The sequence below is a fragment of the Desmodus rotundus genome, chromosome 7, assembly GCF_022682495.2.
Source record: "Desmodus rotundus isolate HL8 chromosome 7, HLdesRot8A.1, whole genome shotgun sequence".
Lineage (NCBI taxonomy): Eukaryota > Metazoa > Chordata > Mammalia > Chiroptera > Phyllostomidae > Desmodus > Desmodus rotundus.
In genome coordinates, this window is record NC_071393.1 from 88,407,242 (window position 1) to 88,551,420 (window position 144,179).

Genomic DNA, 144,179 nt, shown 5'->3' on the forward strand with positions numbered 1-144,179 from the left:
CTTCCTGCCTCCTCAGCTGAGGACACGGATGTGTGATTCAAACCCACGTACAAGCACCTCTGCCGAAGTCTTAATGACCTTCAAAATAGGAAAGAATTTAATTGGAGGCTATGGGAACCTGTCTCCTGGAGTAGGGATTTAAAGGTTACCAAAACATTTCTGAACAATGTGTTGAATAGACAAGACCGAAACTGTCGTTCAGTTTCCTGAAAAGAATTCCTGACAGGCTTATTTATTACAAAGCCCTTGATATCACTGAGGGTAAGTGGGGGGGGGGGGGGGAAGACAAGTGTTTCCAATATGTATGTGGCTTTGTGCATTCAATTATTTGTTATCTATGAGACGAAAAAGGGGGAAAAATAGCCAAATCAGAATCCTGGGTCATCATACCCCAAGCCAAGCCCTTGGGACTGAGTTCACAGAGTGGTTTTATTTTCCCCGGGTTTTTTAAGGTTATTGATTCTTCTTGTGGGCGAGCCTTGTAACTGGGTTGTAAGAATAACAACTTCTTGTGGGAATGAAACAGAAAAAGAAGACAGACTCATGTGTTCTGGGCATTTTTAAGCTTTGCTCTCTGTGGTCCCTCAGGTTTGGCTGATTTTACCAGACCCCTGCCTGGAAGGGTGTTCCTATTTTCAACATCAGGGCCAGAGCAGCCCTACCCCTCTGAAAGGGCCGAGAGCTTGCAGATGGCCACCCTGTGTAGCTCTAGGGAGAGGAGATGCCTTTCTAGGATGTGACTTCTCCAGAGATGTTATGGTCCCTTTTCTGAGAATCTCTACTGGGCTTCAGTTTAAATATTCAAACCAGAGAACTGACTCCCCTGCTAGGCAAAAAGGCTACCATGTTCCTTGCGCGAGGTAACAACAACAACATAATAAAGTAACCTCCACACAGCTCACATCTATTTGGTAAAGTGGCAAGACCCTCTTTTAAGTTAGCATTTCTCTCCCTCACCAATTTGCTCCTCATTACTTGTTCTTTATTCGTACGCGAGCCAGGACATCTTCTGTGTTAAGAGAGCTCTAACACTGAGGGACTCAGCAGAACCGACGGGCACAGTCCTGTGATTATGTATGGTCATTATCCTTCCAGTCGCCCAGCATTCGGAGGAGTTCCTGGTTCCAGTCCCGCCGTCCAAGACCACCTTTTATTGTTATTAATTTATTTTCCAATTACAGTTGACATATAATATTATACTCACTTCAGGTGTATAATAAAGTGATTAGACATTTATATATCTTAAGGAGTGGTTACTCTGGTAAGTCTAGTACCCCTCTGGCACCAAACATAGTTACTACAGTATCATTGACTATATTCCCTGTGCTGTACTTTACATCCCTGGGACTATTTTGTAACTGGCAACTTGTACTTGTTCATCCCTTTACCTTCTTCACCCAGCCCCCTAACTTCCCTTCCCTCTGACAACCATCAGTCTGTTCTCTCTAGCTATGAGTCTGTTTCTGTTTTGTTTGTTCATTTATATTGCTTTTAAATTGCTATATTGCTTTTAAATTGCAATATAGCAATATAGCTATATTGCTATATTCCACATGTAAGTGAGATCATATGGTATTTGTCTTTGTCTGACTTGTTTCACTCAGCGTAGTACTGTCTACATTCATCCATGTTGTTGTGAACATAAGGCCACCTTAATGAAGGTGTCCTCCTGCCTGGCTTCCTTCTGCATGGGAACCCAAAGCCATACATGTGCTAGTCCGATCCCAAGGGAAGGTGAGATTTACCACCTCTTTGTTACGACAGCTCTAGTGAATAATGATTTATTCATTCATTTTTGTTCATTGCTGCCATATTGTTGAGCTCTTACAATGGAAACTATTTAGCACTTTACACACAGTTTCTTATTCTACTCTCCTGACAACTGTGTGAGGGGGGTCATTTTACCGCCCCATTTTACAGGTGAGGAAAACTGAGGGTTTGAATGACTAATTTTCCAAGGGCACACAGCTAGTGGACAGTGAAATGCTTTCAAATTCTGCTCCTTTGCCCATTGGGGAAGGTCTTTATGTTACTAACAGGTTTCTCTTTTTGGAATTAGTGTGTTAGATCTGAACTTAAAAGACATGTGATGGATGGACAACCTTATACACACACACACACACACACACACACACGGTCCCTGGCCTTTGCCTGACAAGCTCCTGCCCCCTCCTCCCCTTGGCAGGGCAAAGCACTTTTTAACACACACAATTAAGGGCTGGGAGGGGACATTGCTGCAGGCTCTGAGACTGTTTGTGGCCATTACACCTCCCTCAGGGCCACTAGGGAGCATGAGCTAATTGTATTAACAAGTGACATCTGGAATTTATTCAATTTTACACGAATCCTGTGTTGTTTATGAATGAACTTAACTTGGGAAATGGAGACTGGGATCTCAGCTGTTTAACAAACAGACCCTGCCCGTGGGTTTGCCCTGGCTAGGGAAGGACCATGGGTTCTTGTTCATTGCGACTCGGCTACCCCCAAGGAAGGCTTGAGGGTTCCTACTCTAGGTTTCTAAACAAGAGAAACGGAAAAGTTCCATAGTATCCTTCCATAAATTGGACATAGCTGCATGGAATCACAAAGACAGAGGTCTTGCCAGTGTCCTGAAATCACTGTTTGGCTCCAGATGGGGTAGAGGTTGGGGGGATTCTATTCTTGGCAGCTAGGACCGCTTAGGCTGGTGGGCTTTTTATCCTGTTCAGAATATAAAATATGAAACCAGCTGCCCATTGCTGCAGACAGACTGCAGATGCTGTTGCAGATGAAATGAGGCAACTCAAGCCTATTTGATAAATAACATCTATTTCATATGAAAGAGAAAAAGGACAGGGACCAGCTCTTGAGAAACAAACAACAAAAGCAGAGCCCGAAGACCTTGAAACCATTACGAGGCGCTCGTGCTTCCGCAGGAATGGGGCCCAGGCCACGCTGGTTTCAGGTTCCCCTTCACTACAGAGATAAATGGCCAACGGAAACCTTATCCGAGCAGTTGCACATCAAAGGCTAAATGGCAAGCTGAGCTTCCTTCTAACCTGGCCAATGACCAAGTGAGAATTAGACAATGTACATGCTTTGGAAGAGGGCTTCGGGCTGCTCCAAAGTGGGTTTCCCGTGCTCTCATTCCGTTCGTTCGGTCTCCACTGAGGAGCACTTGCTGCGTAAGACACTCAGGGTGGACGACAGCCCGGACAGGGCCTTCGGGTCTTGTAACCACCCCCAGAGTGTCTGGACAATGTGTTGAATAAACAGGACTAAACCTGGGGAAGCGTGGGAGCTGCATTCGTCTCTCTCACCCCTCGCTGACCTGAGGATTCTGGTGGGGTCCACTGCCCTGGGTACGCTGGACAGTCAGGGTCTTCCTGACGGCCTCAAACCCGGGGGAGAAACGGTGAATTCTCACGTCCTACAGACTGACCAGCAAAGCAACGGCATCATTCTGTTTTTACTTTTCGTGGTTGTCGAAAGCTGAGTGCGTGCAGCACGATGTCTCAGACCAGCTGAAGAAATCTGTCCACCACGACGTGGATTAATCCTCACACAACTTTGTGGGTAGGCAGGGCGAGAATGGCCATCGTGTCCTACAGAGGAAGTTAAGTGACTAACCCAGACACATGGCTCGTAAATGGCTGGTAAGGGACCCCAAGTGAGGGCTCCTGATCACTTTTCTGACCCCCTGATGCAGCGCGCTTGTCACTGGGCCACATTGCTAGTCAGCTCCTTCCGTGGGTGAAGTCATTTCTTCTGGATTACCAACTGAGAGGATGTGGGAAAGGTTCTGTACTATTCTTCCATGAACTGCGTGTCAGTGCCTGGCAAGGAGTTTCACAGTGAGACAGCAAAGCCAGCCCCCTGACTCTTGGCTGTGAGCGATCACATTAAGCTCCGAGCTTTACAAGGGTGGGAGCTGCGCCTGGCTCCCAGCACCTGTACCCCAGCACCTGTGCCAGCACCTGGCAGAGGGAACCTTTGCGGAGGGAGGGAAGGGGAGACGAAGTGAAGGCAGGAAGGAGGTTAGTTTCTTAGGATCACTGGTCTGCTCTTCCCTCATCAGAGAAGAAGAGTGATGGGACCTTGTGGAATGTGTGTTTCAGCCTCATTCTGGCTGCATTAGTTTCCAAAGTTTCTGTTCTTTTTTTTTTTAAACCCCACTTTTAATTCATACAATTTCATTGTTTGTATTGTTTCTGTTATATTTTAAGCAATCCTGTGACTGGTTTTAAATATTTCTGGGATATCAGTCAACCAAAAGAAAATATCCTAGAAAACCAATAAATGACTATATAAATACATATTACTGGCAATAAGTACTTCTGTTGATTGCAGCTGCACCCCTTCCCCAGCCAAGAAGGCAGCCCATACGGCACGAACATATTCTGTGTGGAGATTTTCCCCCCAGCAGTCTCTCTCTCTCTCCTCTTCACACCTTTCTGAGTTCTACTCACTCTTTGACACTTATTCCAAAGCCAGCTTCCTCCTTCCTGACCTCAGCCAGCTCATCCAGCTCTAGTTTCTTCAGCTGGAAAGGAATGTAATTAGTTTCTTCTAACATAACGTGGCGTGTATTAATTGTGAGTTCGTGTCCTTTCTTTCCATGGGGCTCTGAGCCGAGTACCGGGTACTGCGGAGGCATCTGCACTGTGGCTCTGGGGCGGCTGTAGCTGAGATGGTGCAGCCCTGTGGAAGGCCTCCGGGCTCACAGCTAAAGCACACTCACGGCAGTCGCTGGGGCACCTCCCTCAGCCAACAGACACCGGCAGCTTCTACTTCATAATTGAACAAACTCAGAATCTCCTAAAGTGAGGTCTTCTCAGATCCTCCTCCTTCTCTCCACCTCTTTGCTGCCTGCCCTCCTGAGCTCTCCCCTGGGTTTCTGTGGGGCACAACTGACGTGATTTCCTCCTATTTCTCTCACTATAGCCTCCGTTTCTTTCTCTCTGCTCCTTCTCCTTGGCCCTGGTTTTGGCTTTATTCTTGCATTGAGCCATCTCTTTCCTGCTCATGCCACAGCCCGGTCAACTGAGCCTGCTTCCGATCCCCTATCTCCGAATGCCTGCTGGAGATTTCTCTCTGGGTATCTCTTTACCACCCTCAAATTTACATGTCCAAAGCCTGAAGGTGACAATCTTTCCCCAAAACTTTGTTCCACATTTTGACCTCTGTGGCAGTGGCATTGCTCTCTCTTTACTCAGCTGAACTTGAATGCTCACTCATTTAGTTTCCATCCTTTCATACGCATTCATCAAGTTCCCACAATTTCTCCCTTGGTTTGTTTCCTTCTTCTCCATCCCCACAACCCAAGCAAGCATGACACCACACTCAATCAGTCTGTTACTCTTTCCAGCTGCTCTGCTCCACACCAGGGTGCCCCAGCCACTGCTTCATCGCTCTCCAGCTCAGGAATCACTGGGGTGCCGTTTTCTGACACGGACATGGGCCAGCGGCTGACCCCCACGGTCCCCACAAGCTGACCAACTGCCGGCTCGGCCCGTCTGCCTGCTCACAATCATATAAGGATGCCTCGGCCTCACCTCTGTAGCTTTGCGTTCACTCCTTTTTACCTGAAATGCCTTCTTCTTGCTCTCTGGCCTATTGAAATTACATTCCTTCCAGTTCAAAACCCACCTCTTCTACTAATTTCTCTTTGTCCTCTTTCTTGGGTGTTTCCTGTTTTACTACACAGACAAGGAGATTCTCTTTCTTTCTGTTCTTTAGTCCCTACATTATAATATTCTTTTCCTTTACTAGCTGAAGTGTCATGAAAAGAATGATACCATCACTATGAGCGCACTGAGGGTTTGGGAGAAATGGTACAATGGAGTCTCGGGGGTTAAATATGTAGTGCCAATGACAAATGACCAATGAGTGTCTGTTTCATTAATGATATTTGTGATGCTGCCTTCATGTTCCTTCATATCAGAATCATAAAGGGACAAAGTCTGAGGAGCTCTGTGCTTTGAGGAACAAAGTATCTCCACCTTACTCCAATTCCTGCCACAAATAAGCCCTACAGAAGCACCTATCCGGAGGACAGTAAATGAGTGGCACATGCTCATCTCCTCCTCTCTTTCTTCCTGAGCACGAGGGAGATCTGCAGGAAGCCCACCTCTCACACAGCGAGTTGGACCCAGCAGCCCGGGGACCCCGACCCCCGCACGCTCCCCGGAGGGACGCAATGCAGCAGTCGAAGCACTGAGTCCCCGTGCACAGAACACATCCCTCCAAGCCCAGTTTCCTCTGTGGCCAAGTCACCAGTTTTTGTTTTTCTCACCAGACAGGACCTGGGTGGAGATTCCAAGGGTTGGAAGAAGGGGATGTGCAGGTCTGAAGGGTGGACACCACTCCCCAAAAGCCCGACTCTGAGAACACTGTGAGAGCGAACAAGCTCTAGCTGGCCGCGCAGTCACCTGTAGCTCCCTTTGTACAGCTCAGTACTGCAGCCCAAACATCGCATCGGGCTGTCGGCTTCGACTGCATTTTGCTTCGGTAAATAAAAACGAAGCTACCGCTGAATGCCATCAGCAATGCGAGCTCCCATCGTATGGCTGCTGTTTGTGAGATCAGGGCCTCCCAAACTCCTCTACAGTTTAGCTTTCATGGACGTTATTTTGAGTGAAAATGGTCATTCCATGTGTTTCATTGATGGTTATAAAACTGTATGCACAGTTTTTAAATGGTGTCAGAAAATAAGGGTCTTGCCCGCCTTACTGCGCTCTGTAAAAACACCCTCCAGGGCTTGTGCTCGCTCACCAGAGAGGGCAGCACAGCTGCAAACCCAGCACTCAGGAAGGGCTCAGGTGTGCTTGGTATGACGCAAAGACTTAGAAACACAGCCGAACGGTCCCGAGGAGTACACAATATAAATGCTTTATTGCTAGCACAGAGGTTTCTTTTTAAGTAAATTAAAAGAAATAAATCTTCATTTTCACATTCTATCTTGCGGTTCGAAGGTAACTAGCTGGTTAATGGGTTTGCTCACGTGGACACACGCTATAAGGGGAGAGCATGACATTCACATGGGAAATTCAGGAACGTGGCCTCTCTCGAGGCATCGCACCACTGACCGCACTGTCATCTGTAAGGAACAGCGAGTGGAGACTCCTTCAAACCGTCGTGAATAGACAAAGGTTAGAGACAGACAACCGGTATGGTTAGAAGGCAGAAAACAGTTAAATACAGAAGGCTATATACGTGTTGCCCATCTTCCATACACTTTAGGTTAGGTTTGGCACTTTTAAATAAATGATCTTCATTTTGGTTAGAGACCAGATTGGATTCGGCAGCTGGATAGAGGGAGGAGGGAAAGGCAGCCGACACTGCTCGCATCACACTAGGGGTTCAATGGAAAGAAGAGGGGTGTGTGGCAGGGAGGAAAGGGAGCCAGCCTGCTTGTCACCTCCCCTCGGGAGGGCGGAGGCAAAACAGGTGTGCCGAGGAGCCACCGCATGTGGCAGAGCAGCCCTGGCATGTGTGGCAATTGTGGCACACTAGAACTATGCAAATGGAAATGAAAACCTTCGGGCTTGGCCAGATTTTCCAAAGTTACTGCCAGTGGAACTAGGGCATTTTAAGGTATGATAGGCCAAATGAAGCTGTAGATCCAACTGCGGAGATAATTCACTTAGTTACAAATTGTCAAACAGTATTGGAAACAAAATTACTTCTGCAAGGCACACAGCATTACCTTTTTCCAAATTCTCAAGCTTACTCAGATTGGTTTTTGGTTGATTTTAAAGGTAAGCTTTGGAGAAGATCTTATTAGTCTATAAAAACAACCCACTCCCTGACTTACTCTGGACCAACCAGGAAGGAATAAATGCCTGTGTGTGCGCACATGCACACACCTCCAAAACATGCAGCGAACTTGGAAGCTGTGAACTACGCATGATCTCTGTAGCTCCATCTTCCTGCTCTTTCACTCGTATTATTTATGGATGTAAGAAAACCAGACTGGGTCTGGAGTATCCCAAGTTCTTAAGTTACTTCCTAGTATATCTGCAGTGTACCAGCTTCTGGCATTTTCAGTCTGGCCTGGATCTAACTAAAACCATTTCATGTTTTGCTTTGAAGAAATGGATAACATGAAACGGTAATTTGGCTGCAAAACCTTGGAAAATTGTTCCCGGCCCAAACATCTGCCCCGAATGAGCTCAGCTAAGGTCTCCTTGGGAGAGCAGGGGATGAGAAGGGAAAGCCTGGACGGGGGAAATGAAGACAATGGAAAGGCTACCTCTCCTCAGAGAAAAGTTTTCTGTGACAAAAGGCATCAGATAATACAACTCTCTTATTCACCGCCTCTGCAGAAAGAGTACTGGATGTGCCTTACCCCTCACCTTCATCCCAATATTCTGTGTCAACAAGGTCATCCCTTACAGAGTGCCAAGAAACTGTGCCCACTGGTTGGCTTTAGCTATGCAGTGACTGGCCTGGCCTACGTGTCATCATCTGAATCTTTAAATAAAGACTGAGTAACAACTTTGGATTCCTGAGAGCTGGGCCCCACAGGGAAAGCAGAGAGGGAGGGTCGTGCAGGCAGGCCTTCACCTTCCTTCTTGGCCTTCTTAGGAATTCTTCTGGGGGATCTTTACTGTCACAGTCTTAACTTCGGAGTACTCTCGCAAACCGAATTCTCCCCTGAAAAGCAGAAACGGGCAGTGTCAGACACCAGAGGCCCGAGCGGTCCAACCTGAGCGATGGTACGAGTCCCGAGAAGGTGCAGGTCCTGTGGGCTCATGTAAGAATCCCTAATGGAAGCCCAGCCTTCATGTGAGGGGCTGGAAAAGCTGTTATCTTATGAGCAGTCACTGTTTCTTGAACAGAAAGGAAGATTCTTCTTCACAATGTTGCACAGAAAGGCCACAATCCCCACCTACTCAGAGAAACAGGCGTGGAGGTTTGCCTAGGCCGCGGTCACCCAGAGACCCTGGCCGTGCTCCTGAGTGACGCCGCAGTGAGCAGCCAACCCAGGCCTCGAACACTGGGCTGAGTCCTCACCCCAGACGCACTGGGTCCTCAGGGCCACGTGTGCTCTCCTCTTCACAAACCCTGTCCTGCCCCTGGACACCCGGGACGGGACGCGCTTGTGCTCTGCCGCTCTTCCGGAGAGCTGGTCCACTCAGAGAAAACCGTGAGACGCCCAGGCTACGGGCTCTCGCTTTGGGATTTGAAATTCCTTCTCATTGGTCCTTAGATTTAATAAACGAAAATGAGCACTGAAAGGCCTACCTCAGAAGAGCACAAATCACCTGAAATGACTTAAAAACAATCCTGAATAAACAACTGTCCACAGCCCTCGTGGTCATCAAAATAACTGATGAAAAAAGAATTGGCAAGTGCTCGTAATCTGCCCTCCCCACCCCCACCCCAGACTCTCCTCTGGCCACTTCCCTTCCTGGCTCACAGAGGCCTCTAGGATCTTGCTTATAGATCAAGGATTGTCATTCATTTGGTAAACAAACATAACTGAGCTATTGCTATGGGACGGCACTGTTCTGGGTTGGGCAAAGGAGACACTAAATAATTGGTCCCAGCCTCTGAGGAGGTGGCTGGGCTGAGACAGAGGGGCTGGGGAGCCGGCTCACCTGTCTAGGTGGCCACAGGCGACTGGGGCAGCCCTTCCCGGCCCTCTGGACATCTCAGGGCATTTTCCAACCACTGCACTGAGGATGTGGGATGCACTAAAGCCTTGTGGCTACGATGCTCTTTTTCTCCACTTTTCTTCTCTAGACCCACTCATTTTTACCTGTCTTTAATTGCTTTTTTTACTTTTCTCTACTTCACTGTAAAATTGTGTCCTATTTTTTCTTTAAAATACTTGAATTTATTTCCCGGTCTAGTCTTTGTAAAGTCACACCTTTGTGAAGCTTTTCCTGAAGCAGCTCCCCCTTCTCTGTGTTCGCAGAGCGCTGTGGACCCACCTCTACCACCGCCTGTCACGCCGGGGGCTGCCTGGCCATCCCGTGGACTTGTATCTCACTGCCCACACTTTCTGCCCTCCGCCACACCTCGGGCAAGGCCTGAGGAGTCAGGCTCACAGAGGGCACTTGATAACTTGCAAGGGAGGAAAGGGGAGAATCTTCTTCCCATCCCAGCTTCCTTAGTTCTGCCCTGTTGACATACCATCTCTGCTAGGAAAAACGTAGTAAAAAAGCACTTAGAGATGTTTTTGAATAAGAAAGGATTAAGAAAGGCGTCTTTAAAAAACAGTCCTGTATAAAGGATAGGGAGTTACTGGCACTGGGCTTTGTGGCACAGGCCTGTGTAAAGGATTCCTTCTGCTTTCTTCCAGGAACCCTCGCATCCCTGCACAAGGCTCCAGTCCTTTGCCAGCAGGTCCTCTGAGCACCAAGGGCACCTGAGTTGACATGCCCGCTGCTGCCAGGACATCAGAGGGTAGCCAAGGAGAGACTGGGACAAGCGTGCTGCTCTTTCATCTGCATTGGCCACTTTGTTTACAGGAATGAGAGGAATGAACTTGGGATTACCTCACTTGGTATTCGGTTTCCTCATTAGCTCTATTCAGGCTCCGAGTCTCTATTACTGGCTCAGCTCTGGCTCTCTCTGCACTTTTTCCTGCCCTTGGGCAATTCTGAACGTGTCTCTTCATCACGGATATCATCTGCCTCCTGTTTGAAGAGGAGTTACTCCCTTGTTTCCTGGCTTGTGCTCACACTTGGGGCAGTCCCTGAACCACCTTCCTCCTGCTCAGATCTCTGGCTAGGTTGTGACAAGTGTAAGGAGTCTACGGGGTCAGAAGTCTACAGAAAGCAGACAGGAGTCCACAAAAAGCAGGCAGGGTCACTTCTAAGTGTGACTGTTGGATCCTGCCATCTTTGGGTGCGCAAAGCAAGGGGAATCCTGCTGGGCTGGAGGTGCTCCCAGAGGGGTCCCAGGCAGCCATCTGCCACCACTGTCTGCACGTGGCCCGCTCTGGGTGAGACAGGAGTGGGCTCAAATGCGCCACAGAAAAAAACACTGCCCAAGGACCCAGGGCATCAGAGAAAGCCAGTGAGAGGTCCTAGAGCAATGAACACAGAGCAGAAAGAACACGGGAGCTGGGGGTCAGCAGACAGGAGTGGCACACCGGGCTGACTCCAACGACGTCACCCCCATCCTCTTGGTACCCCCTCACCTCCCAGGCAGTATTCCTGAACTTCAGCATACCTAAGTATCACCCATGAAGCTCGCTTCAGGTGTAGACTCCTGAACACCCCATCAAAGATTCGGTTTTGCTAGGTCCGGGAGGAACCCATGAGATTGTGACACAGGTGCTGTCGGCCCGGCCTTTGAGAAACACCACGGGGAGGTCTCTGAGGGCCTGAAGTTTGGGCTTCAGCTAGTTTGCCATCTCACTCCAGGGCTTTTCTCTCAAATCTACTTAAATTCTAGTTAATCCAATTAAATTCTATAGTACATCCAGTTCCACAAAAAGGAACTCCACTACCACCTAAAAGGCAGATATATTATTATTAAGGCGTCCCAATGTCTTTGTGTGGTCACCTTCATAGCTGGATACAGCACTTAGAAGCCTGCATTTGTGTTTCTCAGCCAGGCCAAGTTATACTCCCTAAATGACCCAAATCTGGCTTACCTACAAATAAGGTAAGGTGTTAGACTGTGGTGTCTCTCAGCCAGCCGTTTAAGGAAATCAGTCACACTCACTTAACAAACAAATGGGGATTTCTGCTTAGGGTGTGTGTTTCCCCGCCTTTTTCTTTGGCTCACAGCAGCATTTCTCAGAGCAGGGTCCCCAGACCACCTGCATCAGAAAGATTCCAGAGACGTTAAAAAATGCAGATCCTGGGCCCTAGCCCAGACCTGCTAAATCAGAATCTCTGAGAGTGGGTCCCCAGATAGGCACACTTAGCAACCCCTCCCCCAGACTGCAGGGGACTTTCTGGGCAACGCGTACTACGCACGAGCACATAGGCGTGCACACCCGTGAACTTGAGATGCCCTGATTTAGAGTATCCTAATAATGCTTCTCATCTTCAAAGCTTGTGTCCTTCGTTTTGAAATGCTGGGGTTGACAGCTTTCTTTCTATTCCCTTGATTGAGACACATATATTTTATAGTTTGGGCTCAGGGGAGCCTAAATGAGGAAGGAAAAGGAGGGGACAAGTGAAACAGATGGAATTAGCTGAACAGGTAGAACTGAGAGAAACGCAGCCCAGGTCTCTGACTCTGGGAGTTGGAAGCCAGCCCATCGGGCAACCTGTAGAGGGCAGCCATCTCCACAGCTGTCTGTTGGGGGGAACTCAGAGGCTCCCCAACCCTCTGTGGAGCTTGTTTCCAGAAGGTGCTATTTCCTGTCCCTGTTCCGCTTAAGAGGTGGGCGAGGAGATGTCAGGGACCAAAGCTACACGGAGTCTGTAGGCCATGAGAGAAACAATTCCTTCTACGTGCTGGGTTAAGGGGAGTTTCTAGGATTGTATTAAATGAGAAAGAGGAGTGGGGGCCACGACAAGGCAGGTTCTTTATATGAAGCGTTTTCTGCCACTCCAGGTTAGTTAAGGAAGAGAAAACACGTTTGGGGGCAAGTGAGGACAAAGAAGCATACAACTTAGACAAGATGAAGTGAGCCTCTGTTTCCTAATTATTTTTTAACTGCCCTGGGAAGGCCAAATCACTATAGCACCTACAAGACAAGCCAAGAGGCTGTTCTTCAATATCTTGGGCCACTGTTCTGGGTGGTTTTGACACAGCCAAACTGTCTCCTTGACCATCCTCCTAGACAAGGGCAATGTTTCTATAGGCACAGGCTGGACTTAGACGATGTCACAGCCAGAATCCTGGCAGGAGGCTTGACCGCGATGAAGGACCAGGGCAAGCCTGGGGCTAGGAGCCATCAACCAACACTTACCTATTACGAGTATATTTTATGCCCATGATTCATCCTGTTAGTGGTCTGTAACAGGGAAGTTGATGTGAGCAGCAGTCCCAGAACCAGTGCTTGCTCCGGCCCAGAGACCAGTGGAGCACAAACACAGTGGCAGGAAATGAAATGACAAGGTGAATGCAACGTGACAAGTGGAAGAAAAGTAAGGCCGTGTGCGAGTTAAGAAGAGATACCTGGAGTATAGGAAGACTTTACAAAAGCTGAGGAATACCGGTAACTGAGCAAATACGATCCAGACTGGTTCTGGCTGTAAAGCGAGTGAGAGGTGTTGAAGGGCAAAAGCAGGGGTTCAAGCGAGAGCAGCTCCTCCCTGGCATTACCAGAGACAGAACAGAAGTTGGTGACACAAGCTGGAATCTGGAAAAATTCTGCCATACTTCCAAAGTAGCATGTTTGTTAAGAGAAAGGAGGATCACCTACCTCACACTCATCTACAGTGCTTGACCAGTGATGATGATGCACTAACATTTCCTGAAGGCCTGCCAGACGCTCTGTGGGATGTTTGCACACTTAACTCTAACATTTAACCCTCACAACAGCCCTTTGGGGTAGGTACTATAATTACTCCCATTTTATAGATAAGGAAACTGAGGTTTAGTGAGGTTAAGTAATTTGCCCAAAGCTGCACAGGTACTAAGGTTACAATCAGGATGCACATCTGAGCAGTGTGATTCTAGAAATTCTTCTCTTTGCCCCAAAGCTACTCTCACTGTATGGTTTAATGGCTAGAGGCTAGAAATGACCAGCTAAAGTACCCAAAGTATGTAAACCCTCTGTGTTAGTCTTATGGGTTCACTGCATGGGTTTCCCTCCGAAACTACACTTATTTCTCCCACAATGCCTTTGCTCACTCCTCCCACACTGCCATCTTGCTCTGCCCACCAACCCTGAAAAACCATTTCCCTCTCTCCAGCTACCTAAATGTTCCTGTCTTTTAAAGGCCAATTCTAATCCCTACATGAGATCGTATCTCAAGGCTTCCTGGACTTCTCCAGCTCACAGTGACCTCTCCCATTCTCGAACTTCTCTATCACTTAGTGGTCTTTCTTGGGATTTTCGTGATTCTTTCAATGTTGTATATTTTACTTACCCAACAACATGTGAAGTATCTAAACAAGCTGACATTCCCCCACAGACCAAGCATCATGCTTTCCACACAGCATATGCTCAAGACTTCTTAGCAGATTGATTGTAAACTAAGCATTTGCTCTAAAAAAAAATGCATTCAGTAATGGCAGAAGAAAAGGGCATGAAATATGTTTCCTTTTGTGAGTCACAGGATTTAGAAAACATAGATCCAGCTCCTTTCAAAATAAAGAAAAAAAAGATTTTTAGGGATTGGGCAGGTGGGTGTCAGCTCAGGAAGACCCCGGCTATCATTAATCTTTTGAGTGCCACTCAAAAAATCCATTTATACATGAAGCCTGAAAATAAAGTCCCTCTTGAGTTTGGATTTCCTCTGCCACAGTCCCATTTTTCAGGCCCTTAACATCGCAGGACCCTTCCCGATCCTGTCCCTGTAGCATCCTTATGCGTGGCCCCCATGCTTCCTTGGTTGGGCATTATGGGAACCAAGTGCATTTGGAGCCACTGAAACCTAGGTTAGAATCACAGATCTGCCACTTACAGGCTGCATGGCTTAGGCAAACTACGGAACCCTTTTAACCCTTAGGTCTTCCTCTGCACTATGTGTGATATAAAGGTAAGTATTTATCCTCTAGTATCATTGCGAAAATCAAATCAGACAATGTAAGGAGAGAAGTTAGCATAAAGCAAAACACACATCAGGCATTTAATTAATGGTATCATTATCGTTATTGCAAATTCCTTCTAGTGGGTCTTCCTCCTATAATCTCTGCCAAAACATCCTCTAGATGCCAGAAATCTTGGCCGTAAAACCTCTGGGGTCTCCTCAGCTCCCACAGAATGCCCCTTAAAGCCTTTTGATATTGGGTTTAAACCCCTCATTCATCCTATGACCTAATGCTGCATTCTCAGATTCAAAGAACCTGTAAGTGCTAAGCAAGTGACCTAGGTGAGTGAATCACGTATGTGTAAATGAATGACAACCAACACTGAGGTCCCAAAACCAACAGGAAGGGTGGGGAAAAGACGAACTGCAGAGCTCACACAGCAGCAGGTCTGCTATAGGGGGATGAAAATAGCAAGGGATCTGGGTTTTATTCAGAGCCTCCTCATTTTTGAATGTCAAGTAAAGATTTTTAAATGTGAGTCAGAACATAACATTTCTGCAGGCCGGCTTTGTCCCTGGGCTGGCAGTTGGTGACCTGTGTGTTAAGCACACCAAACTCTCTTTTGTTCCTGCCTATTCTACACTTGTTCCTTCACGCCTTTGTTCTTGCTATTCTCTCTGCCTGGAGTGCCTGCTGCTAAAAACCTGGTATGTTATTTTCTCTGTGAAGTCTTCTCTGACCCCATCAGGCAAAATTAATTGGTTTTGCCTCTTTACTTACAAGATGTTTGACATACTTCTCTAGCAGCCCTTATTATATGGAATTATTGGTACATTAATTGTTCTCCACTGCCACCTAAGTAAGAAAATTATGTTTGTTGTTCATCTTTGTATCGTGCGGCACAGTGCTTAGCTTACAATGGTGTATGTTCAACCAAATGTTTGTTGAATGAATGAATGAGTAAGAGAATGAAAGTACTCCTTTGTGCTACTACTCACAATCCGTGTTTCACCAGCAACTTTGGACACTTACATTTCTCTTCCATTTCCAGACATCTTGAATCCCCCAAAGGGGCTCTGGGCATTTAAGGCATTATAACAGTTGATCCTGAAAGATGAAAACAGTACTACTGTTAGTGTGAATTCTGCTTGCACAGAAATAATCCCACAGGCATGAAATCCCAAAGGTATTTTAAGTTGTAGTTTTATTTCTTTTCTTTCCAGATGAAAAGTTTATAATTTAAGATTTCCTTTGATTTCCTCAACTGGCTAGTAAAGACTGCATCGCCCCTCGGGGTGGAGTCTGGTTGCTTTCGGTCCTCCCTGGCCTCCCAGAGGAAATGTGTGTATTTCCCCCAGGCTCTGGAGAATTATGAGGCCCATACACCACCACTGGAATGTGTCATGACCAGAACAATGGCACAGACTGATCTTACCAAACAGTCCCAGCCTGCATCGCAGACGACACTGTGAGGGCCTTGTTGATGTCATTGGTGAAGACAGCGGCCACGAGTCCAAAGTCGGAGTTATTGGCTCTTTCGATAACTTCATCCATAGTCTTAAACCTCAGAATTTCCTGAACGGGGCCGAAGATCTGTAACAAAGTAGTTTGATCCAACATGGTCACTTTGCCATTCCTTCACCTGCTTTCCACATTTCAAAGCACGTGTTCTCTGCCTTTCTTATGTAAATAATGTTTAAGTTTAGGAGCACAGAACTGTCAAATATCCCAAATTTTCCCAGAATAGGATTACATGGGAGCCTATCCTTTGAGTTTGTTTAATACCCCCACAGCCCAACCTCCCAAGCATCCATTCATTCCACTGGGTGCGCTGCACTGCGAGTCCAGGAGCCCCGGGCAGGACAGGAAGGACGGACGACTCCTGCTGCAGGCTCATGGGCACCGCCCCCTCCTGCACGAACGTGCAGATGCCAGCACGATTTTTCTGTCCCCGCTAACAGCCCGGTGACCCACCCACTGCCTATTCTGATGGTTCTGTTGGCTAATAACAATTGCAATCAGACAGCACATCGCCTAGCTTTCCTTCCTTTTTAACTTTTTTCTTGAAACAAAGTTTTTCATAGCCATGTTTATAGCTATAGTACAATGTACACAAAATAGAAATCACTTTAACTGTGATATCATTTACTAGAAATGCCCCGAAAACCATCCCAAGAAAATGTGGCTTTTGTTAGAATCCTGTGTGTGATACCTCCTCCTTGGCAATGCGCATGTCATCAGTGACGTCGGAGAACACCGTGGGTTCGATGAAAAACCCTTTCCGCCCCAGCCCTTTGCCGCCGCATTCCAGCTTGGCGCCCTCAGCCACGCCGCTCTGGATGAGTTCCAGGATCTTGTTGTACTGTTTCTTATCAATCTATAGAAAAAATTGTCTAATGACTCCAAGTAAAACCTTCTATGAAAAAGGAAATAAGCATGTTCTCAAGAATCATTGACTTTTTTCAACGCTTCATCATACCTAGGCAAATCATATGAAATACTTAAATATTTTTGATCCATGAAAAATGGCAATTCCGTATGTTTCAAACTAATATATCAAGAATTCCAATAAATGAACAGTTCTCTAAGTGAAAAATACCAGTTTAAGATTTAAGCATTTCTAAATGATGGACACTGGTGACCTGATTATTCTCTGTGTGGGGGAAACCTGACCTCTACAGCCAAATGAAGGGTTTCCAAGTTGAACTGGCGCTAACAGGATGAAAGCAGTGGCTGAGCGAACACTCACCGCTTTACCTGGCGCCACACGTCAGATCCCGCTGCGGCAGGTTTTTAATGGAACTATTACATCTTTAGAGGAGAGGGTGGAGTTTAAAGAGTGAGGGCTAGCTTTCTACTCCATAAAATAAGGTCGGTCTTCTTTCCAAAAGTTATAGGTTTATCACTCAATTATTATGGTAAATAATATAAAAACTTACATTCGCCTGACTTTGAAATGCTCAGCAAGAATGCCAATCTTCTCTCATATGGCCCCCAAACTTAGGGAGAGTTGTTTCTTATTAGAAAAACCCAGGCTCTAGGGATCCAGATGAGATCTGGTTCACTTATTCCTTTAAACATTCTCAGAGTCTCAGATTCTCTCTACAGTTTAAAACCAGAACGCCTTCTGGAAATATGCCGATGACTGTGGAGAACCTGCAGCACCGAAGAGCGCAGGCTGAGGGCACTTTCGTGGCCTCCCCACCCCACCACAGTGCACGGAGCACTGAGCAGGGGACAACCATACAGCACAGGGAAGGAACACAGCCCTTCCTGGCCTACACGTTCGCAGTCTCCAAATGGTCTCCCAGGCGGCCGGGGCTGGTGGAGGGAATCCTCTGCAGCTGGAAAAAGGATGCCTGGCTTCTGCGGGTGAGACGTCCCACCTCCCTGACCGTGGTGTCCGCAGGGATGTTTGAGGCCCAGTGGTTGCCGTTGCGCCTGGCCGCTAATGTCAAGATCCACCCTGTCATGACTAGGTCTTTGTTTTGAGCAGAGAGACTCCAACTTACCCCCAAATTCAGAGTATCCTAAGGTAACCCTAATCCTTTAGTTTTTCAGAAATAAAATTTAGAAATGGAAAAAGAATCGTAAGATGTAAGCAATGCCTCACTGGCTACGCTTCTAGCCCTGAAGACGAGGTAGAGAAGCAAGGCAGTGGGAAAAAGAACGATGGTGCTTTGCTGGGTCCCACTTGAGTGTCTACTTTCTGTGCTCACCAAGGATTGAGTAAAGAGAGGAAATGTCTGTGATTTCTCTACCTGAGGTCCCTGCTCAGTGGTGGGGTCAAAGGGACTCCCCACTATGCGTCTCTTGGCCCGCTCCACACTTCTTCTCACAAACTCCTCGTAGATGGACTCCTCCACAAAGATGCGAGACCCCGCAGTGCAGCACTGGCCTTGGTTGAAGAACACGCCCTGGTGAGCCTGCTCCACAGCATAGTCCACTACAAGAGGAAACAGTCATGTTCTCACACCGCTTCACCTGTGCAGGGGCCTGGCTACAGAGCCACCTCTCTGCCCTCTCCAAAGCCCCTGGTACGATGTCGTGCTTGCTGCAGAGCACACAAGTAACAGGGCTGAGGACGCGACTTAGTTCTGGTTCTAACGAGACCCTGACACTACTTGCCATGTTAGCTTGGACATCTTCACTCCCTTGAGTCCCTTTCTTCTTCTGTAAGCAAAGGATTGGAGCACGTCATCTGTAACAGTAGTGTCAGTCCCCAACATTCAGAGAGGCTGGGCAGATAACGTAATGCTGTGACTCTGCCAGGCAGTAAAACAGCGTGGTGGAGGCTCAGAAGGAAAACCACTACACTTGGCTGCTGCTGTGCATATATATAAGCCCATGGTTGCCAGATTTCCGATTGAGAGACAGAAATCAATATTTTAATGTATAGTTTTTTTAAGCACTGTGTAATGTTTTGACATAAATGTAGTTATACCCAGCGTTTGGCCTATGACTGCCAATGTGCAACCCTAATCTGTAAGGCTTTGTGACTGTTATTTCCTTCCTTCCTTCCTTTTTTTTATTGATTCAGAGAAAGGGGAAGAGAGGGAGAAAGAGGGGATGACAGAAACATCTATGTGAGAGAGAAACATGGATCAGTTGCCTCTTGCATGCATCCCAACCAGGGTCTGAACCTGCCACCCAGGCATGTGTCCTGACCGGGAACTGAACTCCTGACCTTTCAGTCTGTGGGATGGTGCCTAACCAACTGAGCTACACCTGCCACGGTGGGGCTGTTATGTCTAATTAGTATCTTGGTGAATTGAACTGTAACAGCAATGCCTTTTGTTTGAAGCTATTAAGTTTTCTCCATATTCACATGGAATTGCATAATAGCACGTGATAAGTTGCATTGTCATCTCTTATACTTCAAGATAATATTAGTAAGTATGGTGTGTGCTAGTTGCTAAATGACTGACTGACTCAGTCCATCAACGTCATGTCAACGAGGCGCCTATTCCTCAGGAGGATTTAGTCATAAGAATTCTTATCCCCTTAACAACTAGTATAAAGCTGAAGCTGAACTCTGCAAATTCCAAGCTGGGGCTGAAAACCAGGAAATCTGCTTTCTGTTCTCTCCAGTGGTGAAATCAGGGAAGCAGCTCTGCCTGGCAGGATGTGAAGAAGAAAAAGGATGACTGAAAGAGATGTGGGAATTTCATTCCCTGGAAAGTTTTTCAAAACAGAGAGACCACACCTGTGCAGAGTGAACTAGACAGTATCCTGCCTGGAGACATGGGGTTTCCTAGGTTACTGTCTCCAGCCTCCCTGAAGTCCTACTGCCAAGGCGTAATCACCTCCAATTTAGGTCCGTGCATACAGAGCTGACCATAGTGTGTGGTCAGCCTGAGTGAAAGCCATGGGAACAGCAGAAAGGAGTTGGAATGACTAAACAGAGAAGGGGGTGTGGGTTTGGGAAAATGTTGGCAGGGCCAGTGAAGCAGAATTTTTTTAATGATCCACCAGGCACATTTGAGAAGTTTCAGATTTCTTGAATCTAGGCAGGGAGGTTATTCTTCAGGTGTTCAGATGCTTAAAGCATGGGTCTTTCCACTTTAGAGCACTCACCAAGCCTGCACTCCTTCTACCATATTCTACAACATCACACAGTTAAAACCGCTTATTAGTGCCTAGAAAACCAACCCTATTCAGTTCCCAACTGATATGTTCTTTCCCAGTATTAAACTATCTTCCCCTTAGAAGGAAGGGTCCATATTCTTCTTCTTGAATGCTCCTTAGTTTCAAAGATCTTTGTCTCAGTGTCCCGTCAAAAGTGGAGAGATGAGAGCGCGCCCAAGGACAGTGTGCTGGAACATGTGCGAGACCTGTGGTTGACTTACAATCGGCATCTGCAAAAATAATATTGGGACTTTTCCCTCCAAGTTCCAGAGTTACTCGCTTCAAATTGCTTCTTCCAGCTGCTTCTTGGATAAGCTTTCCAACCTGGAAGGAAATGGAGAGAGGTTTTGCACAATGTGCAGTTGAGATGGTCAATGGCCAGCGCTGTTCAGGGCAACAGCGGTATGCAGCAGGAATGGATCCTGCAAAGCAAACCCACCTACTGGGCGACACAGAAACAGCTCCTGTGGTCAACTTGTGTGGACAGGATGTAAGTCATTGCCTCAGCGACTAGGAGTGCTGCTAGCTCCTTCAGAGGCTGCCTCAGGTAAAAAGAGTTCTCTTGTCCAAGGACAGACCCTCCCCCCGGTGTCCCACATCCCCCCACTGACGGTGGCAGGGGTATCAAGGCCCTGCCCTCTCAGCCCACCACAAGACAACTCCGACACCCCGTATGCTCCGCCAGGCCACATGTGGTCGGCTGAGGCCATCAGGCCTGTATTGCAGCTCGATTTCCCGTGTCCATTCCCCTTCAGCAGGGAAACCTAGTGAATGATCCGCATGCATGCCAAAGGCATCTCAGGGACTTCGCCTGGAGAACCTGACCACTAACCGGGTGCTGCTCCACTGGAGGGCACAGGCCGTTTTATGGAAAATGCTGAGCCACTGTGGAGCCCAGATAGGCAGTTTGCGCTTGAGATGAAAAGTCTACTTGTGCCTGAATCCTACCAAAAGTTAAGTATTTTAAAAGTCTGGAGAAGAGAAATGCTGAATTTCTCCAGTCCCTGTTGAGATCCTCCGGTAGGACTAATAATTCCTCAGGCTGTATAGAGTCATGGTTAAGAGAAAAGGCTCTGGAGCTTGAATTTTTTTTTTTTTTTTTTTTTTTTTTTACTGATTTTATCACTTACTGTTTGACCTTGAGAAATTTATTTAGCTCTCTGAGCCTTGGTATTCCCTCCTCTGTAAATGAAGCTAAAAATAGTATCCACTTCAGTATTTAGTTGTTCTGAGGATTAACTGATTTAAGATATATGGCCCTTATAACAAGACCTGGCACACGGTAAGTGACTACACATTAACTACATGCAGGTGTGAGAGGCTGGAACCCCTCTTCCTCCACCTTCCGTGCGGAGAAAGGGAGGTGATGCTAAGGGGAGGTACCTAGACCTTCCATAGCAGGTCTCGTCTTGCATCTCCAAACTGTTTATGCACATCAACTGTTTCAGGAGACATTGGGGAAACTGTTTCTCTGACTTCCCTCCAGTCTCCAGTACTACTCATTAGCTGGATTAACTGCTTTGTGTTTTTATTATAACTCTACCCCACGGCCAGAAATTGTAGAAAATATACTCTCATTCTGAGGAAACCTAACCTTGAGGTAAAATTAGAGTCTCTCAGTTTGCAGAACAATGTTACTTACCAATGGGTTGAGAAACACTAACATCTGACCTTAAAGATGAATGGGTAGATGTCAACCCACCAGCCACATTGACCCCTCCCTCCTTTGCCAGCTCCTCTCTCTTCTACCACGAGGTAAACTCCCTACGCAGACGAGCTAACAGAGGCCCTGTTCTCAAACATGCTTTCTCTCCTTCAAGAAGAAAATAGGTGAACACAGAGGAAAGGAGAATCTGGCCCTGTTCTGCCAAGAGAATGTCAGCCAGGTGAGAATTATGACTGTAGCCTGAGACCCGTAGTGACAGAGGCAGCTGGGGCAACAGCACCATGGCGCGTCCCCAAGAAAGCTGTGTCTACGACCGTCTGTTCTGAGGAATCTTACTGTGTGTGTGGTGCTCTCTGCCCTGAGAAAACCATATTAATTGATGGGGGCTTCCAGCCAAGATGGAGGCATACGTAGGTACACTGTGCCTCCTTGCACAACCAAAAGAACAACAACAACAAATTTAAAAACAAAAAACAACCAGAACAGCCAGAAAATCAAACCGTATGGAAGTCCAACAACCAAGGAGTTAAAGAAGAAACACTCATTTGGTAGGAGGGGTGGAGATGGGCAGCTGGGGCAGAAAGGACTCCCAGCAAAGTGGCAGCTGGAGGACTGGGCAGGTGAGGTGATGTTTGGTAAACTGGGTGGCCCCACATTTGCATGCAGATAAACTGGGAGGAACGACTGTGGAGTGAGACAGACTGTGCAACTGAGGGTTCCAGCACAGGGACATATAGCCTCAAAACTGCACTGCAGTGGGAGAAACTCCCAGCTTCACAGGAGAGGTCTTTGGAGAGACCCACAAGGTCTTAGACTGTACACAAACCCACTCACCTGGGAATCAGCACCAGAAAGGCTCAGTTTGCTTGTGGGTAGCACAGGAAATGATTGAATGCAGGCAGAGAGCTGAGCAAGCAGCACTGTTCCCTCTCAGACCCCTCCCCCACATACAGTGCCACAGCCTAGTGATGTGGGTTGCCCCACCCTGGTAAATTCCTAAGGCTCCATCTGCCTCTTACTACATAACAGGTGCACCAAGACAAAAAAAAAAAAATGACTCAAATGAAAGAACAGAGCAAAGCTCCAGAAAAAAATATAACTAAGTGATGAAGAGATAGCCAACCTATCAAATGCACAGTTCAAAACACTGGTAATCAGGATGCTCACAGAATTCGTTGAGTATGGTCACAAAAGAGAGGAAGAAGTAAAGGATATGAAAAAAGAAATAAAGGAAAATAAAGGAAAAGAGAAATAAAGGAACCAACAGTGAAGGGAAGGAAACCAGGACTCAAATCAACAATTTGGAGCAGAAGGAAGAAATAAGCATTCAGCCAGAATAGTTTGAAGAAACAAGAATTCAAAAAAATGAGGAGAGGCTTAGGAACCTCCAGGACATCTTTCAACGTTCCAACATCCAAATCATAGGGGTGCCAGAAGGAGAAGAGGAAGAGCAAGAATTGAAAACTTATTTGAAGAAATAGTAAAGGAAAACGTCCCTAATCTGGCAAAGGAAATAGCCTTCTAGGAAGTCCAGGAAGCTCAGAGAGTCCCAAAGAAGTTGGGCCCAAGGAAACATACACCAAGGCACATCATAATTACATTACCCAAGATTAAACAGAAGGAGAGAATCTTAAAAGCAACAAGAGAAAAGGAGACAGTTACCTACAAAGAAGTTCCTATAAGACTATCAGCTGATTTCTCAAAAAAGACCTTACAGGCAGGAAGGGGCTGGAAAGAAGTATTCAGTCTTGAAAGGCAAGGACCTACATCCAAGATTACTGTATCCAGCAAAGCTTTCATTTAGAATGGGGGGGGGGGGCAGGTAAAGTGCTTCCCAGATAAGGTCATGTTAAAGGAGTTCATCATCACTAAGGCCTTATTATATGAAATGTTAAAGGGGCTTATCTAAGAAAAAGAAGGTGATCATAAATACAAACAGTAAAATAACAACTCACGACTATCAACAACCGAACCTAAAAAAAAAAAAAAAATGAACTAAGCAAACAACTAGAACAATAACAGAATCACAGAAATGGAGATCAAATGGAGGGTTATCAGCAAGGATGGGTAGGGGGAGAATGGGAGGGAAAGGTACAGGGAATAAGAAGCATAAATGGTAGGTACAAAATAGACAGCGGAGGTTAAGAATAGTATAGGAAATGTAGATGCCAAAGAACTTATATGTATGACCTATAGACATGAACTAAGGGGAGGGGGAATGCAGGCAGGGGGTTGGTAAAGGGAGGGGAATAAAGGGGGCAAAAATGGGACAACTGTAATAGCATAACCAATAAAATATATTTTTAAAAGACTGATGGGTACTCATTTTAAAGTCTAGCAAGATAAGTGCTTTCTCAAAGGTGATAATCCCTGGAAGTCCTGAACATTATTATTCACTGTATTAAAAAACTAGCATCTATTGAGTTGGTCTGTACCAGACATTTATACGCATTCACTCATTTAAGGCCCTCGAAAACCATAAAAAGTAGGAAAAGTAGGATTTTAAAGGTGAGCAAACTCAAGAGGTACAAGTCAATGGGTATTAGCAGGTTACCCAGCTGGTTCCGAGCAGAACCTGTCAGAAACTGTGCAGGCTGAATTGAGAGCACAAGTGTGAGCTCACTCCCTCTCCTTCCTGCCCTTCCTCCCAATATTTTTCCCTTGGCACCTTCCTTTCTCTACATACCGAACATCTGATGTGTATGTCATACCACCAACACCTCATCCTTGAACTCCAAATTAATTTCAAAGTGAGCAGAAATACACCACCTTCTGTAGACACAAATGATGATCACAAATCAGTTAAAAATGTATTCTGCCTTTAGATCGACATTTAAAAAATAAGCAGAAGTGAGAAGAAATCACGGATTTTATACATTGCTAAATGTGCAAACATTGAATAAATGTTTGGAGTTGGTAAAGACAGTGTCGGCCCTGCTGGCATTGTATTTCCTACTCCCCTGACCTTCCGCAAACCCTTGGTGGGTTGGTATGTATATCCACTAGGAACGTTGTCCAGTGAGTATTTTCATGGCTACAGTAATGATACAAAAATCTTGCTCAGTCTGTGGTCATCAGAAAAGAATACTTAAGAATAATTTTTCCCATGTCAGTGCTTTGCCAGCCTTTCCTTAGAAACCAAATTCATGCTAAACACTGCAAAGTAAATCTCAGATGAAGAACAATGAATGCCTTTCATCTTTGGAAGAAGGTCAAGTTGCACCCAGTCTCGAGAAAGAATTGGATATGTTAGGTGATGGGAGAGCCACTTCCATCTGGAGTGGCCTCAGGACGGGATACTCTGAGAAACCTGATTTCACCAGTCTCCTTCATGAAACACATGCTCCTGTGTGCTGGGTGCAATGTGGGCACAGTCCCTTAGTGACAAGGAACTCACAGCTAAGACGACTCCCATGTAAACCCAGCAGGTGCTCGGTAAGTGTAGTTTTGCAGTTCACTTAGAGAAAAATATGGGTCTGATTTAATATTAGATCTAACAGATGAAATTATGGTTCTGTAGCACTTCCTTATGACCCAGAGTCAGACCACTCTAGGCCCTACCCACTAAATCGGGCTAGGATGCAACAATCTTCATTAATTATGGATCGGGCATTGTGTGCCTTCCCACGACATTCTCAGTTTCCAGGTCAGACTGTCTTTGGAGAATATATTACTACTCATGAGTTCTCCCTGCCAGCGGAGCGAAGTTAAGTGGCCCCGAACCGGAGGCACGCCTCATTATCATCATCATGAGGGGCAGAGCGATGGGAAGGAGAGCAGAGGCAACTCCAAAGTCACTCACTCTTAATAGGAAAGAGAAATATTTTTAAAATATTGAGTTCTAGTGAGAAACGACTCCAAGTCTGCTTATAAAACATGACAGGTCCTATGCAAACCAACCTAAACTGTCACTTATACAAACACCATGCAAAGGTTTCCCAAATTAAAACCTATGGGGTCAAAACGTCTAAGAACAAACAAAATACAGACATCAAACAACGGCCTGGGACTCACTGGGCCATCTCATGTGGAAAAGTAATAGGAGGGGCTCCTTGGGGACACGTGCTACACTGGTCATACTGGACCCTTTACTACAACACATGGTTAGGAGGTGAAGGTGCCTGTTTGAGATGCGTAAGGCTGCAAGGACGCTCAGGTCTTCTGAGTGGTTACAAGCCAAGTCAACAGGGATGGACTTAATAAAAGCAAGCCCTACTCTGATCAAACAGGTGATCTGTACGATAAAACAGATGAACATATAGTTTGGGAAACATACAGTAAGTGAATACAGATTAAATAGGATAAAGGAATAGAGACCAAATTTTGAGTTCAATATTATCTTTTTTCACCAATCAGCAAAGATTTCACGATATTCTCCTATTATACCTCCTGCCCTATCTCTGACAGCCTGGCTAATTATAACCATGCTCAGGGTTATGGACTATTGTTTGGCCCACAGGAGTCAGAAGACCTAGGTACTACAAACTCTGGCGTGGCTCCTAACCCATAACCCATCTTCAGTTTGGGAAAGCCACTTCAGCTCCTTGGGCCTCCGTTTCTCCACCTGATGAACGAAGGCACAAGCCAAGCAGTTCATCTGCCCCTCAGGTCTCCGGTTTATTGGAGTTAAACAAAGGCACAGAGGGCTCCTGGAGCCCCTGCTCACTCTGAGAGTCAGTCCACAACTCTGCATCTTCTAGCTTCATGGAGCAGAAGTAGTTTTTCATAGGAGCACCACAGCTGCACTAAATGGTAGGAAAATCTGATCTTTTTTTAGTTTCTCACATACAGCTCATCATGAAAAAGTGAGTGTTCCTACCATGTGGTTTCCTAACTTTGCACTCCCTGAAAAAGCTCTCGGCTGTATCTATGTACCCCAAGCAGGCAAGGGCAGGGAACTGGGGCTCCCCCACACATCACAGAACTGGGCTAATTCTCAGCAGGAATGTTGGCACACTAACTCTGACTCCCATCCTGGTTTTGAATAGTCTTCAAGATTGATATCAGGAGCATCCCTGGATGAGCCAGAATGTACGGGAATCGTGTTCACAGCAGTGCAACAGGGCAGAAGTGCAACTTGGCGCCTGGCGTGGAAAGTAACTGGTTCTACAGGGTTAAAGGGAACCCTAACGGCTTTCCACGCCCTCTACTCGAGGCTGTTTCCCCCTGCACAGGGTTTCTAAAACTGGGTAAAAATTTTCCCTTTATTAATTAACTACCCATACTGGGATGAATTTCTTCTCAAAGGTACTCCTTTTTCTTGATTAGTTAACAGGGTGAATTCCACCCCAGAGATATTCCACCTTTTTTTTTAATAGAAAAGTCTCTAGTCGAGATCTTAACAAACTGGTTGAAGATGCCTCCTTTCTGCAGTATATTTTCATTTATTAAACCCCAAACAGACTGACCCTATGCTTCTACCCTGCTCTCCTTTCTTAATTTTCATCGTTGTGCTCACTGCTTCCCACTATGATAGAAACAGAAATGCCAAACATGTGTATTATTGGATATTGCTTGTCTCTCTGAAATATCCAGCAATAACACTCCAAATCAATCTGCTCAGATTTCCACCAGAAAGTAGCAGGACCACGGCATCGAAGTAGGTCCTTTACTTTAAGTGGTAACAGCAATTTCGAAACTTTACTGTGAAATTCAGATTATGAAAACCAACATAGCCACTAGTTACAATCCAGCCTCTTCCCTACTATTCCCAGCACCACACACCCATCACGCCAGCCACTTAAAACCTCTGGCCACTCCCAGAACATTCTGGTCTTTGTATAAGCTGTTTCATCTGAAATGCCTTTCCTCCTCTTGTTTACTTGATAAACTGATGTTTTTTCAGACCTACCTCTGTCACCTCGCCTGAAAAGCTAGCTTTCCAGACCCACCCTCCCCACAGGGTTTGGTATCCCAGCTCCACTGGCCAATCCCACATAACTGACACACTGTTTTTGTTTAACAGCTGTCTTCCCCTGCAGGCTGAATTTGTGGGCAGAGAGACTACACACACACACAACATTTGATGAGTCAGTGGGTCTGAACATGACAGCTGCTCTTGAGGTCTCTGGAAGTCAGAGAACATGAAGTCGTCAGAGAAACAGAAGGGAGAGATTGGAACACAGGACGCTACTTCCAAGGCTTAGCTTTGCCACCGCTAACAGCATGGTTTTTAGCTTTCCTCTTCTTCCCTTTGGCTTAAATGTCTGTATCGTTAATGAAGGCGTGGCATTGTGGTTCTGATTCCACATAGGGGTTCCCATGCACTCAAAGTGTTTTCCACGTCTGGGCTGTACACAGAGATTCGTATCTTTGTCTGGAGTGGGGCACTCAGGTGTGGGTATTATTTTTTAATTCCCAAGAACATTTCAATGTGCTGCTAGGGTTAAGAACCATGATATTAAAGACTCTTTAAGGGCGTTTCTCTAACGCTGTCTTCAGCCTTTCATTGTTGGTTCTATTTTCTAACTGTTTAATGTGACCATTTATTGAGCACCAATTGTCTGCTGCTTGTCCTCACAAGTATTATATAATCTTCACGACAACCTTGTGAGGCGAGAATCATTACCTCATTTTAGAGCTGGAAAAAACAAAACAAAACAAACAAACGGCGACTCAGAGAGGTCAAGCAATGACTTGCTGACAGGCACCCGGCGAGTGTCAGAGGCAGGAGCGGACTCCGAAGGCCCACACCAAGCCTCGGGCTCTTCGCCCCACAACTGCTTCCCCCTGTGGTTCTCACTTCTCTTCTCCAGAAGTTCTCCTGGAGTCTAGGTCCCCTCTGCCACCGTGAGAACTCTGATGGCTAAAGACACTACCCACAACTAACAGATACTCTAGATCTATTGCCCTGTATACTTAGCCGTTCTTTTGTTACATATGACTCTCTCCCTTCCTATTTCAGATAAATTTTTAAAACTGAAGTTTCGATTTTTTTCAAGAAGTTTGGTGAGTAATACTCAAATCAAAGCTACTTCATGTGAGTCCCACTAACTAGGTGAACTACAGGGTGGGCGTCTTAGGGCCTATTCATGCTCAGTCTGAGCTCTGGGGAGAGACCTACGTACAGTCAAGGAATCTCAGCTAGCAGGCAGCGACTATAGCATACTTTCTCCTATCCCTCAGTACTCAAGCTTAGATTACAGTATTAAAAGAAGGCTAATGATTTAAAAATTACACATCCAATGTACTGACACATCAAACTGGCACATTTGATTCGAATGCTGGATATTTAACAGTGAACTCATGTAACCTGAGAAAGAGGCCCATTTGCTGTTTTAAAAAAGTAGCTAAAACTGGAGCACACGGCTTCCCCACCTACACAGAGTGAGAGGCTGCACAGAGGAGAGACTGACCTGATTCATCACTCAAGCAGCAGAGAGAGCGTCCGTACCAGGCACTTAGGAAATGAAAGGGGAACCCCAGCTGCGTAAATTAGAATCAGTGATAATACAGCTGTTAGCTACAAACATTTGTTTGGCACGAATCAATCTGGACTCTCCTGTAGTTTGCTTTGATGGTCTCTCTACTATCTTGTTGACTAACGATGAAATCATGGTTTGTTAATCTAACTGAATAAAGAAAACACCATACAAAGCAAAATGCAGACTGTCCTCCTACACTTCGCTGAGGTTGTTTATTGACTCTGTGTTTGTTGGAGCCGTTCCGTATTCACTTATTAAATATTTACATGTATTGCCTGTGCATCTAGCTGCATGAGTAGAAATTAATTCTATCTTTAATCTGAGTAACTTTGTTTGCTTTTTAAAGGCCTTTTGCTGAAGTAAATGGAAAGCAGCCACCCAAAATAAGCTTCTTGTTGCTGACTGCGACAGACGTTTTGTGATGTATCAATAGGTCCCCTTCCCCTAGAGTAATCATAACAGGGGCCATGTTTTAAATCCATACTGAATGGCATGCTCCCCCTGAAAACATCTACACAGTTTCCCAAGTAGCCTACAAAATTAAGAAAGGACAGATGGATAAAGAAGTAAAAAAATATAAGCTGAAAAGGGGTTTAAGGATTATGTGATCATTTGATTTGCTTGTGAAAGTTGTCCCTCTGACACCGTTAATATGGATAATTATGGGTTGGCTTTCATATTCTAGACAAATGCTTCTCCCTTGGGTCCCCTATTGTTTGTCAGTGATATCATTCCAGAGAAGAAACTAAGAGATATTCCAGAGGCCACAGGATTGGTTCTCGTCCAAGTGAATGTAAGCCTCTCTAGAGAGAGAAATATCAAATGTAGACTCTGTCAGAACAATTTAGCTGAAACTTCCTCTGTTCACACTGCTGTAAGCTACCTCGCCATGTGAGCAAGCCTACTAGCAACAACCTTCATAGGACCACCTTCCACCTCTTTCTCTTTGTCAAATTTTCTCTTTTCTCCCTTTCTCTAAGTTCCCCCATTTAATGTCTGCATCTTTGAAGATTGCATATTTAGTTTTTTATGTTCGTCTTAAGAAGATACAAAATTCCTATATTATATTACATAAAGCTACAGTGAGATAACATTAATGGCTAAAATTGAAGACCAACCATACCGAATGCTGGCAAGGGTGTGAAGGAGCTGGAAGTCTTGTACATTGCTGCTATTAATGTACGCTGGTACACTTACTTTGGAAAACAAGTTCGCAGTTTCTTAACCTACTACGATCTAGCCCTTTCACTCCTAGATATTTACCCAAGCAAAAAGGACATGCACACACAAATTTGTGCATGAAATATTCTTAGGAGCTTCTATGCGTAGTAGTCCCAACCTGGAAGCAACCTGAACGTCCTAAATGTCCATCAACAGAGAGCCACAAAATGGAATGCTACCAAGCCAAGCAAGCAGTGAAGGAATGAAGTATTCATATACACAACAACATGGATAGATCTTAAAATAGTAGTTTAAATAAAGTGATTGAATAATTAAATTTTAAAATAATTAGAGCTGGAAAGGAAAGAGAACAAGAGAAGAGGGGAAAAAAAGAAACAGGGAAAAGCAAAAGGTGGTGAAGATAAAGAACATATCAGAGGCCAATAAAAGATATGATGGGAACTAAAAGGAGGCAACATTTGAGAGTATGAATCTAAACAAGAATAAAGTGTTGTGCTCATCACAGAAGTTAGCCAGTTCTCGTTTATCTGCACAGACGGTGGAACAAAATCATTGAGCTAAGGAGTCACTGGGCAGGTAGGAAGGGAGGGCATTTCTGGCGGGAGAAATGGCATTTACAAAGTCACAGCACTGTGACAGGGGGTTGGCAAGCAGTCTGGTAAGGCTAGAGAGCAGGAGAGGGGGAAGGGCAAGGTCATGAATCCACTTGATGCTGCCTTGAGGAGTCTGCACATCCAGGCAGAGAGGTCTACTGTGCAGCTAGTCACGGGAGTCTGGAGCTCAAAAGAGGGGCCAATAATGGTAAGTGAGCTATTTCAGGGAAACAGTCTAAATGAAATATTAGTGTTGACTTACTCATTTGATTACTCTCATATTGTTAAATAAAAAATCAAATGGATCAATTAGGTTAGTTCAGGTGGAAAATCTTCTATACTGACGTTTTTATACAGAAGAGAGTTGGAGGGAAAAATAGTAGTTAATTTGTTCAGAAACCAATAGTTAGATAGAAATAAACTTTGGACCTTGTCTTAGGAATAGTGCTTTTATGCAGATAAGAGCTAAATGACCAAAAATTGCTTATAGGAAGAAAGTCTTACCAGCTAAGCTGGAAGATAACATTTTCTACAAATTCATCAGGATTTCCTACAAATCTCTGTCCTTCATTGAACAGCCCCTCCACACACTGGTCCTGAGGACATCACGGTGCCGTGCGGTGGCATTAGCTATGTGCTAAACCTACACAGTTCTCTGGGGAACACGCCTGGAGCACAGAAGACGTAGAGAAGAGAGGGAGGAATAAGTCCACGAGGAACTCAGTTCTACTTACCAAGAATCAGTTCTATGCTCATATGCTGAGTGAAGCCCTGAGTTGTTTCATTTGTAAACTAACGAGTGACTTAAGAATATCTTTGCCAGTGCTCAGCACACAGTAGGAAATCAATTGGATGAAACAGGCATCTTAGTTCTAAGATGATCAAAGTCATCTCTGTTTTGGAGCCAGCGAGCCTGTGAGTGCCCTCCTGGGCTCTCGAGCTGCTCGAGTACACAAGGGGCAGGGACGTGGGAAAATGTAATCAACTACACACAGACTGAAAAGTGGCAAAGGAATTGCTTGTTCGTGAGATGTGGCTTGTTTAGAAATAAGTCTTGGAACTTCACAATTGCACTGTGTGAGTTACAGCGTCTCTGGGAAATACGGGCAAAGCAGAACTGTTCACATGGCACGTAGCTCCCCAAGTTTAGTCAGCTGTTTTCCCAGATCACCAATACTGTGCGTATAGTTTCATAGCATGTCTGAACTTTGGGAAATACTTGTAAAATACTGGCATTTTTTCTTGTTTCTTTTTTGAGTGGTTTAAGGATGTAGGGAATGCTTTGGAGCACGTCCTTGCTTTGCTAAACTGATTTTGAATTAATTTCTTTTTTTCCTTCAGGTGCTTAGGAGAGAGATTACTGCTAGAATGGGAACTACAGACACAGCAGACAATATGAGTAGTATCTGTCAGTTTTCACTTTATTTTAGCACAGATTAATAAACTCAGAGCTGTAGTTTTCTTCCTTAAATGGGCCTGGAAACATGGTCTGGAGTATGACCCAACTACTTAAATTGTACATAAACTAGTGCTTCTTGAATGTTAATGAATACAACAATCACTAAAAAACCTTAATAAAATCAGAATTCCTGGACCCCATTTCCAAATGTTCTGAGAAGATCCTGGGTGATGCCAAGAAATCTGCATCTGAATAAGCCCCCCTCACCAGCTCCACCCCCTCTTCGCCACAGCAGGTGAGGTAGTCCTTGAACCACTATGGGAAAACAATGGGAACTACATTACAGTGTACCGCGAAGGAGTACCTCCCCACACCGGAAGTCAGTTCTGGCAAACTCAGTGGAAGGAGCGCCCTGGTCTAGGCCCTAGCAGAATCATAAGCGAGTTCCTTAATAGCTACCGAGTGTCCTCATCCAGCACCATCTCCAAACCCAGCACTCTACGCCACTTAAAGAAAAGGGTTCCAGATCAGTTTATCCAAGCAGGCACCTGGGCAATCTTCCAAAAAGTGAAAGAGAAGAGCAAAAACAGAAACAAAAAAACCCAAACATTTACTGGAAGACAGAAATATTTGTAAAATATTTATAAAAGCTATAAAACACACAAAAGGAAAGTAAAACTGCTAGAGGCAGGCAGGAATTAGTTTTTGATAGACGTATTCTTTACAAATGGAAGTTTCAAATTCAGCTAATATTTACTGAGTTTTTACAATGTGCCAAGCAACAGAACTGGAACTTTCAAATACATTACCTCAATTAATCCACAAATAATCCTATAAGGACTTATTCAGAGCCCATCTTAATGGATAAAGAAATGAGAGATTGGAAAAATTAAATAATTTGCCAAGGCCACGCAGCAGCAGAGGTGTCTTTGATCCAAGGTCAGTTGAATCCAGCCCCCTTCTATTATTACGCCACACTTCCCTAAGTATAAATTGCTCTATAAATTTCATTTAAAAATAAACAAAATACAATGGCAGCTAATGTTTACTGACACTTTGCTAAGAACCAGGCCCTGTTCTAAACACTGTAGATAGTCTAGCTTGTTTCATCCTCACAATCCATGAATTAGGGATCATCACCCCTCACCTACAGACCCAAAGCCGAAGGTTGCAAAAATCAAATGTCGGTAACATATACGGTGAACTCCACACAATCACTGCAGATGTTTGAATTACGTCTCATGTTCGACATGGATATGACATATTTAATCTTGATTACTTTTAGTATGATTTGAAGATGGTGTTTGGAATTTCTTACTGAAAAAGTGATGATTTCCTCGGTTTTTTTTCTTTTAATAGAAGAGTACGGTGTGACGCAGCATTCTTTTAAGCTTCCATTTGAGCAAAAAAAAAAATGAGAACTTTATTTTTCTTTAAAAGCCTCTAAATAAAGGATTAAAAGAAATTTAAGCTGAACTACATTAAAGCTCTTAATTTCCTAAATTCATTAAAATTAGATGAGGTCTTTGTTGATCATTAGATTGATTATTAACTATTCCGCTCAGTTATGATAAGCCACTTGCAGATGAAAATTAACTTGGCCTGAATGTAGATGAGAGTAATACAAATTTGAGGATTAGAAAATGATTTAAAAGACAGCTACAGGGGAAAACCTGATATTTTATCTCAGTTTTGCACACTTTCATGTCCCTTAAATGTTAAATACTTTCACTACAACGCTGGGATTATGTGTTTAGCCGTCACTGAACATCTGGTGTCCAGGGCTGGCTCAATCTACCAAGTGTCCGGGGCACTAGGAAATCAGACACACATTAACTCCTCAACATGTCCCATCTGTCATGATTTAGGTCCCTAAGGCTTTTTTTCCCCCATCCTCTATAAGGTTTTTTACTTCCAGAAGAAATTTTTAAGAACACACACTGTGTCAGTATCCAATCTACAGCTCTGGAATTCGAATGCCTGTTAAAACGTGGAGCTGCCTGAAATGACAAAAAATGAAAACTGCATTTGATATTGAGAGGCAAGAGTGAAACCTAATATCCCATTCCAGCCAAATATGTATCCAACTTTTTGAAAGTGCTGGTCCTTAATATCGGACAAGAGAAATGATTCTGAGAATTGAGCGATACCAGTATTTGTTGATTATCTGCCAATATCAAGCAACACATTACTCACAAGGGGCCCCCTGCTGGGGTTCCTCCAAGTCCTTTTTGTATTGTGGTTCCCACATCTCTACGATTTCATTTTCTCCAAAGAGAAAAAGAAACAGATCTACATTTTCCCACTTGTGAGTATTAACAACTGTAGAATTAAGGTGCAGAATTATCTTTTTCCCAAATAGTGTTATCTTTGCATGAAGTAGCTTTTCATTTAAATTTAAATATCTTCAGCTAGCAATGACTCTCCTTCATGCACAGATACATTTGAAAAGCATGTTGAGCAAGAGAATTTTTGTTTTAGCCTTGATCTTAGAAAACATCTTCAAAATCAGGAAATTTGTAAGGAAAGTGCAGAACTATTTCTCTCTTCCTTCACACTCCCATACACACTACACAAATTACCAGGAGTTAGTGTTCACAGTAATGTTCAATCACCTGGGTTAGACTGAATTACACATGTTCTCTAGGGTCTAGCACAGTATTTGATATTTAATTAAGTGCTCCATGATGTTTGTGAAATTGACTTTAGATAGCTTAGGTTTAAACCTTTAGGTCCTATATTGCAGAATATCCGACGGAAGCACAGTATATCAATTAAGATTTAAAAATGCTGAAGATGCAATTTAAAGTAAATTTTAGGAAAAAAAGGGGGAAAATTGAGTTAAAACAGTAACCCTTCAGACTTAAGATACTTGTGGCCATGTTTCGAACAAACACGTTCCACTGAGAGATTACCCTTCCTAAGTACCCACTTTGCTATGTGATTCTTGGTTTTAATGGCTTCCTCCTCCTAGGGGAGGGTGCACAGCCTCTTCTCCAGAGAGGCAGCGCGGCACTGTGATTTGGGGTACAGTCTCTGGGTATGACTCCCTCAGACCTACAACCTACTGCATGGGACCACAGGCTGCTAATTTAACCTGTCCCGGCCACACTTGGCTCGCCTGTGAAGATGTGGTGAGATGATATATTCAAAGCACTTAACAGGTATTTGGCACGCAGTAAGTGCTCAATCAATATTGGCTATTAATAACCACAATTAAAGCCTTAAATGTTTTTTAAAAAATCATCCATTTTAATAGCTTTGAGATGTAATTCATATACCATAAAAGCCCCTTCTACATATACAATTCAATGGTTTTTAGTATATTCAGAGAGCTATGTGACAGACCACCACTATTACTGGGATCCAATTCCAGAACATTTCATCACTCCAGAAATAAACTCCGTACCTATTAGCAGTCACTCCCACTCTGCCCTCCTTGCAGCCCCAGGCAACCACTGATGTCCTGTCTATAAATGTGCCTATTCTGGACACTTCATATAAATAGGGTCATACAATATGTGGTCTTTTATGACTGGTTTCTTTCATTTAGCAAAGTGTCTTTAAGGTTCATCTTTGTTGCAGAATGTATGGGTACTTCATTCCTTTTTTATGGCTGATTAATATCCTAATGTAAGGATATATACTACAATCCGTTTATCATTTACATTTGATGGACACGTGGGGTGTTTGTACTTTTTGGCAATTAAGAATAAGATTTCTGTAAAAGTTTCTGTGTGGTGTTAAGATTTTGTCAAATGCTTTCTTCTGTGTATGGAGATGGTTGTGTGATTTTTGTCCTTTATTCTACTAACATGGAGTATTACACTGATTTCTGGATGTTAAATCAATATTGTATTCTTGGGATAAATATCACTTGGTCATGGGGTATAATCCTTTTTATATGTCACTGAATTCTGTTTGCTGGTGTTTTTGTGTCTATAATTAATACAGGATATTGATGCATAGTTTTCACGTAATATCTTTGTTGAGAAGGTCTCTACCCTTTGACATTAATTTTTTAACCAAGAATTCTTTTCAGAGGCTTGACTTACAGCTTCTCACTTTCAAGTTCATCTGCCTCCCCATTCCCTTCCCCAAACCCACTCTATCCTACTACGAGCTTCTATACTCTCCAGCCTCTAGTTGTCTGCTAATACTGCTCCTTTTCCCCCAAATTCACTCTACATATCCATATTCTATGGGATTTATATTAAATCCCTTTTTCTCTTCATGCCTTGACAGGCCATCCAACCCCCCAAAACCTCTTCCTTTCTGGGATACTGATGTCGTATCACAAACTAACATTTGGTTATAGCTTACAGTGTACAAAACTCATATTTCATTTAATTCTCCCAACCCTGAGAAATTTATGTACTTACTATAAGCCAATTTTGTACAGAATTAAGTGACTGCTCCATAATTGTGTAGCTACAAAGTGAAAGATATTAAACCTTAAGCTTTTGGTGGCAGGAAGAAAAAAGAAAGGTGCACCATCTGATGTATCACCTTCCAGCTCTGAGACTAAGCATTTATTTCTCAAATTCAGTCTTTCCTCCATGTAGCTAACAAATATTTATAAAACATGTTGACTACACAGCCTATACTACTTGAGGTAGGGAAGAAAATGCCTACAGCGTAGACTCCAAAGAGACTACTACTCCACACCCAAATTTACCTCTATGACCAAAAACTTCTGAAACTAAAGTTAAAAAAATCAACACTAAACTGGTAAGAAAATCAGCTCACCCAAAGAGATTAAAAATGGGTTACTTATTGGACAAGGTACTTTATTTTTACATTATCTTTATTGTATTTTTTCCATTACTATTTATTCTCCCTATATCTTCTTCCACCTCCAGTCACCCCCTTACCCCCTGCAAGGGACTAAGATATTTTACAGTATTCTATACCAAACCAACCAAAGACTTTTCTGAATCTAAATGTCTTTGGAGTTATATTCTTAAGACTTTAATTATATGAACTGAAGTAAATAAATTTGTAACCTCATTGACTATAATATATCCAACATGAATCAATGATAAACCATGAGGGTAAGTGATTACTGAAACCTAGAGAAAGAAGTCAAAGAACAGTATCAAAAGTAATAAAAGAATGCAATGGGTCTTCTGCTTCTGGTCATTGTGGAGTAACTGGCACTGGACTTGCCCTTTCACTATGAACAACTGGAAAAGTAGATGAATTTCTTTCTTCAAACTGGACATCAAGCAATATGGGACTGTGATTCCAAGGGTAAGAGAAACAAATAAGGAAAGACACTTCTGTCAAAAGACTTTCTAGACTGCACCAGGAGGTAGCTGAGGTGGATAAAATGTAAAGAGCTTAGTACCAGCAGGAATGAGGTCCAGATATCTGTGTGGGAGTCCCCTTGAGTCTCTGGCTGAAAGCTAAGCAGGGAATACGTAGGGTGAGGCTCTATGAGACTAGGTAAAAAACAAAGACCAGGACTTCCGGCCAAGATGGAGGCGTAGGTAGACTCACTGTGCCTCCTCGCACAACCAAAAGAAGGACAACAACAAATCTGAAAACAAAAAACAACCAGACTGACAGAAAATCGAACTGCATGGAATTTGGACAACCAAGGAGTTAAAGAAGAATCATTCATGCAGACCGGTAGGAGGGGCGGAAATGGGCTGCTGGGTGGAGAGGACACAAGGCAAGGCAGCAGCTTGCGGACTAGGCAGTCCCAAATTCACGTGCAGATAAACTGGGAGGAACAACTGGAAAGCAAGACAGACCACCCAGCACTCCAGCGAGGGGAAATAAAGCCTCAAAGCCTCTGACTGAAAACACCTGTGGGGGTTGAGTCCACAGTCGGAGAAACTCCCAGCCTCACAGGAGAATTCTTTGGAGAGACCCACAGGGTCCTAGAATGTACACAAACTCACCCACCTGGGAATCAGCACCAGAGGACCCAATTTGTTCGTGGGTAGTGGAGGAAGTAGCACTGTTCCCTCTGGGACCCCTCCCCCACATACAGTGTCACAATGCAGCCATGTGGGTTACCCCGCCCTAGTGAATACCTAAGGCTCCACCCCTTACTAGTAACAGGCACTGGAGGAAGAGCAAGAAATTGAAAAGTTATTTGAAAAAATAATGGAGAACTTCCCCAATCTGGCAAAGGAAACAGACTTCTAGGAAATCCAGGAAGCTCAGAGAATCCCAAAGAAGTTGGACCCAAGGAAGAACACACCAAGGCACATCATAATTACATTACCCAAGATTAAAGACAAGGAGAGAATCTTAAAAGCAGCAAGAGAAAAGGAGACAGTTACCTACAAAGGAGTACCCATAAGACTGTCAGCTGATTTCTCAAAAGAAACCTTTGATTTCTCAAAATTACAGGCAAGAAGGGGCTGGAAAGAAGTATTCCAAGTCATGAAAGGCAAGGACCTACATCCAAGATAACTCTATCCAGCAAAACTATCATTTAGAATGGAAGGGCAGATAAAGTGCTTCTCAGATAAGGTCAAGTTCAACGAGTTGATCATCACCAAGCTCTTATTATATGAAATGTTAAAGGGACTTACCTAAGAAAAAGAAGATAAAAAATGTGAACAGTAAAATGACAACAAACTCACAGCTATTAACAAACGAACCTAAAAAACAAAAGCAAAAACAAACTAAGCAAACAACTAGAACGGGAACAGAATCACAGAAATGGAGATCACATGGAAGGTTATCAGCAGGGGAGTGGGAAGGGGAGAGAGGGGGAAAAGGTACAGAGAATAAGTAGTACAAATGGTAGGCACAAATGGTAGGTAGAAAATAGACAGGGGGAGGGTAAGAATAGTGTAGGAAATGTAGAAGCCAAAGAACTTATATGTATGACCCATGGACATGAACTAAAAGGGGAAATGCAGGTGGGAGGGGGTGTGCAGGGTGGACTGGAATAAAGGGGGGAAATGGAAAACCTATAATAGCATAATCAATAAAATATATTAAAAACAAAAACAAAAACCAGGTAGTCTGTAGGCCGAATAATTCCCAGAGCTCGTACAGAGCTGGGGGACATTTGAGTTCTGACCAGCAGGAATGGAAAACACCTTGTTGAACACTGGGAACATTCAGTAGAAACACTGGAAGGATCTCAACTTAGCGATCTTAGTAAATTGTTGTGTGTTAGTAAAAGATAAACCAGTCCTAACGAAGTTTAAAATTAGGTGTCATAAAGGTCAAGTTGTACTTAACCACTTGTTAGGGGGGGAAAAAAACAGCACCCTTTCAAGAATAACAACAAAATTGATTTCCAGTCAAGATGGAGACATAGGTAGACACGCTTTGCCTCTTTGCACACCATAGAAAGAATTACAACTAGACTTCAAAACAAATGACAGCCAGAACCAGCCGAAAATCGAGCTGTATGGAAGTCCAAAAACCAAGGATTTAAAGAAGTCACATTCATCCAGATGGGTAGGAGGGGCGGAGTAGTGGAGATGGGCAGAGAGGTAACGGAGACACGGTTGTGGTGGCGGAACAGACGACCCCAGGTTCATGTGTGGTGAATAAAAATTGGGAGGGGTGCCTTGGGAACAAGTGATTCCAGCCCCAGGACACACTGCACTGCACAGCACTGGAAGTGCTGGGAAGACAAATCCCCATAACTTCTGGCTGTAAAAATCAGTGGGGGATGGGGCAGGGGAAGACACTGCTAGATTTTCAGGAGACTTGGCTTAAAGAGGCCAGCACAGACTTAGAACATACTCAAAGCCATCTACTCTGGGACTGACTACTAAGACAACAGCTGGAAGGGTACCAGTCACATACAGGGAGTGGGTGAAGTGACTAGAAAAGGGGTAAGTGCTGGGCAAACCTCCAGAAGCCAGGCAGCAGCACTGTCCCCTCTCTAAGCCCTCCTCCCACACAGAGCCACAAAACAGTGAAGTGGGTTGCCCCAGCCTGGTGATTACCTAATCTTCTGCCCCACACGATTTACAGGTGCCTTTCTACTGTAGGCCATGCCACTAAGACAGGGAGTCAAAGCAGCTCTACCTAATAGACAGAAGCAAACACAGGAAGGCTGCCAAATTGAGGAGACAAAGAAATACGACTTAAATGAAAGAACAGAACCAAACCCCAGAAAAATAACTAAATGAAATGGAGATAGCCAACCTATCAGTTGCAGAGTTCAAAACACTGGTGATCAGGATCCTCAAAGAACTCACTGAGGACGGCAACAGCATAAAGGAAGAAATGAAGGATACACAAAGTGAAATAAAGGAAAATCTACAGAGAACAATCAATAGAGAGGATGAAGCCGGAATTCAGATCAACAATTTGTAACATAAGGAAGAAATAAGCATTCAACCAGAGCAGCAAGAAGAAAAAAGAATTCAAAAAAACAAACATAGTACCAACATCCAAATAACAGGGATGCCAGAAGGAGAAGAGGAAGAGCAAGAAACTGAAAAGTTATTTGAAAATATAATGAAAGAAAACCTGCCTAATTTGGCAAAGGGAATGGGCATACAAGTCCAGGAAGCACAGAGTCCCAAACAAGTTGGACCCAAAGGGGACCACACCAGGCCACATCACAATTAAAATGCTAAAAGTTAACTTTAAAGAGAAAATCTTAAAAGCAGCAAGAGAAAAGCAGAGAGTTAGTTACCTACAAGGTAACCTACTAGGTACAAGGTACCTAAAGGTACTGAAAGAAAATGTTAAGCAGAGAGTTACCTACAAATGAGTTCCCATAAGACTATCAGCTGATTTCTCAAGAAAATTCACAGGCAAAAAGTACTGGCAAGAAGTATTCAAAGTGATGAAAAGCAAGGACCTACAATGTAGATTACTGTATCCAGCAAAGTCATTTAGAATGGAAGGGCAGATAAAGTGCTTCCCAGACAAGATCAAGTTAAAGGAGTTCATCATCACCAAGTCATTATTATATGTAATGTTAAAGGGACTTATTTAAGAAAAAGAAGATCAAAACTATGAACATTAAAATGGCAACAAATTCAACCTATCAACAACTGAATCTAAAAAACAAACTAAGCAAACAACCAGAACAGGAACAGAATCATAGATATGGAGATCACATGGAGGGTTATCAGCAGGGAGAGGGATGGGAGAGAATGGGGGAAAAGTGTGGGGATTAAAAAGCATAATAGGGTAGGTACAAAATAGACAGGGGAATGTTAAGAATAGTATAGGAAATGGAGAAGCCAAAGAACTTATATGCATGACCCATGGACATAAGAGAGGGGATTGCTGGAGGAAAAGGGAGTACCAGGAGGAAGGGAGCCAAGGGGGAAAAATTGGGACAACTGTAATAGTAAAATTAATAAAATATATTTTTTAAAAAGAGTAACAACAAAACCCACATGTTCAATAATGTAACAGTCACAATGTACATTAAAAAAGAAGATATATGTGAAGAAAATAATAGTCAGTTTTCCAAATTTGATGAAAACTATAAATTCATATATCCACCTATAAACTCACAGCTTCAAGAATTTTCAATGAATCTCAATTAGTAAAAAACAAATGAAAAAACAAAATTTCACAGAATCATATCATAATGAAATTATTGAAAACCAGTAAGACAGAGTATCTTAAAAGCAACCAGAGAACCAACTTTATGTACTGTAAAACAAAGATAAGAATGCTAACTTTTCATTACAAATAGTGTAAGTCAAAACAAAACCCAGAATGACAAGTAGAAAAAAAAAATCAGGATGGGATATTTAAATGCAACCATGTCAATAATTCACTAAATATTCAACAACCAAAAATAGACACAGAAGAGTCATATTGTATGATTCCATTTACATGAAATTTTAGACTGGGCAAAAATAATACACAGAAGTAGTAGTTGCCTGGGACCAAGGGTGTTAGCCACAAAGAGACATGATAAATCTTTTTAGGTTATGGAAAAATTCTGTATCTTGCTCTGGGTGATGGTTACATTAGTTGTATACATTTGGCACTTAAATGGGTACATTTTGTTGCATGTAAATCAAACTTCAAAAAAGTCTTTTTAAAAGTTAAAAAAATATATTAAATGTCAAAACAAAATTCTGAACCCAAGCAGCCTGGAAACAAATGTTACGTTCTTACTGATTCACTATGCCTGCTATGTCTTGTCTGGCCTGAAAAACCAGCTCATCCATTCTATTAAGTTTCCAATATGTGATATTGTGATTTTTAAGAAAAGGCACTCAGTTTTTAGACTGAAATACCCTTGGACACAAACATTTAATTTACCCAGATACGCGTAAGGCCGTGAAGTGAGGAAGGCAATGACTAACGAGTCCCACCGTGTTCTTAAGTGAGGAACGGATCTTGTAGAGAAAGCACTCACCCTCAGCTCAGTACAGACAGGCAATGCAAGAGCAGTCCAATTCCAATGCAGACGTTTTTGGAAGAAAAGGTGTTTAGAAAATGGATTTGAAATTTTATCTGAAAGAATGGGCATGAAGAGCCAAAAGGTTCTGAAGACCCAAAGAGCAAGGTATCTTGCCTACCACATTGCAACACAACTTTTAAAAACTAGTAACTAAAGCAATTAAAGCAATCTGGCACTAGTGAAAGAATAGATAAAATTTTGAGTCTCAAAACAGAAATATGTGTATATGGAAACTTATCATATAATGTTAATGTTTTATTCAAATGAGCTGCAAAGGGGTCTATCGTTTAATATTTGATGTGGACAGAACTGAACACTCATTTAAAAAAAATAAACTTAGACCTCATCTTTCATTTTCATGAAAACAAATTCCAACCAGATTAAGATTTAAACAGAAACAAAACCATAAAGGTACTGAAAGAAAATGTTAAGGACCATTTGTATAATCTTGAAGAGATTTCTTCAAAGATGATAGAAAACCCAGAAGCCATTAAGAGAAAGACTTGTGCATGACAAGTCTATTTTTTAGAAAAATTAGAAAGCAAAGAACTGGGAATATTTGCAAATTCTACAACAAAAAGAAGACTGACGTATTTAATACATAAAGAGAGCTTAAAATCAAAACCGCAACTCTACTGCATTTTTTAAATATATTTATTGATTATGCTATTACAGTTGTCCCATTTCCCCCCCCACTCCACTCCATCCTGCCCACCCCCCTCCCTCCCACATTCCCCCCCTATAGTTCATGTCCATAGGTCATACTTATAAGTTCTTTGGCTTCTACATTTCCTACACTATTTTTACCCTCCCCCTGTCTATTTTCCACCTATCATCTATGCTACTTATTCTCTGTACCTTTCCCCCCCTCTCCCCCTCCCACTCCCTTAATGACAACCCTCATATTATAGTTGTTTGCCTAGTTTGCTCTCGTTTTTGTTTTATGTGTGGCCGTTAATAACTGTGAGTTTGCTGTCGTTTTTACTGTTCCTATTTTTGATCTTCTTTTTCTTAGGTAACTCCCTTTAACATTTCATATAATAAGGGCTTGGTGATGATGAACTTCTTTAACTTGACCTTATCTGAGAAGCACTTTATCTTCCCTTCCATTCTAAGTGATAGCTTTGCTGGATACAGTAATCTTGGATGTAGGTCCTTGCGTTTAATCTTGGGTAATGTAATTATGATGTGCCTTGGTGTGTTCCTCCTTGGGTCCAGCTTCTTTGGGACTCTCTGAGCTTCCTGGACTTCCCGGAAGTCTATTTCCTTTGCCAGATTAGGGAAGTTCTCCTTCATTATTTGTTCAAATAAGTTTTCAATTTTTTGTTCTTCCTCTTCTCCTTTTGGCACCCCTATAATTCGGATGTTGGAACCTTTCAAGGCGTCCGGGAGGTTCCTAAGCCTCTCCTCATTTTTCCAAGTTCTTGTTTCTTCATTCTTTTCTGGTTGGATGTTTCTTTCTTCCTTCTGGTCCACACCACTGATTTGAGTCCCAGTTTCCTTCTCATCACTATTGGTTCCCTGTACATTTTCCTTTGTTTCTCTTAGCAAAGGCTTCATTTTTTCATCTGTTTTTCGAATAGATTCAACCAAGTCTGTGAGCATATTGATAACCAGTGCTTTGAACTGTGCATCCGATAGGTTGGCTATCTCTTCCTCGCTTAGTTGTATTTTTTCTGGAGCTTTGAAGTGTTCTGTCATTTGGGTCATTTTTTTTGTTTGTCTGTCTGTCTTGGTGTCTGTTACTTTAAGGGGCGGAGCCTTAGGTGTTCACCGGGGCGGGGTAATGCTGGTCGCTGTGCTGTGACGCTGTACGTGGGGGAGGGGCCAAGTGGGAGCAATGGCGCCCGCCTCACTCTCCTCCGGATTTCAATCTTTCACTCCGCTAACCACCATCAAACTGGGCCCCTCTGGTGCTGGTTCCCGAGTGGGTGGGCCTGTGCACACTCTAGGTCCCCGTGGGTCTCTCCAACGACCTCTCCTGTGAGGCTGGGAGTCTCTCCTGCTGCCGCCCCAACCCCCACGGGCGTTTTCAATCAGAGGTTTAAGGCTTTATTTCCCCGAGCTGGAGCCCTGGGTTACCCGGTCTGCTTCGTTCCCCGCCGTTCCTCCGGTTTATCTGTGGGCAAATGTGGGGCCGCGGGGTGCTACCCGCTGCTCTGCCTGCCCCGTTCTCCGCCACCCTGAGTCCGGCCCTCTGGGTTTATCTGTGCAAATGTGGGGCCGCAGGGTCTGCTAGTGCTCAGACTGCCTGCGCCATTTGTCCCACACTCCGCCAGTCTCAGTCCCGCCACAGCCACGCGAGTCCTCTCCACCCCGGTGCCCGTCTCCGCCCCTCCTACCAGTCTGGATGAATGTTTATTTTCTATTTCCTTGGTGTTGGTCCCCCTTGCTGTTCGATTCTCTGTCAGTTCTGGTTGTGCGAGGAGGCGCAGTGTGTCTACCTACGCCGCCATCTTGGTTCTCCCCCCTCTACTGCATTCTTGGTGATAAGCAAGTTGATATACAATGATCTGTCTGTTTTGCGATTTCACTTCTAACCCACACCCAACAGAATACCATATATGTGTGTGTGCGTGCACGTGCGCATTTGGATCTCCAAGACTTTTTATTCCAATAGTCTGTGTAATAGGGGAAAACAGTGAAAAGAATACGAAGTGTACATGAGTGAGGACTGCACTAGACACACTGATGCGAGAGTATGCCATTCAGCCGTTAAAAAGAGGGAAGGCGATCTATTGAGACTGACACACAAAGTTTGGTATCTCAATGCACGTATTGTGATCTCATTTTTAGTAGAGAATTATTATATAGTCCAAGCCTCTCAACCGACCCAACCAGGTCCGCTGGTGGGTTAACGCGAAACAGGCTGAAGTATGGAAGATACTCTAAGTACTTCATTTTAGCTTTAAAAATATGTACATTTCATTCTCCAGACTTTGGATATAGGACCAAGGACTTTTCTTTAATTATGTGTCCACCTGTCCTTTCTGATTAAACCATACCTTTAGAATGGTGTCTAAGATTTCTGGTTTCAGTTTCTTTAGAATGGAGTGAGGACTTAACAACATTTGCAAAGCAATCCAAGTGCATGCTCTAACTAGATTTATATTTTTTATCCAATCTTTCACAATTGCCTTGCTCACTCTTCATTGACTGTAGTTTTTCTTAGCATCTGGCCCTTAGCAAATCTTTTCAAAGCATCAGACTTAGTTTAATTAGGAACAATAATTCTGTTTTATGCTCACATTTTGGCTTATATGTTTCACTGAAATTTCCAAATTACTGTAAGCAGTTACACTAAAATAAAAGATTTGGAAACAAGCAACTCTTGACAAACATAAAACATAATAATCTGTAACTATAAATTAACACTCCCGTTTATTAATCTCTTATGAAATATTTGAACATGAGTCATTTTAACTAAGCATTATTAACTGTGTCAGCCAATATACTCAAGTCCCTAGACCTGTGCTGTCCAACACAGAGCACCTGAAACGCTGAAGTGTGAACTGAGATGTGCCGCATATGTAAAATATGTGCCAGCTTTTGAAAACTCATATTGAAAAAAGAACGCCAAGCCCTTGTTATATGAAATGTTAAAGGGACTTATCTAAGAAAAAGAAGATAAAAAATAGGAACAGTAAAAATGACAGCAAACTCACAGTTATTAACAACTGCACCTAAAACAAAAACAAAAGCAAACTAAGCAAACAACTAGAACAGGAACAGAACCACAGAAATGGAGATCACATGGAGGGTTGTCAATAGGGGAGTGGGAGGGGGAGGAAGGGGGGAAAGGTACAGGGAATGAGAAGCATAAATGGTAGCTAGAAAATAGACAGGGGGAGGTTAAGAATAGTGTAGGAAATGTAGAAGCCAAAGAACTTATAAGTATGACCCATGGACATGAACTATAGGGGGGGAATGTGGGAGGGAGGGAGTGGGCAGGATGGAGTTGAGTGAAGGGGGAAATGGGACAACTGTAATAGCATAATCAATAAATATATTTTAAAAAATGCAAATGCTGTGATGATTTTTATATTGACCATAATTTGAAATGATAATATGAAAATACGAAGTTAAATAAAATATATTACTAAAATTAATTCACTTAAATTTTTTAATGTGGCTAATAGCCAACTTTGAATTACAAATGTTGCTTTCATTATATTTCTATTAGGTAGCACTGTTCTAGACCTGCGGACAGCCCTGGTTCATGACGATGCCATCTGTGAAGTTCAACTTGACAAAGTGGTTTAGATCCTCTTTTTTTATCACCTGTGTTCCCTCAACCCACGACGTGTTGGACAGTATTTTGTGAGAAACCTCTCTAAGTGGACTTGTGACTCTGGATAAGGGATCAGAAAACCACGGCTCAGGGGCTAACTTTGGCCCGCTGCCTGTTTAGTATAGCTCACAAGCTAAGAACAGTTTTTGTGTTTTTAAATGGTTGGAAAAAAAACAAAAGAAGATTATTATTTTTGTGAGGCATAAAAATTACATGAAATTCCATTTCAGTGTCTTTCCAGAAAGCTTTCTGAGCCTGCGGCCATGCTCAGTTCATGCGTTACCTATGGCTACTCGGTGTCACGGGAGCGAAGTTGAACAGCTGTATCAGTGACCATACTGCCTGCAAAGTCTACACTATTTATTACCTGGCCTTTTACCGGGAAAAGCTTGCTGACCACGGCTTTACATCATGCCTTATGACCCCTGTGCAGAGTTAGCTGCCAGTTGCTTCTGCAGGATCTGGTGGAAATAAATAGAAGGAAAGCTTCCCATTTTCATCCCTACCAGAGATTAGCTTAATTTCCAGCTTCTTAACTTGCTTCTGTTGCCATACTGTTCTTGAGTCAAGAAAGTGGTCAGAGGCCCAGTCATTGGGAAAGTCTCTTCTGAAATAGTTTTTTTAATGTGTTTTTACCTCTGTGTTCCTTTTATTTCAAAAGATAGTAGGGTTTTGTTTATTATTCTGGGACAGGTTTTACACAGACGGAATCATAAGAGAGATCGGAGCCCCACGGCATCAGTGGTCACGGGGGCCTGGACTGTGAGATTCGCCAGTGTTCCAGCTATGACACCAATGCTGCCCTTTGAGGGCTTGAGTGCTCACGGCTCTTTCGGTGTCCGGCCCCTCAGTGACATTTGTGGCTTTCCTTTAAACCCTCTACCCATCTGCAGAACTGTTCCTCCACCCACAGTTTCCCAGGTACCTACCTCAGTAGACCCTGTGAATGCAATCTTGTCTATACCAACGTGAGAAGCTATTGCTGCCCCAGCCGTTGGCCCATATCCTGGCAAAATATTGATGACTCCTGGTGGAAAGCCAGCCTAACAAAACAGAATTGGAGGAAACGTGGCTTGTGAGAGGTGAAGAAGCACATTAAATCAGATCTGCTCCAGTGGGCCCCGACCGCACGGGGCGTGGGGGTCGCTCCTGAAGGCGGTTTCTCTTACCTCCTTGATGAGGGCTCCCATGTAGAGTGCGCTGAGTGGTGTCTGCTCTGCTGGTTTAATAACTACTGTATTGCCACAGCACAGGGCTGGAGCAATTTTCCAGGCAAACATCAGCAGGGGGAAGTTCCACTGAAAGGAAAAACTCAAGGTTGATAGATGGAAAAATATCCTCCACTACTTTGTTTTCAAGCTGTGACTTCTCAGATTTCTCAGACTAGTCCTCAACATAAATCTTGTCCCACCACAAAGTGTAGATGTTTGGATTTTTAAATTACTTCATTAAGAATAAAATAGGACCGATCTTGAAAATCCAAATTACTATATTCCAACTACCAAGCAAAAGAAATCACACGATGAAAAGGGAGTCTTTGTTTTTTCTTTGTTTTGGTTTGGTTTTTCATTGTTGTTATTTTATATGTTTTTAAAACTAGACTTTGGTTCCAGTAAGTTCTTGTGTTTGAAAACTTTTTCTTGCCTTGGTGATTTTTACACCAGGAATTTCAGACTGATATGAAAGCTCTTCAGTGTGAAAGAACTAGTGGAAGAGAAAATCCCAGTTGTGAATTGTATTTGTTAACGCACATAATTTGTCATGGTAATGCCTTTTCTTTACCTACATGTATTATCACAAAAACATGATTATAAAATAAAGTATACCCTTACTTTCTGAGCATGCAGAAATTTTAGTTTGCTTCCTTCTTACTACAATAATAAGCTAATGGACACTAAAAAATATATGTGAGTATCTGAATTTGGAGCCAAAAATGGTTTAACGTTTAAAAGGGTATTAAGCTTGTATTGTCATACGCACAGGCATGAGCCTCAGGACTATCAGGTGTCATTGATAATTTCATTAAGAAAGAAAACAGAAATCTTGGTCCCCTGGCTTCGGCCTCTGACCACAATGTGTTTCTGCCTGAAGCATCTCAGCTGCCATCCTTGAAAGATTCTCACTGGCCCTGGCAAGCTTGCAAAAATATACAAGTGTCTTGCCTTCACCAAACACCCAATTTCTTTTCCCCTTAGTTGTTTATAAACTTGGGAGTCCACAGCGATGTTTTAATTCCATCTACAGTATATAAATCTTGGAGCGCGGTAATTGAGCTGGAGCTGGTTGACAAGCAGCTCTCATCCTGTCAGTGAAAGCTGCAGCTCCCCGAGTCTGAGAAGGGCAAGAAGAGCAGGTTTCAGCTCCTGCAATTAAGGTGACAGACCTCACCCCTCCTCTGATCCAAGCGCGGTTTCCCTGGGTGGTGTGGGAGCATAAGAACTTAAACCAAACCTCTCATTTTCCATTTTTCACTCTCCAGTAAATTTCACAGTAACCCAGAGTCTGTAGATCATGAAAAGAATATCAATACCTCCCAAAAATCTTTGGCCCCCAAGGCCAACGATTATCTTAACTCATTCTCCTATATTTTGAAAAAAAGAAAACTTCTTGTCTATGGTATATGAATTTAGTTTGAGCCTCCCCTGAAATCCCTGCCGGAATGATTAGCTAGTACTCTTGGGAGATTTGATGATGTTTTATATAGTGCCAAGGCTGTGTATGGGGGAGACACACACACACACACACACACACAGAGAGAGAGAGAGAGGAGACAATGTTTAATGTTCCAATCCAAACACTAAGCACTACATCTATTTCCCCCTACAAGACACACAACAGCCCGGCATGGTTTCAATTATGACCGTGACGTTAATGGTACTGCTGTGTCTTCTGTAGAGTCTTCTATCTAGATTCTTGTGAAAAGAAACAGTGGGAAAGAATGAGATTAAAAGACCATATAAAACAATATGCCTGGAAAGATGGTGAGTCACACTTTTAAAAAATAAACAAGCAAATATAACAAAGCATTAATTTTCCATAAGCCGAATGGACATCCATAACCAAGGGCAGGTTATTAATACATTGGGCTTGGCTTTGCTTATTTTAATCATGAGAATTCCATGACTTGAGAACTCAACTCCTGGTAACGGAGCTGAAACCCTATTAACCTGTTCAAATAAGCATTTGCAGGGAGGCTGTTAAAGATATGTCAACAACATGAGCTCAGTTTTTTTCCCCCAGTAATGGAAAACACACATCGCTGAGATCCATGTTTTATGTATCTTTAAGAGAACTGGCTCAAATGAAAATAAATATGAGACCCAAGGAGATACACTCACTGGGATGATCTGTCCACACACTCCAATGGGTTCATGTCTTGTAAAGGTAAAATAGTCTCCATCTGAAAGAAATGAGCATGGTCACTACCAGAGAATTCAGATTAGAAGAAAAAAATGCAGAGGGAGAACTTGCGTGGCAGCAAAAAAACAGAAATAAAGTTGAAAACACATCCTACTCAACTCTGTACAAAAGCTGGTAGAAAAGCTGTTACTTGGCATAAAGTATCTCCAGATACGGCCCCAGACACCCAGAGCATTAACCTCTTCAGGCAAAGCGGAGGGCAGGTCGGTGACACTGGAAGCAGTGCTGGGGAGGGATGGGGTATGGGGGAGCGGGAAGCTGGAAAATACTCATTACTAAATGCTACGATTCTTACCTGTAGAACAGTTATTTGGTTAAAAAACTGACGTACCTCAAAAATTTAAATAACTTTCTGAAGTATGAAAAAATTAAGTGTTAGTGAGTAAAGTTAAAATGCTAGGCAACTGGAAAAGGTGAGGAGTAAAAGTAGGATCTATTCATAACTCAACCTAGGTGTCAAATGCATTTCCTGGAGGAACCAGGCATATGTTGGCCTATTTCAAGGGGGCGAGAGTCCACTTCAAAGCACATTCCATCAATATCCCAAAGCCTCCACCCTCAAATGAGCCATGGAAATGAGGATGACTTAATAACCTTGTTTTCCCTATAGGAACAAAAGACAATTGGAGTAATTATCCAGGAAAACCAAACCAAATTATCCTTTAGGAAAATGTCATTATGTTTATCGGAATTATTTTAAATGTCTAATTGAAATAACCAAAGAAAGAATGGCTCATTTTTATCATAGGGCCTTTCATTTCTGGTCCTGGGCAAAGTCTTTCCTTTTTCCCAATTGCCAACCTTTTAGCCTTGCCACTGATATTTGTTGTCTCTCTCAAAAACCTTCCCCCTGGGAAAGCAAAGACGCTGAGCTAATGCTCACAAAGAGCACTTTCAGGGACAGGGAAGGCTTCAGCAGAGTGTGCGGGTTGGAAGAAGAGAAAACGATGTGACTGATCATCACTGCCGCTCGACACACCGGAATCACTAATATTTATCAAACAGAACTGTTTTAAATTCAAAATTATACACTTTAAAATAATTAACGGTTTCTCTCTTTCTCCTGAACCTCTTCCCAGAATTAACAGCTACCTTACTGGTGCATCGTTTCAAAAAACTTTTTTTCACATTCAAGTATATGTAGCATCCTTTTATTCCCTCTCCCCTTTGTAAATACAAGTGGCATCATATTTTTTGCAGCCTTCCATATTTTGTTTTTTCCCCACTTTTTTCATGTAAATCTGACATATTTAACTCCTGAATGTTATTCCACTGGCTCAATAATGGCACTACTCATAAAATATCCTTAAGGACACAGAAATTCCTTTCAGTTTAGGCTATTATAAATAATGCTGCAAACACTATCATATTATGTATCTTAGTTTTGTGTGCAGACAACTCCAGAATTTTCATAGATGTCATTCTTTACAATAATGTCAGTTCTTACCCTTCTTCAATTTATAAATCTTCATAAAGGTTGTTTTTTTTTTAAATATTAGTACCTTTTAATGTTTCAGATTGTTTTTTCAGTAGACATAAATGTGATGTCAGGCTCTTCTTCCAGGGAAGGTTTTCCATGAGAAGCAACACCACCAACCAATAGGCTAAAGAGTTTTATTTCCAAGGAAATCCTTCCCAACTAAACTACAACTACACTAAGGTGATGGATTCAGGTGGATAATCACAGACTATAAAAATCAGAGCAAGCCCTGGCTGGTGTCGCTCAGTGGACTGAGTCTGGGCTGCAAACCAAAAGGTCGCCAGCTCAATACCCGGTCAGGGCACATGCCTGGGTTGTGGGCCAGGTCCCCAAAGGGGGACATGCAAGAGGCAACCACACATTGATAATTTCTCTGCCTCTCTTTCTCCTTCCCTTCCTCTGTCTAAAAATAAATAAAATCTTTAAAAAATTAGAGTAAAATGGCGAACTGGAGTACAAATAGGCTAAGAAAAATGGGAATATAAACTGAAGAACAACACAAGTGCTTGTTTTAGCAGCAAACGTGGGACACGGGAATGGTTGAGAAAATTCACAAGCCACTTGCTCAAGCACAGCATGGCGAGTCATGAAGCACTTCCCTCCTTTACATGCTAAGTGCTTAAGAATTCAGTTGCATTATTTACATATCATTTTGAAAGTTCTGAAGAAATACAAGAAGAAAAAAGGATAGGCAAAATCTTAAAAAACTGATCTCATGAGGCACTGAACTCAACTCCATAACTGTGTCCCAAAAGAAACTGAGTTGTGGGGAATGAAAATTTTCCTGAGTAAACTGTTCACAGACAAAGGAACTGAAGAATCTACTGTCCCTACAGTTCCTCTAAGTAGTTAATAAAGAAGTAGAGGGTACTTCTTTAAGTGTTTGAACTCTTTCCAACAGAGCATCAAGTGAAAGAGATAAAGAAAGGGCCCTAGACCTTGAGTTCAATCTTTCTCATCTGGTCAGTGCAAGAAGATTCTGGACACCCGGGTCCGATCTTGGGTGCCTGGCAAACACAAGAGCTGTGTCTTCTGCACACACCCTTGTCCAGGTCTAAAGGCACCCCAGAGGTCCTTCACAGCCACTATGACCCCACTCCAAGTCCCACCAAGCTTCTAGACTAAAGTTACCCATAGACAAATCGCTTAAGGGCCATCTTCATAATTTCTGCTATATCCAAGTATAACTTACTCTATTACTTAATAATTTTTTAAATCATTTCATCTTTTAAAAATATATAAATGGCTACATGTTAGCCTCACCTTAAAGAAAATCTATGAAACTGATTTCATGAGTTAGCAACATTTTCTTCTAACTGCTTCAAACCTACGATTAAAATAATAAATGTTCACCACTGTATTATATACAGTCATCCTGCATGCTACCAGTGCCATGGGGTATGCTACACTGTGCTTCTCAAATTTAAATGTGTATACAGAGCACCTGGAAGCCTTGTTACCATGCAGAGTCCGAATCAGTAAGTCTGTGGTGGGACCGTACACTTCACAATTTTCCAAGCTCCCAGGGGATGCTGGTGTTTCTGATCCACAGATCACAGTCTGTGTAGCGAGGCTCAAAGGAACCGAGAGGCTAAAGGGGAGTCCGCAGGTATCGCAATGACCCACAGTCACTTTACAGTAGCTGACTTCATTTCTATTTATTGTTTTTTTGCCTCTGTGGTAACTCCACTAATTCACCTGAAAAGGGGTTTGAAGTATAGAAGAATCTGATCAATGTTTTTAATACTTTTAAAATATCCAAAATTTATAAAGAACTTACAAAACTCAACACCAAAAAAAAAAAAAAAGCAATTAAAAAATGGGCAAAGGACCTGAATAGGCACTTATCCAAAAACCACATACAGATGGCCAATAGACATGAAAAGATGCTCAACATCGCTAATCATCAGGGAAATGCAAATTAAAGCCACAATGAGATATCACCTCACACCTATCAGAATGGCTACCATCAATAAGTCAACAAGCACTGGTGAAGATGTGGAGAAAGGGGAACCCTTGTACGCAATTGGTGGGAATGCAAACTGGGGCAGCCACTGTGGAAAGCAGTATGGAGATACCTCAAAAAATTAAAAATGAGTCGGCCTTTTGATGCAGCGAACCCACTTCAGGGAATATGAGGTAGGTCCAGAAGGTACCCAGCCATGTAATATGAAAAACAGAGATATTCGCTGAAGAAGATACAAGATACAAGAAACCTTGTACATAGGACAAGACTTCGGGTCCATTACCTTTAGAAACATATTAAAGACTCTTTTTTGAATCAGGTGCTGGATTTAGGTGGATATCACAAACCATAGAATCACTATTAGGTCAATGAGTGGTGCAAATGGGGTAAACGACAACCCTTTGTGAAAGGTGAAGAGGACCCTTTGATGATCTGGTATGTGGACGCAGAGAACTCACTAAACTCCAGTCTCTTAACTTATAAAGGGAACAGTGTAGAGCAACACCCCCTTCCCTCACCTGCGGGAGCAGAAGACTGCCCCTCTCCCCTCTTTATCTAGGCAGAGTTGACTCAAAGGGGCAATACTGCTAACTGCTCTCCCTCCCTTCTGTACCTAAGATGATATATAAAGTGTACTCTTCTCTGCTAGAAGAAAAATTACAACCCATTTTCCCAACTTTTATGTTAACAATGCTCTCCAAATATGGCAAGACGACTTCAAAAGCTGTTCCCTTTATTTCTCAAGCTTTGTGCTATTAAGCCCATCAGCTTGATGTAGAAAAAAAAAACTCTATAACCAAACACAGACATTCCATTTGGGGATGTGATGATCTTAGATCTCCTTACCAAATATGAAGCAGAGAGAGCTCGGACTCAGCATGAAAGGACTGCATTTGATGAGGACATCAAAATAAATGTTCTGAATACCACAATCTGAGCCAACAAGTTAGGACATAAATAACTACGATGGAGAAAGCTAAAGAAAAAATGAGATACCAAAAGAGAAATACTAAATCATATGTGTAGGACTTTTGATCTCTCTACCTCTTACTCATTTCACTCAAGAAAGTAAAGTGTTACAGAGTAACAGCTACCGCTCTTACAGGAGTTTTACACACACCCAGAAACGCTTTCTCTGCTGCGTTTTTATACCTGAGGGCTTACACCTCGTGAGGAGTATAAATTTCTTACAACTGAATACTTTTTCATACTATGAATTTGGTTGAATTGTGGACAAATTTTACTGAATATTTGTAGACCGAGCCATGTCTAGAATTATATTTAAAAAAGTCTTTTTCCCTAGAAGTAAGAGAATAAGCTTCTGCTCTATTTGTGAAATACAGTTGAGCTGCTGTGCTATGTTCTTTGATGGGGTTTGTCAAATTACACAGAAGAGACAGAAATTATTTAGTCAACTAGAACAATTTAATTATTTAGATTATTCATTCAAGGTAAACATTACTTTTCAAAGCAGATTTTATAGTTGCTTAAAAAAGATTTTCGACGGAATTTTTATTCTCATAATATCTGACATTGGCAAAGTCTATACAAAAACTGGAGAGAGTATAATTGGGCAATATGCACAGTCAATGAAATCAGAAAAATCTCAAATGTGCCAGAAACTGAGGAGAAATGTATCCAAAATGGGCCTGAAGGACTAGCTCTCAATTACAATATTAAGAGTATTTCAGGAACTGCAGCTAATTTTATATACCTGGGCACACTAAAAATGAGTTTATTTGATAGCATGAAAATCTGTAACACAATTCAGTGAATGGGAGGCCATCTTCCAATCTCTAATCTGTGTAGAGAGTTACCTCTCGAGGAGCTAGAAACCCTTTTGATTACTCCGGGATTAAACAATTACACCAGCTACACTGAACTTTCCATTATGCCCCCTGACAGACTCCTACATATTGTGACCCTGAACAGGCCTTGCTGAACATTTTGCAGTTATATTGATAAACTATAAACACCTACACAAACACAGACTTTACATTATGAGGGGGGTGGCAAAAAACTTTATTTATTTATAAAAAACTGTGTATTTATTCTTACATGTTTAAACTTCAGTCACCTTCAAAGTACTCTCCATTTAATTCAATACGCCTATTGAGATATTTTTCCCACTGCTCGAAATAGTTTTTGAACTTGTCGATTTTGATGCCTTTTAGAGCTTCTGCTGTTTTTTGTTTCACTTCTTCCACACTGGCAAAACGTTTCCCTTTGAAAACTTTTTTCATCCAGGGAAACAAAAAAAAAAAAGTAGCTCCGGATGAGATCGGGGGAATAGGGAGGGTGGGGCACAGGGGTCATGCTGTTTTGGGTCAAAAACTGCCGAACACTCAGCGCAGTGTGGGCAAGTATACTTGTAAATCACTCATCATGAAATGGGCAAATGCATTGAAAGAGTCTTCAAAAAAGACTCACTGAGTCAAACGCAGCTGCTCACTGCCAGTACACTGATACAGATGGGTTCCTAGAACACTCACCGAGCTGGGGAAGCCTGTACCACGAGGGGCCCGCCCACTAGAAGATAATTCTGTTTTCTGGAAGGTCACCTCTCCTACACTACTTTTCTGGACCTTAGTTTCTTTGTATGAAAAACGAGGGGATTGCCCTTAGGAACCCCTGAGGTCTTTTTCAGCCTTGAACCTCCCAAAAAGGCTACATATGAAACAAACTTCATTGACGTCCTGTCAATTCAGGTCCCACTAACTAGGCTGGGTTCTTCTTAGGTGGGCAGAGCAAACAGCTCCTCACTCCCAGTGAACATAAGAGTGAACAGTAAGATCTCGCCATATGCTTTCTTCGCTGACAACACTAAACTAGATCTGGTTGTTGAAGGCAAAAACCTTAGGAGCTGAGTCAACATCTGAGCATTTTTAACCTATTCTTTAGTTTAGCAGGTAAAACTGAGAAGGAATGAAGTGGATAAATAATTACACATGACCAAGGCAGTTTTTTAACCTTTTGTATAAGCTAATGTATCATAAAGCTATTTTTATTTTGGAATTCAGCTTAAAGCACAAACTATATTTTCTCTGCTTACATATCACAAAATCAATCAAATCAACAGTAATTACAGAGGAAAAGCACATGCAAATCAATTAACTTCCATTTCTCCCTCCATTAATTGCTAACAAGCTTTGATCCTTCCTCCATCATTTGGAGTTTGTGGACATGAGAGGGGCTGAGGACTTTGATATAGGTTGAAAATAATCAAAATGAGGGAAATAATACTTTGCCTGTTGGGTTGCTGTGAGTTTATAGATAATATAATGAGTGCAAATAAAGTGTTCACTAAATCATAGTAATGGTTATTATTTATCATCATAATTAGGAGATGCCACAGTAGAAGGGTCAGGGAACAGGATGTATGGTCAGAAACAAGGGCTCCACAGCAGGAAATGACGGGCAGTGCTGTAAGGGAACAACATCAAGACCCTTGTGAGTCAGACCGATACTGCCTGATGCTGCGACGACGTCCAACTGTGGGCCTGGAGTGCGGTGTGATGGAGGGGAATGGGAAAAGCTCTCAAGTCAGGAGGAGGAACAGCTGTCCAGTGGTTGGCTCAAAAGTGGTCACGCCATAACCCTTTTCCCCTCTTCCCAAATATTCTAGAGGGAGGCTACCCTACATGGGGAGGTGGGGAAAGCAGATACTTGCTCTCTCCAACTGATTATCCATCATGTAATCAAAGTGCTCTTTCTAAAATGCAATTTCGGTCAAGGCACTCATCTATTTAAAATAATTCATGGCTCACCATTGCTGTGGAATAAATCTCGTTGCATAGTTTAGCCAGCCCCAGAGCCCCACTCTCTTCTACAATACCTGGCTATACTTTCAGATCCACTACCACACCGTACTCTGCTCCCTCCATTCTCTGCACAGGCACTGCCGCCACCTGCGATGGCCCAATCTCCATCTTCACTTACCTATCCTTCAGGTATCATCTTGTATGTCTCCAGGAAGGCTTCTCCAGGAAGCCTTAATACCAGATGGGACTGCCTCTTCTATGAAGTCCATTGAACTTCATGCTTCCATATCTGAATAAGCCACACTACACAATGCAATTACTTGTTTGCTATTGGTTTACTTACTAATCTATAAGCATTTTACTTACTCACCTTTTAGCCCCAATGCTTAACAAAGGACCTGAAACATAGGTGCTCAAAAAAAAAAAAAAAACCTGTTGAATGGATTAACGTGTTTGAAGACGTAAGTGAATAACTAGAGACTGAAGCTGACGCCTGGTAGAGAAGGTGAGGGAAGACTTCCCATTACATGGTAGCTTGCCTGCCTCCCCAAATGGGAAGGTGTGATACAGACAACGGCATCATTCTTCCCGCTCTTTTTGGTTCTTATCTTTCAGTGTCAGAGATGCTAAGCTGGATGAACCATGGAACATGATTCAGTGTAACAAAGCAGCCTTATATTTTAAATTTTTAAAAAAGCTTCAGCTTTACTTTTTATCGGTGACCAAATGGAATTGTGCTTTTCATCTCTGTATTTCCCCTAGGGACAATGGGTTAGTATTCACTAATTCCGTGTCTGCACCAACTTTATGGAACGTAACTACCATGAATAATGAGAATCAACTATATATAAACCTAAAAATCTGCAGAGGGTTAACGACTGCGCCAGGGTGACCGGCCTCTTCCTCTTCCTGCCCTGCTGCGCTGGCCTCCGGAGGAGAGGGCCTACAATGGCTAGGCAAAAAGAGGCCTGGGCTTGAATGTCAGGCCTGACTAGCCGGCCACGTGGCCTTGTACAAGACACCAAACCCTTGCTGTCTCACTTTCTTACCTGTAAAATACGTATAGTATCTTTTACAATCCAACCTATCTCATAGGAAGGCACACACAATCACAAAGATCCTGTCTACGAAGGAACATTTTACACTCTCAAGTGTTACGCAAATATAAAGTACATTATTCCTTTGTGTTAAAATTCCAAACAAAAAATTAAGGTGTTTCATAGGACAATGCACGTAACACAATAAAGACTTCATGGTTAAAGGCTAACAGCTTTCTTATATTCCAGGTTTCATTGGAAAATAAACAAGAATGGAGATACAGAATCAAGCTCATGTGACATTATGAAGTTAAAAATGACAAACACAAATGGATTATTAAGAATAAATAACTGAATGACGATGAGCCCTCTTTTCCCTGATCTTCTCCTATAATCCCCCTGGTTTAGTCTACTAAGCTCTAAACTAGCCAAAGAGGTCAGGGGCTGAATTCCGAGGAGCCCACAGGCAAGCCCAAGTGTATCTAAAACTGGAACAGAGAGGAAAGTGGTCAGGTTCACATTTGCCTCCATTCCCTTGAGGTCACAGAGAAACTCTTACATCCCAAACCCCCAGCCTCCTAGGAGCTCAGCCTACATATATATGACCCTACAGAGAGTCTCCTCCTGGTATCCCTCTAAATGCACTTTAAGAAAAACTGGGGTAATGAAAAATTACTTAGCATTTAAAAAAATTCCTCACTTTTTTTCCTTCCAGGCTGAACACCAGTTTTTGAGTCAGGGTGGCTTAGAAATGGCTACCGTAAAAGCTTTTTCTAAGCCCTGTATTTCTAACTCCAAGGTCAACATCCTCAGGATCTACAGAGAGCAACAGAGGAAAACAGTGAAGCAATTGACTAGCCACTTCTATTGCCAGAGAAAGTTACAGTAAAGCATAAACCATTGGTTTAAATTGAATGGTTTAACAGATTACTGAATGGTTTAAAGCATAAACCATTCAATAATCTGTCATTTAATCAGGGTCTTCTCCCCTAAAGGAAAAAATGAAAACCAAGGCATTGTTAGGCCAACTGGAGATCTATGCACATAGCCTTCTGTTTCACCTTAGTCCTAAGATATTTGTAAAACATTTCAGTAGATATTTAAATGCTTGAAATACATATTTGCTGTTTTAATAGTAAGATAGCAGTTGGGGTGGGGGCAAAAAAAGGGCCTTTGATCTTGTTAATTTACCTTTCTGCACTGAAGTAGTGGAGGCCAACCCAGAAAGGCTGACATGTGCATTGTCCCTGACAAAGGTTTTAAATCCTAAGTTCTCCAACAGGTTTGTGCAAACCACACAGTGACTCTGCCTCACCTAGGCCTTTCCCAAATCCTGCAAGTGCTGCTGGAGAACAGTGGTTCTGTAATACTCCTAGAGCCAGGACGGAACTAAGATTCTGACGCTCCCCAAGGGCAATCTTCTCCATCCTTCTAAGTCTGCTGAACAAGCGAAACCTCTAGATAGCGGGAAGAGTGCCTGTAATTCAAAGCTCATTTTCTAAAGACTAACATTCCACACGTCGCCATCACTCATGGAGGCAATTTTAAAATAGTTCTTTGAAGTCTCATCTCTGTCTGTTCTCTACTCCCACTGTGACATCTCCTCTTCTTGCTCCATGCCTGAATGAGACATCACAGCAGTCACCTGCTTGGTGCTGGTCTCTACCCTCCCCTTGCTACTCAGGGAGAAGACCTGCACCCTGGGCATCACCTGGCAACTGGTTAGGAGATCAGAATCTCAGGCCCCACCCCAGGCCTACTCAATCAAAACCAAGGGGAGGTGGAATCAAGTGAAGGAGGTGGAGATGGCTGGCGTGGGAGGGGAGTGGTGGGGGGTAAATGCAGACAACTGTACTTGAACAACAATAAAATAATTTTTAAAAAATAAAATGTTTTACTTTGGAAAAAAAGAAAGAAAGAAACTGCCCTTGAAGAAAATCGCAGGTGGTGCATATACACAATACAGTTGAGAACTGCTCTAAGCCAACTGCACCATCAGCCAACCGTCCCCTTTTTATAAAGCAATCCCCTGCTGTCTACGAAGGCCCTTACAGGGCACTCCCAAGTTCCCAGCATTACCTTCCACTCTTCCTCCTATGCACAGGGAAAGCGGGCTGTTTCCTGCAGAACCCAGGTAGAGAACCTGGCACCGTACTCAGCAGCATCCAAGAGCCACTCAGTACGCATTGCTTCTTCCCTCATATCTCCTCACCACTCCTAATATCCACAGAGCTGGGTTAGGCAGTCTCTTTCCTGTCATGGTATCTCTTCCTCCCACTGTGTAAAATAGACCTTCTAGTGAAGAGAGTCGCCAGGCTCTAGTGTGAAAGTTTTGGCTCTACAACTTACTTGCTGCGTTATTTAGAAGGACCATTTAAGTCGTCTAGGCCTCACAGTGTCCTCCGCAGTCAGTGAGGATGTTAGTAATTGTGCCTTCCCTTTGGGGTGCTGCGCCAGCACTCAACACGGTATTAGCTATCCCCAGTATTCACACTCAGATGAGAACTTCCCACCGACTAACTTAGTTTAGATATTTTCCCTCTGCTTTAAAGAAGTACAGCACTGATGGGCTAAGCCATGCAGCTTGCAAAAACGGGTCAGGGTGGTGGTTGTTTTTAGATTGTGAAAGTAATTCATGGCCAATATAAGAAAATATTTTTTCAAAAGAAATACATCATCCATAATCTCACCACCAAGAGAAAACAACTGTTAACATATTTCCCTCCGAACAAGTAAATCTTATGTTTCAGGAGGAAAAGAACAAAATCTTAATCTTCTCAAAATTCCCCCTGACTTCCCAGGCCGAAGGCCCCGCCACACCTCCAGAAGCTCACCCAGCACAGCGCCAAGCACTCAGCAGCTGACACACACGCACCTATCCCTTGGGCTGACTGATGTATGCATGTAAGTGGCCTGACCCTGCACTTACATGTGAACTGTCTACATAAAGAAATGGGGACATTATCAGAGTGATGTCATCTGTTTGGCTCTTTGTTCGGTTCATACTGCTTACGTGTGCCCATTTCTGTATTCTCTGCGCCTGCTGTTGTGTTTGGTGGTGAAAGGTGCTTCTGGTGTAGCATCATGTTCCTTCTTTCAACATACTCAGACTTTACGCACCTACAGGAATGGTCATGCCGTGGATTTTATCAGCCCAGCCTGCGTAATAGCGAAGGGTTTTGATGACCCCCTGCAAATCCACATAGAAAGCTTGCAGGAACGGTTTGCCGCCATTGAGGGATTCCATGGTCTGTAAGAGAAGAAATAAGAGAGACTTTCCAGTGATACGCTCGATAATTTCTGGAGCAGAAGATAAAAGAAGGCAAGAGAATACAGATGAATACGAACAGTGACTCAAACTTGGTCAACCCTGACTTCTCAAATACAAAGATTTCCGCACTGCCAGCTCAGCTTAGTTTCCAGTCAAAACCACACGAATATGCGTGTGCATGTTCTCGTGCCTGTGTGTTTCCAGCACTCACTATCCAAACACACAAACACAAGGTTTCTTCAACTGATGAGAAAGAAATACTGTTTGTCAAATCAGCTTCTGTGATGTTAGTGATCAGAGCTTTGGGGGGATTTTTCAGAGTCTCCACCAGAATCTGAATCCATGAAGAAGAACAGGGACATGGGCTTTTATGCAACTGATGAGAATATGGAACGTTTTCAACAGCTGCCAAGACCCCTGCTGAGAAATGGTGTATCTACGGTTCACAGTGGGTTTACTGATCGCCACCAAATAAACAAGATCTCCTCTAGGGAAGCTCAGATTTTAACAACTTGAGGGCTGGTTTTTGTAAATATTTGTGTTAACAACCATTATCTATTAAGAATGAAGTATCTGGTTCATTTAATAAAACTAGAGGCATTAAGCAGTTTTAGATTATAAATGTTATTTTAATCACATGTTCCGAAAGTGGTTAAATTGGTAACAAAAAACATTGCAAATGAACACACTGAAATGAGAAGAGTATTTTGACTTGAGAAATATTAAAGGTTTTACAAGTTGAACTAATGAAATGAAAACTGTAACCTCATGTCCTTCTCTACAAGGACGTTTTATAACACATACTAGTGTGAAAACTCAGTGCTGACAGAACTGAAGTTAAAATATTCTCCATTCAATGACATGAAAATTCTATAATTTACAGTATAATGTATCTACTTACTATGTGTGTAAGGTGAAGCTCTTTTAAAATACCATGCTGCAATATTTATCACTTTATATTGGCTCACCTTTATTAAAGGGAATCAGACTACTTCCCAGCACTTTTTAGAACATGTATGTGTTCATGAGATAGGCAGTACATTCTCCATGTCTCGCACAGGGTCATCTGCACAGTAGAGTGGAATACCAAAGTGGCGTGGTGACCAAAATCCCAGCCACCTAAATGGTCCCCGTGAGCTGCTGACACCAGCCAAATTCCCCTGAGAGTTGCCAGCATAGGTTTATTTTCAACTGTGCTCCCTCGAATACAGTATTGGCTTCAGTTTCCTAGTCAGGAGCTCCCCTATATTCCAGAGACTGCTTCTTATTAAAACTCTCTCCTGTCATGCCTAGGTCATGTTTAAGGCACGTTTAAAGTAAGAATGCCATGTGAGTGCCATCACAGTGAGACACATGTCAGAGAAAGAATGGCGTTTGAATTTTATGCCATGAAAATACAACTATAAAAATGAGCTATTAATGTATCATCATCTAGTACATATTGTTAATCTGGTGTTGTAAACATTGAAGATATTTAACTCAATCAAACTGACCCTTACAGGCCATCAATGTACCCCCTTACTGATCATTTATGTGCCAGACACTGTGTTAGAAATTTTTTTAAAGTAAAATACAATTTTCAGTCTCAAAGCAATGATAGTCCAGTGAAGAGACAAGCATATAGACTAGTATTCCCCAAAGTATTCCAAAGAATTCAGTTTTGCATGATATTGATAGGTTAGTAAAAAAAAAAATTAGGTTGAGGCTTACTGAGTAAGTTCGAGAAACACTGGACAGGGCTTTTCAGAGTCTTTAATATGCCCTGTGTCTTGTGGATTTCCCAGAAGGGGCCATTTCACCATGAAACACCTTTTTCACAGTATGTATAAACACTTCCTTGAAGAACCAGATTAGAAAATGTTTCTATAGACAAATAAATGTTACATATAGCTAGAGTTCCAAACCATCTCCATAAAGGATTCATTTCTGTTCCCATACTCAGGACAGACCCCTGGGGGTGGGGGGGGGAGGGAGGAGCCATGGCGGAAGTGACACTGAGGAAGGGTACTGATGCTTCCCTCCCCCAGAGCAAGCCCCACAGTGACCTGCCTTCCCAGGCAGACGGTGGGATGTAGTAGTCAGGATCTGAATGCCCTGACTGAACACAGATGCCCCACATGTTAACTGATCAACTGCGGGTCATCCGTGTGGAGTGCCCTCATGTACAGAACAGACATCCCCTAATGGTTCCAGCTTTCAAAAAGTCTGTATTCTCTAACAAAATGACTTTTACTCTAGAAACAGCAGAAACAACAAAAAACCATTGGGAGAGGGGAAGTTCCTTATGTGAAAAAAGTAGCTCCAGGTGAGATCAGGGGAGGAGAGTTGCTGAAAATGACAGAACAAAGGGAGCGGAAATGTACCAGAAGGGCGTATCATGCCTGTGCTTTTGAAGGTTTCTCTTTAGTCAGGAGGGGTTAGTTCCAGGGAGGTAAAAACGGGCCTTTCTGATTCTGAAGTGAATCGTTCGGTGTTGGTTTTCTGCAGAGAGCATGGTGAATTCCTGCTGCTTAACTGTTGTTTGTCAAAGGTGAGAAGAAGGCAGAAGGTCCTTACCAGTCATGGGAAGATATGGTTTTGTTCTTCAAAATTCAGTAAGAAGAGACACTCAGCTGGTCCTCCACTTCCCCAACCTGACTGCAAAAGCCAAATGTCTCTCGTTTTTCATGTATATTATGTACTCCTTCGCTTTTCCCCCAGGTCTGCTTCACATCACATTTTCAGAAAGATGGAGGGATCTAAATTTCAGTGGCAAAGTAAAGTTGGGGTAAAGACAATGTTTTCTTAGGCTACTTACTGCAAGAACTGCCCTGTCTCGTTCCACCAAGTCTGCAAGCTTATCCAACAGACGTCCTCTTTCTGAAGCATCCATCCTTCTCCACACTGAACCGAGAGAGAAGGCCAGGCGGGCTGCCTGCACTGCTTTGTCTATATCTGCCTGTTAGAGAGAAAGAGGCACAACTGAAGAGAGACAACACTCCAAATAAAGGAAGAACCATCTGCTCTCGTGAAAAAAGTGGTACAGTCTGGAAAGCAATTTCCTAGGGAGTTTTTTTTTCTAAGAAGGACATACCTTGTCTGCTTCCTGGACTTCACACACCTGTTCTCCCGTGGCTGGATTACAGACAGGGAACACTCTCCCGCTCTCGGAGTTCTGCCACTCATTGTTAATGAAAATCTAAAGGAGCAGACAGAGAACAGGATCTGTGAGACAGGTGATAGGAAGCCTGTCGAAGGCAAACTGTTACGGAAGTATCATGGTAGTCATACTTATTCTATATGTTTGCTGCTATATAATTAAAGTACAGAATCTGAAGAGTTCTAAGAGACCCTTAAACAGTATGCAGTCCAGCTTCACCCCCAATTCAGGAATTTCCTCTATAGTATTTTTTACCTCAATGTCATCCAAAGATTAAATATAGTGAACCTGCCAGCCAGTGAGAGAGCCAATAAGAATCAAAGAACAGAGCCTCATAAACATACAAAACATACACTAAGGCTGAGAAAATATTTATTGATCACCCAAACTCTAGCCAGTACCTGTAAGGGGTAAATTATGGATTAAACCAACAGTGGTCCGACCTTAGATCCTAGTTCCTCTGTCAGAGAAACTAAACACCTTTGCAAGGGGAACTTGAAGGCTGCTGGAATAAGCATTTATTGAACTCACAGTCAGACCCTGACCTAAGCAATGACTCTGACCAAACTAACCAGTGAATTAAACAAGTGACAAGTTAAGTCCCAGTTAGAGTTCTTTCTCTTTGCTGGTTACGCTATACAGCTTAGCAAGGGGAAAAGGTCTACAACTTTCAAATTGGTCTCTCTAGACTTTCTTAAGAGCCTTGGTTGCCTTACATAAAAAATGAAGATTTTAATAAAAAAGCATAGAGACGAATAATTTAAGAAATTAGGTCAATTTCTCAGAAGATGTATACGACATGAGTTAAAAGAGAAGGGAAAATATAGACCAAGAAATTTTAAAATTCATACTGAAATTAACAAACTCAAACTAATAATTTTAGACTATAAAAGCTCAAAGATACACAGAGATATTTTGCTCTATAAACTTATGGCATGATAATGAAAATTTCTGAACTTATGAGTCAGTCATCCAGCCAACTTAGAACAAATACAACGACAGGCTGCTTGGTTACCGCCTGCCGTTTTAACAATCACAGATGGGGCTAAATGGGTAGACAACCACAATTGTAAGTATTAAGTTCCAGGTTATTTCAAAGCTTTGCTTTTTTCCTGGACTTGATATAACAATGAGTTTGACTGAAGGAGTTTTCTTTTCCTCAAGGCCTTTTAAGATAAAGGAAAAGAAGACCTAAAATCTGTATAGCACTTAAGATACAAATGTATTAAGCACAAACACAATGAGCTTTTAATTTCATACATTTTATAGTTTTAATATGTAATTTATAAACATACTTAACATAATACACTCATTTATTCAGTAAGTACTTAGCTACTTCCGGCCACAGGAGTGGAGAGAGGACTGGAGTCCCGGCCTTCCAGGAAGGGTCTCACAGTCTCTGGTCGTTCAGTAAATTCAGCAGCCCTAACAGCAGGCTTTTGTCATCTCCACAAAAAAGTGCAACAACTGAGAGGCCAAGAAGTTAAGAGTCCTAAGAAGCAGGTTCTTGCAGTGGCTCTGATTCAAAGGCTATTGCCCTTTCCGCTCCACCGTGGTTTTCAGGACTGCTCAGCTCAAAGAAACACAACTAGTTAGTTAATGTCTAACCTAAATTAGAGCTCAGTCCTTGCACTCCTGGCCTAGTTCTCTCTTCAGTCCACTTAACGAATTTCCTAACGGTTCACAGCTCATCATAGCTACAGTCACTTCTAGAATATTACCAGGTTTAAGGAACAAGGGATCTTGCCAATATTCCTCATTTCTTTTATCCACTATTTAACTACTTCTTAATCTTCGGATATCACCACAATCCAATTTTAGTTTTTAAGCTTCTCTGTCGAGCAGTTCTAACTATTTGTGAGGATTGCTATGTCATGACATTGTTTCTTAGAGGTCTTCCAAAGATTAAAGGAAGAAATAACGTATTTTTAATAGAATAAAACTCATTTTCTTACTATTATCATTTAGACTCATTGATCATTTTATAAACTAAGATTATTACAGGATCTTAATGATCTTTTCCTAACTCTTGAAATATTGTACTATTTCATCATCCCAGAAACTATTTAATCATCACTCATCAATTATTTCCAAGTCTGCTAAAAAAAATCCTAAAATAATAAGGAAGCAAAAAATTACTAGACCTGGATAAATAAACACATCACCACCATTTCATCGCCTTTGATTTTGTTACTGTATTGCCCAAAGCAATGCATCATCTTTCAAAAGGACACTGGAAAAAAGGTCTGGAGACACATTTTAATCATATTCTTTTTAGCTTTCACTAAACACAGTTAAGAATTAAGAATTTTTCCTTTCCATCCATAATGGGAAAAAGAAGAAAATTATCAAAGACATTTCACAATTGTTAGATGAGTCAGAAGATGAAAGCAGGCAGCCAGAAAACTAGATTAACTGAATGAGCAAAATCTTGGACTACGAGTCTTTAGGATAAATAAATAAATTTTCTAAATTAAAAAATCAAAGAGCAAATAATGTATTTATAAACACAAAAAGGGAATATGATATTGTAATCAGTCATTCATCTGGAAGGACTTAATCGTGAATTATTTTGTAACAAGAATCTGGAACATCTTGTTTTGGAAGAAGGATATGTGACAAGAATTTTATCTTTTATGATATGTGTGGATAAAAATTTACTTGCTAGATTCATAAATGGACAAATGCTGAAGGTAGGTTTATATACAAAAGTGACTGGAAGGGCAGATATGTAAAAATAAAAAGGTTCATTGGGCTGATCAGTCTAATTTATGGCTATAAAAGTAAAAATAAAAATGTTTTTGTAATTATGAAACAAAAAGATGGCCATCCTCTTTTCTATGAAATGTGAGCCTTCAAACTTTCCAACACCGTCACATTGCGACAATTCACATGCAAGACCATAAGGAATAGTAAGCTATAGTCTACCCGAAATGTGTTTAAAATCTGGAATCAGCATTTGTGAGATTAATATTTCCTGTTTCCTTCAAGAAGCTGATGAACACATAGGTGCACTCGAGGGCATTGCCTATTTCAGGTACATACATCTCTAAAACCAGAAAAATACGTAAGATGTGGTTTGCTATGTTTAAATTCCTATTTCGTTGGTTTTTCTATATGTTTACTTTACTTCTATAAATTTTCCATAAAATAATCTACAATTTTGAAAATATAAAGAGTCCATGAGCCCAAGTGGTAAACTATTGGGCCCAAGTGAAGAACTATTTTTCCTGGTATGATAAAGATTAAAATATTTTATATTTTTACCATGTTTCTATTTTTGTAGACCTAGTCATATAGTACGACAACTAAAAAGCTTGCACCGACAACATTGTTGGTACACAGGAGAGCAAATACTTTTACAACGCTTGAAGGTTTTCAGCGTCTCTGCGCCACTTCACAAGTTCTGAATGCTGTCTAAAGTGTCTTCTCTGACCAGGGCCCCTTGGAGAAACAGTTCATTTCGGGGCTGTAGGGGGGAAGCACAGAATGACCCTGGGCTATTGTGATGCCAGAAATCAAGTACACATTCAAAAGCTGATGGGACATATCAAGAGGACACAGGAGCCAACATGAGGGGGCTCCCAAAAGCCAATAATGGGATCATTTAAACAATGAAACAGATAATAATGTTAATGAATTATTATTCATAGAATGAAAAATGCATCCAATACTCCATACTGATGTAAAATTTTTTAATGAACAACTAAATAAATTAGGAATACCACCTAAGTAAGTAAGGAAAAGCTCTTCTTCACAGTAGAATTCCGACTAACAGCAGTGAAGGAATGATGGAATTAAATCATTACTATTTGTCAATCGTAACAGTTATAACTGCTTGAGGCAAAAATCGTCAACAGATGGTAAACTCAGTAAGCAAAAGCATAATGAAAATCCGGGTGTTTATGTACTCTCAAAACTATCTCCCCTCAAGATACTTCTTAATCACCACGGGGAAAAGGGTCAGTGTACATTGAAGAAAATTGGCAGGCAGCACCTTAATCAGATGATCAAAGTTAGTGTCACCAGTGATGGGACAAATTGATATCATGTGCTCCTTACATGATCTCCTAAAGACACAGAACTTTCTGTGATATTCTTCCTCAAAAGGCATAACCTGAATTTAATCATGAGGAAATTATCAGGCAAATCAAATTAAGGCACATAGTACAAAATAAGTGGCCTTAATTATTTACTTTTTTTAAAGTGCCAATGAAAGACAAAGAAAGCCTAAAAAAACTGTTCCAAAGTAAAGGACACTAATGATACATAAAAATAAATGAATCCTGTAAGTGTGGATTGGCTCCTGAACCAGAAAAAAAGTACATTATTGGGACAATTGGTGGGATTTGAATAAGGTCTTCGTATTAGATAGGGTGAATGGCACATAGGAATTCTTTGCACTATTTTTGAAACATTTTAAATTAAATGTGAAATTATTTCAAAATAGAAAGTGGAAAAAAGGGAAAGGTTTAGAGTGTCCTGGTGCCTACCTTTCCTACTACAAATAATGAAAACAAATTTGTTAAATGAAGAATGAAGACGTTACATCTTTCTTTTCACAAAAGTTCATCATTAAATGTGAGTTTATGGCAAGTAAAATAATTCAAGCTCTGCTTTAAAATATGGCCCAATGCTGCCAAAATGATTCTTTTAAAATTTACAAATTATTTCAATTCAAATACTTGTTAGTAACTGTATGAGAAAGTACAAAATTCTGCTTTGCATTATCTGAATTTCGGAATAAGCATCAGGAAGACGTAGCCTTTTCTACTTCGGAGCTCTTTGAAAGTAAAGATGTCCGACTCTAGCTAAGTTATTTCAGCTTGTTCAGTTTCTTCACTCATAAAATATGCAAATATCAACATAAAACATTATATAATTCTGTGGTGCTCTAATCACAAGCAAAAGAGCAAATGATCATCCGTAAAAGAAAGTCCTTGGTCTGCTCTACGTTTCTAAGAGGAACAGATGGATCAGCTTATAAACCTAACTTTTTCCTATCATTGTGAAGAACTGCCCATTGACATTTTATGGGTTGCTGTTGGTATCAAAAGACATAATGAACGTGGTGGGCACTTAGTTAATGTTAACTGGAATGGAATGTCTGCGGGAAGAGGATGGGAATCATTGTCTAACACCTTTCCTAATGTAATTAGAAACATAATACTTCCCACTCCAAAATAAAATCTGAAACACTCTAAAGAATGAAGAATATATTTGGGCAGTAGAGTTGTCTTGTACAAAATAATATATGTGATGTAAATGTGACAACATTCATCATATTAAAACACATAATGAACACACTATTCAAGCACTAGAATGTCATTAATATCACTGAAGCTACTTGTGTGTTTCTTCCTGATCCTATCCCTCTTGCTTGATCCTGCTTGACCCACTTTTCCACTAGAAGTATCACTATCTTGAATTTTTAACTTCTTTATTCTTAGGTATAGGTTTTCTTTTTCTTGTCTTTATGGACTAATTATTAGGTAGAGATTTCTAAATGACTGTATCAATCTTGTGAAATGCATTGTTCAGATGATCCTGATCTTTATTAACATTTTTTTCTGCTTGTCATCGATAATTGAGAAAGCTGTGTTGAAGTCTCTCACTTTAGATTTGTCAGCATATCCCTTAGCTCCATTGTTTTTATCCTTATGAATTTCAAGTGAATATAAGTTTGTAACTATTAAGATTCTCTGGTAAAACAGAACCATTTATTGATATGAAGTGACCCTCTTCATTACTGATAAAGCTTTGTTTCTTAAAATCTATTTTGTTTAATATCAGTAAAGCTAAGTTTTTCTTTAGTATTTTCCTAATATAAATCTTCATTTTTATGTCTTTTTAAATAATGTATGACTATATTTTATTTTATTCAATATGAAAATTTCTGTCCTTTAACTGGCAAGTTTAATACATTTGTATTTATTGTGATTATATTTATTGTGATATTTGGACTTGATGCTTTCTATTTGTCTTGCTTTATTTTACTTCCTGTTTTCTTTCTTATCTCTTCTTTCAAGTTAATATTTGCCATTGTTCATTTTACGATTCAATTTTCCCCTCATGTTAGTTTGGAAGTTATACACTATATTTCTATTCTTTCATTAGTTGTCAATCATATTTTATCATGCATATTTAACAACTTGAAGTCTAAAGTTAATACATATCTTAACATTCCTTCCAAACAATTACAAGGTACTCAGCACACTAGATCCAATTTCTTTCTCCAAGAATTTGTTGTAAAATTATTTATACAGAAAATTTTTAAGAAGTGTTTTCTTTTACTCTCATGATTCTTTAAAATTTCATTTAGTCAAGATTTATTGGGGATCAATTTTCAAGTATGAGCATATATTTTTTGTGCCCTCACTCCCAAAAAGATATTCCCCAGAAGGTAATTCCTTTCTCACACTATGTTGAGGATATTATTCCAATATTTTCTATCCTGCAACAGTGTTTATAAGAAGTGTGCTCTAAGTCCCTGATTATCATCTTTGTTGATAACTTGCCTTTTCTTTCTTTCTTTCTTTTTCTTTCTTTCTCTTTTGTTTTGCAGGTTTCCTTGTATAGTTCGCAATGATTAAGTACTACTTATTTTTTGTCCAATTCTTAATGGAAGACACTACTCATTCCTCTAGTAAGTACAAATATACCGTGTAATTTTCAACTTAAAAAATGCTGGTGTGTTTTTCTTGAAAGATTATGCACACAAAGATTATTTCTTTCATGTAATGTGGTTTCAAGATACATGTAATGTTTAAAGAAAACTTTGAATTTCTAAAGGTTGGTAGATTGTATAATGTTTATATATAAAGAAAACACTCCAGGGGACTTCTGTCCAAGATGGAGGTGTAGGTAAATATGCTTAGCTTCCTCGCACAACCAAAAGGACAACAACAAATTTAAAAACAAAAAACCACCAAAACTGCCAGAAAATAGAACTGTATGGAAGTGCAACAATCAAGGAGTGAAAGAAGAAACATTCATCCAGACTGGTAAGAGAGGCAGAGATGGGCAGCTGGGACAGAGAGGATGCACGGCAAGGCAGAAGCTGGCAGACCTGGTGGTCTGACATTTGAGCATGGATAAACCTGGAGGAACAACTAGGGAGCAAGACAGACCACACAACTGAGAGTTCCAGCAAGGGGAGGTAAAGCTTCAAAATCTCTAGCTGTAAAAACCAGGTTGACGAGGCAGGAGAATCTCCCACCCTCATAGGAGAGTCTGCTGGAGGGGCACACAGGGTCCTAGAACATATACAAACCGACCCACCCAGGAATTGGCACCAGAAGGGCCTAATTCACTTGTGGGAAGCAAGGGAGGTGACTGAAAGTGGGGTGAGAGCAAAGCAAGTGGCATTGTTATCTCTCTGACCCCTCACCTACTTACAGCACTAAAACACAGTTAAATGGGTTGCCCTGCCCTGGTGAATAACTAAGGCTCCACATCTTACAACATAACAGGTGTGCAGAGACAAAGAAATATGGCCCACATGAAAGAAGAGATAAGAGCCCCAGAAAAAGAATTAAGCAATGAGGAGATAGCCAACCTATCGGATGCAGAGTTTAAAACACCAGTAATCAGGATGCTCACAAGAAATGACTGAGTACGGACACAAAATAGAGAAAAAAACGAAGGCTATGCAAAGTGAAATAAAGAAAAATATACAGTGAAACAACAGTAAAGGGAGGGAAACCAGGACTCAAATCAATAATTTGCAACAGAAGGAAGAATAAACATTCAACCAGAACAGAATGAAGAAACAAGAATTCAAAAAAAGGATGAGAGGCTTAGGAACCTCTAGGACAACTTTAAACATTCCAACATCCGAATCATAGGGATGGCAAAGGAGAAGAAGAAGAGCAAGAAATTGAAAACTTAATTGAAAAAATAATGAAGGAAAACTTCCTATTCTGGTGAAAGAATTAGACCTGCAAGTCCACGAAGCTCAGAGAATTCCAAAGACATTGGACCCAAAGAGGAACACAGCAAGACACATCATCATTACATTACCCAAGATTAAGGATAAGGAGAGAATCTTAAAAGCAGCAAGAGAAAAGGAGACAGTTACCTACAAAGGAGTTTCCAGAAGACTATCAGCTTATTTCTGAAGAAAAGAAACTTTACAGGCAATAAGGGGTTGGAAAGAAGTATTTGAAATCATGAAAGGCAAAGACCTACATCCAAGATTAGAGTGGGAGGGCAGATAAGTGCTTCCCAGATAAGGTCAAGTTAAAGAAGCTCATCATCACCAAGCCCTTATTATATGAAATGTTGAAGAGGCTTCTCTAAGAAAAAGAAGATGATCAAAACTATGAACAGTAAAATAACATACTCAGAACTATCAACAACTGAACCTACAAAACTAAAACAAAAACAAACTAAGCAAACAACTAGAACAGGAGCAGAATCACAGAAATGGAGATCACATGGAGGGTTATCAGTGGGGAAGGGTGAGAGTGGAGAATGGGGGAAAAGGTACAGGGAATAAGAAGCAAAATTGGTAGGTACAAAATAGATGGGAGAGGTTAAGAATAGCATAGAAAATGGAGAAGCTGAAGAACTTACATGTACAACCCATGGACATGAACTAAGGCTGGGCCGGGGGCAGCAGGGAATGGTGGAAGGAGGTGCAGGGCAGAGGGGGATAAAGGAGAGAAAAAAAATGGGACAACTGTAATAGCATAGTCAATAAAATATACTTAAAAAAAGAAAAGAAGAAATTCCAGCTCCATCAGTTTTGTTACTTCTGATAAACTTTGAATGTCTTCATGGAATCAGAGATGAAACAATAAATAGGTAATATGTTCTATCTTTAGATGTTACTTTATTCAATCATATGTAAAGATGTAAAGTATGTTTTCAAGGCTTTTTTTCATACAATATTTTTTCCTCAAAATTAAAAGCCCCTGTTTACTTCATTAAACACCCTTGTCAATACAAATATGGTTTTTGGATAATCCTCATGGAAGGATCACTATAGGTATTACATGTTTGTGTGACTTTATTTTTTGGTTTGGGTTCCAATGCTAATTCTGCATGTAGGAGTCAATCTCTAATAAGCAATAGCTTGTGAAATGACTTTTAATGAAATTCTGATGCAGCACCTTGGCACATGCATCTGGCTCTTATTCAGAGCCACTTAAGAGAGATACATCTTTGTAGGCTAAAAACTGTAACCCTAAATAATATGTTGAGAATATTATTTTCTTCTGGTGAATGGCTAAATCAGTGTTTTTTTCTTTTTTTTAATTTTTATTAAATTTATTGGGTGACACTGGTTAATAAAGAACATAGGTTTCAAGTGTGCAATTCTATAATACATCCTCTGTATATTGTGTTGTGTGTTCACCATCCAAAGTCAAGTCTCTTTCCATCACCATTTATCCCATTCTACCCTCTTCTACCTCTCCGCATCCCCCCTCTTCCCTTTCCATCTGGTAATCACCATACTGTTGTCTGTGTCTACAAGTTTTTTTTTTTAATCCCTTCACCATTTTCACCCAGTTCTCCAACTCTCTCCCCTAAACCTCTGTCAAACACTTATCTTTTTACTGTCTCCATCATTTTTCCTTTTTCAGAATGTCATATAGTTGGAATAATATAGTAGGTAAACTTTTTAAAACTAGCTTCTTTCACTTAGCAATTTTCATTTAGGCTTTCTCCATGTTTCTTCATGGCTTGCTAGCTCATTTTTTAAAATTCTGAATAATATTCCATTGTATGGATATACTACAGTTGGTTTATTCATTCACCTTTGAAAGGACATTTTGGCTGCTTCCAGTTTGGGGAAATTATGACTAAAGTAGCTATTAACAGTGATATGCGGGGTTTTGATGAATATAAATTTTCAACTAATTTAGGTAAATGTCTAGGAGAGTGACAGCTGGATCACATGGTAGGACTATTCTTAGCTCTGTAAGAACATGCCACGCTGTCTTCCAAAGTGAGCATACCCACTCTGCATTCCCACCAGCAATGAATAAGAGCTCTTGTTGCTCCACATCCTCATCAGCATTTGGTATTGTCAATTTTTTTAATTTTAGCCAGTCCAATAGGTGCATAGTGGCATCTCATTTTAGTTTGAAATTTCCTAATGACATATGATGTTGAGAATCTTCTTACATTTGCTGTCTGTATATCTTCTCTGGTGAGGTGTCTTAGATCTTTTGCCCATTTTTTAAAGTGAGTTGTTTGATTTTTTAAGTGTTGAATTTTAAAAAGTTCTTTATATATTTTGGGTATAGGTGCTTCATCAGATATGCATTTTGCAAATATTTTCCCCAGTTTGTGGCTTGTCTTTTCATTTTCTTTCAGTGTTTTTATAGGTCAAGAAGTTTTTTTTTAAGTCCAATATATGAATTTTTCCTTTCATGGATTATGTTTTAGGTGTTGTATCTAAAAATTCATTGCCAAACCCAAGGTCATCTATGTTTTCTCCTATGTTATCTTTTAAGAGTTTTATAGTTTTGCATTTTACATTTAGGTCTATGGTTCATTTTGAGTTAATTTTTGTGGAAGGCATAAAGTCAGTGTCTAGATTTATTTTTTGCATGTAGGTGGCTAGTTGTTCCAGCACCATTTGTTAAAGAGACTATCTGTTTTCCATTATTGCCTTTGCTCCTTTGTCAAAGATCATTTGACTATATTTGCATGAGTTTATTTCTGGGATCTCTCTTCCATTGACTTATTTGTTTATTCTTTTGCCAATAACACAATGTATTGATTGCTGTGACTTCACAGGCTTTGAAGTTGAGTACCATCAAGCCTGTAACTTTGTTCTTCTCAATATTGTGTTGATTCTTTAGGGTCTTTTGCCTCTCCATTTAAACCGCAGAATTGGGTTGTTTATATCCACAAAACAACTTATCAGAATCTTTTCTTTTCTCTTGCTCAGTAAGAATTTTCATCACCCTTCTAGACCAGCTCACTGACAGCAGGCAACTGTCGCCGAGCAGAGGAAGATGCAAATTACCACATCATTGCAAACTTATCAGAATCTTGATTGAGATTGTATTGTATCTACATATCAAGTTGAAAATAACTAAATCTTAACAATATTGAGTTTTCTTATCCATTAAATATCTTGTAAGCTCTCTTTTGATTTATTTCATCAATTTCATGGTTTTCCTCATAAAGATAATGTACACATTTTGTTTAGATTTATACCTAAGTATTTCTTTTTTTGTGGCAATGTAAATAATATTTTTATTTCAGATTCCAATGATTCATTGCTGGTATATAAGAAAACAAATGACTTTTGTATATTAACCTTGTATTCTACAACCTTACTATAATCATTTATTAGTTCCAGGAGGTATTGGAGGGGGAGAGTGTTGGGTTTTTTGGGGGGCGAGGAGGTTGGTAAATTCTTAGGGATTTTCTACCTAGATTATCATGTTATGTGTGAACAAAGGCAGTTTTATTTCTTCCTTCCCAGTCTGTATGCCTTTTATTTCCTTTTCTTTTCTTATTGCATTAGCTAAGACTTCCAGTAAAATGTTAAAGAAGAGTGGCAAGAGGAAACATCTTGCCTTGTTCCCAAATGAAAGCATCTAATGAAAGTACCTAATTTATCATCAAGTACGATGTCAGCTATAGGTTTTATACAGATGTAGAAGAAGTTCCCCTCTATTTCTACTTTGCTAAGATTTTTAAAACATGAATGGGTATTGGATTTTGTGAAATGTTTTTTATGTATAGATAGTATGTAATTTTTCTTCATTAGCTTATTGACGTGGCAAATTATCATAACTGATTTTTGAATATGAACCAGTATTGTATAACCGAAATAAGTCCCACTTGGTTTGGTGTATAATACATTTTATACATTGCTGGATTTTATTTGCTAATATCTTTTAGTATTTTTGCATTTATGTTAATAACAGGCAATGGTCTGTAGTTTTCCTTTCTTAGTTTTGGTATTGGAGTAATGCTGGCTTCATAGAATGATTTCGGAAATGTTGCTTCTGCTCTTTTTTTCTGGAAAAGATCATAGAGAATTGGTATGTTTGATGGAAATCACCAGTGAAACCATCTGGACTTGGTGCTTTTTTTTTTTTTTTGGAAGACTTCTATGATTTACTGATTCAATCTGTAAAACATATAGGCCTATCTTGGGTTAGTCAATATGGGTCTCCACTCTCAGATCCCACCAACAACTAATCTTTTCCTTTGGGTCTCTTAGGTTAACCTCCTAAGAAGGGCATCTGATATGGTTCCTACACATATTTTCCAATCAGTCAACAGCTTTAAATTAAATGGCTGCCCTTGGGTCTAAACATCTGGAAACAGGAAAAAGGAAATCATGTAGTACATTTTGAGTCCATTTAAGGGTTAAGTCCTGGATCAAGAGAACTTCTTTTCAAAAGAACTGTAGAGAGGGAGGCAACACATGATGAATATCTCAGGAATGGTGCCACTTTGATAGGTGTTGGGATTTTAAAGATTTTGGTAATGCCTTTGTTTTGGTATAATGGTAATGCTGGTTTCAAAGAATAAGTTGATAAGTATTCTCTCTTCTTTAATTCGTTGGAAGAGTTCGTGCAGAAGTGGCATTTTTTTCCCCTTAAATATTTGATAGACTTCACTAGTAAAGCATCTGGGCCTGGATTTTTTCTTTGTAAGAACATTTTTTAAGCTACTAATTCAGTTTCTTTAATAAATATAGGGCTATTCAAGTTAGCTATTTCTCCTTGTGGTACAATTTTGGTAGAATGTGTCATTCAAGAAATTGGTCCGTTAGTTATAAGTTTGTGGGCACTGAGTTATTCATAATATCTTTTTATTATCCTTTTAATATTTATTGAAGCAGTAGCAATGGCCTGTTTTTAAATTGATATTGTAATTTGTGTCTTCTCTCTTTTTCTCTTTGCAAACCAGTCTAAATTTTATCCATCTTTTCAAAGAACCAGCCTATGGTTTTACATATTTTCTCTTTTGTTTTCTTATTTTCAATTTCACTGATTTCTGCTACAAGGTTTTTCTGCTACAATAATTTTTTCTGCTTGCTTTAGGTTTCCATTGTTCTTCATTTTTGTTTCCCAAGGTAGAACTTAGACTACTTGTATGAATTCAATGCTGTAAATGTCCCTCTAAATACTGCTTTCACTGTATCCCTTAAATTTTGATAAGTTCTACCTGCATTTAGTAAAATATGTTAAATTCTCTTATTTTTTGATCCATTTGTAACTTAGAAATGTGTTGTTAATCTCCAAATATTTGGGGATTTTTCCATGTATCTTTCTGTTATTAATCTCTAGTTCAATTCCATTATGGTCTGAGTACTTTTTCCCATAATTTGTACTCTTGAATTTGTTAAAGTCTGTTTTATGGCCCAGAATATTGCTGAATGTTCTATCTGAACTTGTGAAAAATGTGTATTCTTGAATGGCAGTTTGCTTTACCACTCAGAGAACTGGTATTGGCATTTGTTTCTAGAGAAAACCTAGCTTTTGCATCTTCTTTCAGCTCCTTGATTCATTTTTAGATCAATGTTCTTTCATTCAATCAATACATTAAAAATAATGGATGCAAGGATAGATGCTCTCACTATTTCTACTTAATCCTGTAGTAATATTTGATATTCTACTATGTAATAAAGCAAGAAAAAGAAATGAAAGGCCAAAAAGTTGAAAATAAAATAAGTAATACTGTCTTTATTTTCAGACAACCTGATCATGCAGAAATTGCTAAGAAATCTAAAAAAATTATTAGAAGTATAAATTTAACAAAATCCCAGGATACAATAGCAATATACTAGTAACAGATCACTAGAAAATAAAACTTAAATACATATATTTATACACATGCATTAATTCATCCAAGATCTAGTGCATGTGACAGACGGATACTTTAGACTAGAAAATATAATTTACTTTAATGCCAGATGTGGAAATCCTGGACAGCAACTTTTGCCAGCCAGCAACTATTAACCTTCTAAATTATGCAAATTCAAGAACAATAATCTAAAAAGAGAGACTAAGGAAGAATTATGACTCTTAGTTGTAATGCAACCAATACATAAAATTCAGGAACCTGCAAAATTCTTTCCCACATCCTCCTTTGTGAAACAGGTTAGAAGAACAAAAATAGTGAGTTGGAGCTGAGGGAGGAAGGAATAGCTGAGCAGAAATTTGATTTCACAGAAAAATTTGCAAAATGTTTATTAAAGGCTATTCTAAACACAGAGTTGTTTGTTGGTACCACTGAAAATCCTATCCTGAAGCTGATAATCATGTTTCAAAGACAAGATTACTTTCAGGAAAGTTAAATAATGCAAGGCACTCCATGATTTAGTGCCAAGATGAATGGTAGAGATAAGCACTGCAGGAGTACTCTTGAGAGAAGGAAAATATCGGTGTGGGCTGACATGTTAGAACACTTCAGGGAAACAAGAAATAATGAGGGAGTATGACCTGAGGTAGGGAATGGATAAGTTAGGAGAAAGAAACTCTATCCCTAATAAAAATGATTCAGCTGGCCTGATCTGCCCTGCTTCCTTAACTTTAGCTCCTCTCTGAAGATTATCTGATAGCTTGCTTTAAGGAGTGTGACAGAGAAGGAAGATATTCAAAGTCTAGTTTCTCTTCTCCCCTCCACGAAGTCCCAGACCCTTACCAGCAGCCTCAGTGGTGGAATCGCCCCTGTGTTCTGGGTACTAGCCTCTACCACAGCACTGACCTCAGAGTGAGCAGGGTGGCTTCAAGCAAGCAGAGCCCAGAAATCACAAAAATCTAGAGTCAGAGTATACAGATCAAAAACTCATAAAGCTTGTCAAACAGTCATAGAAAGAAAGACACAAGGAAAAAGAAAAAATTTTAACACGTTATAAATTAACCACATTTAGAAAGAGCAGTGATTATAGGGAATGAAAAATACTATAGAAGAAAGAGGAAGAGGATACTTTTAAAAGACAAGAAAAATGAATGTTGAAGAACTGTTAGAAAACAAGTACTTACTTTTTAAGAAATATAGTTCTGTTAAAATAGAAGAGACTGAGAAAAATAAACCTTATATATTTCATATTGAGAAACAATGAATTGAGAAGGGAACCAAAGATGAAGGGAGGTGTAGGTTTCCCATGAAAGTTCAGGTATTCAATATTTTGTACTATTCAGTGCTGAACAACTAGCTTTCTTTTCTTTTTATCGTGTAAATACAGTGAGAAAAAGCATTGAAGACCAGCTAAAAAATGTACATAGCCTATGGCATATATCCACAGACCATCAGAATCCTGCTAGTTACAGAAACGTATCATGATTTTAGTCAATTTCTGCATGTTGCTAGTATCTCCACACAATGGAGAAGGAATCATACTGTAGGGGAAGTGTGGTATTCCTTGGATAGCATAATCCTGATATTCATAAGCATATCTACTTGGGCCAAAAGGTTCTCAGAAACCATGCAAAGAATTGCAGAAATAAAGACAAGGAGTCCCTGGCAATCGGGAGGGACTTTTTTGTTTCACAAAGTCTAGTCTAAACACAGCTGAACCCATGAGGATATGTCTCTGAAGATACGGGGTTTCCATGGTCTTTTCCTATTAACACCCTCCCTTCCCTTCTTCCCTTCCTTTCTTTTCTCCTCCAGCAGTTTTTACTGAGTGCCTACTTTCTTCTAGGCATTGTACTTGCTAGTGTCTCCTTAGATTTCTGTATGTTCTTTCTTCTCCAGGCTGAGCAAATTATGTCTTTCAGGCTAAATATACCTGTCTGTCTCTGGCACATGACCCCAGGAGTACAAGAGGGCTAAAGGGGTTCCTATGCCAGTCATCCCAAAATACAAAGTCTCCTGCTCCCATGCAGAACATCAAAAGACTCCCAAATAATTTTGTAAGACAGAAAGAAGTGATTCCCATGACTGCTGCACTTGTGGGAAACAGAGTTAACTAAACCAAACTCCACTACGTGTCATCAGGGCACCAACCTATTTGCTGCCCCACGACTCCTACACATGAGGATGCTGCTAGTAGTTTTAGGAAAAGTAGTAAGAAACAGTCAAGTGGTCTGAGCAGCCTTGACCAAGTCATGTTGAATTATAGCACTTGTTACTCTGTTGAAGCAACATGGCATTAAAGCCAAGTACACACCAATGTCAGTTGTGACATGTTCCCACAGTGGAAGAAACTATACATGCCATCAGTGTTGTGGCAGAAGGCAATGGGAATTGCTACTGGTAATGGTTAATGTTCATTTCTTCCTGTTCCACTTTCTATAAACAAGGTAATGCCTATACAAGCTCATTACTGTAAACTGAGCACATTTAAATTGGCAGTAAAACCAGAGTATTTACTCTAGTGCACATATAAAGTGCCTCATCCAATGTTTTGGAAATGTTTCAAGTTTTGAAACCAAGCAGCTGGCAGCTTTACAAGCCAAACCTCACACTTAAATCACTCACTCTGGAACGTTTTTGGTGTCCTGTGTCAGGTAGTGCCATTCAGCAGACATCCACTCCCCGACCCCTTGGATTCTTTTGCAATAAATTCGCATTCACGGGGCTCTTATAATTCTTCCAGCGCCACAGACTCCAATGTCTGTTGATTAAATGTATATATCCCATGCATTTAATCTGACTTTCATTATGGCCACTTCGTAAAAACGCCACAGACTGGACAAGCGATGACACATAGCAAGAAGCTGGAATCCCTGCAAAGCCTCAGATTAGGTTTTTTTTTTTCCTCCTTCTTTATTAATAGTGACCATTTTGTGGCCTAGCTCTAAATCAGCAAAAGTATTTGACAGCAAATGTTCCTATCTATGGATTATATATAACCTGTCCTAAACACCAGATGAAAAAAGGATAACCCCGGCAAAGGGAGGGCTCACTTCATGTAAATCATGTTACAAATTGGACAACACCCAGAGAGTTCATTGTTCAACCTCAATTGTGAAGGCCATTCCCATTTACTATTCCCCTAGAATCGATGTTAATTAAGGCAGACTGAGGTCATAAATCAGCCCGGGAGTTTTACAATGTAATTCAGCATTAAGCATATATGTTTATATTAAAAGTAACTGATTAACCACTAGAGTTTTTTCAGAAGTTGCTGAGGCCATTTTTTTTATAATGAAGACATGTCACCTTTCATTTCTGTGAAGAGAGAAAATAAAAGAAATATTATCTTCTAAAAAGGTGTATTAAAGCTAGTTAAGTGACTCACAGCACTGATTATTGGAAGAACAAAAAGAGAAGGAAAAGAAAAAAAGGAGGCAAGAGTTACACGTGAAAGGAGAGGCAGTTAGCATCTTTATTATATCTCCATAGACATCATTAATTTTTCCTTTATTTACAATCATTTCTTACACAACTATTATATGTCAGACACTATACTAGGCACTAAGGGATAGAGAAATAAATAAGAATCAGCCCTTGTCTTTGACATAAGCGTTCAGCACTGTAGTGGGGAAAACCAATACAATACAGCTCCAATAATATGATGTTGTCACAACACTTAAAAGTATTTATTGAATGCCTACTATGACTGCTCCAAAGATAATCTATTTTATATTCTAATTTTATAAAATAATAGGTAGTTTTTGTGCTTCAAAGAAATTCAACCAAGAACCACACCTGCCTGACAAGAGGGGGAGGTGAAGTGCTTGTGTTCTAGTCTTGGTTTCTCACTAAATGTTCCCAGTTTCCCCAAACCTGCCTCTTTGTCTATGAGAGAACTAAACTTGGTAACCAAAGACAGGCACTTGTGATACAAATCTTTTGTTCAGCCCCTCGACAGACATGGGTAATTGATCACGACACTTCCCTGTTGAATTTTTGAATCTGTCTTTCCTCCCTTCCTTCCCTCTTTCCTTCCTCCCTTCTACCCTCCCTCCTCCCCTCCCCCACCCCCTTTTTAAATGGTACTTTAGAAAGCTACTACCAGCTGAACGGAAGATGTTATACCTAAAGAATTCTTAGTTCTAATGCTGAGTATCTAAGGTACTGTCTAGAGAGCACATGTGGCCACTAGTGGGCACTCAGTAAGACAGTTTATCAGAAGTTCGGTGACACCACTGTAGGTTTGTCTTGCTCCTTCTCTATGTGAATGTTGAAGTTTCATCATCCTTTGACTAACAGATCTCCGTCCCCATAGCAGAGTCTGTCCTCTGGGTTCAACAGTGTCTGCCTCTTTTCCCAATTATGCCTAGTACTTCACCAAGTAACTCATATAGTAGAAAGATACTATTTGAAAAAAGAGAAATTAAGCTGGAAAACAAACATCTTAAAACCTATGCAAAGTAACCACCAAGAACTGGAAACCTCCCACCTCCCCCCGCAAAAAGAAACTGGTTTTAGTTTCTAGTTTTGAAACCAAGTAGTATATCAAGATCATACTTTAACAGCCAGGTCTTCTGAAAACACGATTTTAAAATGCACTAATAAATATCTTTTACTCGGTCTAAATATAGTGGAGGCCTCATTGGTTAGAAAGAAATAGATTCACAGAACTGCAAGGTGCCTTAGATATAACCTACGCAAATGGAAAGTGTTACAAAAGCTTGTCAAACATCCAGTGACTTGCATGAGGTCACCTACCCCTTTAATAGGAGAATGGGGACTGAAATCCCCACATCCTGATCCCCATCCCAGCACTTTTTCTAAATTTAATTTTTGCTGATGTTTCCTTAGAAAGCAGACTTGATGGTTGGCCAGGGACGATGAGCAATCCTCACCACATCTCTTTCACAATGTCTCCTAAAAATTATTCAGCACAAGGAAGTTTGCTGGAGTCCCCTTTTTCTTTAGCACAATCAACACAGGTGACTGCAAAATAATTTTTCATTTCCTTTCTTGAAAGCAAATGTTAGGGAAGCAGTGGTGATTGACATTCCTAATGTGATTCTGTTTAGAGGTGAGGTCCCAGGACATGTGCTGCAGGCTCCTCAGGTGTAGAAGCAGGAACTTCTGCCAGAGGACAAACAGAAGCCAGACTATTGTGATACTCAGATAGAAAATTATTTTCCTATGCGTATTAAAGAACAGTTTTGTGCTCTTACAACCACAGGGCTATAGCTGCGGGACTAAAGAAAAGGGACTTCAAAACCTATCCTAATGACTTTTCACAGGAGGGTTGGTTTTGGATGAACAGAGGAAAAAGGGAATGGCCAACCTTGACTGATTTAGGAACTGCTCACAATTGCACTGCATCAAAGCGACTCCTTTTTCATATGTTCCTTTCTCTGTAGAATCCAGTTACCCAAGGCTGAATAAGAAAAGGGCATCAAATGCCAAAGTCTTTATAAAATGACCACAGATGTTTGGCTCACAGTTTCTTCTCCCAGCTAAGGGAATTAAAATAAAAATTCAGAATGGCACTTTATTAAGACACTCCACACAGGTATTTGAGGGGGAAAAAAACTGTGAGTACATTTCCTTCTATAAATATTTCATAGTATCCTAGATTCTGGGCACCTGGACAGGAAACGTCATATATTCTCCATCTGAGAAATTTTATTTACTTCCTGGTCGAGAGCTTTTAAGAATTCTAACAAGGGCAATACTCGACTGCAGCAAACGCTTTCACAAGTGTCCCTTGCCAAACCTGAAAGGAAAAGTTGTAGACATCTCACAGTGTCCAAGAGAGGTGGTCTGAAATATAGAGTATATGGAAATGATTGGCTTCTGGCCAAGATGGAGGCATAGGTAGATACGCTCTGCTTCCTCACACAACCAAAAGAAGGAGAACAACTACTTAAAAACAAAACACAACCAGAACTGCCAGAAAATCTAACTGTATGGAAGTCCAACAATCAAGGAGTTAAAGAAGAAACATTCATCCAGACTGGTAGGAGGAGTGGAGGCAGGCAGCTGGGGTGGAGAGTAAAAGCAGCAAGATAGCGGACGAGCGGATGAGGTGCTAGGTGGTGGACCAGGGGTCCCACATCTGTGTGTGGATAAACCGGGAGGAACAACTAGGAACCGAGACAAACCACTCAGCCAGTTCCAGTGTGGGAAACTAAAGCCTGCAAACCTCTGGCTATAAAAATCTGTGGGAGTTGCAATAGCAGGAGAAACTTGCAGCCTCACAGGAGAGTTTGTTGAAGAGACCCACAGGGTCCTAGAACACGCACAACCCACCCACCCAGGTATCAGCCCCAGAGGGGCCCCACTTGCTTGTGGGAAGCAAGGGAGGTGACTGAAAGCAGGGCAAGAGCCAAGCAAGCGGCATTGTTGCTTCTCTGACTCCTCCTCCTCATATAGCACCACAACTCAGTGAAGAGGATTGCCCTGCCCTGGTGAATAACTAAGGTTCCGCCCCTTACAACATAACAGGTGTGCAGAGACAAAGAAATATGGCCCAAATGAAAGAACAGAACAGAACCCCAGAAAAAGAATTAAGCAACGAGGAGATAGCCAACCTTTCAGATGCAGAGTGTAAAACACCAATAATCAGGATGCTCACAAGAAATGACTGAGTACAGACACAAAATAGAGGAAAAAAATGAAGGCTCTGCAAAGTGAAATAAAGAAAAAATATACAGTGAAACTATAGTGAAGGGAGGGAAACCAGGACTCAAATCAACAATTTGCAACAGAAGAATAAACATTCAACCAGAACAGAATGAAGAAACAAGAATTCAAAAAAATGAGGAGAGGCTTAGGAACCTCCGGGACAACTTTAAACATTCCAACATCCGAATCATAGGGATCCCCAAGGAGAAGAAGAGGAGAAAGAAATTGAAAACTTAATTGAAAAAATAATGAAGGAGAACTTCCTATGCTGGTGAAAGAATTAGACCTGCAAGTCCATGAAGCTCAGAGAATTCCAAAGACATTGGACCCAAAGAGGAACACAGCAAGACACATCATCATTACATTACCCAAGATTAAGGATAAGGAGAGAATCTTAAAAGCAGCAAGAGAAAAGGAGACAGTTACCTATGAAGGAGTTTCCATAAGGCTATCAGCTTATTTCTGATGAAAAGAAACTTTACAAGCAATAAGGGGTTGGAAAGAAGTATTCGAAATCATGAAAGGCAAAGATCTACATCCAAGATTACTCTATCCAGCAAAGCTATTACTTAGAGTGGGAGGGCAGATAAAGTGCTTCCCATATAAGGCCAAGTTAAAGAAGCTCATCATCACCAAGCCCTTATTATATGAAATGTTAAAGGGACTTCTCTAAGAAAAAGATGATGATCAAAACTATGGACAGTAAAATGATAGCACACTCAGAACTATCAACAACTGAACCTACAGAACTAAAACAAAAACAAACTAAGCAAACAACTAGAACAGGAACAGAATCACAGAAATGGAGATCACATGGAGGGTTATCAGTGGGGAAGGGGGAGAAGGGAGAATGGGGAAAAGGGTATAGGGAATAAGAAGCAAAATTGGTAGGTACAAAACAGACGGGGGAGGATAAGAATAGTATAGAAAATGGAGAAGCTGAAGAACTTATATGTACAACTCATGTATGTGAACTAAATGGGAGGAATGCTGGAGGGAAGGGGGGGGTACAGGGCCAAGGGGAATAAAGGGGAGAAATAAATAGGACAAGTATAATAGCATAATCAATAAAATATACTTAAAAATAAGACAAATGAAATATAGAGTATACAGTTGTATCCCTTGATTAAAACAATAAAGATCAAAAAGGTGAGCTTTTTGAAAGCCAATTCAAGGTGACTGAACTCATTTATACAATTTTTTTTTTCAAAAGAGACCATTAGGATAACAAAGTAATATGCAAGTCTATTCTCCCCAAGACAAGGGTAGAGACCGAAGTTGTTTTAATTTATTTAATCATGGAAGTTCAATGTTATGAGGGTTATGTCTATGCATGAAAAACAAATTAGAGAAATAAGGAAATTCACTGAGGGCTGAGGTGATTAATCTTGTATGTATTCCTTTATATTCCTTATAGAACAAACTAGAATGGAAATACTAGAGTTGAAAGATCACCATTTAAATACCAGTCTGCTTTCACCATTTGGGAAGTCTTGAAGGGTCTTAGACTCTCAAACTCGGAGCTTTGGGTCCTTCTCTGTAAAAAAATGGGGGAAAAAGGGCCTATCTACCTTGCCAGGCTGTTGTACAATTAAGGGGCTAATGTGAGAATGTGCCTGAGCTTCGCTGGCTAAAATGGAAGTTTCTCCCTTTCCTAAGTTTCTTAGAGAAAGATATCCTGTAGGGGAGGGGGATATAAGGGGACTAAAGGGTAATGGGAAAAATGCAATAAAGACTTTTTTTTAAAGACAAAAAAAGATAAGAGTTTTAATTTTTAAAAAATGGAAAGAAAGAAAGATCTCCTGGCTTTATCGGATTTCCCCCACATTCTAACATGTAATCAGTGTTCAAAAGACAAAATAAATCATAGTACTGGAGAAAGAAGTGAAAATGAGATAAGGAATTCAGATTGGCTGTTAACAGGGATCCAATTCATCTACAGTTGCTTTAAATTGTTTTATAAATCTCAGGAGTTACTTGGATAAAGATTCAAAAACAGTGAAGCTTTGCCATGCAGGCCAAGCCACACCCCTTGGCCACTTTTGCAGTCAGAGATAATCCAGGACAAGTCAGGCTCACCACACTTTTTGGCCCATAGCAAAGTAGCCATGACTATAGAGAGAGGTTGCCATGAATTTTCTAATTGGGGAATCTAAATCCCTGAGGGATTCTCACAGCAGCACGCATTAATAGGAGTTAGGTGTAGATAATTTCCGACACTGAATGAATCTTTGACATAAAGCTGCCATGTTTTATTTCAGTAATAAAATGTTTTGTTATTTTAATAGTAAACATTTCAAATGACTTGTATGAAACCCTGTGGAAGATTGTACCTTGGAGAACTGAGTTTTACTCCCTTGCCAGAAAACTGCTTTTGGTTCATCCAAGGAGAGTACCAGACAGCAAATCAATAACCACACTGATTTATTTACAGAAAAAGGTTCAATTAGTTTTAAGTAAGCAGTACAAAGAAGGAGTTTGAGGACTCATCATATGTTAGTTTTCTCCTTTTACATGATTGATCCATTGTTTCTACAGATGTACTTTGAAGAGACTTATGGACAACAAAGAACAAACAGCACTATCATTTAACTATATAAAATTATATTTCTATTGTTATAAAAATAATTGTGTTGATGATAACCTCAGCATGCAACTCTGCAAAGCAGCATATAATTGAATATTATAATAAAAGATAATAAAGGTAATTTTAACCTGAATGGAAAAAATCCCCACCTTATTTTACTTCTAATTAAAGAGGTTACCTATAAAAAGTAAAATGGTGAGGCAAATGCTCAGATCAGTGATGGAGGGAGGTTCTTCCCATTGATATATCTAGGTGTTTAGAGCAAAAGTGGCTCTGTTGACTTCCATTCTTCACTCTGCTTCACGCCAAAACATCTGGTTAAAAAGTGAAAAAACACCCAAATGGCATTGTATAGGAAAACACCTAGATGATTGATTGCATTTTTTACTTTAAAGCCAATGTTTTGATATTATAAAGACATGGCCTTTGTTGAGTAGGTGTAATCTTTTACTGGTAAAAACCATGGTTTCACAAAGCTTGCTTTGACAAAGGCTAAATTATTAAATCTAATTTTAAATCAATGAACAGTTTTATATAATGGACCCAATATTGTATGCTCTGAACCCCACTGATCCGAGTGCTAAGCTGAAAGGCGGGGAAAAAGACGACTTCATTAGAATGGGCTGCTATCCAGAATTGCAAAGTATGCAGATAGCTCAAGGTCAAAAGAAATAAGAAACTAGAGGCAATATTTTAAAACAGCTTTAATGTATTAATCTAAAGTGAGTGTACCAGAGTATTTTAAAATAAATGTTGTATGCCAACCCATCACACTAATGTGCAATGATTACACAAATTGTGTTGATGTTGTAAACAGAAATAAGTCAAAACATCAGCAGTTAGGTAGCGAAGATCCACCCGGCTTCTGTCATATACATTTAACCTCAAGCTCTGTTCCTGAAAGTGAAAGGACACTGATGAGAGTACAGACAGAGACAAAAGGTCATTAGTCATGTTGCTCAGAGGACAGTTTAGTTTGGCCAGCCTTTCGGGGGACAAATACACTGGGAGGTGAGGCGAGGTGGTGGGGCCTGGCCTTGTTCCCAGAATGAGGCTCCTTGGATCATTCAGATTAAAGGGCTCCAGGGGTAATTCTAGGGACCTGTGATACAAATTAGGGCAGACCTAGTGTTCCATTTGATTGAGGATTCCAAGAGTGGTGGCCAGCTATCTCTACCACAGAGCTAGTGTCTGATTTTCCCAGTCTCCCTTAGTCATGTGACCGGGTTTGACTAGCACCTAGCTTGAATCTCATGGAGGTCTTCTGGGTCTTCTTTAACCACAAAGATGGACAAAGGCATCCCGAAATCAAGTTCTGCCTCCCCATTGCTTTATATAATTTCTTAATGGGTCAAATTCTTATGTGTATAAAGATCACTACATGGCGTGACTTGGGTGTGTCATTTAAACTTTCTGTGGCTCAATTTTCTCATCTGTAAAATAAGATAAAACCACATCATCCAGTGCGCAGGAAGATTACATAAGGTACATATTTAATTACCGAAAAGACTGGCATAGTGTGCCCGCAGACTTTTAACTGATTCTAATTCTGAATGCAAGCAACCAATTCAAGGCAATCAGTGCTGTTAAAAAGCTAGTCACCCCATGTACTGTTTGCTTATTCATTCATTTATTTTCTCTCTACCGCTGGTAACTAAGACCTGTCTGCCAAACCATCAGAGACACATGGGGCAAAAAGATCGAGGGAGAAGGTTAGGACTGTGAAGACCATCCAACACATTAACTGGTCTCTCCTGGAATTTCTGACTGCTACCTTTTTCTGACTGCCCAGAAGGCAGGATAAAGCGGGCTGGTTCAAACAGACCAGAGTGGCCTGGCCCTGAGAGGGTCTGAGCAGGCGCTGTGGGAAATGGGTTCTGAGGAGAGGAAACTCAAGGAAAGGGCTTTAGCTACCTCCTTCCAGTCTTAAGAAAGCGGACAAAACATGATTTCTTTTTGTCTTCGGCTTGGAAACAAATGTTCCTTTGCCTATCTTCCCTAGGTTTAATTAGTCTTCTGTCTTTCTCAGAATTCAGCCTGTTCATTTGCAAATGGAAGACATCAGAAAGGCTAGTGAGTGTGGGTGTGGGTGTTGGGGGTGGGGGGGTGGCAGAGGCTGAAGTGTTTATTTTCAAAGCCACGGGGGTCCCCATTTGAAAAAGCACCCAGCTTATCTCAATGTTTTTGTTTGTATGATTTTGAATTAAAAGGTTGAAGCAATTCATTTAGGAGATTAACCTGTCTTTACAATGGGCCCAGTTGACTTATTTATTCACTAGTATTGCTAGGGTTAAAAAAAAAAAGTCTACTCCACTCTGCATTATTCAAGTGCAATGATTTTAAAAGATTCCTTTGGTCTTTCATCATATTGCCAATTAATTTTTCATTAAAATGATGTTTATTTGCTGGTCACAAATAAAAGTCACGAACCATGTGTGTTAACAGTTTAGGGTTGCCAGTTTTAGCAAATAAAAATACAGAATGCCCAGTTAAATAATGAATTTCAGAAAAAACAGTGAATTAAATTTCAATATTAATTATGTCCCAAATCACTTGCAAATCATGGGGAATACTCATATTTTAAAAGTATTCATTATTTTCCTAACATTCAAATTTAACTAAATGCCATGTATTTTATTTGCAACCCCCCCAGGTTTTCATGAATGTCTCCATGTGCCAAGGATGCCAAGCGAAAACTAGGAGAAATTCCATTTCATTATTATACTTAAACTTGCTCCCTGCAGAGGTGAAGTACTTCAGCAGTCAAAGTAATTCCCAGTTTATAAACAGATAAACTGATACTTCAGGAAGTCAAGTGAATTCTGACTGGAGAATGAGATCTAGTTCTAAGCACCAAAGCCCATCCATTTATGGTAATTCCATTTACAGCCATCTCATTTAGAAAAGAAAAAACACAAAAAAGACAATTGGTATCATCAATTGAACTAGAAGTTCAGGTCATTAACCACCCCATTTATACGCCACTGTCATCTTTCATTTATGTTACAAAGCAAACGTTCTTGTGCAAAGGGACTGAAACACCCGAGTGCATATCCTAAGGTTGAAGAGGCCTTTGAACCAATAAATAAGTGATTTCTCCACAGGAGACTAAATATTTGCTTGTCACAGTAACAAAAAGCAAGCTGAATTTTATGTAGCACAATTATTTTCGTGTATATGTTAATAAATGAAAAGAGGGATTGTTCAATTGTTTTTCTATTAAAATTTTGGTCCTTGACTCAAATCTTAGCAAATATTTTCAATATATTTCAAATTATAACTATTTTCTCCTTAAATGATTAAGTTCTTCCTCTTCGTTCTTGGTCAGTACAGATATGCAAAAGAGGTCTATGAGTTACCTTCCCTTACCCCAGAATTATATTGTAATCGTTGTAGTGATTCATCCCCAAAGCCCCTGAGTTAATAAATTGTGATGATGAACTAATAAGCCTAATTGTGCACAGTGTATAGAGTCAATTTCACCAACCTAAAGTCACATCTAATGTTTAGGAAGAAAGGGGTTCTTTTCTTTTTTTTTTTTTTTTTTGGTAGACCTCAAAGGACTTCAATCTTTCTTTCTTCTCTTCTTTTCTTTTTTTTAATTGGCACCTTCCCAGAAAAGGGGGAGAAAAAAGGAGACATCAAGTGAAAAGCCCAAATTAAGCTTCAAATATTTAGTCAAGAAATGCCTATTTGCCATTTAAATAAAATATTAGAAAAATCTTGCTAGGGCTTGATTTTGAAATAAACCTCACGTTGGCGGTAAGTCTTGCTAAGAAATGCCACTGAAAGCTGCCACTTGACCCGGAATTCCTTTACAAGAAAAACTAGCCATAACTACATGTGAGACCTGTATGAGAAACTGCCGGAATGTCAACTTCATTTGCAGTGGCCCCATATGGCCTGATCACTCTCCCTGGCATGATAAATCACTGGCGGAACCCTTACCTTCCTGCGTTTGATCTCTGCTCAGCAAGATGTGGTTTTGATGTGAAGAACTCCAGATCTCTTAGGTCAGAGACAAATAGCAGTGGCACTGACCTGCAAAGTGCTAAGTCTCTATTAGACTCAAGTGAAAAGCCGTAAGCTTCTGACAAGTTCCCTCCGCATGGAGTCTACCGGGCCCGCCGTGGTTTTCATGAGCTCAGGCTCACAGAAAAGCTGCTGATATGGTTTGGAAGAAAAGTGCCAACAAACCTCTTCTTTCCTCTGCTATTACCAAGTATTAAAATCAATTTTCCCTCAGACTTAAGGATGAATTCTCTTGGGAGTCACTGGCCTAATTTCTAGTCCTATTTAAGTCTTTAGCAAAACCAAACATTTTTATTTCTAGTGGATCTTCATGACACTGCTAAATCACTCACATGTATGAGGAGAATAATTAACGCAGATTTCTGTGGACCGCTCTTTGGTAACTACAAGGACATCCTTTGGGATCCCATGATGGGACACTATCAAACATACAAGTTAGTTATCAGTAAAAATAAAAATAAAGACCTGAAATGAACCTGGAAAGACACATCTGAGAGGCTTCTTGAAAAAAGAGTTGGTGTGTTCAGACGTGATTGGTCACTATAAAAAAAACGCAGAATCTTTCTGAAAATTGTAAGATTAAAATTGGTGTGAATTTTAGTTGGCTGAAATAATGAGGATTTCCAAGAAAGCTAAAAGTGTGCTAGCATTTTAGCAGCTCCGTTATTTCAACAGCCATCCCTTTAGACCACTCACAATTAGAGACACTCATAAATAAGCCTCCCATTAGCTCTCTGTAGAACCGAGTCAGTGACTTGGCAAGTGTTCATTAAAAGCAAAATGTAGTTTCTGTACCCGTATTTGTATGTATGCATCCATACCAAATATTGAACAATAATCTCTCTCCTTAATTCAGATCATCAAGAGTTCCAAAAATCTCTCTGTTTTGTGTACTCTTTTCTAGGCCCTGTCTTTTTCGGTTGGAATTCCTGATAACGATATCAGAATGTGGACAAACCTCATTAGTCTCCTGCTGTGTACAGGGCAGGATTTATGCTCAATGTGCTGAACACAATGTCACACATCACTAAAGGGACAGAACTACCACCCAGGCTCCAATCTGCGAAATTTTTCACTCAGTGCAAACTATCAGCATGGAGAAGCATGAAAGAGCAATTACAGCCAACACATGTAGTCTTTTAAGTGTACACCAATAAATACCCATTTGTGAAGGTTAATTTAATGCAACCCAGGGTGTTATCTGGAATAGTATATGTCACCAATTCAATCAAGTAATTACTAAATTCTCAAGAGGGCTCACAGAAGTCAAATGTGGTTATTCCAGGTTCATTGCTTCTGGTCTCCCGAAGGACCATTTAGGCCAACAGCTGGAAGAGCGACTACAAAGGTTCCCAGGCATAACTAACCATTTAATGAAAACAGGTAATGCGTCTAACCAGGGAATGAGAGTCATCAAGAGCCTGTCCTGAGAGAAATACTTAGAGAAGCCAAAGAGACCACAAGTGTGTAAGAATAGAAAAGGAGATAAAAAAGGTAAGGAGGGGCAAGTTTGAGAAGTACAGGAGAAAGAGAAACATGTTCTCTCCAGAAGTGAAGACAGAAATCTGGAGAGCCTAAAATCTGGCTTAAAGAAGACAACTTGTCAGCAGTTTCTTTAGATGGGATTTTTGAGCCATTTCCAATGAAACATTAATTGTGCATCCCAATCACCACCGCTCTCTGTCACTGAAACTCTGTGAAAGTTTGGATATTGCGTGAATTTCTGGGCACCACTCTCTATTTCTCTATTCTGCATCCCCACTAGGTTACGTGTAATAGACAGGTCTTATAGTGGTTGAGCCTTAATGAAAAACGATTGTGCAGGAAAAGCAATGTGGAGGGTAACCACCCAACTCCCTGACAAGTGTCTCTCCCACAAAATGATGGCTTAGGGAACGACGGCTTAGGTGGGAGAAGAAACATGAGAAAGAATGTGAAATATATTGGCTTTCAACAGTCTTATACATCTTAGCTCCCCAGTGAATCGAATAACCATAACAAAGAAAAGCACTTTTTGAATGAAAAAGCAAACAAGCAGGTGTTATTAAGGGTCAGGTGTGACTACCCAATCAGTGAGAATCTAAAAACACAGTTCTTTACCATAGCCTAAAGAATCACACCTACCCAGGTGATTCATACCTAAAGTGTGGATTACTTCAATACTTTTTTTGCTTTGAATGCGCATTCTCGTCTTTATGTCAGGTTGAAGTTGTTGCTAACAACAGCTATGAGAATATCAACTAGAATTAAGTTTGAAATTTGTAGTCAGAGAACTGAGTTTGGGATTATCTTGCAAAAACACTCAGCAGAACTAAACTAAACTCAAATTTTATTGCCTTTGTTGTGGTTCTTGTGCCTGTTCTTCCTGTTATGAGAAGGAAAGGAAGAGGATTATTTGATCCTGGAATTGCCACCTACTAGCTATTGAGCCTGGAAAAATTATTTAATGTTAATATGCTTGATTTTCTCACTTATAAAACGGGGATGTTAACATATATTCCCATCAGAGGACTGCCACAATTATTAAATGTAATCATGTGTGAAAAGTACTTTGGATATTATAGTATTAATAATATAAGCTATAGCTATTAGTAGCTATTAATGATAATAAAATATAACAAGTATTCATTCAGCAAACATTTCCTAAGTATTTACAGTATGTGGCACTAAGATAGATGGTTCAGAAATACCAAGATGAATAGGCATTTATAATCTAGTACGGTTTATGAATAGGGAGTTACCCAGAAAAATATAATACAAGGCAAAAATTGGACCACCAGGAGTAGTATAAACAAGTAATGTGGGCATTCAAAGAATATAGGTTCACCCTAAAAAAAGCGCAGGGCCAACTCTATTCGTTATTTCATAAGTACTACGCAGCGAAGGGCTAGATTCAGCTTTAGGGTTGGAAAATTTCATTCTTCAGTAGCTTCTTCAGAATTATAGAGGCACACATGCATGATCAAAGAGCTCACGAAATACAAGCACAAAGGTGAATGTGCACCACCAGCACTGAGTATAAAACACAAAAATTTAAAACACTAATAAAATACAAAGTAATGTTATTTTCAAGCCTGGTGCTAAGGAATGATTTAAATTCTCTAAACTAACAGGATTAAACACAGTACTGAATCAGTTATTCAAGACAAAGCTTTTTCTACTAAAAATTCTTTTTCACGTTATATTCACTGTCATCTCTGTAGTGTTCTCCAGTCCTAAAAACAAACAGCACACACTGAAGAATTCATCTGTTTACCAGGTAACGGGCCTTCAAACATGAGTGGGGAGTTGGGGGGATGCACAACAGAGCCAACATTTGAGCGCTTACTCTGGTCCAGATAATGTAAGAAAAATAGAGAAATGAGACTTGGCATGAAAAGTTATAATGATCATGTATCCCAGAGTTTTCTACAATGACTCCTTAAAGGTAGGTTTATGGAATGCATTACCATTCTTAGTTTAGGGAAACCAACTAAAAGCATCCACAAAAGTAGGACTGGTTTCCGATATTATTCCATTATGGAGAAGACCAAGCTTGGAGGAAAATCACACATTCTGGACCTCCTAATCTTATTCCAAAATGGCACAGAATACAATTTTGAAAAATTCTTGACACGTTAATTTAATTTGGTTTTCCTTTATGTTACATCATATGCACTTAAGACTTATCTGTGTTCTTATACATAAACAAATACCAATTAGACACAAATGCAAAAAGTAAAAATTTTAATAATAAAAATAAACTTTGAGAAAACTATATAGATGAATATCTTGAAAAACTTGGAATAAGAATGGATTTCTTAAACAAGACACCAAATGCACTAAACATTTTTTTAAAAGACAGAAAAATTCTCCATTTGCATTTAAAACTATATGACAATTACACCAAAAAAAAAGAAAGAGAAGAAAAGGCATAGGGTGGAGAAAATGTTAACACAGTATATAATTGTTAAAGGATTATAATCCTGAATATATAAAAATTGCTACAAGTCAAGAAAAACACACACCTACACAAACAGAAATGAGCAAATGAGCAGACTGGCCAAAGGAAGAAAGCCACGTGGCCAAATATATAAGATGCTCAACCTAACAAGAAATCAATGAAATGCAAATTAAAACAGCAACTAGATAACATTACAGACTCATCAAATTGGCAAAATTTCCTAAGTATGAGAACTCTAAGCATAGGTGAGGATGCAGAATAAGGCGAAGTTGGATATACTGCTGGTGGCAGTGGAAACTATGAGACTGTGTTGAACAGAAATGCAACCTGTAATTAGGCTGTAGGTACACACACCCCATGAGCCAGCAAAATCGCTTCTAAGTATATATCCTAGAAGGTCTTTCACACAGGTGCGTAAGGAGATATGGGCGGGAATGTTTAATGCAGCATTATTGTAATAGTAAAATGCTGCAAGCACCTTCAATGTCAATAGCAGAACTAAAAGTTGTGATATATTCAAGAAATGGAATACCATACAACAATGACAATGAATTAATTGTTAGTACGTGGAACAACGTAGGTGAATTTTGAAGATATTAACCAAACAAATCAAATTGCAGATGGATATGTACACCACACCACCATTTACATAAAAAGATTTAACATGCAAAAAAATAGCAATATTGTTTGTACATACAGGTGTGGGAAAGATAGGAGGAAGGAAGGAGAAGGTAGAAAGGAAAACCGGAGCTCACAAGAGGAGCTTCAGTGCATTTCTTTTACAAAAATCAGAAGCAAACCTTGCACAATGTTAAGAACTAACAAACCTGGGTATAGGTGCATGCGCGTATAGGACTGTCTACCATCTTCTGCATGACTGAAATATGTCATTTCCCGTCAAGTATGTGTAACAGACAACACGCTGGTGATCTGCTGAGCCGCAAGCACCTCTTTTCCTTCCAAACCTTCATGGTGCTTACGGTGCACTCATCTCAAGCATTTAGCATCTTCTGTCATGCACCATAATTATTTGTGTACATGTCCTCATCCCATGTCCAAATGGGAATCCTCTTCAGCCTCTTTAGGGCACAGTCCACATCTGTGTATCTTCGTGCCAGACAGTGACTAACAGTGCTCTGTATACAAGAGGCCCGAATAAATGAATAAATGAATAAACAAACTCAGTGAAGCAAATGGGTAGTGCTGGCTGCAGTTAAAAATACAAATGACCCCAAGATAATACAATTAGATATAACCTCCCCTGTGAAAATCAAGTTATCCTGGTACATTGGGTATCAGACTCCAAAATATAAACGAGGCAAATTCACTGATTTCAAGGTAGCTAGGCAATTTAGTCAGTCTCATACTGGTTTCCGATCTCCTCACAAAAAGGATTCGGGGAGGAAGTCCAATTTATACACTGAGGGAAATGAGACTGTAAGTTATCCTCTGTCGATTCTCTGGATTTCATAATTATGTAGATTTTGCGATTTTTGTCTCCCCAGGCAAGGGAATATTTCCCCTCTTCCTCCCCACCCTAAAATCTCCACCGTTACTCACACCTCAGCTCACAGATCTGGTGCATGTTTTGGCACCAGGGATTGGGGAGGAGGAAAATCATTTATTTTTGCTTGTTAGTGGGTTTACTAAATCCACCATATTTTGCCAGATACACTAATGTGGAGGCAGGTTCCATTCTACCTGCAGGAAGAGCCACAAAATCTATACCATTTTTTGGACTCAGGTTCATCTTTAAGAAAACCCTAGAGGAGCTGGGGGGAGGCTGAAGAAGGTATGGGGGGGATAAATGGAGATGAAAGGAGATCTGACTTGGGGTGGTGAACACACAGTATACAGATGATGTGTTATCGAATTCTACACTGAACTGTACTGTACTATATATAACTGTACGATGTAATTTTATTAGCAAATGCCGCCCCTTCTATAATGCTGTACCTTCTATAAAAAATTAGATTAAATGGAGAAAAATTAAAATATTTAATATATTACTTATATATTTATATTTATTAATAAATGAATTTATTTAAATTATAAAAAGAAAAAAGAAATCCCTAAATATGACCTGGGGCAAAAAGAAATCCTAAGAATCATTGGATTTGAAATCAGAAGACTTAGCCTAGACAAATCAAAATTATGTGTGAGACCATACAAAAACATAATCTTTTAAATATTTTGAAAGTTTTCCCTGTATGTTATAATCAAGACTGGAATGTGTTTTGGTACCAATGATATCCTAAGTTCTACTAAATAAGAGAAAGGTGGTTCCAGGTTCAGCTGGACAATAGGTTTCATCTTTCCAGAGATCTAGGAATAAAGAAACTGCTACTGTGGCTCTCCAAAGGACAAAGTGCTGAGGAGAGGACACAGAGCAGAGAACCACTTCTGCTGCTAACAAAGCTGCACTGGAGGAAAAGGAAAGCTTCCTTCTTTAACAAAAATCAGGATGTTCGCCCATGAATTTCTAATTTCCAATCACATTCTACAGAGGCCAACAAACCCCAGTGTTTAGCCCCAGGGAAGTTTTGGCGAGAGCCCAGCACAAGTCTAGAGGGTGGAAACACCCAATTTTACTCCACCTGGAATTTGCCAAGTCTGGAAGTGTTTCCAAGTCATGTGACATGACAGAGGCTTACTGTAAATAAACTCATTGAGGGTTAAGATTTTGAAGGGAAACAATGTGAAGATAACTAGGGCCAAAAACCAAGCAATACAGAAATGCAAGAGAGAAGAAATTCCCAGTAAATAATCTCATATATCGGAAGGGTAAAATGGAATAGAGCTCAACGGTATGTCTGAAAAAGCAACTGAAAATTAATCAGGGTGACGTCATGGCGATCACTTCTATATGCGTTAGACTTGGTGTTTGAAGGGAAATGATTGGCTTTGAAATGACTTGTTACATCAAATAAAGAAATTAAAGAAATGCTAGGTCTTTCAAAATAATCACTGCATGGTGTCTTTACTTTCTGGAAGCTGAATGCCCCAACACTGGGCAGTTAGGACTAGTAAAAGTCTCTTCAGTTTTAAATTATGTAACTTAATACACCTTCCCATTTCCAAATAGCATCCTCCTCCTGAGAATGTCCTCATACGCTGCCATCCTTCCTAAATTTATGCACCAGTGACCTGGCAACATGTCTGTCCAAACTACTTTAAAAAATACCAGAAATGGCTCTTTGTAATGAGACATTTACACCTAGTCAGTTGGGTGTGCTAAGACATATTAATGCCGAATTTTAGCCCAAGTGTCAGATACCTACTTGGATTATTGAAACAGCAATGCACCGCTTCACAACAGGGATACCTTTCTGAGAAATGCATTATTAGGCAATTTCAGCTTTGTGTGAATATTGTAAAGTGAATTTACACAAACCTAGATGGTACAGCCTACTACTATAATGAGTGTCTATACTTTTTATTTATTGTTGTTCAAGTACAGTTGTCTCCATTTTCCTGCCACCACTTTCCTCCTCCCCACCCACCCCCACCTCCCACCCTCAATCCTTCCCCCTTTGGCTTTGTCCATGGGTCCTTTACACATGTTCCTTGACGACCCTTCTCCTTCATTCCTATGTTATCCCCCTCCCCCCTGCCCTCTGGTTACTATCAGTTTGTTCTTTATTTCAATGTCCCTGGTTATATTTTCCTTGCTTGTTTGTTTTGTTGATTAGGTTCCACTGATAGGTGAGATCATATGGTATTTGTCTTTCACCGTCTGGGTTATTTCACTGAGCATAATGCTCTCCAGATCCATCCACGCTGTCACGAAGGGTAGGAGCTCCTTCTGTCTTTCTGCTGCGTAGTATTCCGTTGTGTAAATGTACCATAGTTTTTGCAGTTGACATACAATAGTATATTAGTTTCAGGTGTACAACATAGTGATTAGACATTTATATCCCTTACGAAGTGATCGCCCTGATAAGTCTAGTACCCACCTGAGAGCAAACATAGTTATTACAATATTACTGACTATATTCCCTATGCTGTACTTTACTTCTATACGACTGGTATGCAGTAGGTTTGTTTACAGCAGCATCACCACAAACACATGAGTAATTATAGTTTAAGCCCTGTCTGTTTTTGTTTTTGTTTTTTTAAATAATTCAAGCACCTGATTTAAGCTGAGTCATCCACTTTAAAAAGGCGTCTTATAAGGCTATCTGGAATGCACACAATGTCAGTCACGTGACTGGATAGTCAACCCACCTCTCATTTAGACTCCTTTGTTTTAGAGATCTTGGTTAATTAAGATAACTGACCATTTTAGGCTATTTGTGGGGTTTTTTTTTTTCATCTTTCCATGCTTTAAGTTCCCACTCTTATGTTTTAAATTCACCAATATAGAGTGACCCCATGTGAAATCCTAGGGCTTGCTCTCTCCCCTCAGGACCTCACTGTGCCCTGGGGAAGGAGGGAAGCTCCCAGGGCCATACAGCGCCCCCAGCATTTCTAGCTGATAGCACGACTGTGGATAGGCTGAAATGGCACAAAACAGTAATGCCTTTGGCTACAACACTGCAATGGCCACAACATCACTAGGAGATTGGAATTTTTCAGCTCCACTTTCATTTTACAGGACCACTGTAGTAAATGTTGTCCCTTGTTGACCTAACCACCATTACATGGTGGAAGCCCATACTGGCTGGGAAACGGATTTGGTGACTTTTCAGTAAAGATGGGACCTTGGCAGGGAAACCTCCAAGGGATCCCCCCTTTGTTGAAAATCCAGTGTAAACATACACACTATGAGGACTATTAAAATTCTTATGACTAATTGAAATGCTAAACAGTGGTCTGTTTGAAAAACTTTATTGATCATACAGTTCTGATCTTTCTTAATGGGACTCCATTAATTTGGAGCTACACATGTAATCATCGCTTTACAAAAGTGAAGTGGAATTAGCCCTTGGCTAACTGTCATTATATGCCATTTACTTTCACATACTTGCTTATTTAGTCCTGACAACAATCCTGTCCGGTAGATACTGTATCTCAATTTTGACAAATGTAGAACTTGACATCCAGTGAAGAACCCCCCCCCACGCTCCCTCGAAGGAGAGGCCATCCATAACTGTTCACATAGCCAATTAAGCACCTATCTGACCCAGATTTGAACAAACGCCTATTTTGACTCAGAGCCTTACTTTTTCTAAGTCAAGGGCTTAAAAACTTTTTCTAAAATGTGGGCCATGTGGTCTCTGTTGCATTGTAGTCCAAAAGCAGCCACAAACAGTATGTCACTGAATGAGTGTGGCTGTGTTCCAATAAAACTTTATTTACAAATGTAGGCAGACAGTATGCAGTTTGCTGACGCCTGCACAATGTCACTAAAATAACTAAAGGGACAAAAAATGTCCATCAGTATTTGCATTCCTTTATCCAACTGAAAAAGACTTGAGAGAGAACTGCATATGTTGGTATTTGAGATGTTCTTAATGTGGTCGTGGTAAATCATCCTGTTTGTCTAATACTAATTACACACTCCTGGCTCCTCTTAAGCCTTCCTCCAAGGAAGTGAGACCTCACAGAACAGGCTCCCCACAGAATCTCCTACCCTCAAACCGAAAAACTAATTCCTCATTTCATAGGAAAAAAACGGACAAAAGTGCCTCAGCAAATGACAATTCCAAATGACAATTCCATTTGGTAACACAAGCCCAAACAGTGGAAGGCACCAGGGCAGGCAGGACCCCCGGGAGAAGGACCTAATTCAAGTCTCACAATGAAGTTGGTCCACTTCCCTGGGTTAAATGCAGATGATACAAACATCAAAAAGCTGTGCAATTTCAAAAAAAAAAAAAAGGTTTTTTTTTTGAAAACGTAGGGTCCCCTCTAAATATAAAGTTTGATTAATAATTTCTGATCAAGACAGTCTTGATTACATGCTTGGAAGTCACTAGACCCACCCATCTCATAAGAAACGATCCCTGGGATATCTCTCCCCAGACATAAAAACCATAGAAACATCAAAAATAATCATTTAAAGCCAGGGAATCAAAAGTCACAAAAGGTATCTCTTTCTTAAGAGACATAGACCAATCCTTTGTCTCTCCATGTTTGCAACAGAAGCAACACAAAAAATAAAAATTTAATCTCTCTCCCCACGTCTCAAAAAAGTATGTGACCATTAGAAAAAACAAAGGCCATAGTGAGGAAAGCTCTCTCAATTTTTAAAAGTCAAGGCCAAGGTCTTTCTTATCAATTATCCCTACTTCTTCCTACTCCCTCTCTGCCAAAAGCTATTGCAAGAACCCTAAGATCTTATATATATATAAATGCTTGGTAATGCTAGGCAAACTATTAGGCCCTATAAAGTAAATATTTTAAGTATTATTCTCATTACTGTTATTTTTACATTGACAGCTGAACCACCATGAGGCCGACAATTTGTGGCATTCACTGCTTCTAGTAAGACCCCAAGCCCCTAGAAGGCGGAGGCTTCCACAGCCCAGCTAGCGCAATGGAAAGCACGGTTATTAGAAACATGGCCACTCAAATACCTTTGAACTGAACTGAAATTATTTTCTCCAGAAAGCAGATGTTCAATGGCAAGTGTTAATTGAATAAAAAAATAAATAGTAGTTACCCAAAGAACGAACATTAGCTCTGATTATCAGTTGATTGCCTTTTATTTTCTCCCTTCTAGTTTAGTAGGCCAATACCCCATAAATGTCCCCTTCCTCCCTGTGTTCTAACTCCCCATACTACTAGATGCTGGAGTAAAACAACACTTTATTAGTTATGGGCCTAAAATTTTGGTGAAAAAGTGATCAACAGAGAAAGAGCGCAGGGCGTGTGTGTGTGGTGGGGCAGTGCAATCAGGGGGCAGAGGAACTACTGGGACCAGGAGACATGATAGAAACAATGAAGAAGGTAAGGGTCGCATTAAGGTGGAAAGTTTCCAAAGACCTGGGAATCTGGAAAAGACCTCTGCAGTTCCAAGCAGTCAGCAAAGTACTAGACTTGATTTTACAGTGTGTGTACTCCTGTGACATATCCAGCTATACAAAAATCCTGAAAACCAGACTGATAAAACAGAAACAACTCCGAGAATCTTTAATTTATAAAAGCATAGCTAAAAGCAATCAGATTCCTATGCTAGCTGGTAAGCATTCTTCTAAGGATACAAGCAAGACAGCAGACATTCCTTCCGCCTCAAAGCAGTCCGCTCACTCCTTCATGCTGGTGCTGTTATCACTCTTTCTTGACTAACACAGTCTTTTCTGTTTGTTTGTTTCACATATTCTTTAATAAGAAGTCACTTTCAAAACTTGGGGTCTAGCTTGCTTTGTGAGGTAAATAAAAACAGACATATTCCAAAGACGCTGTTGCCACTGATCATTAGTCTAAAGGGAGTAGTGGACCTTAAAGAGGTAAGCTTATTTTTAAAACTAAATGTAATTGCCTGAAAGTTAATACATACAAAACCGGGAGGTTAGCCCTTTCAAGACCCTTGGAGATTGGACTTTAATTTTGGAGCATTTCCACGGGACCTTTGACAAACAAAGGCAGTCACTTTTTTTTTTCTAGTTATCTCCCCATTCGCCTTTTATTTTAAAAATGCAAAATAGTTTTAGAAAAGAATGGTGAAAAAAATACAGAAAAATACCAGAGCACAGTGAAAAGTTTTCTAAAAGCATGCTATCTGAAATTCTCAATAGTAGCTTTATGTTGGTCCCCAAAACATAATTTAAAAATCCTACAGCAATAGCCTTCACTAAAGATGTATTTGTTTAACAAGACAAAAATGATTAAGGATCATCTATGTATGTCTTGAACCATTTTCCAACACAGATATTGTTGTGTCCTATGCGTTATTTAACAAGCCCTCCAGCACGATAATTTTTTAGCCATTAATTACCCTTTTAGAAACTCCTTGTGAGTGTGGTATCGCTGTTCTAAAGGACTAACTGGACATTCTACCTTGCTCATTCTTCTGCTTAAAACTGCTAATATAATTTCCCTCACTGCTGATCATAAGTGAATTTTTAAAAAACTCTCCATCAATCTCATTTTCCTTTTAAGTAAATCCACATTCGCCATTACCCTCGGCTACCAAAAGAGCAGCTTCTGCTCCACGTTATAAAAGCTGCTTGCCCACAACGCTTGTCTCAGAAAATGTGAAAGTCTCACTAAAGAGCTGAGGAGGAAAGGTGCTGGGAATGTTCACAGATACCTGATTTTACAAGGTTTTGTGAAAAGAAGTCACCTTTAGATTAGTATTACTTAGTGTTTATGAGGGTTGTTTGTCAAGCCAAAAATAAGGTGCCTCCTCCCCACAAATTAAAGAATCAAGTTACAATCCATTATTTCATTTCTGATTGTTTTTCTTTGTAATAAGTGGGAAAGTGGATACTGGATAAAAGTCTCCCCTGAGCGAAAAGACTCCACATTAAAGACTTCAATTAGCTATAAATCAGTTGTCTTTCCTACTGGGGAGAACAAGAGGAAAAAGAGAGCAGGAGTAGTTAGAGAAAAAGAGAACTGGAAGAGCTTCCAAATTAAATTCCAAGATACCTACTGCATACCTAAAACTCCTTTCAGGGCTGTGAAGGAAACCCGATCAAAACTAAGATTAAAATCAAACCCTCCCAAATTTGAGGATTAGGTCCTCTCTCTCAAGCAGATCTTGCATCTTCAGAACTTTAAAGTGAGGCGACAGAGGTTAGGGACCCTCATAAAGCAAAACTTTTCTGCTGCAGGCTTTCCCTGCTTGGTCCTGAACCCAGGGATGCGCCACACATGGGCACTAAACAATGCCTAAATGGCTGTAACCATTAACAACCTCTCATTAAAACGGCTTTCAAAAATTTGTCACACCATCTAAAAGAGCTAACAGGTACATCAAATTCATCTAAATCAGCATTCAAAACACAGATCACCCTGATTTTGTAACCTAAAGCTCAATGCAAGTAAAGTTTTCATATTCTGATGTTGTTTTATTCTGTATTTCTTTCAACCATTAAGTCAGAACCAAACAATTTACTTCTCGACAAAATTTAGTTTATCTTGTAACAAGCATGATGGAAAACAACTTTAACCATGCTGTGTGTGCCCAGTGAATGTTTAAGTTCATCGGGAGAAGTTTAGGGTGGAGATCAACGGGAAGAAACAAAATCAAACAAGAAAACTGTAAAATGAACTCCAAGAAACAAGACTTTAAATCCCATCTCCCTGCCCCCAAATGCTATAACATTATAAACCCCCCATATGAGTAATTAATAATAAAAATTTTCTAGGTAGAATTGCTGGAGAGAAAGTAAATTCGATTTATATTAGGTAGCGAACACATATTCTTTCTTTAATGTGGTGCAAAAAAAAAAAAAAAATCCTGCTTGGCAAACCCAAGATGTCAGAGTTCATTACAAAGAATATATATATTTTTCATTTCAAAAGCGAACCTGTTAATTTGCACAAATAAAAAGCCTTTCCAAGTTTTCCAGGAAAACTGCCACTGCCTACAAAATTCGAGTGCAATGCTGACATTGGATCCACTGTACTCTCGGCAGCCAGGTTTCCATGAAATCTGTGCAGGCAGCCAGACCGCGGCGCGTTTCGACAATTCCTACGGGAAAGCCGCCCCGCACCGTCGGAACTTCCGAGGACCTGGGAGGGACGGGCAGCCAGCGGGCCCCCGAAGGCGGAGGACCGAGAAGAGGCAGCCGGGCTGCGTGGCCAACCCGGCGGGACACCCTCCTTCCCCGTTTGACGAGTCAGTGCGGTGCCGACGCCTTCCCCGCGGCGGTCGGGACCCCGCGAACCGCCTCGGAAGGAAGCGGCAGCTGCGGTTTGTAAAAAAAGCCGTTGACGGCGACCCCTCAGCGCCACGCTTCAAGTTGTGCTAAGTCCCCGAGGTGTCCCAAGACCCCGTCGGAACTTCGAAAGCCCCCACCCCGAAAACGGGGCGTCCCCTCTGCTGCACGGGGATGACAGGCAGGCCCAGGCGACCCTGACCCCCGACCCCGTCAGGCCATCCTCGCCCCATAACAGGCAGAGGAAGTAAGGAAGGTTCTAGAAAGTCTCCGTGCACGGCCGGTTCGGGCCGGCCGCTTACCTTGGTGTACTTGATTTCGAGGTTGGGCGTGGGCGACGGCAAAAGGTGCAGGGACGCCATGAGCGCGGCGGGGTCGGCCTTCACCTCCCCGGGCATCTCGATCTTGCTAGAAGTCATGGTGGCGGGCCGGGTGTCGCTGGCCCAGCGGCGCGGGCGGTGCGGGCGGTGCGGGCTGTGCGCGCGGTCCGCGGTCCGGGGGCGCGCTCGCCTGTATATAGGCAGGTGTCAAGCTGGGGCTCTTCTTATTGGACGTGAGGGCCGAGGCGCGGGGGTTGGTCCATCCTACCTAGGGCCCCGAGGCACAGCCGGATTTACATAAAGCCCGCAGTCCGCCCGCGCGTTCGCTCCGCGCCCACGGTCAAGTGCGTCCCGCGCTGCCGACCGCGGGAGCCGGCCCACGCCCACGCCGCCGCCGCCGCTCTCCTCGACGGCTGTAACGCGACCGTGCGCCGCGGCCGCTCGGGGCTCGGAGAGCGGGGCCGGCCTCCCTCCCGCCGGGACGGCGTCCGCGAGAGACGCACCTTTCCCGATGGCAGGCGCGGGTCGTGGCCCCGGAAGCGGGACGGGAGGAGACTGGTGGTGTCTCCCGAACGGGCGGGCGCTCACACGGCGCCGAGAGCGGGACCCGCGGTGTATAAGGGACAAGCACGGGACGCAGCTGGATGGGGCGCAGAGATCCTTCCCACCCGTGTCCCGGGGCCCGCCAAATTCCGGTTGTCTTTTGCTCGCAGGGACCAGGGAGGGGGCGCCCTCAGCTCTCCTCCGCGAGCCAGGACGCGGAGGCTTTCGCAACGACCTCCGCACACACCCACTTCCCGCAGCCGAACTCGAGGTTCGCCTTGGCTGCTGGGTTGGGGACGGATAAGGATGAGTGAGAGTCCCCCGCCCCACACTCAAAATGAGTGTGCCCAAGAGCCGGTGGACTGCGAGCCGCCCTGGGCAGGCTTCTCCCGCCCAGCTGCTGCCCTCTGCCGACCGGGACAGCCCCAGGCTGTCTGGGCTGTGCCTGGAGGGGATGCGGTCTTGGTCCTCACATGCTAATTGTTGCATGTTTCATTCGCCCCTCTCATCTCTCTTGTCGGATCCCTCCTTCCAGCCTTACGCTCCTCACCCCCAAACACATAAAGATACACTTGTTTTGCTTTTTTTGTTTTTCAAGCTAACAGTTATCCCGCCAGACATTGGGTTCCTCACTTAACTTCCTCTTTGGGGTCAGCTTCCATATTTACACCCCCTATTTTAAGTGTTTCCATAGCTCCAAAAGGCCGCCTTCTAGTTTGTGGGAGCCTAAAGGTCAGGATGTAAGTGTCCGTCAAGAATCCAGAGATGCCACACCACAGTGGATTTAGGGCTCAGTGGGCTAAATCAGGGATCCACATAAAAAGACATATATGGGTCACTTCCCCTCCTCCCTCCCATTGTAAGCCTGACAGGGGCCTATTCATTCCTATCTTAAATGCAATTTTCAGAGCGTTTAGTACCCCATTTCTTTGGATGAAAAGTGTCAGCCAGAAAAGATCTTGCCTTAAATACTTCCAGTACCAAAAACTGTCTAATGCTAAACAACAATAGAAACAGACAAAAATATTTCATTTTACTATTAGGTCTATAGAAATAACTTTCAGCTTCTCAGAATTCAAAGTATATACCAAGGTGATCTGAATGAATTGTTTTTATGGAGACGCTAGGGACCTTAGCTTGGGTAGTTGAGAGATCTTGACTCACAGGGGATCTCTATGCTCAAATACTGTGCCTTAATAACAGTATATGTTCAGGAGATACACTTAAAAAATTTTTTATCCTCACCTGAGGACATCTTTTCATTACTTTTTAGAGAGAAAGGAAAGGAGAGAAAGAACCATCAATGTGCAAGGGAAGCCTCTATTGGTTGCCTCCCAGAGGTGCCTGGCTGGGGATTGTATGCACCTGGACCAAGCATCAAACCTGCAACCTAGGCATATGCCTTGACTAGGAATTGAACCCACAACCCTTCAGCTACCAGACAAAGCTCCAACCAACTGAGCCACACTGGCCAGGCCTCATGAGATACACTTTTATTAAAGCCTATGGGTTAGAGATACAACTGAGGAATAAAAGAGAACAGTCTTAGAATTAGTTGGGGAGAGAGGAAGAAGGTAGCAGCAAGGGAAATAATCAACAATGCTGGTAAAGCAATTCTGCAAACGTATTTTGAGTGCTTTCCAACCGGAGGCAAGATGCTGGAGGCTGGGATACAAACAAGAGGGACATCCCTTGCCATATGTGAGCTTGAAACCCTTCCCCCCAGAGAGGTAGATCACTGACTATGGGAGGTTGTGGGGAGAAGTTACAAATGAGTATCAACAACACCATCAGGGTGCCCCACCATGGGGGAGGCCATCTGGGCCTTAAAGGAGAGGCGAGACTTCAACAGGGGAGGAAAGCACAGTAAAGGCAGAAGAATCCACAAGAACAAAGGCATAGAGATGTTAGAATACTTTTTAGGAGACATCAGACGTGACTGGAGGAGCAGCAGATGAGGCAGGCAAGGCAGTTAACTCAAGACTGTAGTGACCTTAATTCTTGAGACACTGAGAAACCATACAAGGATTCCAAGGAGGAGAAAAGGGGAGTCTATAAAAATTAAACTGATAAATGAATATTGTCAAGAAAGACTATCACAGACTAAAAACTATGGATTTATGTTTCTTCTCAGAGCATAAGATGGGGTTGTTCATCTTTGACCCACTTCTTGCTCTCTAACTCCAGTTGTATCACCGGGGTTGGAAAATCTCTCCCAAAGGAGGAACTGTATGATGGGATTATTAGCATTTGTCACACAGTGAGGTAGAGCAAATAAAGAGATTCCCTTCTTCTCCAAGCAGGAAAATGAGGATCCCTCGGCTTCTCATAACTATCTCCAAAAGATCTAGTACAGTGACAGATGGCAGATCGGTTTCAACGGTTCCCTGATGGCTACTTTTGTATGAGACTTGCTCTTCAACTAGCTAGGTGAAGTGAAGGGCACAGGGACTGTATCTCCTATTTCATTTGTGCCTTCCCTCATTTCCTAAAACAGCATGGAGCACACAGTAACTGTTTAATAAGAATTTTTGTTGAGGGATATGAGCAAAAGACAGAACATGTTCCCTGTGGCCCTGTTTGACTACTTCCCTATGCTCTCTGATTAAGAAACATTTTCTCTTTCTGATCTTAGATTTTGTTTTGTTTTGCCACATCTTTCACTATAAACCAGGGATGTCAAACTCATTTTCACTGGGGGCCACATCAGCCTCGCAATTGCCTTCAAAGGGCAGAATGTAATCTTAGGACTGTATGGATGTAACTACTCCTTAACAGTTAAGCAAGAGCTCGGCGCTGTCTCCGGGTAGAAACAAGGTGCCAGGCCAGATAAAACAAGGTGGAGGGCCAGATTCGGCCCACGGGCCTTGTGTTTGCCACCTGTGTTATAAACCTTTCTGATCATAGACTTTTAAGAATATTTTTCTTCATATAATCATCCTCTGAAAAAAAATTCCCCCCTATCTTCAGCTCATGACTGCAGCCATCTGTTTTCCATCCGAGCTCCTTAATTCAAGATGGGGACAGTGTACGTCTTCTCGGACTCTGTCCATAGGATTTATTTTTCTGTTACTTACTTTTAATGCTGCCACAACATCTCTTCTCACATTCTTATTCTTTCCTCCCCTTCTTTCTTTTATCATCACATGTTATCTTCTTGTTTCCTCTATAGATTTCAAAACGATGAACGTGGCAGTCTTCCCCACAACTACCTTCAGATTGCTAATATTCTGAATTTCAGTCTTTCCCCTGATTTGGTTAAGAAACATTTTTACCCACCTTTGTGTTTCCTCCTTCCACTCTCCCCCCTCATCTGTGATTATCTATTGTTTAGGACCCATACTGGCTAAAACCTCTGTGCAAGGGAATGTGAGCTGCAGCGTGCTCTATTTCCTTGTGAATACGGTTTGTTAGACCTGGAGGAGCCAATACCCTGGACTTGTAGAAGAGACAAATAAATTCTTGCCTTCTATTTCCTCACCGAAATACTACAATGCAAAATTGTGATTTTAAGCCATGAGTTTTATATGGCACTTGGTGTTAAGGTATAAAACCATAGTGATTTAGGCTTCTTTTTAGTTTTTAGTGAAGGAGGAAAAATATTTATTTGAGAAACGTGTTTTAGAAATCAATGAGGGAAACTGAATGGAACATAAAGATTCTTCCCCACCTCCCACCCCCCAAAAGGAATACTTTTGATTTTGACAGTAACTGAATGCCTACCTTGAACTCCAAGCTTCCACGCTCAGGCGCTATTTCAACCTCAGGTAGCCCTGCTTAATGGCCTTCCTACTCCCATCACTACCCGTGATGACAGCCTACCTTTTCTAACAGATACACTTGCATGTTAATTTATCTGCAAAAATAAATCACACATTATAGCATTTCTCTCTTCTGGGTTAATTGAATTAGTTCCTTAAATGTCTCTAAGTCTAATGATTTGAAAGGGGCACGTTGTTTGAAATATTTTTAAAAATTAGGGCCCTTGGGTTGTATGCAGAATGAGTGCATATTTCAGATATGTGTCTCCTAATGATCTCATTCATCTCGGATGGAATATGCTGGGCTACTTTATGTGAAATGTTTCCTGAAAACTTGAACAGGAAAGCTTAACTCATGGTATATTTATAGAGAAGTGGTATTTAATTTATTAACAAAAGCTTATGTAGAGCTTTACATATTTCAATCCAGAAATGCTTAATGAAGTATTTTAGACTCATTATGAAAACTTCTATTAAATAAATTCATGTATATTTTTATTTAATGTGAATATTAACTTTTTATTTGGGATCTAAATGTTCATTCAATTTTCCTTTTCCTTTCAACATCTTCAAGAAAAGAGGCTGAGATTGTGGCACTTATGAACCATAACAATTCTGTACCTATTAAGTCCCTCATGCCCCTATGTGGCCTCTGCTCACTGTAGTCCATGAAAAGGTGTATTTATGGTTGCAAGGAGTAGATTCCTTATTGTTCATGATTCCAAAATCATGTTTTGATACGAAATACAATTCTTGCCTTTTAAAAATATCCTCCACCTTTTGGGAATCTCAAGAAACCATTTTAAAAGTGGAAACTGGTTTTGTCTTTGTTGTAAAGCCCAGTTTCACCTCGCATATGTTTGAAGGCTTCAATCTAGGTGCAGAGATGATCTCAGTACCGTATCAATAATCACACGTAAGAGGCATAGGAAAAAATTAAAAACCCAGCTGTGCCCCCTTTTCTGACAGACCTGAGGAAAAAAGGCATTAGCTCCCTCTGCAGTTCGTGGTATGTATGTGCAAGTGATATTATTTAAAAAGCAGTAACTTGAATTCAATGTTTTTATCTGCTACTGACGAGAAATCTTTGGAGTTGTTACATTTTTAATTTGAATTACTCTGGAGAAAAATATCTCAGAATGCAGACTCATTTTAGACTACAAATAGTTTACGAGAGGAACTTTCATTAAAAGACCTTTGACTTCTAAGAAAAGAATGATAGTGTTCATTTGCCTGATTTACCATAGAAAGTGAAATACTTAGGACACTATAGTCTTGCTCATAGAGCATGCAGTATCCCAGAGCAAGTCACATGGATGTGTCTCAGATTGAAAGCGACTATTTTTATCATGGTAGGCGAGGAAGTGTTACTAATAGGCAAGCTCGAGAACCTTTCATTTTCTCACCTAAATAAGTGCTTGGGATGTAACTAAGTTAAATTTGCTCTTTTGTTGGGGTTTTCTTTTTTTCAGTTCCTTAGTTTGCATTTCTCTGTTTATTTTGAAAATTCTTTACATCCACACGTGTCTCTTGGTTGTTACTACTTATTTTAGGACTCTCCCATTCTTAAACATAAGCTTCTTTCCAAGTCCTTCTGCCCTTCTATATAGTCATTCACCCGAAGGCTCTTTGAGCGTAAGAAATTCTCACAGGAACTTGGGTGATATTTGGAACAGGGATCCACTTTCATGTTCACTAGAAAACGAGACTAAATGAACAGTTACTGTTCCTCTCTTTTACAGGGTGGAATGCGACACAGAAAAGATAAAGAAGAACACTTTAGATGTCTTGATAACAGAGAGGAAATGGCCAGATTCCTTGTCAAACTACAGAGGAGTGGTCTCTTGCTTCAGGCATCCATCTTCCTCTTTTCGAAATATCTGGGATGCCCTAATCGCTGTTGCTAAACCTGGATTGTTTTTCTCCTTCTATCCATCAAATAGCTTTGAACAAATACTAATGCTTATTGATGATACATTATGAACCAAGCATCGACATAGAGGGTGAACAGCAAAAAAGAAGTCTGAGGAATAACAGTAACCTTATATGTAAAGTTATTCAAGGGCCGCAAGGAAGGAAAGAAGTCAGAATATGCAGCACATGATGAAAATGAAAGAGGATTCATAGAGGAGACAACTTGTTCACAAAAAATTTCGTCAGGGCTTACTAGGGACTTTATACCCCTTCTAGGTGCTATGCGGGGGGAGGGGGCGAGGGGCAGGGGACATAAGATACAGTGCATAAAGATAACATTGTCCAAAACAGGCCTCTACAAAGAACTCCTCTGACTTTTTTTTTTTTTTTTTTTAGGTATAAAGGTAGCTAATGTTATCCGTTAAGTTCAACTATTTGCAAAATTGGAATTCCCAAAAGCATATGCTTGGAGCTGAGATTGCTTCCTACTTCCCAAGTCCAAATGAAATGTTCTCAAGCATAAGAGCCTTTGGTACAGACCTAGCCAGAAGGGAAAGTAGAGGAGGGACCAAGGCAGCTTATTTCTTCCCACTTAGGAAGAAAAGCGCATCAAGTAGGACACTAGGTCATGTTTCTAATGCTTATATCCCTGCTGTAGGTTGATGTTGCCACTTTACTCCTGCCTATTTGGAGGGTCAGACATTCATGGGATACTCCAATGGTTTGCCCCCAGCTTCCCATTATAATCAATTAGGGAGCTTTTAACAATACGGATGCCTGGTCCCACTTCCAGAAATTTCAATTGTCTAAGAAGAGGCCCAAGACACTGATCTTTTTAACAGGGTTTCCTGGTGCCTAAAAGACAGCCTAATTTGAGAATCACTGGTTTCCCTAGAGCAGGTTAACTCTTTGGGGCCACGTGAGTCCACTCTGCAACCTCTGGACTGGGAAGGTGGGTTCCACGCTTCCCACTTGGTAGTGCTCTTTGATTCGCTATTTTTAATTTACTATTTGAAAAACACATCAAGCTCCAAATGGACTGACCTTTCTGCTAATGTATTTCACCTAAATTAACAGAGGCAATTAACTAATTTACATTGGGCTCATGCACTTTGCAGTTCACATTTATCACTTCTTAAATGCTCGGTCTGGTGTGCAGTTTAAATTTTTTATTATTACCCTTTAAATCTGAAGAAATGTCTTACATCTAATTAGCCAAACTTACATATTCAATTAATAGATTCATTATGGGCTAATGAATATGGAGGCCGCACTTAGGCGACATCTGCCTGGCAGTTAGAACGATCAAATTTTTCTGCTGTGAAAAAAGAAAAGAGTCTGCTATGTAACTAAAATGGCTTGAACTTCAAATGTTAACATTTCTGCATATCTCTACTGCCCTTAAGTTTTACGGACCTGCTAACATAGGAAAGACAATATGTTGTCCAGAGATGCTGCCTCACCAGAGAAAATGGGAATCAGAATTTCAAAAGAAATACACATCTGAAGGCACATTTTCATGTAAAAATGTATAGGTCTAGTTTGTCATCTCAAATGATTGAGTGTTTCTGACCTGAGTTATTCATAGAAAACGCTTAAGAAAATAAACTCATGAGAAAAATTGATATCACAAATTAAACAAAACCTTTAAGTGACTATAATAAACTTTAGGATCATTCCAAATTCACCTGATTTTATAGATTTAGAGATATGGCCAGACATCATTTTGGAAACCAGAGGTTTCAATACAAAGCTATATTGGGAATCTAGGTAACTCAGAGATCTAAAATGAATTTTCACAATATTTTTAGTTATTAATACTCTGGCTTTTTAGTTCTCTGGCTATGAATACATAGAGATTTTTAGTAATTATGAAATAGTCGTGAGTTTCAGTAAAGGTGGGTGAAAGCTAGAATTCACTTGAAAACTATTTTTAGAGGTGGCAAGATTGTGAGGAAAATAATCAAAAATCACTTCCAAAATATGTGAGACCTTCCATATCAAAGCTAGAACTGAAGAAATGACTTCGAACCTACATCTGCGGTGAGACAGTAACAGTATTTCAGGACATGTGCATGCTACACTATTGGGACATCACAAGTCTTTTTTTTTTTTTTTTGTCATTTTACACTCCTCACGTTCAAGGAGACACTTGGATTATTAAAAGACCACATTTCTTATGTTCCTTCATTCCAGTGCAAAGTCCTAATATCTTTGCTAGAGTAGCAAGTGCGCATTTATCAAATATTCTAAAAGTGAATTACTGCAGTAGTTATATGTCTAATACTAATGACCTCTTAGGAGTCTTGCACTGGCTGGGCTCCCAGAGGGTATGAAGAAGAACACTATAAGGTCTGGTGACACCTCAAAGAATTCATAATTTCATTCTCATAAGGAAAATCTTCATAATTGACAACAAATACATCTAGATTTCATGTCTTTCAAGGGTGATTTGCCCTCTTCAGTATTAAAAAAATGCTAATGTGAATAAATCTTCCTCATGCTGCTCTCAGTAGAAGGAGCTCAGGGAGAGAGAAAGAAGAAGGCCCCAGGCGTGGTCAGAGGACCGGAAGGAGAACATATAAGCATCTCCAGAGTAAGATAGAGATAGGGGGCCCTGCAGTTACAAACAAAACAAAAGCAAGTTTAATAAAGAAGTGTTAAGGACCTGACTCTCAGTGACAGCAACCCAAACATCTACTGTTCAGGCCTCAAGAAAATGCTCTTCGTCATCTCTTGTTCTGTGTCCTAAAAACACAAGACAACACTGACTGCTGGGAGATGAGCGTGTCAAACGCTGCCATCGTTCGAGTGCAGGGAGATGTGAGCAGTGCAAGCACAGAGGTTTGATGAATTAACCTATCACATCCTCCTTCACAGCATGAACACAAAAGATTCTTCAAAAGTCGAAGTGTTGCTTTCCAAGAGTGCCAAATGACCATTTTCTTGATCTTCTTTTTGTTCCAACTGGTAGTTTTTCAGGTAGTAACAAATTAACATAACTTAATGCAAAAGGTTAAAGATAAAGAGAGATTCTAAAAAGCAGTAAGAGAAAGACAGTTACCTATAAGGGAGCTTTCATAAGACTATCAACTTATTTCTCAACAGAATCATTTCAGGCCAGAAGGGATTGGCACAAAATCCCTTGTGATGAAAAGTGAGGACCTACAATGAATATTACTCTACCCAACAAGGATATCATTTAAAAAGCCACACAGGAGACTGAAAGTCAAGGGATGGAAACAATATTTTATGGAAATGAAAAAATCTAAGGTGGCTATATTTATATTAGACAAAATAGGCTTTAAAACAAAGGCTATATAATAAGAGATGAAGAAGAACATTACAGAATGATAAAGGGATCAGTACAATAAGAGAATATAACTTTGTAAACATTTATGCATCCCCTATAGGAGCACCTAAATATATAAAGCAAATATTGCTGGTCATAAAGGGAGAGATCAATAGTAATACAGGCATAGAAATTGATTGACACCAATGGATAGACCTTCTAGACAGAAAATCAACAAGAAGCCCTGGCTGATGTGGCTCAGTGGATTGAGTGCCAGCCTGAGAACCAAAAGGTCACCTGTGCAACTCCCAGTCAGGGCACATGCCTGGGTTGAGGGCCAGGTTTGCCAGTAGGGGTCACTAGAGAGGCAACCACACATTGATATTTCCCTCTCTTTCTCCCTCCTTTCCCCTCTCCAAAAATAAATAAATAAAATCTTTTTTTTTAAAAAGGAAGAAAATCAACAAGAAAACAGCAGCCTTATATGACATACCACACCAGATGGACTTAACTGATATTTTCAGAACATTTCACCCCAAAGCAGCAAAATACACCATTTTCTCAAGTGCACGTGGATCATTTTCAAGAATAGACCACATGTTAGGTTACCAAATGAATCTTAGAAAATCTTCTCTGACTAAAATAGTATGAAATTAAAAAATCAATTACAAGAAAAATAAATTTTAAAAAACACATGGAGGCTAAATAACATGTTACTAAGCAATGAATTGGTTAACAATGAATTAAATCAAGGAAGAAGTCAACATATGCCTTGAGACAAGTGAAAATGAAAACACAACCTAAAATCTATGGGGCACAGTGAAAGCAGTCCTAAGAGGGAAATTCATAGCAATACAGGCCTACCTGAAGAAACAAGAAACACTTCAAATAAGCAATCAAAACTTACACCCAAGTAAACTAGAAAAAGAACAACAAGGCCAAAGAAGGGTTTTGTGAGAAGAAGGAAGAAAATAATAAAGATCAGAACAGAAACAGATGAAATAATCTTTAAAAAAAAAAACCCAAAAGATCAATAAAACCAAGAGCTGGTTCTTTGTAAAGATAAAGAAGATTGATTAAACCTTTAGCCAGAACCATCAAAGAGAGAGAGAAAGAGAGAGAACGAGAGAGAGAGATAGAGAGACAGAGAGAATCAAAGTAAATAAATTTAGAAAGGAAAGAGGAGAAGTAACAACTGACACCACAGAAATACAAAAGATAATAAGAAAATATTACAAAAAAGTACATGTCAACAAATAGGACAATCTGGAAGGAATTAATAAATTCTTGGAAACATACAACTTTTCAAAACTGAATAAAAAAGAAACAGAAAAACTGAATGGACTGATTACAACCAATGAAATCAAAGCAATAAAAAAAAAAAAAACCTCCCAACAATTACAAGTCCTGAACTGGACGGCTTCACAGGCAAGTTTTACCAAACATTCAAAGAATAACTAACACCTATTCTTCTCAAACTATTCCAAAAATTTCAAGAAAAAGGGAGGCTTCTTGAAAAATAAGCTCTCAAGCTTATTTTATGAGGCTGGAATTATCCTGATTTCAAAACAATATAAAGACATTACAAAAAAAGAAAATTATAGGTTAACCTTCCTGATGAACATAGATGCAAAAGTCCTCAACAAAGTCCTCAACAAAACATTAGCAAACTGAATGCAGCAATACCTTAATAAGCCTACACCATGTGGAGTGAGATTTGGAATGCAAGGTCGATACAATGTTCTCAAATCAATTAACATGATACACCACATAAACAGTAAAGGATAAAAATCATATCAACAGATAAAAAAATTTAGCATCCATTTATAATAAAAACTCCCAGCAAAGTGGGAATAAAGGGGACATACCTCACCATAACAAGGGCTAAAAATGGCAAACCCACAGCTAACATCATATTCAACAGGGAAAAACTAAAAGCTTTTTTCTTAAGATCAGCAACAAAACAGGGATGTCCACTTTCACCACTCTTTTCAACATAGTACAGGAAGTCCTAGCCACCGCAATCAAACAAGAAGAAATAAAAGGCATTCCAACTGGAAAGACGGAAGTAAAACTGTCATTATTTGCAGATGACATGACACTGTATATAGAGAACCCTGAAGATTCCACCAAAAAACTACTAGACGTGATAAATGAATTTAGTAAAATAGCAGGATACAAAATAAAAATTTAGACTCAGTTGCACTTTTATACACTATGAATAAACTATCAGAAAGAGAAATTAAGAAAATAATCCAATTTATAATTACATCAAAAAGTCCTAGGAATAAATTTAACCAAGGAGGTAAAACACCTGTGCTTGGAAAATTGTAAGACATTGAAGAAAGAAATTTAAGAAGACAAATAAATGGAAGCATATACTGTGTTCATGGATATGAAGAATTAACATTGTTAAAATGTCCATACTACCCAAAGCAATCTATAGATACAATGCAATTTCTACCAAAATACCAATGACATTTTTCACAGAACTAGAAAAATAATCCAAAACTTTATGTGGAACAACAAAAGATCCCAAATACCCACAGAAATCTTGAGAAAGAAAAACAAAGTTAGAGGTATCTCACTACCTGATATTGAACTATACTAAAAGGCTATAATAATCAGAACGGCATGGTACTGGCATAATAACAAACATATAGAGCAATAGAACAGATTAGAGAGCCCAGAAGTAAATCCACCCCTATATGGACAAGTAGTATATGACAAAGGAAACAAGAACGTATATTGGGGTAAAGATAGTCTATTCAATTAATAATGTTGGGAATTTTATATAGTTACGTATAAAAAAATGAAACTAGACCACCTTCTTATACCACATGCAAAAATAAAGTAAAAAATGTATTAAAGACTTAAATGTAAGACTTAAAACCATAAAAATCCTGGAGAAAAACATAGCAAAATCTTTGATATGTCTCTTAGTAATATTTTTTAAAAATACATTTCATCAGGCCAGGGAAACAAAAGAAAAAATAAACAAATAGGACTACATCAAACTAAAAAGTTTTTGCACAACAAAGGAAACCATCAACAAAATGAAAAGACAACCCACTGAATGGGAGAACATATTCAACAATGATACACCTGATAAGAGGTTAAGATCCCAAATTTATAAGGTACTTATATAGCTCAACACCAAAAACAAAACAAACAAAAACAATCCAATTAAAATATGGGCAGAGCACCTCAATAAATATTTCCCCAAAGAGGACATACATATGGCCAATAGACATGTGAAAAGATGCTCAACATCACTAGTTTTCAGTGAAATGCAAATTCAAACCTGTCTGAATGACAATCATCAATAACTCAACCAACAAATGTATTGGTGAGGATTGGAAAAAAGGGCACCTTTGTGCACCATTGGCAGGAATGAAGAATGGTGCAGCCCCTATGGAAAACAGTATGTACGTTCCTCAAAAAATTAAAAATGGAACTGCCTTATGAACCAGCAGTTCCACTTCTGGGTATATAACCAAAAAAACTCAAAACACTAATTTGAAAGAACATAAGCACCCCTATGTTTGTTGCAGCATTATTTGAAATTGACAAGCTATAGAAGCAACCGAAGTGCCCATCGAAAGATGAGTGGAAAAAAAAGTGGTGGTACGTGTATACAATGAAATATTACTTGGCTATAAAAATGAAAAAAATTACCATTTGAGACAGTGTGGATGACATGGAGGGTATTATGCCAAGTGAAATAAGTCAGAGAAAGACAAATAAATCTAAAAACAAAATAAACAAACAAAGTTGAAACAGACTCATAGATACAGTCTGATGGTTATGGAAGGGGAGAGGTTGGGGTGAAATGCAGATGAAATTTAAGTACAAATTGGTAGTTACAAAATAGTCACAGCAATGCTAAGTACAATATAGGACATATAGTCAGTAATGCTGTAAGAGCTATAAGGTGGCAGGTGGAAACTGGGAATATGGGGGAACACTGTAAATTATACTATTGCCTCAGCACTATGTTGTACACTTGGAACTAATACAAAATAATATTGAACATAAACTGTAATTGAAAAATACAATTAAAAATATATTTGGTAAGATGTAATTATAGTTTTTAAATGGATTAATTTTATTTATTAATTTGATACACATTAATTTCTATTTTACCTTTTGGTTTTAATATAAAATATTTTAGAAAATAACTTGTTTGAAAACATCTATGAGAAATATTTGAATGTTTCTACTTTTATTTAAATCACTTTTCTAATGAAATATATTCAAATTTGAACATTTTAAATATAATTTTTTAAAGAACCTTTAAATCATTACTCTGAGTATCAAAAAATTCTATGAAAATCTTGGTCATGACAATACTGTGATTCAATTGAAATCAAAGCAAAAGCTGCATTTTGTCAAATAAATTATAACTTATGAATATGCTTATCTTTATTTTATTTCTTACTCAAATATTGCTGGCATGTCAACAGAACACTAGGATACACACACTAGTAAATCAAGAAACACTAATCTACTCCTGACCAATCCCTTACTCACTGGGTTGAGCCACTGAAAATGTTTCCTACTTCCCATAGATAATATTCATGCTAATTAATGTATGTCTTCATTAGAACCTGACAGATTTTATATTAGGATATCTGCATTATTTTTTAAACCAGAAAAGGAAAACAATTCCAACTCTTTACCTATATTATAATGCTATTCTCAAAACTGTGGAATAAAGAATTAGGGCAACAGTTGAGCTAAACAAGTTGTGGTATAAGTGAATTATGATCATTACATTACATCTTCACAATTCAACAAAAACAACCACAACAGTGTTAGGAACAGGGAACTACTGGGCTGTGTGAACCCTCGTCTCACATCAGGAGTTGCATGCTCATTCAGGCCAGCAGGGAGCAGAGATGCTCTAACAGGTGCGCAGTGCTGTGGAGAGAAGAGGAGAAAGTGGCTATGGGACTCAGAAGGATGGCATTTGAGCTGTGCCTACATTATAGGAGGGCACATGGGTAAGACTAGCATGGTACAGGAAGACTGGAGCAAAATTTGGAAAAGAAAGCAAAGTGTAACATTCCTGTAGACGAATGTGTAAGAAATAAGCCTAGATGATACACTAAGAAATTGATTTAGCAGAATGAGGAGCTAGAGTAAATCCTCCCCCCACCCTCTCTTCCCCCCCAATCCTTGTTACACTGGGATATTATGTGAGTTAGATGGTAGCAAGTCCTAGACAAGTGGGATGTGTAATTTAATGCCATTCAACATTATAAATAGCCAAGCAAGCAGAGAAAGTCCCAAAAAGGTGTCTATGCCTGAATCAAAGGATTCCCAGGTGAGAAGAATTCCTAGGGCCATAAGAGGAGAAGGCAAAGTGATGTAAAGGAAGGGGTTGTGAAATGCCCGAAGGTGCTGCTAAGAAAGAGGTAGAAACTCACTCTCAACGATGGAGCTACCTAATACCCTGAAAGGTACGGACTGGTCTTTGTGTTAAACCAAGTTTTGTATCTTTCATCTCACTATCATTCCACCTGTCCTGCCTCTTCTCTCCACCTTTAATGCTGCTGCCTTGGTTCTGGTCCTCTGCATCTCTTGAATAGTATATGTAGCTCTACCAAGTTCTACATGAATGAGAATGAATTTCTGTTAAAGTTAACTGATACCAGATCAGTTCCTGTGAAGTGTGGGTGGGCCTAAAAGCTGAATGGAGCAGGACCTCAGGGAATTACCAGGGCAGGGCTAACAGTGTTAGCCAGGTTGATGGAGACTCAGATATGGTGCCCGCCTGCCGGCTCTGTTGGGGGAGGGCTCGTCAAAGGAACAATGGCCTCTGCCAGAGCTTGTCTGGGAGAATGCTGCCCCCCCCCAACTCCCTTTCTGATGTCCAACTTCCCCATATGTCTCTGATGTGTTTCAAGCTGATACATGGGTGCTAGAACTTAGAGGGAGTGAATGTGAGTAAGTCTATAATGCAGGCCCTTTAAGAGGAACTGCCTGTCACTCCACAAGACCTGTTGCTCTCAGCCTCAATCCCCACTGATTTTTGCAGCCAGAAGTTGTGGGGACTTCTCTTGCCGGCACTGGAACCCTGGGCTGGGGAGCCTGGTATGGGGCTGGGACTCTTAGCTCCTCAGAGAGGATCTCTGCAGCTGTGATATCCCTCTCAATTTTTATCTGCCACACATGGGTGTGGACTAGCCTGCTCTGCATCTCTGCCCCTCCTACCAGTTCCACTGTGACTTCTTCTTTAATTCCCTCATCGTAGGATTTCCTTTCAGCTAGATTTCAGGTGGTTCCAACTGATGGTTGTTTTGTAGCTTGGTTGTAAGTTGGATGTGGAAGCCCACACTTCTTGACATGGTACAACCTTATCAGAGCTGTCCCTTTGGAAAGTTAATTATATAACTATGTGTAGAAAAGAAAATTTAGATCATTCATTCAAGCCCAGTAAGGGAATTCAAGGTCATCTAAGTCAGGCTTTTCTAAATTCCCCTCATCACTTCTGAATATTATAGATTCCTAAGTTCCTCCCAGGGCTGCTGGATCAGTTTCCCAAGGAAGGACCCAGGCTCCTGTGTGTTTAGCAATTTGAGCTCTCCCAGAGCATTCTTATGCTTGGGCAGTTTTCGGAACAGTGATAAAACTCAACACATTTTACAATAGATGAGGAAACTCAGGTCCAGCAAGACACACCAGTTGCAGAAGCCCAGAAAATGAGGGCCCAGAGCAGGATTGAAGGGGCTGGAAAGGAGGATAACTGTGAATGAGACTGCAGACTTCATGATAGCCTTACCGGAGTATCCAATCTAAGGTCTGCCTGAGGTTCTGGGACTGTGTGATCCTGGAGGGAGGGGTTTTCTCTCACTCCTGTGAGCCCTGTGAAACCACAAAAGCAGCAGCTCTTGGGCAGCAGGGGCTGGAGGAGTCAGTGAGAGGGCGGGAGAGGGAGGAAGATCCTGGGCTACCTTCTGCTGAGGAACCTGGGTCAGGCAGAGCAAGGTACTTTTGCCCTCAGCTTCTGTTTGTTCAGGGACCATTGTGGACACAAGATTTGCTCGTGGGCAAAATTGTGAGGGCAGCATTTCTCATTGGTGTTTACAGAGTTCCCTGTCTGGTTTTCTTCCTCCTTAGTGGCTTCACCCCTTCATCCCCCCAGTGTGTCCCTGTGCTCAACCCTTTCTTCCTAGGTGCACAGACACAGCCCATCATCATCCATACTTTGACTGAGTCAGTGTTCGGCCTTGACCAGGTATTAGTACTATCCAGTTTCCTCTCCCCCTGCCCCACTCCCCGATGTGTGTGTGTGTGTGTGTGTGTGTGTGTGTCCACTTCCCTTGTTCACAAATGTAAGGCTTTAAGTTTTTCATCCCAGATGAGAAAAAGCTAAAGGAATTTATCACCAGCAAACCAATATTACAAGAAATATTAAAGGGACTTCTTTAAGAAGAAGAAGGGGGGAAAATCTATGAATAAGAAAATACCACCAAGAAAAAAAAATCTCACTAACAAAGGCAAACACATAATAAAAGCAGTGGATCAGCCAACACTGAAGCTAGTACAAAGGTTAGAAGGCAAAACAGTGGGAATATCACGTGTAATTACAACAGTAATATCAGGATACACACAAACACACACACAAGAGGTGAAAAAATAATGACAGAAACACAAATGAGGAGGGGCGAGTAAAATGGTAGTGATTATAGAATGTGTTTGAACTTAAGTGACCATCAACTTAAAATAGCCTGCTATACGCTTAAACAACTGATTTGTGGACTTGAAGCATGAGGCTTTCTCTAGGGAGTTAACAGGGAGAAGGAAAGATATTCCAAGCATAATGACAGCACATACAAAGGTAAAGAAGCATAGAAAAGTTTGTCATGGTCAGAGAAAAAAATTAAACAAAGCAGAAGGTCAGTACTCAAAGTGTAGAATGAGTGGCCAGGAGTAGAGGGGAATGAACAGGTAGGTTGGTGGTGAAGGGTCAGGTATGTAATGTAGCAGATGGTACTTTTAAATATATATCTCATCCCACAGGATTTTACATTCCTCTGTCTAGAGGTGGAGTATCTGTTCCCTCTACTTGAACCCGAGCTACCTCTATATCCTTCCTGATCAATAGGATGTGGCGAGAGTGATGCTGTGTGACTCAGAAGGCTAGGTCATAAAAAACACTATGGATCCTGCCCAGTGTGTTTCTGTCCCCCTCCTTCCTTCCCTCCCTTCTCCTCTTCCTCCTTCCCTGCCTTCCTCTTTCTTTCTTGATCCTTGTCTCTGGAATTCAGCATGTTGTGAAGAAGCCTAGACCAAATGGAAAAGCTAAGTTATGGGTGTTCTGGGCCACAGCCCCAGCCAGTACGCAGCCTGAATTAGACATCAGGCGTGGAATGGATAGGGCTTCGGATGTTTTTGGCCAGTGAGTCTTGCAGGGCTCCAGACATCACAGAGCAGAAAGAAACCATCCCTGCTCTATTCTGCCTGAACTATCCACAGTAACCAGGAGTGACAACAAATGATTGTTGCTGTTTCAAGTCATTAGGTTTGGGGGTAATTTTTTTTCCAAAATGGAACCCAATATCACTATGCTTTCCATTTTCTTTTCTTTTTTAAGATTTTATTTATTTATTTCCAGACAGAGGGGACGGGAGGGAGAAAGAGGAGAGAAACATCAGATGTGCGAGAGAAACACCCATCGGTTGCCTCTTGCATGTCCCCAACTGGGCCCTGGGCCCTGACTGGGAATCACATCATTGACTTCTCAGTGTGCAGGCTGGCACTCAGTCCACTGAGCCACATTAGCCAGGGTAGGGTAATTTTTTTTATAGAGCAATAGGTAATGGGTATAGTCATGCCAAGAAGTGCACTTTATCTTAACATCATGAATTTGAGTTGTGACATGTTCATGGATAAGAGTTTTCATCAGGGAAGTGACATGAGAACTGCAAATGAGAAAGATAGCCCTGGTGGCACTATGGAAATGGGGTGGTAGGGGAAGGGTGGCTCAGAGAAAACTGGAGGCTATGATGGGTCTCCAAGCCAGTGGGGATGGTAAGACAGAAAGCCTTTCAATTTCTAGGAAAACTTTTTTGATTTTAGTTTACTTAGGAATTTTCTTATTTTTATGTGCCCAAAAGTTAGGAATTAGTAAGAACAGCAGGATACTTGAACTGATTCCCACTCTCCCCTATCCCAGAGGTTCCTCTATTCCTTTAAGTCTAGATCTTAGGTCCTCAGAGTCCATTTCATTCGTCCTTCCAGTCCTACTTAATGAGGTCTGGATACTAACAGCACGCTCCTAGTTGGCGTCTTCTCCTTGACAGTCTCATGGCCTGGAGTTTCTGTTGCCTCTAGCTCATCAGCATCAGGGTTCAGAGGAAACCTTAGTCCTGGGGTTTCGTGGGGGGACACAGAAGGGCATGTTTGAGGGAAAGAGGATCTCAACTGTTGGGGAGGTGGAATATGGTCTTTTAACATAGATGAGTATAATGATGATAATCATGATGAGACAAGCAAGTTAACATAGGGAACAGGGGCCACGGGCTCCTCCCCTTCTAGATCAGGACACTGTGATTGACAGCTGCTCCCCCACTGGATCACAACACTACAGACTGTAGATGAGACTCATGACTAAACATCTGTCCCCTTCCTGCCCCCTCCCAATTTCCCGGGCTAAGAAATAGTTGAGACAACAGCTCACCCAGAGCTGACAGACATGTTGACCCTACATCGTGGTTTTAAAGCCGCTCTGCCCTCCAAGTAAGACCCACCATCCGGGGCCAATCCCTCCCTCGCCAACATCCAAGACCAGGAACCCCCCATCACTCCCCTTGCCCACAGGTGATAAAACCTCCACCTAGACCCCATCAGGGGGACTCATTTCCTGAGTTCTCCCGCACTACCCTCCTTCTTGCATGTGTATTGTCACTCTAATAAATCTGCTGTGCTCTGCTGAATCTCTCTGTCTCACTCTCAACCTGCCTTGCACAGGGACAAGGACTTGGACATTGTCAGTGGGTTGAGGCTTTCCTTGGCCTCCCTATGAGCTCTCTGGCATCAATGAGACTTATATAATTTATACTATTGTGTACTATTTGACACCAAAGCTGACTTTAAATACTAGAGTAACAATATGATTTGGTTGTATAGATTTTTTTAATCCTCTGAGGCTATTTTTTAATTGATTTGAGACAGAGAGAGATAGAGAGAGAAATATCAGTGTGAGAAGGAAACATTGATTGGTTGCCTCCCATATGCACCCCATCTGGTTGGGGATCCAACCCGCAACCTAGTTATGTGCCCTGACCTAGGGTTGAACACGCAAACTCTTGGTGTATGGGATGGCCACCAGGGCCAGGGCCGGTTGTACAGTTTTAAGTATACAGTGCCATTCACCACTCAGAGTAAGACTTGTCCACTGTTGACAATTGCCTAGAATATGTGGGGGACAAACTGTTTCATGACATAATACTGATGGACCCCATGCAATAGATACTCATTATCTTAAAGGAGTTTTTATAGTCAATTTGTTGGAATAAGAATCCTGACAAGGTCCACAGATAGCATTTATTATGGATCTTAGGTTTCTTTTACATATTTTAAAATAGTTCTCAATCTCTTGTATTTATTTTTTTACTTTATGCCATTGATTTGTTAAAAACAAAAGAATGTCATTGGTGTTACGGGATGGTTTACCGCCTGGACTCAGCTGCTGTACTCGGTTCATGGTACTGTTTAACTCATTTCCCTGTATGCTGTTTCCTGTACACTGGTCATTCCATCTCGAGGCTTGATTAGGTTCATGTCCAGATTTTTAGGCAAGAATACTTTATAAGTGATGCTAGAGTTAACAGTTTTTGAGGATGACTAATGTATTTTTAACTACTTTAAAATTAGTTTTAGAAATCTTTCTGCCACAAAACCAGGCATACCATAAGTTTGGTGGTAGTTCCATTTATTAGACTACATAACGTAGCTTGCATTGCCACTGGGTGTGTCTGTACCGGTTTGTTGCTGTTTTTTGTTTGTTCATAAGAGGCTACAACCTCATATTTTGAGGGAAACTATGATGCCTGTAAGTCTAGTGAATCAACTATTTCTGAGAGTCATTCATAGTTTGTTTCATATCCATAGATATTTACTTAGAATTCATGTTGAGTCACAGTATATTTAAAATAATGAGTCGTGGCCCTTCATAGAACATGATAGAAATTATTCAGAGGACAATAATCCTCTTCTATGTGGTCATGCCTTAAGTTAAAAATAACCAATGTTCAGATTCTAGGTAACTCAGAATCACAAAATAGCTTCCCCCACTTATCTAGATATTCTTTTGAAATAGACTCAATAGACTCAATAGACTCAATTCACATGATCCTCTCAAGTAATTTCACAAGGAAATATTTAAATAGATCAAGTTTATAAAGTGCTACAGACATACAAAGTAAGATACAGTTCTTACCCTCAAGAGTAAATTTGGGAGGGAAGATAGTGAATACATAAATAGTTATAACGTAAAATATGTGACATAAGAGTGACAGAAACAAAGCACATAAAAGTTAGTTTAGGAATTTGTGGAAAAGTTTTCAGGAGCATTTGAAATAAACCTTGAAAATCCTGGTAGGAGTTTTGGGTCCTTGAAAGATGGAGAAGAGTGAATTGAACAAGAATGAATAAAGGAGAAAGTACACAGCATTAAAAAAAAAAGGGAATTCTGCCCTGGCTGGTGTGGCTCAGTGGACTGAGCATGGGCTGCAAACCAAAGGGTTGCTGGTTCGATTCCCAGTCAAGGCACATGCCTGGGAATGCAGGCCAGGTCCCATGAGAGGCAACCACACATTGATGTTTCCCTCCCTTCCCCTTTCTCTAAAAAAAAAGTCTTTTTTTTTTTTAAAAAAGGAATTCTTACTTTTTGCAACAGCACATATAGAACTGGAGAGTATTATGCTAAGTGAAATAAGTCAGTTGGTAAAAGACAAATATCATATGATCTCACTTATAAGAGGAATCTAATGAACAAAATAAACTAACGAGCAAAACAGAACCAAAATAGAAAGCAAAAACAGAATAGAAAGCAAATAATAGAAGCAAAATAGAATGGTCAAGGGATTAGTCAAAGAACATGTATGAATGGCCCATGGACATGGACGATGGTGTGGGGATTAACCGCAAGAGTAGGGGGAGGGCTGGGTAGAGATGGGCAAAGAGGGTAAAATTAGGACACCTGTAATAACACAAACAATAAAATATTTAAATTAAAAAAGAGAGAAAGTATTTAAAAATCCAGAGGCTTGAAATTACTGGATATCTGAAATCTGAAATTACTGGTTTGCCTCTACTTAAGGAGGTGCGATAGGAGATAAAAAGAGAAAAGCAGATCAATACCACAAAGATTATTAAATATCAGCCTAACCAACATTTCTTCCTTCCTTCCTCCCTCCTTCCCTCCCTCTCTCCCTTCCTCCCTCCCTCCTTTTCTCTTTCTTTCTTTCTTTCTTTCTTTCTTTCTTTCTTCTTTCTTTCTTTCTTTCTTTCAATAACCATTAAAGTAAGATAACATAGAGTGATGTTAAAAGAAGGAAGTGTTTTAAGATGAAGGGAAGAAGCATTATTCACAATAACCAAAGAGTGAAAATAACTTAAATATCTACCAGTTAGTGAATGGATAAGCAAATGTGGCATGCCCATGTAAGGCAATATTATTTGGCCATAAAAAGGAATAGAAGACTGATACATAATTGCAACATGAATGAACCTTGAAAACATGCTAAATGGAAGAAGCCAGTCACAACAGACTACATGTATGATTCCATTTATATAAAATGTCCAAAATAGACAAATCCATAGAGATGGAAAGTGGATTAGTAGTTGCCTAGGGCTGAGGGGCAGGTGGGGGAGTTTGGGAAATGACATCTCAGAAGAGGGGGGCTTTTTTTGGGGGTACTGAAGTGTTCTAAAATGGGTTGTGATGATCAGTACAGGACTCTGAATATATTAAAAGCCATTGGATTATACAATTTACCTGAATTAATTGAGTAATATGTGAATTGTATTTTAATCTAATTGTTTAAGAAAAAAAGGCAAATACCACATGATCTCACCTGTAAGTGGAACCTAATCAACAAAACAAGCAAGTAATATATAACCAGAGGCACTGAATTTAAGAACAAACTGATAGTAACCAGAGGGGAGGTGGGAGGGGATAATGGGGGAAAAAAGAGTAAGGGTTTTCAGGAACAACTATAAAGGACAGATGGACAAAACCAAACAGGGGTGGGATCAGGGGAGGGAGGTGGTGATGGCTGGGGTTGGGGGGAGTGGTGGCGGCAAAATGAGACAACTGTACTTGAACAACAATAAAATTTGTTTTAATAAACATAAATAAATAAATAAATAAAGTATAAATTACATAAACAATTGAAAAGACCAAATTGTTAAAATGACCATACTTTCCAAAGCAATTTACAGGTTCAATAAAATTTTTAAGAAAAAAATGGTGAAGGGAGTTGTCCATAGTATCAGTTTTGGCAGGAAGTTCAAAGACATAGAATACTAAGAAAAGGCTATGGAATTTGATGATTAAAAATTCACTGGTGACCTTTAAAAAGGGAATTTCTCCTCTGAAATTGTGGGAGCAGAGTGAGTGGGTGAGGAGGAAGCAGAGGCAGAGAAGTTGGCAGTGAAGGGTGAGGCCATAGGACACAAGCTCTTTGAACTTCCCCCTATTCAGCCTGAATATTTATTTTTAAAGTTTTCTCATTGATCTCCAAAGATCCCTTTTCCAAATAAGAGGGAAAATTAGCTTCTTGCTCAACCTTGCCAACACCACAGTGTGGGGGTGTCACAGCACCACCACCACCCGCTTGTGTGGGACACGGATGAGGTGGGATGGAAGGTCACCTCTCTACTTGACCCCCTGGAAACCACAGGAAATGATGAATGACAACTGTGATGACATCCATGTACTGAGGGAACTTTGTGTGTCTTTATTCCATCTTTTGCATTGAGGATGAAGCTCACTAACTTGGAAGGCATTGTTTCTTCAATTAATGATGAGGACAGTTTTCCACTCATTTCTGTCTGGGCAAACATCACCAGTTTGGAATGTGCTAGGTTACTGTGAACAAAGGAAGAATTAAAAACATAAATAACTTTTAGGTTCATCTACTGAATGTACAAACTTAAAGAGAGAAGGAGTCTTGTCTTATTCTCTATGGAGTCCCTCCATAGTGCCTATGACAGAATACATGGCTACTGAAGGAAGGAAAGAAAAAAGAAAAGAAGGTACAGTGATTTTCACATTCATAAATAAACATTTTGCATAAAAATCTTCTCATTAATATGTATTATTTCTGAAGAAAACCATTCTTTTGATCTGGGGTTTGCCTGTCCACACAAGTTCTTGAGCTTACTTTCCACTCTCAGTCCCAGAACCTTGCCTGATTTGTTGCGTTGTTTCTTAGTTGAGTCATAAAGAAACATCAAACAAACCCAAATTGAGGGACATTCTACAAAATAATTGGTCTATAATGTTTAAAAGTGTCAAGGTCATGATAGTCCAGAAAAACTGAGGAACTCTTCCTAACTGAAAGAGTCTAAAGAACTAGCATGGTAACTAAATGTAACACGTGATTCTAGACTGGCTTCTTTGGTTATAAAAGACATTATTGGGTCAACTCCTTGAATGGAGTGTGAGCATTGGAAAATATATTGATGTTAACTTCCTGACTTTCATGGCTGTATTATGTGTACATATGAGAATGTCCCTGTGTGTGACAAAACTAGAGTAAATGGAAGTGATGGAGCATCATTTCTACAGCTTACTCTCAAATAATTAGAAAAAAAGTACCTTGCATTATCCTTTCAATTTTTCTGTAAGTTTGAGATTGTTTCAAATAGATAAATATAAATATTATTTTGAAATAAAACTAAGGTGATCCTAGGAAGGTAACCTTCTCACCAACCTGCAGAAGCGAATGTAAATCTTTTCCAAAGACATAGAATGTTAGCCTGAGTCTCAAAGAATTTCCCACTTATGAATTCACAATAAAAATAATAAAACACAAGAAAATACATATCATGAAGAAGAGCCAGTGGAAACAATACATAGACGAATTAGAACCATAAAGACTTCAGATATCAAAATTACCAAATAATATAACATGTTTTAAGATGTAAAAAGGACACTTGAATATATATATGTATATATGTATATATGTATATATATATATAATAAGACTATAAAAACCATGCAAATTGAAAAGTGGCAAATAAAAATTGTGAAGCTGGTTTTTATTTGATTTAGTATCACACAAAATATACTTTAAGGCAAAAAAAAGGATTACTAGAGAAAAAGAAGATAACCAATAAACGGTTCTTTTTGCCAGGGAAATAACATCTCTAAAATTATATGCACTAGTAAGGTCTCAAAGTGTATCAAGTAAAAATTGACAAACCACAAGAAATTGACACATTCACCACCATGCTGAGAGATTTTTAACACAAGTCTCTCATAACTCTCAATCTCTCAGATTGCTGCATGAAGCACAAATGTCAGGGAGCCTTTCAGGCCACGTGGTCCCGTCTAAAACATTCACTGAGACATTTGGTCCATGCCAAAAGGTTGCATGAATATCATGGTTTATGGCTACAGTGTAGCTAATTTCTGTAATTAACACAAGAGATGTTTACAAAATTCCTTACATTTCAAAATTTAAAACACTTCTCTAGACAACTGATGGATAAACTTAAAAAAATCAAAATGGAAAATAGAATTAACAGAACAAAGAATATGCCTTACAAGAATTTTTGGGTGAAACTAAAACTGTATGTAAAAATAAATTAATGACCTTAATTTTTTTTATTCCAGCAGTTATTGAGACATTTTTTTAAACTATTGTAATTAAGGTATTTGGTCTTGGTGCAATGACAGACAAATGGATCAATGAAAAGAGAATGGCCTCTCCATATACACTGGACTTATTTGGTTTATGACAAAGCAGAGAGGGAAAAGACACTTTTTAAAAATAAATGGTGCTGAAACAAATAAAAATGAAAATAAATGGTGCTGGATCAAATGGACATCCATATGAGCCAAAAAAAAAAAAAAAAAGTTCTCACATTACACATAAAATCAATTCTAGGTGATTTTCATATTTAAATATATAAGATAAATCAATAAAGCTTTCAGAAGATAACATAGAGTAGTATCTTCATATCTTCATGACTTTAGGGTTGGGAAAGATTATTTAAACTTGGGCAAAAAATATTATCCAAAAAGTAAAGATTGACAAAGGGCCCTAGGAACAGCTCAAATGCAGAGGGGTTTATCTGGCTCTCCCTAACTGGGCCTGACGGGAAGCTCACATACCAGGGCACTGAAGCCCCAGGAGGACTGACCTAGCCATCTTTACAGTGGAGAGTCACATTTCTAGCCTCCCTGACAAACCAAATAAATGTCATTAAAATTGGTTTGTAAACCAATGCCTGGAACAACTAGATCTTGAAGTTCTGCCTATTTTGAGGTGACTTTTCCTAGGGTTATGACATATTTCCCAATAATTTGATCCCTGCTTCAACCAGGCTGGATCTAAACTGAGTGTTTAGGCCAAAGTCATGCCTGCCTAGGTCATATCAAGGTCCACCACAAAGGACCACATACTACATGTCTTTACTAAAGCTGTGCTGGCCCTCTCCAGATTTAAATAGCCACACAGCTAGAAACACTGGCCAACCGTCAAATTCCCTCGCACTGTCACAGGTAAAAGCCATGTGACCTCAAGCACTAGAGTCCTAATATGGGGGCCCCAAAAGCCTCAGCCACTACCTGATATTGGGTTGGCCAAAAAGTTCGTTTAGTTCTTTCCATACAATGGCTCTAGTGGTGCTTAGTTGTCTTTAACTTTATTCGAAACACTTTTGTTAGATAGTATTGTGATAGCTGTCATATTAGCATGCATTTAAAAAAAATTAAAATTGCTGAATTTTTGTGCAACCAGTTTAATATTGAAGATGGAAGATGGAAGAAAATATACAACATTTTTGGTGTATTATGCTTTATGATTTCAAGAAATGTAAAAATGTAAAGGAAATGCAAAAAAAGACTTCTGTAGTGTATGGATAAGGTGCTGTGAATGATTGAACATGTTAAAAGTGGTTTGCAAAGTTTCTTGGTACTATTGACATTTTGGCCAAATAATTCTTGGCTGTGGGGCTGTCTTATGGCATTGGAAGATATTTAGCAGCGCCCCTGGCCTCTACCCACTAGAAGCCAACAGTGGGAGATAGTCGACATACTCAAAATATCCAAATCAATAGTTATTGGTGAAAATGAAAAAAGGTGTCTTTATTTTACAGACAAAACTAAACAAGCTCTACATTTTAGACTCCATCGTGTCTGTCAGTCCTCGCCTATTTATTGGAGATTTCCAGGAATCTCTTTAAGAAACCAGGAATTTTAGAAGGCCAAGTTCAGAAACAATTGAGAAATAAGACACAGGAGTTTTTTGAGACAGAGATTTTTTTAATTTAGCTTTATGATAAACTGGGGCATGCGGTTTGAATTTATAGCCACAATAGTATGCTAATACATCCCCTCTGAATAGAATGTTTCCAAACTGTAGGTTTGTCGCTGGATGGAGCAGAGCCTCTCCCCCTGAGTTCACTACAAGAAGGTAGATCAAAGGGCCACACTACACATTTAGTCAGAAATTATATTTTCTTCTCAAAAAATGTATATATTACTCTATAGATTTGTGTTTAGAATTGCAGAGGACAAATCTAAATTCAACTTTTTTTAATTTTTTGGAAATTAACTAAAAATAGAGGGGGAAGGGATTTGTTAACAGCAACCAATCAAGGAACAGGGCATAACCTTCAAAACATGGTACAGAAGAAAACATGGAGAAGCTTTGAGTCTGAGGCAATCCAGAATGGCCCCTAACCCTGCCCTCACCTCTCAGAGACCTAATGAAGGGAAAAGGTGGGGGAACCCAGTCCTGAGGATACTCACGAATATTCTCTTGTTTGTAAGAAGTGTACTGCAGCAACAAGTCAGTAGCCATTGCAAACACTAAGCAAAAGCCCTAGAAGCAGACCCTCTCCATATATGTCACCACAGAACCTTAGCAGAAGTTGGAAGGACTGTAGGGCTGGCCATCTTCCAGGGCAGGTTGCCGAATTTCAGAGAATTAGCTGGCACCCGCAGAAGTAGGTCTCACCCTTGGCAGTGACGATGTGCCCTGAGGGAGGATGTATTCATTTCCCATGGCTGCTAGAACAAATTACCACAAGCTTATGGATTAAAACAACATAAATTCATTATATTGAAGTTCTGGAAATCAGAAATCTTGAGCTAATCAGAGTAAACCAAAAAGAAAAAAAGTGAAAGAAAAAGGATTAAAGCAATTAGAGAGAAGGAAAGAGAAAAGACAAAGGTAATAGCTTTCTCTATTGTAGACAGCCTCAAATATAAGACAAAAAAAAGTTTTGGGAGATGACATTTAAAAAGTCCCTTCTGGAAATACATCCAAAGAAACCTGAAACACTAATATGCACCCCTATGTTCATTGCAGCATTACTTACAATAGCCAAGATCTGGAAGCAGCCCACGTGCCCATCAGTAGATGAGTGGATAAAAGAGCTGTGGTACATTTACACAATGGAACACTACTTAACTATAAAAAGAAGGTAATCTTAGCTTTTGCGACAGCATGAATAGAGATTACTATGCTAAGTGAAATAAGCCAGTTAGAAAAGACAAATACCATATGATCATACTTGTGTGTGAGATCTGATGAACAAAATAGGAGCAGACTGACAGCTGTCAGAGGAGAGAGCGTCGGGGGGACTGGATGAGAGACAGTGGAGGGATTAAGTGAAAAAACAAATAGGACTCACAGACACAAACAGCAGTTTGGTGATAGCGAGAGGGAAAGGGGTGGAGGTAGGTGGACATGGGTTAAGGGGGGTAAGTGGGGATGGAAAGAGACCTGGCTTTGGGTGCATGATGCAGTGTGCAGACGATGTTTTGAGCTGTACACTTGAAACCTGCATGGATTTGTGAAACAGTATCACTCCAATAAATTGAATTTAAAAAGATACATAAAAATAAATAAATAAATGAATGAATGAATCTTCAAATTGAAGACAAGCAATTAAGCAGTAAAAATAATACAGAATGGTAAATAGGGCATTTCAGTTAATGAGGAAAGAATTGTGCAATCGAACCTACAGAAAAAGAGAACTATACGTATGTATACAGTATAAATATATAGTTAACTTAGTATTTATATAAAATATGTATGTTATATATTGCATAAGTATGATTATATTATTTATGTAAGGGAATATTAAAGTAGCCATAAGTATACATTACTATGGATATTAATTTATATGTATATTTATATAAATATAAAATACTTCAATAGATTTATGTATAAATACACAGATATATAGAGTGTAAGTATATGTTATCTTTAGTTTTATGCATATAAAGATTTTATACATATTACAAGTTGTGATTACATGCCACCCAGAAGCATAAGTATATGGTGCAGATTAATGGAGAGGGGCGGGGGGATAACCTTCTTAAACTGGGCTCTCAAGGAAAGTATCTCTGAAAATGTGACATTTGAACTGAGGGCAGAATAATGAGAAGGAAGCAAGGTAGGGAAAGAGTGTTTCAGGAAGAGGAACAGCATGAGTGAAGGCCTGCGGCAAGAAAGAGCTCAGTGTGTTTATGTAACTAAAGGGATGAAAGGGAAAAAAATAAAAGCAGAACAAACATGAACCTAAATGGAATAGGAAATTTAGGAATTTTGAAAAACTTCTCAGGCAATCTGAAGTCTTATCTAGGTACAAGGCAAAATGGATCAAAGCCTAAGTAAATTATGCTAATACTCATCATCAAAGTAGCATTACCAGAAATACAAGGTTCAAAATTAAACAGAAGGGCAAAAGGACAATTTACGCAACTAGGTACCTACTTGAATACTTTTTTTCCATAGAAAAACAGTTAGTGGAATCAAAAGTAATTTTCTTGTTGCTGTTAAAGTCACCCTGTCTAATACAAAGCTTAGCACTTCAAAAATCTGAATATCTTTGAACCTGGGTAAAGAATGAAAATTATTAGATATTTTTTAAAGTTAAAAGTTTAGCCCTAGGCTAATTTGACATACTTAACAGCAATTATATATGAGCCCAGTTAAAAGGAATGAATTATTTGATGATAATAGTAAACTGTTAATGCTTACTATGTGCCAGGAACTTTATATATATAACCATCACAGCATCCCTGTAGGGTACATACCATTATTATCTCCAGTTATAGACAAGCAAATTGAGGCATAGCAAGTACAAATTACTTGCCTATACTCACACAATTGTTGAGTGGTGGAGAGATTTGAACATACAAGGTCAATGTTTAGAATCTGATTATCTCTTAATCATTTCACTTTTAATTTGCCGTCCAGGAAGAATGACCCAGTTACAAAAACAACCACCACCATCAGCACAACTGCATTTCAGCACAGCAAGGTAGCTTCAGGGAACTCTGTCCCCGAATTCAAACCTCTTACTCGCTCAGTGTCTTTGGGCAAGTTACACAAATTCTCTAAATCTTGGCTGTTTTAAAGACAGCTGTCAGAGGGGAGGGAATAGGAGGGCTGGGTGTAAAATGTGAAGGGATTAAGCAAAAAAAATCCTCATAGACACAGACAACAGTACGGTGATTATCAGAAGGAAAGGGGGTAGGAGGTACTAGAGGGCAAAGGGGGATAAATGCTGATGGAAGGAGACTTACTTGGGGTGGTGAACACACAATCCAATATACAGATGATATATTATAGAATTGTACCCCTGAAACCTATATAATTTTATTGACCAATGTCACTCCAATAAATTCCATAAAACATATATACATGTATATGTAAAACCTCCCCCAAAAGATTCTATTACAGCATGCACAAATCACTTAGCAGAAGTAAGTAATCAGTGAATGTTTGCTGTTAAAAGTGCTACCTGTTGGAATGACAGAACTGGAACGGCCTAAAGTATTTGATCTAAGCACTGCACTTCTTAAATGTGGGGACTGAAACTCAAGAAGTGAAAGCTATTCTTAAGGCCACAGAGTTTGTTACGTTCCTCATTTGTTCGTTCACACCAGCATCTTACCTTCACTTACTGAATGAACACATGCTAAAATTTATTTTTTACCTTTGCAAATTAAATGTACTGGGGTGACACTGATTAATAAAATTATACAGGTTTCAAGTGTACAATTCTATGGAACATCACCTGTATATTTATTCGCAAAGATAATGCACCCCTACATTTATTGCAGCATTATTGATGGTGGCCAAGACATGAAAATGACCAGTGTCCTTCGATAGAGGGTTGGATAAAGATGTGGTACATACATACAACGGAATACTACTCAGCCATCAGAATAGATGAAATACTGCCATTTGCAACAACCTGGATGGACCTTGAGAATACCATACTAAGCAAAATAAGTCAGACAGGAAAAGTTAAGAACCAAATGATTTCACTCAGATGTAGGACATACAACTGAAAGAAACACTTTTTTTTTTTTACTTTAAAAAAATAAAATCACAGGTTCAGAAAACCAGGCAAAGAAAGAAAGTGAGGGACACAATTCTAACAATTACCCAGGTCAAGAAGTAGAACCTTTGCACCCCCTCAGCTCCACCCCACGTGCTCCATCCTATAAACGCCCTGCCCCTCTCTCTACCCTGACTTTCCTTCCTTGTGTTTGCTTTTGACTTTGTGAACTAAGCGTACATTCCTAGATCCTGCTGTTTAATCTTGTTTTTTCCTTTGAACATTTGATGTCTCTTTTATAAATCTATAGATTCCCCCTCAATTCCTTTCTTTTCCTTGTAATTTATCTGTTGAAGAAGTTGGTCATTCAACTCGTCTAGTTTCTCAAAGTCTGGATTTTATTAATCACATCCTCACAGTGCTGTTCAGCTTGTTTTTCTGTCCTGTGTTTTCTGCAAATTGGCAGCTGGATCCAGAGACTGGACTAGACTCAAATTCAATTTCTTTGGTACATTTCACACGTCCTCTGTGTCTTAAGTTTAATTTTCTTCCTGTAACATATTGTATCAAAATGCATAAATGAAATTGATTGTTGTAAATTGCTTAAAAATAACAAAATTCTGAGATCAGATTAGTACTTATGCATGGTTCATACTGAAAGATGCTGACAAAAGATTTTGCCCTGGCTGCTGTGACTCGGTGAATTGAGTGCTGGCCGGCTAGCTGGTTTGATTCCTAGTCTAGAGCACATGCCTGGGTTGCCAGCCAGGTCCCCAGTAGGGATCATGTGATACACAACCACATATTAATGTTTCTCTACCTCCCTTCCCTTCTCTAAAATAAATGAATAAAATCTTAAAAAGAAAGATTTTTATTTATTGTTGCAATTACTTTGTAGGAAAATAAATTACTACCATACTAAAAAAAAACTATATATGACATTGTGTTCTTTCATCAAGAGGCATATGATGCTTAATTTTTATTTATTATTTCATGTTAGCAACCTTTGCTTCTCAATGCCTAGATCCATTAATTCATTGGGGGTTGCAAAGTGGTTGATATTCTAATTCTATGATTTCGTTTTCATGAATTAATTGGAATAATTTTATAGAAATACACTTTGCTTTATTTATTATTTACTCAGTGGTATAGTTTATATAGGTGAGGAGAATAAGTGCTTGGCTTTTTTCCTCTTATTTGGCCAGCTGTAAAGGTTTAAAGTGAGTGAATTAATTCAGGTGATAAATTTATTTTTAAAAAAGTCATTTTGAGCCCATGGATTTAAACATATTTGATGTAGTTTAATCCATTGCAATCTTTATCTTTACTGAGGCTCAAGTTGTCCAATCTTTGCCAGTGGGAACCCCCTCAACAGTTCACTCCTAAGTCCTACTGACAAATTCTAGTACTCTTCGATAGCATCCTTACTCTCTGGTACGTCAAAATGGTCTTTGCTTCTCAGGTACCTTTCCTGTCCCAGATCTGAAATCAGCCACTTCTCCAAGAAGCATTTATTTCTTTTAATGGAAAGTAGATTTTCCAAACCTTATCACTAGTAAGTAGGTCATTATTTTGTGGACTTTTCAGTGAGTAGAAAGTATACATACATACATATACATATACATACACACGTACATGAACACATACATATTGATGTTTGCAATGCAGATGCAGGACTACAGAATTTTTACTTAATTCTTTTTTTTAAGATTTTATTTATTTTGTAGAGAGAGAAGAAGGGAGAAAGAAAGAGGAGAGAAACAGGGATGAGTCAGAGAAACATCAGTAGGTTGCTTCTTGTGCCCCCTAACTGGGGGACCTGGCTTGCAGCCCAGGCATGTTCGAACTAGAATTCAAACTGGGTACATTTCAGTATGCAGGCCAGCAATCAATCCATTGAGCCATAGCAGCCAGGTCTAATTCTTTTATATGAATCTGTATACTCTTTTTTTTTTTAAGATTTTATATATTTATTTTTAGAGGGGAAAGGAGAGAGAAGGAGAGGGATAGAAACATCAGCAGCCTCCAATTGGGGACTAGGCCTACAACCCAGGCATGTGCCCTGACTGGGAATCCAACCAGCAACCTGCTGATCTGTGGGATGACACCCAACCCACTGAGCCGTACCAGTTGGGGTGAATCTGCACACTTTTCCACAATGAGAAACTTGGTTTTCAAGGTCAGAAGGGATGATAAAATTAGAATTACAGTATCCTATAACCACCCATTTGCTTTATCCTGACTTACAATACTATAGTCTATTACTATCATTACCAATTATGATTACTGAAAATGGTTACAAAAAATTAAGAAGCAATAGATTCCTTCCACAAGATGGCAGAGCAGGTGGAAGCTGCACTCACCTCCTCCCATGATCGCATCAAAATTACAACTAAATTATAGAACAATTAACCTGTGGAACCATCTGAAGAGTAGCTAAACAGAAGCTGTATAACTAAGGATAACCAAGAAGCCATATAACTAAGACTGGTAGGAGGGGTGAAGATGAAAAATGGTCTTGCCCTTCACCCACACGTAGGGGCTGAGAATCCAGAGGGATATTTCAGCTGCAGAGGTGTCCCCTGAGGATCAAGGGGTTTCAGTCCCACTCTGGGCTTCCCAGCCTGCCCAGAACACCAGTGATGGCAAGGGGAGCCCACATAACATCTCCCTGTGAAAATCAGTAGGTATTCCTTTTTATCAGGTGAGACAGAAGACTGCTGGAAACCCAGGTGTCCTTTTAAAATGGCAATGCACAAATTCTCACTCACCCTGGGTTCCAGAGGAGGGACAGTGGCTCCATGGGCATCGAAGTCACAGAGGAGAGATTGACTTGTGTGGCTTTGAGGCAAGGGCACCACCCAATTAGCTCCACAAGCAGCACAATGCAACAAGAAGATATAATGCTTGTAAACATTTATGCACCTAAATATATAAAGCAAATACTGATGAACATAAAGGGAGAGATTAACAGTAATACAGTCATAGTAGGGCAATTTAGCACCGCAGTGACATCAAAGGATAGATCTCCCAGATACCAAATCAACATGGAAACAATGCCTTAAATGACAAACAACACCAGAAGGACTTAAGTGATATTTTCATCCCAAAGCAGCAGAATATACATTCCATTTAAGAGCACATGGAGTATTTTTCAGAATGGACCACATGTTAGGCCACAAAACAAATCTCAATGAATTTATGACTGAAATCATATCAAGCATCTCTGATCACATTGGTATGAAACTAGAAATTAATTGCAAGAAAAAAATGAAAATCATACAAACCCATGGAGGCTAAATAACATGTTACTAAACAATGAATTTGTTAACAATGAATGAGATCAAGGAAGAAGTCAAAACATACCTTGAAAAAAATGAAAATGAGAGCAAAACAAGCCTCTCAACCTTTAATAATCTGCTCAGTTGTTGTTGATATTGCTGATGTGATGGGGGTATTTTGGATGGCATGGGTTTGATTTCCTGGGTAGCATTCTTTGTTAACTAGCAGCTGGACAACAGCACACAAGATGTGGCAGGGGTTGTGACTCCCAATCAACTAGCAGGAAGGGAGAGCCCACCAATGAATGAGCTGTCAATAATCAAAGCCCAAGTACAAAAAGACAGCCCACATAAACTGAATAAAAGGCAACTCTAGAGCATCCTGATCAGGAGACCAAAGAGCCTGCACTATGGAGTCCCACACAACTCCTACCATAGAAGTCCACCCCATGAAGACAGGCAAACAAAGAAGAGCAACCTGAGACACAGGAAAAAAAAAAGAGTCACCTAAAATGGGGAGACAAAGAAATAACCCCCATTCAAAAGGAAAGGGAGAATCACCAGAAAAAGAGCTAAATGAAATTGAGACAAGCAATCTATCAGGCATAGAATTCAAAATAATGGTTAAAAGGATGCTCAAGGAACTCAGCGAGAACTGCAGCAACATGAAAAAGGACATAGAAATAAGAACCAGGAAGAAATGAAGAATACAATATCTGGAATGAAAAGTACACTAGAAGGAATTAAAATCAGGCTAGGTGAAACAGACAACTGAATCAATGAGCCTGAAGACAAGGTAGAAAGAAATACCCAGTCAGAGCAACAAAACAAGAAAAGACTCAAAAAGAATGAGGATAGTTTAAGGGAGCTTCAGGACAACATGGACTGTAACAACACTTGCATCATTGGAATATCAGAAGGAGAAGAAAAGGAGCAAGGGATAAAACCTGTTTGAAAAAATAATGACAGGAAACTTCCCTAACATGGTGATGGTAAAAGTCATGCAAAGGAAGCACAGACGGTCCCAATCAAGATGAACCCAAAGAGGCCTACTCCAACACACATCATAATTAAAATGACAAGTTTTAAACACAAACAGGGAATCTTAAAGGCAGCAAGAGAGAAACAGCTAGTGTCATACAAAAAAGCTCCAATAGGGTTATCAGCTGGTTTCTCAACAGAAATACTATGAGCCAGAAGGGATTGGTATGAATTATTCCAGGTAATGAAAAGCAAGGAACTATAACCAAGACAACTCTATCCAGCAAGGTTCTCATTTAAAATGGAAGGAAAAATAAAGAGCTTCCCAGTCAAAAGAAGGCTAAAAGAGTACATCATCACCAAACCAGCACTGTGAGAAGTGCTAAAGGGGCTGCTATAAAAAGGAGAAGAGAGAAGGAGAAACACAGGTATAGAAAAAATGAAAATGAGTAAGTACCTATCAATAATAACAAAGATGAATGGATTAAGTGCTTCAATCAAAAGATATAGGGTAGCTGACTGGATAAGAAAACATGACCCACATAGATGCTGTCTACAAGATATCCACCTCAGACCAAAAAATCTATACAGGTTGAAAGTGAAGGGATGGAAAAAAATATTCCAAGCAAACAGATGTGAAAAGAAAGCTGGGGTAGAAATACTTACATTAGACAAAATAGACTTCAAAAACAAAAGCTATAAAAAGGGACAAAGAAGGTCATTACATAATGCTTAAGGGAATAGTCCAACAGGAGGATATAATCCTTATAAACATACAGGGTCTGGCACAAATAATGTCCATTTTTTATTACAAAATCTTATATTACAAAATCATAAGCATGTAATTCTGTAACATAACAATATCACACTCAATCACACCATGTGACATTTTAGGTGAAATGTTCAAACTGAAACTATAAATTATTATAGCTATTTAATTACCCCACCAAACACACTCAAGCAGGCATTACTTCTTTTTTTTTAAGACTTAATTTATTTATTTTTAGAGAGGGGCAGGAAGGAAGACAGGAGAGAAACATTAATGTGTGGTTGCCTCTCACACACCCCCTACTGGGGACTTGGCCTGCAACCCAGGCATGTGCCCTAGACTGGGAATTGAACTAGCGACCTTTTGGTTCACAGGCTGGCACTCAGTCCACTGAGCCACACCAGCCAGGCCAAGCAGGTGTTACTTCTGCCGGACCTTGTAAATGCACCCAACATAGGAGCACCTACATATATAAAGAAAACCATGGAGGACTTCAAGAAATATATTGAGACCAATACAGTCATCACAGGGAATTTTAACACCCCACTGTCAACAATGGATACATGTTCCAAAGAAACAATCAACAAGGATATTGTGGCATTGAATGACACTCTAGATCAAAGGACTTAATTGATATATACAGAACCTTTTACCCCAAAGAAGCAAAATATACGTTCTTCTCAAATGTACATGGAACATTTCCAAAGATAGACCACATTGTAGGACACAAAACAAGCCTCAACAAATTCAAGAAAATTGAAATCATATCAAGCATGTGCTCAGATCACAATGGATTGAAACTAGAAACCAACCTCAAGGAAAAAACTCAAAAACATTCAAATACATGGAGACTAAATTACATGTTATTAAATAATGAATGGGTCAACAATGAGATCAAGAAAGAAATGAAAATGTATCTGTAAACAAATGAAAATGAATACACAACAACCCAAAACCTACGGGACACCACCAAGGCAGTCCCAAGAAGGGGCTCATAGCAATACAGGCCTACCTAAAAGAGATATAAACATTTCAAATAAACAATCTAACCCCACATCCACAAGAACTGGAGGAACAACAACAAGCAAAGCCCAGAGCGGGTAGAAGAAAGGAAAAAATTGAGATAAGGGCAGAATTAAATGACATAGAGACTAAAAGAACTATTCAAAGGATCAATAAACCCAGGAGCTGTTTCTTTGAAAAAGTAAACAAAAGTCAACAAGCCTTTAACCAGACTCATCAAGAAAAAAAGAGAGAGGACCCAAATAAATAAAATCAGAAACAAAAGAGGAGAAGTTACAACTGATATCACAGAAAGACAAAGTATTGTAAGAAATTACTGTGAACAACTATATGCAAAGAAATTGGACAACCTGGGTGAAACGGACAAACTTCTAGAAATATACAATCTTGCAGCATTGAATCAAGAAGCAAGAAACCTAAATAGACTTCTAAGAATGAGTGAAATTGAAGGTGTAATCAAAAAAATCCCAGCACATTAAAAGCCCTGAGCCAGATGGCTTCACAGGTGAATTTTACCAAACATTTAAGGAAGAACTCCTATCCTTCTCAAACTATTCCAAAAAATTCAAGAAGAGGGAACACTTCCCAAATTCTTTGTTGAAGCCGGTATTTTCCTAATTCCAAAACCAGGTAAAGAAATAACAAAAAAGACAACTACAGGCTCATGTTGCTGATGAACACAGATGCTAAAATCCTCAACAAAATATTGGCAATATGGATTCAGAAA

General features: G+C 40.4%; 1 protein-coding gene and 1 non-coding gene across 2 annotated transcripts; both read right to left on the minus strand.

Annotated features, from left to right (window-relative positions):
- Window positions 1-6,852: 6,852 nt before the first annotated feature.
- Window positions 6,853-107,180, minus strand: ALDH1A2 (aldehyde dehydrogenase 1 family member A2). Its single transcript, XM_024567718.4, has 13 exons — window positions 106,322-107,180; window positions 65,156-65,260; window positions 64,880-65,020; window positions 61,932-62,061; window positions 50,486-50,547; window positions 48,317-48,445; window positions 48,077-48,190; window positions 20,445-20,547; window positions 18,357-18,541; window positions 16,808-16,972; window positions 16,031-16,188; window positions 15,628-15,702; window positions 6,853-8,637 (listed from the first exon to the last, which is right to left on the minus strand). The coding sequence occupies exons 1-13, from the start codon at window positions 106,436-106,438 to the stop codon at window positions 8,565-8,567; spliced, it is 1,557 nt and encodes a 518-aa protein (XP_024423486.1). The 5' UTR covers window positions 106,439-107,180; the 3' UTR covers window positions 6,853-8,564.
- Window positions 76,121-76,217, minus strand: LOC112312067 (small nucleolar RNA SNORD16). Its single transcript, XR_002975521.1, has one exon. It is a non-coding gene; the product is annotated as a small nucleolar RNA SNORD16 (small nucleolar RNA).
- Window positions 107,181-144,179: the final 36,999 nt, after the last annotated feature.

Coding starts and splice junctions, on each gene's coding strand:
- ALDH1A2 (XM_024567718.4), bottom strand. CDS start 106,438: ATGACTTCTAGCAAGATCGAGATGCCCGGGGAGGTGAAGGCCGACCCC. Junction 65,261..106,321: donor TCGAAATCAAGTACACCAAG/GTAAGCGGCCGG, acceptor CTGCTCCTTTAG/ATTTTCATTAACAATGAGTG. Junction 20,548..48,076: donor CATTCACAGGGTCTACTGAG/GTAGGTACCTGG, acceptor ATTTCCTTCCAG/GTTGGAAAGCTTATCCAAGA.